The 144,179-nt window shown below is 38.0% G+C and overlaps 2 protein-coding genes across 6 annotated transcripts; one reads left to right on the plus strand and one right to left on the minus strand.

Moving 5' to 3' along the window:
- Positions 1-2,336: 2,336 nt before the first annotated feature.
- On the minus strand, positions 2,337-62,226 carry C2CD5 (C2 calcium dependent domain containing 5). 5 transcript variants are annotated; one of them, XM_031048158.2, is made up of 27 exons: positions 62,136-62,226; positions 61,793-61,917; positions 57,697-57,783; positions 55,696-55,867; positions 53,333-53,428; positions 52,812-52,967; positions 52,190-52,388; positions 49,460-49,611; positions 43,892-43,977; positions 38,314-38,422; positions 25,092-25,206; positions 22,979-23,167; positions 21,127-21,318; positions 19,556-19,742; positions 18,370-18,534; positions 17,905-18,045; positions 17,212-17,275; positions 15,307-15,368; positions 14,170-14,268; positions 12,602-12,691; positions 12,038-12,125; positions 10,900-10,986; positions 9,350-9,400; positions 8,229-8,330; positions 7,199-7,389; positions 4,462-4,608; positions 2,337-3,774 (listed from the first exon to the last, which is right to left on the minus strand). In XM_031048158.2, the coding sequence occupies exons 2-27, from the start codon at positions 61,880-61,882 to the stop codon at positions 3,643-3,645; spliced, it is 3,249 nt and encodes a 1,082-aa protein (XP_030904018.1). In that variant the 5' UTR covers positions 61,883-61,917; positions 62,136-62,226; the 3' UTR covers positions 2,337-3,642. The 5 variants fall into 5 exon arrangements, with proteins under 5 accessions (XP_030904018.1, XP_030904022.1, XP_030904019.1 ...); XM_031048162.2 differs by lacking the exon at positions 62,136-62,226 and having other exon boundaries at positions 61,793-61,965; XM_031048159.2 differs by lacking the exon at positions 62,136-62,226 and having other exon boundaries at positions 23,072-23,167; positions 61,793-61,962.
- Positions 62,227-81,716: 19,490 nt separating this feature from the next.
- ETNK1 (ethanolamine kinase 1) lies at positions 81,717-114,348 on the plus strand. The gene is made up of 8 exons (XM_005148159.3): positions 81,717-82,001; positions 91,790-92,049; positions 92,894-93,034; positions 94,546-94,688; positions 102,867-102,950; positions 104,189-104,349; positions 106,608-106,681; positions 107,859-114,348. The coding sequence occupies exons 1-8, from the start codon at positions 81,846-81,848 to the stop codon at positions 107,929-107,931; spliced, it is 1,092 nt and encodes a 363-aa protein (XP_005148216.1). The 5' UTR covers positions 81,717-81,845; the 3' UTR covers positions 107,932-114,348.
- Positions 114,349-144,179: the final 29,831 nt, after the last annotated feature.

Here is a 144,179-nt window from a genome sequence, read left to right on the forward strand (position 1 = left end):
CTTCTCTTGTCACACAGCCCAAGGCTCAACAGCAGATCTACAGATGCTGCAGCAGCACAGTTGCTCATAATGGGCTGGCCAAGAAAACTCCGTTGCTCACTCAGATCAGTCATCAAAACTTCTGTCTGTCCTTATTGGAACACCAAAATCAAACTGAGCTCTCCAGAAATTTCAGCTATGGACATCTCACTCTTCCTGTTTGTAATTCCCTGCATCTGTCTTGCTTCTATTTTCATGTATTTGCCTCTCAGTTTCTAGGAAGATTGCTGCAGAGGTGTCTTTTGGTCTGACAAAAGTGAACCAGACCCTCAGGTTTCACGTCCAAGGAAAATCTCATTCCAACTAAATGCCAAGAAAAAACTTCCAGTTCCACCTGGGGGAGAAGTGAACCAGAATTTCACACCATTCTCTAGAGGACATTTGCTCTCACTTGGCACTTCTCATGTGTGCGTATTAGAGTTCATAAACTTGAAGGAGAAAAAGCAAGCTGAGGACTTAGCAATCAGCTCTAAAAACAGCTTCTATTGAGAAAAAAAACACAAAACCCAACAACAAAAAAAAAGGAATGAAAAAAAAAGGATGTTATTCCAGAAGATTCGTTCCTAAAACATTATGTTGGTTGCGACACGGAACCAGCATCTTCCTCCAAGTTAATTCCTGCCCACCTGCAAGCAAGTTGGCTGACTTAGCAAGCACTATGGATCTCTGACAATATTGATGGGTAAACTGTGGAAAGAACCAGCAAGCACCAGCATCACCTTCAGATGCTCTTCCTTAGTGTGTTGCTGTCCTCCAAGAGGAGACGGATGCTCAGTTCCTGAACACTGCACAGTCACCTCAAAGCCTGACTTAGGTCTAGCTTCACTGCTCCAAGTAAAGCAGTGCCTGGAGGTCTTCCACAGCAGATTTTACCACTCCTTTCTAATGAAGGATGATACCGCCCTGTCTGTTCACAATATTGATGTGAAGGTTTTAGATACAAGCTTAGCAGTTTCTCTGAGGGCTGCAGATTGGAGCAGGACTATTTTCACTTCACTCTGTCATCTGGATTCCTCAAGTCAAGAGAAAACAGCAATGCTGTGTATTAACCCTGGTGGGCAGCCAGACACCACACAGCTGATCACTTGCTTCTTCCCTTACAGCAGGATGGGGAAGATACTTGAAAGGGCAATAGTGAGAAAGCTCATGCATGGAGATGGTTTAATAAGAGAAAAAGGACAAAACAAAGAAAAGTGATGTAAAAAACACACCTAGGTTTACTGTTGAGCACAGTGTTCTGCAGTATGGGATATTCCAGAGGTCAGTCTGGCTCAGCTTAACGCTGTGCAAGCACTGTTCAGTTAATAGCTAAAACATCCCTGTGTTAACAACTTTGTTTTGGTCACAACTCCAAAACACAGCACCATACCAGCTCCTATAAAGAAAATTAACTCAATCCCAGCCAAAACCAGTTCAAGCAAGTTACATTAGCTCCTACCCCCAGACAGCTGTTCTCAGTGTAAAATCCTGACAAAGCAATGTTTGTTTGAGCCACAAGTGCTGCCCCACATTGGGAAATCCCTTTTGAATAAAGAGCAGGGTATCATCGATTAACTGCTCCCAGTTCAGCAGAAATATCAATGACTGTCCCACAACCAAAACTGCATATTAGTAAGTCATGACTAACTATTTAGCATGACTAAATTTACCCTGCTGAACCAAGTAAGAAAAGCTAAATCCCAATTAGTAACAGTTAAGAAAACACCTTTGTCATTTCTGGAATAATAATTAGAGAAGAATTAAATTTTCTAGATGAGAAAGCTCATCCTCTGTCTAATGAAATACACTAGAAGATCCTCTGACCTTTTAAATAGCTAGAATTAAAAGATGGCATTAATACTTCCATAGAAGCTACCAATGAGAACCACCAAACCAACAGAAAAAAATAAATCAGGAATCACAACTCTAATGTGCTACTTCAGAGATAATTTCCATGCTGAACACTTATGCTGACAACAGCTTCTTGTGTCAGCCCCAAGACTTTCTGAAGTTATTAATCAGTTTCAAAGGGAACAAGATTTGCCTTGCAAAATAATCAAGAGATGCAACTATTTACCAGTGACTTAATTTATGGCAGCTTTAGTTGCAACTGCTGCAGAATTTAGAAAGACAATTCATTGTATGAGTAAAATGTTCTGCTAAGCACCTAATTCAAGCACTTTCAACACAATGGTAACTCAATAATCAGGTTGTAACATTCTGTACAAAAATGTTCTCCTGAGGAGAATGGGGGGAACCAGACATCTTTAGTTTGGATCCTGTGTACACATTTAACTATTACACATATCAAAAGGCAATTAATTCTGTAAAGAAATTTAATGTGCAAGAATGATTTCCATGCTCATTTACAATGAAATAATTAGTTTTAACAAATAATCATGCCTTTGCAAGCGGAATATTTACATTCAAGTTTACATGTTTGTTCAAGTCCCATGTATGGTATTGTCAGAATTAAGTAAGAATGCATCTTCAAATCAAAGTTTGCATTTTGTATCTTAAAACATCACCACCTTTCAGACACTCAATGGAAATGATAAATTTCCTTTCTTTGCAGTACCCTTATTTCCCAGCTACAGTACTGGAAAAAAAAACCCCAAACCAAACAAGAACATCCTCAACTCGCAGAAAGCAGCATCACAAACATACATTAATCTCCTATTAACGAGGCATTGCTAGCTTGTTAAATGGAGACTGGAGACTACCTCTTGTATAAATGACTTTTGGAAGACTGTTCATGTCATCCTTGCAAGAGATCATGCCTTAAGAAAATGAGCCTCAGGGCAATTCTTTCACAGAATCTTACATTAAAAAAAGATTTGTCTTGTCAATGTGGAAGTGAACATCTTATTATAGCACCAAACACACTCCAGAACTTTTTGTTCTTTGTTTTAAACCCCAGGAATGACTAGGAAGTCTGCATCATGGTCTGGCACCTTGCTAAAAACAAAACCAAGAACAACAAAAACCCCACAACACCCACCCAAAACATTTGCTGCTCAGCAATAATCTTTAAAAAATAGATCACAGCTCACAAACAGTTTAAAAATATTTTTAGTGTGAAGAAATTCAAACTGTGATGTTTTGGTGCTGCTTCTTCCTCCTCACGCTCTATGATGTACGTTCAGGCTTCAGCTCACATGTTCTTAGTCTCTTTCTCTTGTTCCTTCAGCAACGGTTGCCAACACAGGCTTCTCAGTATCTCCCACCCACCCCAACTCATCTTTTATTTCTTAAACAGAGCTGGAACTCAGCTAATACAATATGCAAACTCAGAACTGGTTCTGAATTACAGCTTCTCATGGTCCTGTTCAACAGCTCAAAATGCAACAGAATTTTTGTTCACTTTCACAATGCCATGTGATGCTTACTATTTCAATCCATGCTCCTAGGTTTCACAGGGGCCTGTAATTACAACAAACACATGACAGCATACCTGATGATATGCTACCCTGACTATTACATAAAGGACAAAGGATAGTGATTGTCTCAGATTTTGGCTATTAACATTATGGGTAGATACCAGTTTTGAAGATGCAAACCTAAGCATTCCCACATTTTAAATAATCTTTATATTTGGCAGAAATGATTTAATTTTTCCTGTCTTCATGTTGTGACATCTCCTCCCGTACTTGTGGGTTGAGAAACAGCTGTAGATGGCTGGACTGGTAACATTTCTAGATCAGATTCACGTACAAAGATGACAGCATCACCGCTGACATTTATTAAACACTGTGCCTGAAAAAGAAAAGACAATAAATGGTGACAAACATGAAATAATACATTTTATTTATATTTTATGTTTATTTATATTTGCTAGATATTACTACACAGGAGAAGGACAAATTATTAGAATTCATTAATGAGGCAATCTCTACCATATTTTCTTTGATCTTCACTCGTGTGCTCTCAAACATGTAGACAGATTCTCATAAGACCACCACAAATGAAATATCTGGATAGCTGTACTCCCTTTCACTACTGTTTTGAACATATGTCATGTAACAAAACAACCATATTCTGGTGTTGTCTTCATCAATTAAGTGTTTTCCCTTTTTGTCCAAAATAGAGCATTTTATATCAGCAACTCCAGGTGTTCTTACATGGAGTTAGGATGAAAAGCCTAACACTGTAATATTGCAGACACTAACTAAGTTCAGCACAATTGTTTAATCATTTCCTATAATCTACTTCCTTTTAGTAAACTTAGTATTTTTACCCATTTGGGTATTTATGAAGCTCATTCATAATTTTGTATTAACTCAGATGGTCAAGAACACTCTTGGCTTCTTTAACCAAACATTATGATGAAAGATCCAGAAGTGTTATGCAGATATAACAGGGTCACTGTTTTTCAAATATATAAAATGTTTAATTGCATCATACTAATCACAACAAGCACTGTTATTTCAGATCATAATTTACCTGATTTTTGTTTGGATTCTCCATGAAAACACACTGCTTCATTATGTAGGAGACAACTGCATTCCCTCCTAAAGCTGCAACGTGAGCTCTCACCATTGCAAATACTTCAGCAATAAAAGCATGGAGAAAACCACTGACACCACCCTCCTGAAACAGAAGAAAAATTACATTTTATGTTACCTATAGCTACAAGATGCTGGATATTTTTCTAACACTTTTATCGGCTCAATATTTCAGTGAATGGTATACTGTAGGGAACTTCAAAGCTATTCACTGCTAAATGGGTCACAGAGAAATCAGACCAATGGAACTTACTGTTTGAGGAAAAGAATCGCAAGGTTATTCATAATTTCTGCCGAGGATTAAAAGAGATTTAGACTTCTTGGAAATTACTTGTAAGTGGCCATCGCAGCAACTTCATCTGTCAGTAGCTCTCAACATTCAGTAAAGAAATTATCCCTCAAAATACAAAGTAAGCAAAGGACAAAGTAACTACTTGACAAGCAAGCTATTGAAGCTCGTCTGTGGGTGTTTTTCCCTTCCTTGAAACCCAAAAGAACATCTAGCCATCATGTTTCATTAGGATTTTTTACTTGATGGAGCTTTTGGGGGATTTTTATGCCTTTGGTACAAGCTGAATAATTTTAATTTCTGTGAAAGAAGGAGAATGTTGAAGTATGGGTTTTTTCCTAGATAACCCTTATCAAAGAATGTGAGCAACCACACCGCAGGGAAAAACCCAACACACAATAAACAGGCAATCAACCAAAAAATACAAAATCCACAGAAAAAAAAACGAAGAAACTGATCAAACTATTGGTTCAAAACCCCTATAAAATTTCAAAATGAAAATCAAAAGCAAGATCTCTAAGACTTCCCACAAGTGTGCATGACACTTGAGAAATGGAAGAAGCAGATAGAAGAGGCTAACTAAGCTGAACTTCAACAAACATAGGCTGCCCTCATATCTGCTGGAAGAAGTATTATCTACCCTGAATAGATTAATGAAAACATACTTTCGATGAAAAACAAACAAAAGGGCAAGTATAATTTCACCAGTCCAAGCATAAAGCATGAATGAAGTCAACTGCAGCCAGAAATCAAAATTGTAATACAAGTTTGTCATTCCTTGTGGAACTTCGATTTTGCCCACGAGTTTAAACAATTACAGAAGGGAAGAAAAAGAAAATCTGTAATATTATAAACTTAATACAAATTTTGATGATAACAGGTAGCAAAAGATTATGAATATCCACCTGTAAACAACAAAACCCAAGAGTAATGGATAAATCTGACTTAAATTTTCATTAATTTTTGAAGCACAGTGTTTGGTATATACTTCAGCTTATGAAAGTGTTCATAGGGCCTCAATATCCTGTTAACTACTGCAAGCAAACTATAAAGCAACACAAACACTGCTAATTATTTTTCTGTAGAATATAAGAATCTGAAAGTTGCTTGAGTCAGATATGACAACTGCTCTGTTTTGACTCCGTTACAGCCTCAGTGCAGTACTGTGCAACTAGTACTAAAAGTGGTTTGGGACTTGGCCTATGCAGCTAAATTACATGTAAATTAGCTGCCTTGGTGCTGGAAATAGCACACTGACACTATTGCAGAAACTTTGTAACTATCCCAGCTTCATGGAGTTGATTCAAATACCTGAGGAAACTACCTTTGAAGAGTTCTGCTATCGTAAGTACCAAAGCTTGCTTATCAGCTATTTAATCTCTATTGACACAACTGTAGCTAGTACAGAACAGTCATGTACCCACTTCCCTGATGATATCATATACATCTTTTTGAAAATGCCGTCCTTTTCACATAGACTGCTCAGGTTAAAAGAGGCCATAATTCGCAAGATCGAAACAAGATGTTTGTCTGATCAAAGTTTCTTTAGAGAGCTGATAATCTTTATTAACCTTTGCTCTGTAATTTTTCTATCTATAACTAGCAAGAAACAGCATACACTTCATCACTGTCAAGCCAATTTAAAGAGGTACATTATATTTCTTTGGCCAGAAATTGTACCAGAAAGATGCTACTTCCCAAAAGAACATGAAAATGATAAGGAACATGTCTTGCATTTTGGCATGCTCACAGAATCTGTTGTCCAGATCCAGACTGGAAATCATTGTTTGAGTATCACTAGCTACACCCCCTAAGCTGGTTGTGGAGTTACATACTCTATGGCTTGCTTTTTAGATGTTCATCACACAGAGCTACCTTACTGAGAATGCACAGAATATAACATTAATAATCAGCATAACAATTATATATGATACAGGAAATCTTGTATTAAACAATGAATTCTGAAATCTAAATGCTCTGTGAAAGTTCACCATTGAGGTTGCTAAACCAGAGAAGAATGGAGTTATTTTAGCATTTAAAATTAATCTCAGTTTAGGGTTCAAATAATCCAAAAGTAGCACTGTTGCTGGTCAAAGGCCCATTTTTTCCATATAGTCCTATTTAAGAACTCATTGGTTTAGTATTCAAATTCAAGAGCAATGGCAATGGTTCAGTAGCCCTTTCCTAACATTGCTACACACAAAGCAGCTTTACAAGCTCTGCAAAAGGAGTAGCAAATGCAACTTATTTCCCATTCAGCACCCACCCTCAATTGACAAAAACTCCATTCCCTTGCTGTGCCATACCCCAGGCTCAAGTCTCTTCAGATATTCACCTTTGATTATTAAACTTAACAAAAAGTGCTAATCCCTGATACACAGCTCACCTCACGCAAAGAAGTGGTTTCTCGTATAAAAAACATGTTGATTATCCCAAGATATTTCGTTATTTTTGCCCCAGGTAGAAAAGAAAGAGGTGTCATCTTAACAACTGAGACGGTAGAATTGGTGCATGATGGAACAGAACGGTGCCGTAAGTACCCCTCAGCCAATGGACTTGCTTTATCTAGTGAAGCAGCTAAAAAGATGGGAAAAAAGAAGAGCAAGTAACTATCAAGTAAGATTGATTACTGCTTTTCAAAACACAAAAACTCTTCTTTATGGTTTCCAAATAGCTTGGTGACAACATTCAGCTGCCTGTGATGCTCAGCCATACCATGTGAGAAAGGAAATTATCATGCAATGCATGCAAAAGGAGACAAAAAGCTGAAATGGAATTTATTTGGAAGAGTGGCATTCCTGCAAAGGAAAACATTGAGGCGAGTAGCTGCACATACAACAATCAGTTATAAAGTGAAGGTAAAGAAAAAAGTGCCAACATTTTGGAATACATATTCTGCTGGAGGAACAAATTACAGGAAGTGTGAAAGTTGTTGTGTTTCCCCAGTGCAGCATTTTCCATTAAAACAGATATTAATCTCTGCTAATTTAAGCAAGATAGTCAGACCTGTGGCCAAAGAACTATTGAAAAATAACTCACCACTTGCTAATTTAGTGACCATTGCCTTGACTGTCACCTTGGTGATTGCTTCCTGTTTCTCACCCAAATTTTTCCAAGATCATACATACACCTACATCCATGCAGTGTATGTTATATCATTAGTAGGCGTACACATTTATCAATAACTAAATTTTACTAAGTGAACAGAAATACTATATTTTGCTTTTTATGATACTGGTTCATAAACCCTATATTAGTTTACAAAGACATTAATAATGTCGGCAGTTTTCACACTCAGGTAGTCATTCTACATGTGATCTGCAATACTATTGCTGGGCAGGGAACTCCACTATTCACCACTGGGAAATCAGAGATATGTCTCAGATTATCATAACGTGGTAGAAACAGCCGCCTACTTGTCTTAATTGATCCGCGCCTTATGGTCTGAGCTTTCAGTTTAATGAGCTCTATCCAGCTGTTGCATCTGTCTGCAAAGGAACTGTAATCAACTGACGTTGCTGAAAACACAGACAGAAAAACAAAAGAAAAAACAAAGAAAAAAATATGGATGATGTCTCTTGCTCATCTCAATGCTCCTTTTGAGGAAGCAATTATCTGTGTCTGAGAGAGAACAAACATCCCTTTCCAGGTCTGTTTGAAGGAAAAGTTACTGTATAGGTTTGATTTCTCCAAACCAGTGTACCGATTTCTGGTGATGTCCCAGCTGTGAACCAACTGCCTGACTGGGACTTCATCACTGAAAAAACATGCAAATACAGTCATTAACGACTAATACTAGAGTTTTATTTTCATCTCATATTAGGTATTAAGTTTGGCTTTTTAAACTTTATTTAAGCCTTATTTAATTTTAGTTTTCATTGCTATTCTTTTCCTCAAGACAAAGAGCTGCTTGCTGATCATGATTTAAACTTCCTAACTTGTCTATCAATATCTAAACTAAAGACTGAAACCAAACCTTTGGTGATGAGGGTAAGAGTCACAAGCTGAAACAACACCTCAGTTTTAAATACACACGAATTTTCCTTACAAAATGCTGTCCTCATTTCCCCATCACTCCCTCTCAAAATACCCTCTCCCCTCCCCTATCATTACAATGAGAAGTAGAGTTGTTTCTGCTATGACTTTTGTTATTAGTTGCAAGGGTGTTTGCATATCTTAAAAAAAAAAAGAAGAAAAAAGGTTTTGCAAACACAGGTTTCTTCATTATCCTGAAGAAACAGAAGGAACACATGCTAACTTCAAATTAACACAAGCAAAAAAGCTCTCTCTCAGGGACTAACTTGCTGTCAGATAAAGTGGTATCAATGTATCTGACAGAGAAACACTTATTAACAAATCTGACTTTTGTCATTAAAAACCACATCAAAATATTATTACATCATTAAGCCACACCAGAGCATGCATTCTCAGTTAACTAGTAAACACTTCCTGGATTAAGACACATCCAAAAAGAGTGTACCAATATCCCAAGAATGCTCATTCTGTTCTGGCGTAGGGCTAAATTAAGTAAACTCACCTCTCTGAGCCGCAGGGATACCTGTGTGAGAACTGGCACCCTCCAGGACTTCTAATAAAACAAAATTAATCCCATTCAGGTAATATATGAGCAGAGTCATATAGTACAGGACAACAGCTTTGTCCTTATAAAAGGAAATTTTTAGAGCAAAATATAAGGAAAAACTTCTTTTATATATAGTATATGATGAACTTTGATAACATATAATAAATCAGTATAAATAATTAATTTTTCTAAATCTGCCTTGCCATATGAGCATTTATTAAAGGTCCTTACTCTATAAGGTTGTATACAAACATTTTAATATAACAATCTTAAGGTAATTATGTGAAAAAGTTATCAACATATTAAATAAGCCACTGGGTAAATATAATTAAACCTAGAGGTCACTTGTGAGGAAATGACAGATAATAAATATAATAAATAATTATCTAGTTGAAAGCCTCTAAAGCTACATACAGTACAATACAGAATGTGAAGAGCAGCAGGAAAAGTGATACACGTGAACAGGCTACCCTCTACTGGTCAGTGCCCATTATACAAGCAGCACAGTCTAGTGAAAAAGACACCAGTCAGGAATTTCTGGCTAGCTCCTCTTTTAGAAAATCAAAGGTTATCAGCATCATAATGTGACCAATTAAAAGTTAATGATACACAAATGCACAAAAAGTAAAAATAAATACCAAAAAAATGCAAAGTAGTATTATTACTGAAATTAAACTGGCCTTTCAAAACACAAGGTAATGTGGTAGGCACCTTCCTTTATGCAACCTATACAAAGGGCAAAAAGGAAGCAGTAATACTTTACTAAAACCATTTACAATAATTCTCAAATACTAAATTGCCTGTCACTAGCCATTTTGGTGGGCAGATAATCCAACAACGCGGAGGAAGTAAAGAGATGATTTCAGTAAGTAACCATCTAATTCTTGATACAATCACAGGAGAACTGTGACTACCATTCCTGAAATGCAGCTCTATCACAGGTAAAGTGACTGTTTTAACAGCTAAAACAAGCTGCACTGCACAAATTATTTACTATGCAAGTTTAGGCTCTTTTCACTTTGGAAAATAAAAATTTATGCAATTTTGCTCAGCTGAACAAGCAGTGTTTGCCAGATAAGGTAATTCCCACCATGAAAACAATGAGATTAACTATCTGTGGCTGACAATACATAGAGTTCTTTTACATGGGCCATTTGCAGAAGTAAAGCAGTATGAGGCAAATCTAATTATTAAGTAATTTATAATTCTTTAAGTCAAATAACGTGCAACACCCAGTGGCTTACAGCATTTTCGATACTAAAAATGCAAAGACAGAGGAGCTACAGCTAATCTACAAAAGAACATACATAGAATGATTTTCCAACCAATCTTATGTAACTCACAAAAAAATCAGCTTTAGGAATGAACATATCCATTATGCTTAGGTAACAAAGGATATTTAAAGCATGTAACAGTACAGATATTTTAAAGCTACTGCAACAATGAAAAGTCAGAACTCAGAATCAGGAGAAAACGATAGTTCAGCACTCTGCCATTTAACAGACCTTTAGCTGGTGAGAATGGTTGAGAAGCAAGGGGATCAGAGCAAAGTTCCAATGGAAATTGTAGCTGTTCTTCATTGTCTGTAGATGCTTCAACAAAGAAAACATACCCAGTTGATAATTAATCCCCAAAATAAGATGTGCTACTAACAGTAAGCACTCCAGATTCAATTTAGTCAAGGTCTGACCAGAACAAATTTTCTCAACATATGCCTACAGTGATGCAGGTCTGGACAGTTACATGTCTGACAATAAATCCAGCTGTGAAATTGAACAGAACTCATGTTCTAGTAAACAACATTTGATTTAGTATTTTCACAAAAAGAATTTACATCAACTCATGCATTTTCGGTTTGATTCTGTAGTTGGAGCCCAGTTAACTATATATTAAATAGTAGCAATTTATTTCACATAAAAGAAAACAATTTACTGTTACTACTGAAGTAAGGCATAACTAATGTTTTAGAAACATATGGCTCTAAATACCTAATTCCATTCTTCAGAATGGAGTGTCTTCAAAGTTCTGTCTAAATTCTGATATCCAGATTGCATACATACATTTCTAGCTTAAGATGGTGCTTCATTAGCAAGATGACATATGCAGATTGCAGCTCTTCTACTCCCTCTATAATGCTATATGCTTCACTGATCTCCAAAAATATTACTGACCTACTTATGGGTTCTAGGGAGGTTTTCTGAAGCATTATGAATAATTTATTTTCTGCCTTCTTGAAGTAAGGACAAAATTTGCTACTTAAGAGAACAAGTATTCTCTAATGACTTGTACCACATGTTTCAAAATATAATGGGAATGTCATCATCTGTTACACTAATTCTTTAGAGGAAAATGATTCAAAGAAGGATGGTACATGGAATAAGGCAATACTTAGCATTTCTTCATGTTACTATAAGTTTGTTAACTACATAAAGCAAATATGGAATATTTCATCTATAATTCATCCTACTGGAGGTCACATTTATGAACTCTAAAAAATCTCTATGTTGTAAATTTATGATTTTACTGTACATCCCTCTAAAAATGTGTATATGTAAGTGAAATTAAAGTGCAAACTCATTAGGTACTGGAGGGGAAAAAAAGGAAAGAAAATTATCTCTTATCTTTACATGCCTCAACATTTACCTCTTTGCTGTGATTTTTCTGTAGGGCCTTTGTTCGTTTGTAATGCTTGGTTTTTGTCATATGTAATTGCAACAGCTGTGACTGCAATCTGCAAATCAGAAATATATGGCATGTTAGGTAAGTTTATCTCTCATGCAATCTGCAAAAATAATTTTGCAAACAAGCCAGCTTTTTACATAGAAAAATAATAGAGGAAAAAAGTCATCTAAGTAGACATACTAAAAACCCTTCACAGGATAGCATAAAAGGTAATACTAAAGTCCATTGTTAGAACATACACCCGACCTCTAGTGAGGTCTTTTTGTTTACTATCCAACTAAAGAGATACACACTCTTAAGATGCACTGTGCTCCTGAAATACCATGTAGTCCCATGATTCTCAAAACTGGTGAACTCCACAGGTTCCTTTTTCTTCACCTAACATGCCTTTAAATTTTACTTCAGAATTCATCAGGCATACTAGTAAATCAAATCCTAGCTTAGCTTATTCTGAGCAGCAAATGTTCATTAAGGCTAAAACCGGCATGCCTGTGTGCTGAAAGTCAAAAGAAGTAGTTAACTCACCTGAACTAATTCATCCTCTGGTAGAGCAACTGTAAAATTCACATGACAAAGGCAGCAGGGAACCATAGATCGCAGTTTAAAATATAAGCTCTGTTGAAGAAAAGACATTATATCTCAAAAAAAATGCATGGATTGTTTCAGAAACTGATTAAAATTCTTTCATAGTAGAAATCACACTAATCTTTTCTTGAAGAAGAATTAGAAGTGTGACTGGACCTGTGCAAAGCATTCAACAGTGCCCCACACAAAATCCTTGTCTCTGGAATGGAGAGATATAAATTTGACAGATGGATCACCCAGTGGATAAGGAATTAGCAGTGTTGAGGTCAATGGCTCAATGTCCAACTGAAGATGGGGAGAGTGGTGTCCCTCAGGGGTCAGGGTTGAGACTGATCCTGCTCAACACCTTTGTTGGTGACACAGACAATGGGATTGAGTTCATCCTCAGTAAGTCTGATACTAAAGTATGTGGTTCCGTTGATACACTGGAGGGAAGGGATGCCATCCAGAGGGACCTTTACATGCTTGAGAGGTGGGCCAATGCCAACCTCATGCAGTTCAACAAAGCAAAGTGCAAGGTCCTGTACCTGTGTTGGGGCAATCCCAGGCACAGCTGCAAGCTGGGCAGAGACTAGATTGAGAGCAGCTCTGAGGAAAAGGACTTGGGGGCGCTGGTTGATGAGAAACTTAACATGAGCCAGCAGTGTACGCTTGCACCCCAGAAACCAACCGTATCCTGGGCTGCATCAAAAGAAGCATGACCAGCAGGGTGAAAGAGATGATCCTGACCCTCTACTCTGCTCTTGTAAGACCTCACTTGGAGTACTGTGTGCAGTTCTGGTGTCCTAATCATAACAGGGACATGGAAAAGTCCAGAGGAGGGCCACGAGGATACGGGGGCTTGAGCACCTCCCATATGAAGACAGGCTAAGAATACAGGAGCTGTTCAGCCTGGAGAACAGAAGGCTGTGTGGAAACCTCATAGCAGACTTCTAACATCTGATGGGGGCTTAGAAGGGTGCAGGAAAGGGACTCTTTATCAGTGAATGTAGCAACAGAACAATTGGTAATGGGCTTAAATTTAAACAGGGGAAGTTCAGGTTCGGTATAAGGAAGAAATTGTTTACTGTGAGGATGGTGAGGCTATGGAACAGGTTGCCCAAAGAAGTGGTAAATGCTCCATCCCTGGCAGTGTTCAAGGTCAGGTTGGACAGAGCCTTGGGAGACACGGTCTATGGTGAGGCATCCCTGGCCATGGCACAGGGGTTGGAACTGGATAATTTTAAGGTCCTTTACAATCCAAGCCATTCTACTATCCTATGAAATGTCAAGGTAAAATGCAATGTACTATGTAACAGTCTTTCTGTTTCTGGAGTATGCTACTAGTCAAAAGACTCATTCAGATTAAAAAACTTTGGAAATCCTCAATATACTGAGAGAAATCTATCTTTAGAGTAACTTACACACTAATCACAGACACTCTGTAGTCTAATTCAGAAAAGTAATTATAAAGAAAATGTTATTTTCCATTTGAATAATTCAACAAATATCTGAAATAAGATTCTTACCTTCAACAGATTCTCACAGAGATCATTAAAGTTCTTATTAAGAGCTTGATTTGTTAGATTAACATTGCTTAGTCTGGATACTCTTACTGCTGTGAACATCTAAATTAGAAACAAACACACATTAATTTTTTCCCACTACTTGCCTCTATGTTATATTGAAAACAAAACAAATTCATAAATAGGACAAATAATGCTTAACATGGTGAGGGAGAGTGAGGGATAAGGAGAGGGATGGAAAGGAAGGAAAAACACTGTAGAAATAGTAAGTCAAGTAAAATACTTCTTGCTCATTAAATTCTACAAACGGAAATTTTTCTGTGAACTAATGCATATGAATATATAATAAAGAAGTGATTAAGGAATATGGAAATACTCTATGCTCAAAATTTTTAATTGGGTCATAAAGGAGTCATTCTACCAGCTACATATTTTGTTTAATTCCTGTTAAAAATCATGTTAACTGTGTGCAACCATGTGGGCAATAATGGAATGTCATATACAGGTACACAGGCAACCCCACCAACCTAACAGCATGCTGCTGGTGCAGTCATATTGCTTTCAGGTTTTTGCCTCTGCAAAACATTCTTCCATTGTGCCAACCAGATGCAAAAGGTCATTAAATAGACCTGTTTTAACTCATTCTCTCTGAGACTGAATTGTGTCATTCAAACATGACCACTGTGTTTAAAACTTAACCATTAATAGAATTTTTCTCTACTTACCAGATTGGTTTTATCTAATTCTTCTTAGCCTATTAATGTTATCATATTAATATTTCATACCAAGTAATACAGTCAACAATTTGTTTCTTTTAAGAGCCATCAAAATCTAGCCAAGCACTTAAAAATGCCCAAACCCTAAAAGTTCATATTTATTGTGAATATTTTCCAATTTTTGTATCTTTGTACCAGGTTCTCTGTTACATGACTGCATTGAAAAAAAAACACAAAAGAAACAGTTTCTCATACCTTATTTTTCTTGACAAAATACTACTTTTATCTCTAACACGTGAGTACCTTTTTGATTTCTCTCAAACTTAATGATCTCTAATATACATTATTTTTATTTAAAAAATTTAAGTATTGCAGGATATTTCAACACAATTGAAATAAAATAATTTTATTTTAATAACCTTACTTGAATTTCCGGTGTCCAGTTATTTATACCAGGCATAATTTCTGTGTTGCAACTGTAAAAACCTGTAAAGAAAATATTTGGGGAAATCTGTGTTTCTCACTGAAATACAAAAATACTTCTAAAGAAACATATGTGATCTTACTTGATGTTTTGCACCTATTTTCCCTCATGTATTTTTCAATATTGAATAATATACCAGAAATAAGACCAGCAATCAAAAAACAAACATAGCATCTGAAGGATACAATCACATACAAAAGGAACACATGCTTTTTGTTCTTCGTACTACAGTGAAAAAAAATGGATAAGAAAGATGGAGTGTTAGTTCTGAAACACTAATTCACTGCAGAACTCTTTGTCTAAATATTTCTTCAACAGCCAAAAAGCAAGGCCACTAATGTCATCATGCTGAGGAACATTAAAGAAGCTACAATGGCATCAAATGCAACTGTGACAGTTACTCTACGTGGAGACTGGGTAACTCCCACTTGATGGCAAGACTACCTTGGTGAGACAAGCTCCCTGAGCAGCTCATATTATACAACCACTCCTGTAGAAACCACAAAACAATAAACCCCTGACTCAGCAAGAAGTAGCACTGAATTAAGTTTTTTTAGCTCTGATCAAGGCATACTTAAGAATTCATGTAGGAAGGATGAACATCCAAAATCCACAAGTGCTCTGCCTAGTTTCTAATAGACAAACTATCTACAAATGAGGAAACTTGGAGTGGTAAGAAAAACTAAAAAGCTAATCTTTGACAGAGAGCATAGAGATGCTCTAAAGATGTTACCTATGGAATGAGTGCAATTATCTAGCACTTACTAAACAGAGACTTGAAAAGAAAAAAAAGAAAAAGGTACAATGACCAAACAGCAGAATAAGAAAAGTCATAAGCAGCCAATAGGCAATGCTGAAAATCTAAAGATACAACTAAATGGGCACAAGAGACGAAAAATCTGGTAGGGCCTATGTAAATGCACCAAATGTAGTCCATCAACTCTAGTTGTAGTAGTAAAATCAACTCTAGCAGGACCTAACAAAGCATAATCGATGAGGGATAAAAGGTTTGCTGGTAATACTAGATAACTATGACAAAGATAGTTTTGAGCTCAACAGTACTCAATGATAAACACTGGTAACGATTATTAGGAAGAGAATCGATACATGCTCAGAAGAAACATGGGGAAACTCACAAAGACAAGAGAGGGAGGACAAGGACACCCAAAGTACTGAGTAACTTCCATATAGGGGAAAACTACATCCAGAGCCAGGAGCTGCATCAAGGAGGGCGAGAAAGATATCTATATGACAACAAACAGCACAAAGAAGACTGACATACAGCGATGATTCCTTGTTCTCCTTGTTAGACAAAGGAAAAAGTGGCTGAAAGAAACCATGTGTATGGAGCTGGCTCTTGGATGAGTACACACCTTGATGCAAAATTCAGTGAACACTGAAGGCGCACACGGACTCAAAATGCAAGCAGCTGAATGCCTAAAGTGATAGTAGAGCACAACCACAAAGCAAGGAAAACATAAATGCACGTGTTGAACAAGAGTGCTGGAAGGGCAAATTGCTCACCTTAAATAACATTCTTGGAATACAACACCAATTTGTCAGATTACATGGTTCCAAATACTTAAAGACCATTTGTCTCTCTGTACTTCTAATTTCAACGACCCTGAAACCTACAAATTAGCCATTCAGTCTAAATTTTGTCATCTATTTTGCCCCATACAACCAGGGGCTTTGAGCAACCTGCTCTAGTGGAAGGTGTCCCTGCCTGTGGCAGGGGGGTTGGAACTGGATTACGTTTAAGGTCCCTTCCAACCAAAACCATTCTAAGAGTCTACAATTTTGCAGCCTACAATATAAATCAGAAAAATATTGTTTTAACTATACCAGAAGGTGGTGGAGCATCCGTCAGTAAAGAATGTACATCTTCCATTGCGTCTGTATCATCAATCTGGAAAAAAGAGTAATTGCTAAAAACCATGTTGCTGTTCCACTCCTAAGTCTCAGAAAAAAGAACTTTGTCATCAAGAGATCTGTATCAGGCAGTTAAGCTGAGATTTTAAAAAAGGATTTCATCAACCAGACCCTTAAATCTTAGCTACAAAAATGATAGAAAGACAATTTTAAAAACAATTTAAAATGCTGAAGGTTCCACACAACAAATTACAACTTTTTCCAGCTAAGGACCTTTGGCTACTGGAGCTCTCATAAGGTCTGTATTATACTGATGTGATCATTGTCTGCCTATTCCAATGAGACATAAGTCATTGCCATTAAGTGTGACAATACAGGAGCTCAATGCTTGTAAAAATATATCTAAATTTTGGATGAGTCATGACTCCTGCTTGAAGTATGCAGAAGGGCATTTCTTATCAGCTTTTATTCCAGATATTGCTAAAATAAGAAAAAGAGAGACAATGGAAATCCAATACTTAACATTTTCCACTGATACAAAACCCAAAACTTTATATATAATTTAATAACTGCCTTTGGAGATAACTGATAAAAGTTTACTCCATATTTTCATATATATTTCAGGAAAAGAGAAATATGAAAAGGAGTACTGAAAACATCCATCACCTCCAAGACAAAAGCATCCTTTTTCCCATGTGAAAGGTCTAGCTCTGTAACTTCATCAGAGCTTTCTGACTGAGATCTTAATAACCTGGAACGTTGTCTTGGCTCTGGAATGGGAGACCCAATGATTTCTTCAGGTAGCTCCTAAAAAGGATATACAAATTAACATTTGTTCTATGTAGCTTAGAAATAATTTCAACTACAAACCATGTTAACAGTCGCAAGAATCAGAACATTCAGAAAATAATTTTGCTGAAAAATGAATCTAAATAAGTACAAACCAATTTGGTTATGTGACTCAAGAGATATGAAATTTCAGTAGGTTCACAAAATACAGTGAAAAGAATCTGCATCTCTATTAAAAAACAACTTATGTTCTGAATGATTAGCTCAGTAAGAATTCAGGGATATACATGGTATATATCTGTTTGACACAGAATACTTTAAGAATATAAAAGCTTTACTTACAGGAGGATTAATCTCATAAAGTTCTTTGTTTTTTGCTATCGTATCATTTATTTTCTTTTGCATGTGAGATATATGCTGCTCATAGGTGCCATCATTTGGAGTCTTCCCAGCAATCTGAATACCACCAGGTGTTGGCAAAGCTGCTAGATACACACCTGTTGCAGACTTTTAAAAAGTCATTAAGAAAAGTTACAATTACATAAACATGTACTTCTAGTATTTTCATACAAGGTTTTCCATTATGCTTATGCTATAACGTACAGCACTGTAACACGCACATTACAGCATCATCTCTTCCCATGATCTGTCTATTCTGTTCACTTACAAAAAAAACCCCAAAACAAACTAACACCCCACACTATACTTTTAATAGTCTTTCCTTCTCATGGGTTCTTTCCATCGTGGAGTCCTTAACTTACCTATGCATTCCAAACTATGAATTAAAACCTCTGTTGTAGTATGTTTTGCTTAGGTGAGTGATGACTTCAAAGATTTAAAACTTGGCCAAACCATTTACAGTATTACTGAAGTTGTGACAATCCCATTTTCATTTACAGAAAACAGATCAACAGTTCAGATAAAAGAAAATGCAAGCCAGTCTATATTACTTAAACATCACCTTATACTGATACAGGAAGAAGCAGCATACTTCACTATTCTAACCCCATATGACAGAATGAGGTTAGAAAATACTGCTAATGAACACTTCATGACTATCTGTGAGACAGTCCTGATCTTTTCCTGATTTACTTTGGTGCCATCAAAGACGATGCAACAGACCTTTCTTTTGTTAGCAACAAACCAAAAGATTTACTGAGGCTTTATTTACCTTATTTGTAATGAAATCCTAATGCAACTTGAACTACAGGGATCTCTTTGACATGACCTTTGAAGAACACTGTAATTTCTCTGTAATTTATGTCATTAAACCATTTATTTTTCTCTCATCCCTTTTCTAATAATTTTGTCCTCTAACAAGAGTTTCAAGAGATTCTGTAATTCTTTCTTTGGTGCTGAAAGACAGTCTGTCCTGAATTGTCAATAGACACGTTGTTCCTTTCCATGACCTCATTTATTATGTTTATAATGTTACGTTACTCTGTATTCCACAACACCTGTATGTCTTTCTGTACTGAAAAAATACTGTAAGAAAGCAATAGAATCCAAAGATTAAAATTGTACTTACTGCCAACCCCATCAGCATATTTTCACCCACAGTGATCTGAATTCTCAGCCCAAACAGCGCATTCATTCCTCTCAGCTTGAGTTTATTCATCAGTTGGGTGTGCACTTCATATTCCATAAATGGCAAGAGATTACTGATAGCTGTTGCATTTGCTTCAGCTTGAGCTTTCTTCTTTAGACGGCATAACCTGACAATAAGAAACAGTACATGACATCAGCAGATGAACAGTTTTAACAGACTGAAGTGAAGACTGAAAGTGATCACAGTTTTTTTTTTTCTTTATGGCTATATAACCTGATACAATCAGTTTCTTTTTCAATGTAACTTAAAATCCTGTAAAACATTAAATTCTCATCAGGAAAATCAAGGCAGACTGAGGCACTGAGTCTCAATAAGTAAGATTTGATTTCCATTTTTAATAGAAAACTGCGTATTTATTTAACAATAAGAATGGGCAACACAGAAAGTAACCCTAAGCTCAGAGCTTTATCCAGTCAGGTCTAGTCCCCAAAGACTGAGATTTCATACCTCCTAATCTTCTCCTCTACCTGACTGCCCTCATGGATAAGTAGTTCTTCCTTATATTCATCTGAATCTCTCTTGCTTCAGCTTAGGCCAAATCTTTCATTTTCCCACTATGCAGATCTGGCTATATATATGCTCCATAACTTCCTAATGGATACTGGCAGGGTGCTATGAGGTCTCCCTAAATTCTTCCTCTCTCTAGACTGAACAAGTCCAGCACCCACAATTTCTTTTAATTGGGCAGGTGCTCCTTACCCCTCTGGTGACCCACCAGTGAACTTGCTCTAGTTTTCTGGTGTACATGCTACTCTCACAGGGCAAAACAGGACAGGCATTGTATTCTCTAGTGTGCCATTCATTTTGGTGTAATGCAAACTTGAAGGGAATGCAGTATATAATTCCCTTCACAACATCAAGCTGTTCAACAGGACAGATCCCACTGCAGACTTGATGACACTTGTCATGGCCATTCAGATGGGTTACGAACCATACATCATTACCTCTCAGCCTGACCATCCAAACAAGTCATTTATCCATGTAGTTAGCCACCCATACAGACTGTACATAGCTAACTCCCTTTCTTTCCCACTGTAAACCACCTTATCCCCTTTTCCAAGTTCAAATACCACAGCATAATAGCCAACAGTTCTACAGAGATCCTGCCCTGTTATGGACATCAATAGCTTTTGTACCAGCTGTAGCTGTGCAACAGCTGTATGACCACATCAAACATCCATCAACATGAATAAGTCACCAGACTGTCTATCAACAGACACAGCATGTAACCAGGGGAGGAGAAGTCTGTCCTCCTCTTCCTCCTGTACCTTAATACACCGTCATTAATCAAGGTTTGATGAGCAACCTGGTGTAGTGGAAAGTGTCCCTGCCTGTGACAGGGGAGTTGGAACTAAATTACCTTTAAGATCCTTTCCAACCCAAGCCATTCTATGATTCTATGATACGATTCTATGACATACTGAATTTTAGCAAGAGGAATTCTTTCAAAGATCTCCAAAACTTGACTAACTAAACATTTTTATAGATACCTGGCTTGAATAAGACATCCCTTCCCAATAACTATTGCCTCTACAGGAAGATCTATCGTGGTGAAAAGAACATCAGGAACTTTTTGCCTTCTGCAGTTGTAACAGTAAGTGAGGTGAGCAGGGAATGGCATGTTCAGTTCATCATATGGTATATGGCAAAATCCACAACCTGGTGGTGAAGTTTCTTCAATCCTAGAAATACATTATGGAGAACATACTTAAAAATATCTGCATGTTATTAACAATGATCAATATACACATATGTGTATATACACCTACAGATACCTATAAAAATCATACACTGCTACCTTATACCAATATGACAAGTACTGCATTTTATAAATTAGAACAGAACTAGGCTGCACGCTACTAGAAAAAATGCTATAAATAAAACTTGCATTAAACTTGTTATACAGGGATCAAAAAATGATACATACAATGACCAGCAATTTCTATAACCCTGGAACATTACTTCAGCTGGCCTTAGGCACTACAATTTCTAAATGTAGTCATAGTACAACAGTTGTACAGAGAATCTGATGTACCAAATACAATGAAAAGTCTTTTATATGGATTGTGTCCAAAAACACACACAAACCTAATGAGCAGAGCATAAACAACAGATCAACTATCCTACTGAGAAGCAGCACAATATATATTAACATTTTAAGAAGAACAGCAAGATTATTTCCTAATATAAGGTACTGGGTAAAACTTGTTTTTCACTTAGAACACGCAGTTCCACTCCTCCGTATGAAATATCTAGGAATAACCACTGTAAACGTTATGAACAAGGAATGCATAGGCTAACTGCATCACTGCAAATTTATTCTGCTTTGCATAAACAATCCTTCTCAGTGAATTTTGAAGAGATGCTTAAGCAAATCTGACAGATTTGGAACATGACTTATTACAGACTTCGGTAAGTATATTTTGTGTCAAACACAGGCTTTGCCTGTTTAGTTGTTTTACATTCCTTGGCATTTCTAATCTATACCAAAACTTTTAGTAGCATCAAAAATACGTATTTTTGGTAAAAATGCAATCTTCTCCACATTATGACCACAAAATTTTTTCTCTCCACCGTATAATGAATATAGAAACAAACTTTTTTCCTGGCTACAGTTTTCAGAAGTCTATTTAAAGAAGAAGATAATGGCCTCCTGCTAACAAAGTAAAATAATAATAAATAATACTATGGTGGCTGGGTTATTTATGAAAATGCAATGCAAGTCCTAAGGTATAATAAATAGCTTTATTTATGACTACAGTAATTCCCTGAAATATTTGACGACTATCCTGACAAACACATAATAAATTGCCAATCTGCATTAATTATTTGTTGTAAAAATAACTGTTTGTCAGCACTCATTCTTCAAATTTTATTTGCAAGAACAGAAACAAAGGGAAACGTCATTGAATGTTTTCCTTCAGTTTTATGATTTTGCTCATTAACTTAACTAAAACATGTATCTTCTACAAAAGTCTGGCATTAGCTTTGGTTTACAACCAAGCTATTTTATTTCACATACAGTTCTTATATAGTATAGATAAAGCATATATACACATATTTACAGCCACTGCAGTTGTTGGCTTATATAATTTATCATACATGTGTCATTTTTTGTAGAGTGATATAAAGTTCAGAAAGATACCTGAAGAGCAGCAAAGAAAAAAAACTGAGTTATGATCTGTGGTTAGTAGTCAAATGTGTTACCTTATTCAGACTGTTAGAAATAAAAAGAGAATATCTAATTTGGTGCAGAGTTCCATTACTTCTGTTGTTGTTGTTGTTAGTGAAAAGCAGTAAAGTGGTTGGTCCCGCATCCTGCACTGTAACTCTGTAACCTACCCTAATAGAGAAGAACTATCTTGGCTCTGAGGAAAAAAATCAACCTCTCCCTTCTCTGACCCTATGGAAAAGAAGCCAGGCTGCCATGACAACCTTTGTTCCAAACAGCCTTCCATGATGCCATCCTGAAGAAACCTAGGGTTCAGTACAGCTGCTGTGCCAGACGCAGACAAAATACAGACCTCTTCACTGTAAGAGAAAAGAATTACAACAAAGTGAATTCCTACTACGTAGTGCTACTTTTATTTAAAACTATTAAGATTATAAGGCTGGTACAAATGTCTCAATGAATTCAATATAACAACTAATTTTGTGTATTTGTGCAATTTTATCCATTAAATCTCACAAACAATGCTCTTCTGGTATTTAAAACAATATATAAGTAAGACATTTAGAAAGACTGAAGAGCTTTGCCCTATGTTATAAAAAATACACTGTAACATCACAAAGGCTAATCAGGTTTAAGTATGGTTTTCAATACTATAGTTAATAATGCAAAGAAATCCAGACAACCAACAAAAGCAAAAGAAACATTAAAAAAGACTTGGGCATAATTGTTTACCAAAGTAAAACAGAAGTTGAGAGCCTCATCATCTTAAAAACATTCAAAAGAAGTTACAATACAACACTGACAAGGGTGCTTCTTGAAGGACAGAAAGTAGCAAAACAGTAAAATTTTACTATGAACAACTACAACAATGGTACATATAGCATATAAAGTAACTGAGCATATTCATTATTTAGCAAGAGTTAAAGCTGTCAAAAGTGCAAACTATGATCACAGAACTTTCGGCATGTCTGAAATTGCTAAATAAGAAACAAATCTAATATGCAGTGCTTAAAAATACTATATTGGAAAAAATATGGAGAAAAGCTTTCCTGCATTTCCTGGAATGACACATGTGCCTGTTTCATTTGTTGTTTCTCTTTACAGAATAATTTTCCATACATAACATGTCTGTCAGACCAGTACTTGCAGAGACTTACACTTTAACCATGGAATTAAGCTGAACTGGCAAGTAAGCATGAGAACTCTAGAACTATTCAGTTGACAATCAAATATTAGGACATTAAATTACTTAACAAAAAATGAAAGTGTGAAATAACCCAAAAACTGACTGCCCATCTATACTATGTACACTCCCTCCTCATAGCTAAGGTATGAAAAAAAAAACCCTAAGTATTCATGCTTTTTACAAGGAGACTGACAGTGGAATAAACCTTTCATTTTTAGTGCAAGTTCATCCCCCAGCGATGAGAACTTGCAGATTGCAATTCTGAGGCAAAAAGACAAACTTTAATACACCAAGAAAGACATAACGAGACAAGACAGCGTTGGGAAAATGACCCAGTTTTCTTACTCTGTTAGCACGAGCACTTGACTTCCAAAACTTAAGCTTTATGAAAAAACAATATATTCGATGGTTTTTGGTTTTTCTCTAAAAAAAAATCCCTAAAAAACAAAACAAACACACCAAATCCTCAAATCTTTCCAAATCTTTTCTGCTTTTTCTTTAAAACACTGGAGTGATTACTGTAGAGCTGCAGTTTAACAGTTAAACACTACTGAGGTACTGAAAGACAAAAATAATTGCACATGTTCTCTAGAAAGAAATACAGAACATTTACACCTAAGGTAGTCTAGATCTATCAGGCAGCATATTCTCCTTTAACTCACAATTAATACATTCCTACTAACTTGTGCCTTAAGTTTGAAGTTTAACACTTAAGTACTGGTCTGCCAGTTGTTCCCATTAAGGAATCTACAATACATACACTTTTAAGAACCATCTTAACTATTTAGGTAGATTAGCTCTAGAAAACTTCATAGATAAATCAATATTACCACCAAAGCAAATACATCAGTTTGATTTTTCTCATTTCAATGAAACTTGCAACATTCATTAGAAAAAACTTAAAACCTAATAAAAATCCAAACCAAAACACATTAAAAAAAAGCACAATACTGAAATCTCAGAAAGTTACTTTAACAAACTCTCTGAAGTAGGTATATTACACACTACAAACAACTGCGTTGAATCATTTTTAATCCATTAAAGAGGAAAACAAATTTCTCTGGCATTTTGAAAATCAAATCATCATCATGATTTACCAAATGCTAGTTGATTCACTGTAGCCCACTACAGCATGACAACCCAATGCCTTGGCATGGGATTTTATTTCTTGTCTGATTTCTGCCCACCATGCATCTCGTGTTTCTGGTTCATCTGAAAGACAAAGTATAAATCAGTTCACTATTCTGCACTATGTCAACATAAAGCTTCATGCAATTCATCTGAAAAAGTTGAATTTTTCATATTTAAGAGTTTTGTTGTATCTGGACACTTTTTATTTCCTAGCTATCATACTTCAAGCAAACATTAACGGGGCTTTTTCATGCTTACCAATTCTCTTGTTTACCACCCACACGAATAGGTTCTGACAAATTACTGCATTCTTGTTGCTGTCCATATGACAAATAACACCAAAATACTGTAGATACTGTTCCAATCTCTACCCACTTGAAAACCGTACTTGTCAGTTCCAACAACACAAGAGATGCATGTAACTTACAACAAAGCATCACAGATATGCTGCAATATCAAAAAAGCAGTAGTAGCAATGAAACGGTATTTGTAGTAATGAAGTTGTATTTCACTTTGGTATACACTTGATATCTTTGAAATAACCTCAACAGTTTTTCCTACTACAAGCAGGTCTCTGTTAATTGTATTATCACTAAGCAAGCTCACAGCATTCTGTTCCTTATTTCAGCACTTCTAACTTTGAAAAGCCATAGTTATCTGAAACTACTTCTACATTAACAACGCTATGTACAAGATGTATGTTTAACTATGTGTTTTTCGATGCCTTTTTGCTTCAGTATGCTGTCAACTGCACCTTCCATCTCCCCACCCCCCCCAGACTCTAATAACCTTTACTGTCTTTGACCTTGTATGTTAAAATGTTACCTCTTTTTCCTGAATACTACACTAAAAATGGAAGAAAAAAAGAGTGCTACTGGAATAAGATTACACAATTATTTTAACTGTTTGGCAATTAGTTTCCTGGAACTAAAGCTCATCTCACAAGCTTTTTACATACAAAGTCAACAAGTATTCTCATTTACAGTTAAGTCTGCCAACTGTTTCTCCTTTCAAAATGGCTTACCTGTACCAATGAACTTAGCTGAAAACTATATTAATTGTTGACAGATAAAATAAGGGGAAAACCAGTAAGAAACAAAAAGTACTCAGATGCTATGAAGGGTTCTGAACAGCTAGATTTTTACATCATTTTCTTGAAATCAATTAAACTGTGCACAGATACCAACTCTGAACCACTGAGATCTACCTGCTGAATCATACTTTAAAATATCTATGTCAAAACCTGAGATTCATTGGGAACCAATTTTGGACTATCAGGAATATTATAAATACAGTGTATGATAACCTCCTATCATACACTAGGTTCTCTGACAACATGACAAACAAAAATGAAAGATGCAGATATACATATTTTGAAATTCACTGAAAGAAAAATATTGTACAGCAAGATGTATTCTTTCACAAATGTACCTCAACTTCTTATTTAGAACTGGCATTCCACTTCACAAAATAATGATCACTTTCTAATTAAAAAAGAGCACAAATGTATAAATACTCAACTACAGGTAACTTCAGATGTCAATGCTTGTATACCTCACAAGCACTGTACTAACAGCAACTCTGTGTGTCCAAACTGAAGTTTACTCCACCTTTGCTTTAAGAAATGAACATTAAACACAAAAAAAACCCCTACAGTTATTAGGAAGGTTCTCCACAATCAAGACAAAAATATACACATTAATACACAAAACAAACTAGGATTTTCATGAACTGTCAATCACATTCCATTACATCCAAATTCATCTTCAGCAGGTTTCAATGCATTACTAATAGAATCTTGAGGCATTGCACTTTGTGTTCTCTCAATGTGAAAACATTGCTTAAACACTCACTTGCTTAGGAAAATCAAATGCTTGATATGATACACAGTAATCCTAACTCAGATGGCTGGAGTACCTGCTAGCAAGGTCTCACACTTTTCAGCTTTCAAATGAAGAGAATCATGCAGAAATAACCCATCACACCATAGGGCTGGGTTTCCTAAGCTCACTTATGAGTACCATTTGTGGTACACAAAGGGAAGTGGGAGGCAAGATGTTTCTCTTTTGCATGCACATCTCTCTGAACAGAGGCTGTGACTGCTGCCACCAGTTAATGGCAGTTGTAGTAGGTGAATGGAACAAGTTTGGAAGTCTATTTTAAGGCAAAAGCTACCACATCTGACAAAACAGAGAACTGGATCGGAGATGTGAGACCACAAACACATTCTGTAAATGTTATCACTAACACTTTATGGTAGAATGGATATGGGTCTTGGGAGCAATGCCTCTTTCCCCATCCAATCACGGACAAGAAGATTGCTTATCAGTGTTTGTAACAGAAAAGTGTCACTAAGGAAAAGTGGTTCACTATGCAGAACAATTCTTGCTCAATTAGACTTGATCACAGGCAGCTGGCTATAAACCTTGATTAACAGCCACACGACTTTTTGTACTTCACAGAAGAACACCTGCAAGTAAGTAACCTTTTTCTAGACATAAAAACAAAAAGCCAATTTTACTAAATGATCACTTTTCTCTTTACAGCTTTAGGAACCATTTGGCAAAAACTGTTCCTACTTGTCACCAATGACCTTTCTAGGACAAAAAGTGCAAGAAATGTAAAGTCATGATGGAGTTGGAAGTGAGAAACAGGTGAAGTGACTAGGAATGAACAGGGAAAGTGCTGTGGAATAAAGAATAAGATTACAAACAAGAATATGACACCAAAGAGGTATGTGGCCACAGTAAAAACTAAAACAGAAAGAAAAGTTGAAAGGGAACAGATATACTTAAGGGGAACAGAAAAGGTAGAAATAATGACGGGTCCCAAACCCTATGCAAACATTCAACTTTCCTCCACATAAATTTATAGTTTAATTTAAAGTTTAGGAACAAGTTTCTAGGAGAGTTAACACAACTTTCTCACCTAAATCATCTAAAAGAACGCCATATAGTAACAGAAAGCACATATCGTTGTGAGGTTGCTCAACACTGTCTTGCTAAAACAACATTTGACCCTTTACTCTGCTCAACATCAGAATTAACTATTAACTAGAGTAATATAATGGATAATTTTTATTCTTAACAGAGATAAGAATAATTTTCCAGCCATTGTCTTCAGTGTTATTAAAAAAAATCTAACAAATTCTAATTGTACAAGTTCAAAAATCTCTGTAAGAGTCATGCATAAACAAGTGTTTGTAAAGAAGCCTGGGTTCCTCTGCTTAAAACATTAAATCAAGTGGGTTTTTCCGTCCAGAAAGAAGCCAAAAATACAGATCAGTATGCTTATATATAAATACTGTACATTCAGTTTACATGAACTTACCTTTGCATATTAAAACACAAAATGATTGTCTACAATTAAAATCAAACACCATGACATTGCAATAATAAATTGATACAAAACACTGAATGCAGTGCAATGTGTAGCATTCATATTCTTCTGACAAGTATTTTCACAAGCAGCCTTTTTTGACACATGAGCCACACAATTTCACATGGGGATGCCATTGTAGCATTTACAAGTTTAGTAAAGCTAAGGATTTACATAAACAATTAGAGGAGTTAGGGAAGCAGGATGGCATGTGTCCAGTACACTCTGTAAGAGTGTCTGTTTGGTTTTTTCGCTAAGGCAAAAGCTTAAGAACTAAGGGTTTGCAAAGCAGATTCAGCAGACAGTAGCCAGAAACGGTGGGTATTTTGGCGCATGCTTGGATCAGGTGACAGTACAGACTGAAAACTATGGCAGCTCACTGAAATGGTTACAGAAAGTAATGGCCCTGGATTCTAGGTGGAAGCAAAAAGGCAAGCATACATAGCACTCAATCACAAGCTTTTCTAGCAAATCTACTGAGTAGTTTATAGCAAGGTTTATCTAGAACTTTCAGCAAAAAAGTCTGCAATTACACTGCTCTTATGAGCCCTTTAATGGAAACCAAAGGCTTAGTATCAAAGCTACTTCAATATTTTTTTCTGAATTGGCATGATACTTATAACAAAGCAGAACCAAAGCACACTGTTTCTATAGTTGAAGACTTGAGAAGATGTCAACAGTACAGTATACTATCAAAATAATGCCAACTCAAACCTCCTCCAACTGAAACTTTCCAAACTTCGTAACCAGCTTTACAAGATACAAACAGCACTGCATTTATTTTGTGCCCTAAATGTCCTTTGAGTCAGTTCTATCCACTGCCAATTCATCTATCATTTTCCTTTAAAATATGAGGTGGACCTCTATGAAGCTGCACTGTTGACAAGACAACACCCTGTCCAAATCTTCCACCTGGAGACAACCCTAGACACTATCTCTACTTTCTGATACATAAGAAGAGACACCTTTCCAAGGTTATTTGCTAGAGGTTCACTTCTACAGGGCCTTTCAAGATCTAGCCACAATCTGCATTATGCTAGGTCCATACTGATTTCTTAATACTGCACAAAAATTAAGAATGGTTTCTTGACTGCAGACATAATACTTAAGAGTTACTGTGTTGAAGCTGAATTCCTAGATATCCTGAGACAATTCCTCTGAAGTAGGAAGTGTATGATTAATTTCAACCTGGTTTAATATTGTATAAGTTAGTAAATCTTTTCATTTACAATGTAACTTTGAAATGAGGTGGAAAATCATACTTCAAAGAGTTTCAAAACCTACAATGACTCATTGTTCTGTTGTCTCAAAAATGGCAATGGAGACACCAATAATAGTCTTTCAAGTTCAATCTCTGAGTCTTTCACTAGGCAAAGCCATTATCCACACCTTCCTTATCCCCTTATTCTTACATCTTCTTCTTTAAAACCTATTAATCTGCTTATACAGAAAGAAGTGTGAGATTTTTTTGTAGGTTTGTTTGGTGGTTTTGTGTTGGTTTTGGTGGGTTGGGGAGTGTTGGGATTTTTGTTTTGCTTGTTTATCTGTCTAAAATATGATTAAATAACTGTATAAAAGGTCATATCCTCTCGTCTGTGAAGTTTAAACACAAAATTTGGGTAGCAAGCAACTAAACCTACAACAGATTAACCTAAACTTTGGAACAATGTTCAAAGCAACCCCATCCTTTCTTAAAAAATTACTCTGTATTTATCTTTAAGACCAAAAGATGTGAAAACTAGAACATTGCTTATGATATCGAACTGAAGGAAGTAGATTACTGGGGTTTATCAAATGAAAACTAAGATACACTAAAACATCAGGAAACAGTGCAACCACACCACCAAGGAGAACAGGTATACTTACTTACTCCTACAAAGCTTAAACTACAGACAAAACATCCAGCTTAGAGAACAATATTTAGTCAGTGCTTTTCTACCAGATGAGGTCAGACAGCACATATCCCACTCCTCAAGACTAACCCGCTGAATGAGCAAAAAAGCAGGTTTAAGTTTGGATGTTGACAAAACTCTTAAATTACTGAAGAAACAAATTGAGGAACATTTAGGATTAAAACTGCATCCAGCTTTCATTTCATTTCATCCAGCATTTACAGGGCATGATATTTTAACTGGCTGATCTTGTAATGTTTATGACCAACATCATTAAACAAATATTTTATATGGTCTACGGTTACATGACATCTATGACATGAACTAATTTAACTTTGTAAATATAAACAGAATGTCCCAGATTAAAACCAGAAAGTAACTTCTTGGACTTTCACACTGAAGAAAGCAAATCTCCACTGCTCTACACTTTGTCTATCAGACACCTTGCAAGTTGTATATGTAATCAATCTTAGAAATAAACATACAAGAATCACCTGGACAGACTACAGCATAATTTAATCTTTTCTAAATATTAAAGGTAATCTTTGAGGCAATAGTTTTCCATTAACTGCTTCAACAAAATCTGCTACCAATACCAAAAAGCATTATCTACAACCACCATAACAGTAATACATCCTATAACTTATGCTTTTAATCATAGATGAAGGTCTGATAGGAACTGCACAAGCTGCAAAAAAGTATCATCTCTAAACAAACAAAAATCCTGCAATAATACCAAAACCACAGTAACAGTTTCATTTATAGCTAAAGAAAACCACCATGTGTTACAAATAAAATGAAATAAACTAATAAAAAATAAATTAAAATACAGAATTTTAAGACAAAAAATAATTATAATGTACATATTAAAAATTAAGCAAAATTAAATTATTACTTTAGCATCATATAAAGATTTAAACCTCACCATATTTCGTTGGAATTATAAAAGTTCAAAAGAACTGTCCAGGCATCATCAAATGTTAAATAACAGAAATTGATGCATCACTGCCAGACTTAAATATCTAACTTTGTCACTCCAGCTTTTAATTATTATTTCCATCAGTCATTCATCCTATAGTGGTGAAGTCCTCACAGATTGTTCCTATAATCATGAGTGGACACTACGATAGATCTAGGAATCTGTTTTAATTGACCCTATCAGAGTAACAAGGACACAGTCTATCACTTTGAAGAGCTGCTACGTAAAACCAAAACTTACTCTATCTTGTATCTCTCCATTGCTTTGTCATGTTGGCACAATAAACACAACACATTTTAAAACACGCTCAGTCTTTAAAGGGTTATTGCTGTTCAGATGGCAGCAATAAAGGGGCTACCACACAAAGCTGGAGATGCTAAACTGTAACTAGACAAGTCGGTTTAAACCACATTTTATCTGTTTTATAACTGGTATCACAAAATTAACTACAAGTACCATTTAAAGCTTTATACAAACCAAACTATCTGGAACCTGAAAACAAGCAACAATACTACTAGTTTATCTAACAGAGTCCTTGTAAAAAACATACAGAATTTTAAACAAAAGTCATCTCTCAACAAACACAGACAGAAATTTACAGACAAGACTGCTGCTTTCCTGCTGACTGCTATGCACACTACCTACCCCACTGCACAACTGCAGAAATAGGACATTATTATCTGGCACAGAATTAGACCCCCTCTGTATTTCCTATTCACTGTTTATACTCCTCAGGCTTTTATTTGCTACATTCACAGAACCTCTGCTTTCATTATTTCTATACACTCACAACCATTTGTTTCATTTTAAGACAAAGCAGTTGGAGAAGCCTCTCTACACAGGATCCAAGAAGCCTTTCCTACAGTGCCTTTGCACTTCAGGACCTCAATGAGACTACATTAGGAGAGACCAAACCCTTGAAACTTACAAAACCCACTGAAAATATTAGTGCAAAAGGTCAAGACAAAACTGCAGTAACAGAACCCAAAGCACAAACTGAACCAGAAAGAAGAACAACCATGGTATCCTTAAAGAAAAATGGCATATTAAGGATCTTCAGTCTTAGCATTTCGAAGGAAAATTTCTTGTGCCTAGTTCAGCTCAGATAATGATCTTATCCATTAACATTTAACCAGATTTATTTCTATAATACTGTTATGGTCAGTCAAAATTTGTGATATCTGCCATTTTCCTACAATACTGTCTATAGAAATTTTATAGGGACGTGTTTATCTGTAATTTAGTTTGGAAGGCATCCTTTTCAACTAGAATCATTCTAGTTTTCTTCTAACAATAATGTATTTTGAGCCAAACAAGGAGTTCTACAACTGTATCTTTGCAACAAGAGTGACATATCATAAGGCTGAAAAAATTCATTTTAATCCATGAAGGAAATTTTATCAAGGTATCAGTTTTAGCCAAGTCCTGTGGTTTTTAATTAGGAAGAGTTATGAGCAAGAAATACAATTTTCTGCAAGATCAAGATTTTCTCTCTTTTGTACCAAATCCAAACAACTTTATTGGAGCATTTGTGCAGTGAGAAGTCTATGCTGACTTTCTCACTGTTGGTTAAATTTCAGGGAGACTTTTAAATCAATATGAACATATTAAATAGCATTACTATTAGGCAAAGAATTCTAAACCAGATTTTAAATGCCAAGTTTATTGAGTTACAAACCTCTAATAGAACACAGGAATACTATTCTATACTGACAGTGACCATGATTTATTCAGTTACACAAATATCTACTCAGAACTTTCCAAAAGAAAAATAATGCACAGTTCAAAGCAAATTATTTCATGAACATAAGGGTGCAACTGCTTTAAAAATGGATATTCAAACACTACTCACATTAACAATAAAAACCATTCAGGAATATGCACTCTTCTGGGAAGACTAGAAAAAAATAGACTAAAATATTACTGAGGAACATCACACCCCTCGCTCTGTACAGAAAAGCCTCTGACAACTGCCTTAATCTCCCATTATCATACCAACACACACTGAGGTACATGAAGTCAACCTGGAAATTCTCCAAGAAAAAGCAAGAGGTCAAGCTTAAAATGTTGGTTTTCAACTAGTTCTGAATGATAACCACATCAGACAAAACCAGAAACATTCTGACATTTCCTACTGTGTTTACAAGTATGCCACATTTACACCCCAGGCAGCAGCATGAAATGTAATTCACACTTGCACTGTATGTTTGTGTTTTTGTGAAAGAAAAGCATTCAGTTGCAGAACCAAAACATGTTCAAGCTCTCCTCCTGCATTTCCTCATATACAAAAACAAGAGTCCTGGAGAATTTCACACTCCCACAGTAACTCCTGTGTTCCTTGGGTGTCACACAAGATCCTTAGGAATTTTCTTAACAACCTTTCCTCCTTCCATATTTCTAACTACTGAAGCTCAAGAATCACTCCTGAAGCAGCTCCCTCAATAAGGAGTTTAAAAATGCAATTATGTGAGAACACTGCATATGTTGGTGCTATGAAACAGATACATGCAAAAGCAGTCTACTCAGCAAGTTGTTTGCACTTCTTAAGGGACCTTGAACCTCAGAGGGAAATTTTAACAAAGATCCTGTCTCCTGGATCCCTTTCATGTTTTCATATTTATAGTACATCTTCAAAATCTTTTTTTTTTCAGAGACAGCACCAGTGTATTTCCTCCACTTTACTATATACCCTCTTTTCTATAGATTTCTGCTTTGTCTATTTTAATTTTTCAGAATCATCTTGATCATCACCTTTTTGTAATTTTACAAGCATTTAAACAATTTTGTCATTGAACTATAATTCACAGACACTTTAGTAGCTTCTTCTCCATTCAAGAAACAGTCTTTACTTCCACATTTGATTTTCAAGTATCTTTAAATCTTTTACTTTTCACCATGTTCAGATGGTCCTGGCACATCTTACAAACTTAATTAAATAAACCTCCTTGCCATTGGCAAAAAAAAGAAATATCCTTCTATGCTACTATGCAGGTTACTAGCAAGGCTTAAACAAAGCATGAACATCTTCAAAAAGGAAAATAATTTTAGCTTACTTATGGCTGTGATACATTCTTGTGCATGTAAGCATAATGTAAAAATGTAATATTATTTTCCTTAAGCTGTATAAATCCCTCTTCTCCTTAAGGCCAAGTATTAGCCAGCAATGACAGAGCTGGCAATAACCTCTAGATGGTAGAGATGAACAGAAATTTTCTCCTTTGATTTCTCAGTGATGACAGATCTGCACAGCATATTCATTATTCCAGTCTCAGAGTTAACTTGTATGTAATCTGCAACTCTACTATACATCACACACCATACGTAACAACTGATCTGCTGTCTTCCTCCTTTCTTCTTCATTCAGCAACATACCTAGCTCTGAAAAGAAACATACTTCCAGGAATATAAGCATAACCTGCTCAGACCCTAAACAGTAGGATTAATCAAGACTGTTACTGCAGAGCTGCTGATACCAGTCAAGGTGGCAGATATACAGACCTCATCAGCAAGATATTAGCTCCAAAATTACTGTTGGGTTTAAAGCTCCCTACTACAACATTTCTGGGAAACAATCACCTCTGGGTATAATATATTTGCCTTATTTTTTCCGTCATTTCTAAAGAATTTAGTGTACTGTTTTGGTATTCTACCGAGAAATGAACTCATGACTTCCCCTTACCTTCCTAGGCTTATACTTCTGAAACACTTTCTAGCCTAACTCAACTTATGTTTAGTGACTGCACATATCTCACTCCATTATTCCAATAAAACTCCTCCACAGTAACATCCTACTAAACACCATCACAAAGAGGCAACAATTAATTTGAACTTCTCATGGCAGCATATGAGACAAAAAAATTCTGGTGCATTTTTAACACCTTGATTCAGACTATGCTATACCAGTAACATATCTGAGAATTTCATATTAGTTTCACACAGAAAGTAAAATTAATTTTAAAATATTATCACTTTAGAACAAGCAAATAAAACCAGCAAACCCAGAAATCTTCATAATTATAATGTTACAGGATGGTTATTGCAGCAAGAAACAAGGATACCTGGAAATTCAAACTGAGGTTTAGAGCAGGACACAGAGCTGCACTGCAACAGTTAGGTACCAAGAAGGAAAGTTTGTTTCAAGCAGAAACCCCCAGAGGTCAGCTTTATACCTTTTTACCCTACCAGGTTTAAAAACATGGTCTGTTGGCAAGGTCTTCTGGTTTGGGTATTATAGAGAAGTTATGCCTGCCTTTCTTCTAAAGCATGTTATGTTTCCAGAAGAAAAGGGGGGTGGGGGTAAAAGTCTTTCACCCCCTAACAGGCCAGTACTGTATGTAGCTTTTCAGTAGACTGCCTCATCAACTCATCCATTATTCTCTGCACCATGCTATAAGGAAGTTATACACTTTGATCCCTAAAACTGCATAAAAAATAGAATATCAGGGCATTTAGGTGTTAGAGTGATTAGAAGGTTCAAATAATTATGCTGTAAGACCTGCAAGTTGATTGCATTTTACAATACAAGATTTATGAACCAATTGGATGATAAACTGTCCTTCCTCTTTGAACGGATAGCCCTTTTCATCTATTTTCCATTCTCTCAGACAATTTTCATATCTATTATTTAGAACAAACACATCCATCAGTTTCCTGAAATTAACAGAAGTACAACTGTTGTTGAAGAAAGTGCAAGCTCATGCAAAACAAAACAAAACTCATCAATAATCCCCTACCCTCAAAGCAAGCAAAAAAAAACAACAAACCAACAAAAAAAATCACACCTGATATTATCCCAGTTTTATAAAGAACTCTTTCCCTAAATGACTTGCTTCATGGACCCTGAGCTGAAAGTGACTACAAAATAATCAGCTGAACATTCAGCGTTCCAGATCGGTATTATTCTTAGCAGTACTACTTTATACTAAAACAATGTTTTGCAGTTTTAAAGAAAGCCTTTAACAACATTAAAACAAGACATTTAGGCATTGGATGATTAAACAGATTTAAATTTGAAGCATTAACCTAAATACCCTACAGCATTTCTAAGAACTTCACTGAGCTGCCATAATTTCTGTCAGCGTATGTAGTACTGAATGACTAGTAAAATACCTGAATTGAAACTATTCCAGTCTAGCAGTTTGTATGATCTTGTGTTACCCATAATTCCGACAAAGGCTGAGTTCAAAACAGCAAATTAGTAGATCAGTTATAGGAGCAGAATAGTGAAAAAAAACTACCAACAAGAACACAATTGACAACACCACTCCACAGGAACTGGAAAGACACAGACAGCAGAGTTAATAAGAGGCTGAAATAGAAAGGGAAAAAAGGAGCATGCTATAGCAATCTAGCACTAGGCGTGATCAAAGTGTACAGTATATAGCAATTATTGTCTTATCAATAAGCTCTCGATCCACCTTCAAAAGTTCTTTCTTTTGCTACATTTTCCTGTTTATTTGCCAGTTTGTTTCCTTTACCATTTTACAATATTTGACTTAATATTTCATCACAGCATCAGAATTCTTTTTTTCTACTTCTTCACCTTCCCTCCCACAGCCATGTGCCTTCATTTTCCCTTTTGTTTTCATTGTTTTGCAATATACTGAGTTCAAAGTATCATGCATCTTACATTCACTTGTCAGGAGTAATCTACAAGTCCCACAAAACCACTGCAAAGAGCCACTTAGTTGTGCAAATAGGCATCTCTACATTCTCTTATTTCTTATCCTGCCTTCAGTCAGTTAGTAAAAATAAAGAAGGCCATAATGCAAGAAATCAGTTTTTAAAATGTCTGATATTTTGACCTAAATAAGTTTACCACACAGTAAATTTTGCACATAAATGACGCGTATCAGAAATCTGTTGAAAAATACAGAAGCCTAAGGCAACTTTGTGGCAAAGAAAGAGAGGACTCGCATATAAATTATACTTTGACATTCCCTTTAATCATCTCTCCAGATTGTGGAAATAAATCTTAAAACTCAGGGGGAAGGGGAAGCACAATACTGTGTACTCGTATGCTTTTAAAAAGTCCCTTAAAGTAGGTTTTTTAATTCACATTAAGTCTCAGACTTTATTTCATGTTGCCAGTTTACTGGATATTTAAATCAACAAAAAACTACCTGCTTGCAGGATTATTTGCCTTGGGCCACAGGAAGAAGAAATAAAACGAAAAATAATAAAAATAGGATTTTTTTTGTTTTGATTGCTTTTAAAGATGCATTTGCACAAACTTTGATTATTACTCCTGACTAGTGCATGCAAAACCACTACAGGTGCCATTTTTTACTCTGCATTTTCGAGTGCACTATTAATTCCAACCTTTTACAGAGTATTCCTTGGCTTGTCTCAGCAAACATAACAACAAAGTCTTGAAAGTCAAGTCACTTAATTCTGCTGTCAGTACTAGGACATGCAAAATATACATGTTCCAGTACTGGTGTTCCAAGTAAATATTAAATAAAGATCTTAAAGTAGTATTCAGTATATGCTTTTAAGAACAGAAACAAAGCTGTAAAGGTTTTATAAAAAGAGGTTAAAAACACATTCAGCTTAATTGTAGCCATTAATCCTGACGGATTTCAAGGAGATGAAAATCAGCAAACATTCATAGTTAAGATCTAGTAATTCATCTTACTTGTGTTTGAATGGAAAAACTGCTTTTTAATATTAGAACTTAATGCAAAAAAATAAGCTTTCAATAATTCAAAGACTGTTTTTAGTGCAAAGTTACTGGATTCACAGTTCTTCATTATTTCATTAACTTGAAATTTCTCAATAAAAACATACCCTCTCAGTGACTATTCTTTTTCAAGCTTAAACTGTCTGAAAAATATTGCTTTTTAATATACATTGTTCAAATACATTTTAGATATAGATAAAGTACATGATCATTATGATTGGAACTCAGGCAAGGAAGTTATTCTTATATTAACATACCAGGATTGTGAATGCGATCCAGAAGCTTCACAGACCGTGCACTGACAACACCACCAACGTGGACCAGAAAGCCTGGTGGAAAGGTCGTCAAGGTAAAAAATGGAAATTCCTGTTATGATTAAAAACAAACATCAAATGACTGCTTACCAACCACTGCTGATTGCCAACAAACATGCAATGAACTGATAAATTTCCTGAAATACAAGCAAAGCAGTTACATTACACCAAACATCCTTCAGGCTTACTAAGCGCTATGTAACCATATGTCTTCATGTACCCAAGATATCTCTACAAGCAGAGATATTATACAGTGTAAGAATACTTTTCCCCCATAGAGTTGTATCTAGCACAATATTAATAAATAATAAAAACTTTATACATTTCGTTAGCAAAGCTTCTATTGGTCCACTTTTAGGATGGCAGCTAAACAACATAATTCTACTTTCATTAACTAATACGAAATGAAGAAACATTGTTCTCAATTTTTTAGGTCTCACTGTTACAGTTGACTGCAGTTTGATTCTGAAGCACAGAACAAATTGTAGTCTTGCAAGAATGACGTATATCTTATTACAGGAAAACGTACCTGCTCTGCTGCTGTCCAAACTTTAAATTTAACAAGTAAGTATCTAACTTCTGGAATAAAGCATAAGTCTTCAAAATACAACTAAGCTCTTAAACTACAGAAATTTACTTCCAATTAATTAGCATAAATTAGGTTTTACTAATTCATAATTAAAATGAAAAACTAAGAGGTTTCAGCAACTACTCAAAAATGGAGTTCGCACAAGAGGCAAAATAATTTTTCATGACACACATGATGAAATAAACCAGTCATATTTGAAAGACGTGAGCTCAAAACTCGAAGATTTAATTTTCTACAGGGACCTTCTATGGAAAGTCTCATATACACACTCATGGGGGAAAGGTAATAGATCTGTGTTCAGCAATTTTAAATGCACAGAGGCAAAAAAAGAAAAATGAAAGTCATGCAATCATGGTTTGTATAGTTATGGCAATCGGTCAAAAGGAAAAAGTAAACACCATCATTTCATATGGGAGAAAGTATAGTATAGATTTCTTTCTCACATACTTGAAGCACTTGCAACAGTACAGTTCAATTGAGCTTCTACCTCAACAGTATACATGCTGCAGATTAAATGAGAATCACTGTTCTTCCAGCAATACATGGCATGAAAAGTCCTCTTAAACTAAAGCCCAATGTAGATTTTAAAAAATTAATACTTCAGAATTCTTACTATTAGAACTCACTTAATTTTTGAGAGGTCCTACAAATCTCAAGTTTTCTGGATTTTCATTTTACTCAAGACTTTCAAAATTAAGAAGCTAACTTTAAAATTGACAATCACAGTAGGAACAACCAGAAGAAAAAAAGACCCCCCCAAACCACCAAAACTTGCAGTGATGCTTTATGATGCAACTGAAAAGCGCTAAGATTTGACCACAGGACTCTGCAAACCTGCTTGACTAAACTGCCTTCAGGAGCACCTATGGATCTCTAGAGAGGGGTATAGAAGGATCCTCTACCCAGAAAGTTCTACCAGATCATAAAGTGTTTTGTGGGTTATCAGAATAGTCAAGAAAACTACTGACTACAACACAGCCTGAACTCCTTTTCTATATAGCTTTCATGCTGAAAATGTGACAAAATGCAGTACATCAGCACTTTGTTAGAACCCTCTTTCACTGTGGCTCTGTAATACAATCTGTTCAGTGATTCACAAGTATACTGATAATACTTGTGCGTGTATAATTCCATGACACTCATTCTGCCTAACTTATATTTAAATATATAACATATATGTTTGCTGTCCCTTGAATATAGTTATCCCACACTGACATTAAAAATACCTTTCCCAGAACTACAGAAATCAATAAAAATTCTACTGCATATGCCACCTACATAAATTCCATTAAGCCTGTATTTTATACGTACATGTACACTCACACATTGTGCTAAAGCATTACATAGTGAACAAAGTCAACAACCGTGCTCTAAAGCACAAGCAAATCTGATGTTTTTTAATCTATATAGATTCAAAAGTTACTTTCATTTTGTTCATTTTCATAAGGCTGTGTAGTGTAAGTAATTTTAATATGTTCAGGCTTCCAGTTTGCCTGATTTCCTACGCTACAAACTAGAATAAAATTTTAAGGTAATAACATGGTTTTATCTCAATCAACATAGTGATACTTGCAAATCTATATCATGATACATGCTAATATCAGACCTCTGCCCTATCAATTCCAGCCACAGACAACTCTGGGTAACTGACTGACTGAACCATTCTGACATGCTCTGATTCCATTAACAATGTCTCATTCATTCTCATGCAGATCATCATACTATGGTTTTTCCCTTTTTTCTTTTTTAAGCTCATTTGTAGGCTTTGTGGTTTTTATTAGTATTCTATTACTCAAACACAAGTTCCAGCCTCAATTGCATGTGGTAATCTGTAATACTTTAAAATTATAAAGCCATACTTACATGGAAAACAAAGATTCCTAGAAGCCAAACGCAGTGTTTCTATATTACAAACCTCCTATAACACTGCAATTTGCAAAAGACTATCTTTACATCATGGTGATGCAAGAAGAGTATTTCTGTGTACCAGAAGACACAATGATCTGAAAGTTTCCAAGCTACTGTGGTTGGTCATTTTAATACCAATTCACTATGCCATGTCAATCATTGACTCCACTGACCCTTAAAGAATTGTCACTAGTTTAATCCTTGTAACTACATAGAGATTTTACAGTTAGCATTTGAGGAAAGTTTGATAAGGTTAGGATTAAATCCTCATAAACATTTGTTTAGTACAGTGTTTAAAAATATTTGTGCATACGCATACATGTATTGCTAGTATTATTTTTTTAACTACATTACATACAAACTCACACAAAATAATGAAAAAGCACATGGAACAGGCTACACACACACATATCATTTAGTGTTAGTGGCAGCTGAAGCAGTTCTCATGTTTCCTTCCAGCCATTCACTCATCCCCATAGTTGTACCACTCCCTCAGGTAATGCTCAAAATGCTCAGGAATGTTCATAAAGCTTTCTAGGCTGAACCAGAATAAGGAACCAGTCCATTGTTAATTTCCTGGTTGAATTATTTTTATTCTAAGCACATTTATTTTTATTCTAAGCACATTTACTGTGCCATCCCACAAGGTGGTCAAACAATCTCACAATTTTTCTTCAACTGAACTGAGGGGATGGGCTGGAAAGAACAGTTACTTAAGTCAGCATTTCAGCCAAAAGAATGACACAGAGAACTGCACTCAACACAACAGTTATCTGACAATGCTCTTCAGGTGAAGATCAACAGATCTCCATTTTGAAAAGGCAGCAGTAAAGATCTCTCAAGCACTTTCAGAATGCAGACACGGAGGAATAAAAACCATCCAAGTTTACATCAACAGAGATAGAAAACACCATCAAGAGCAGCATTTGGCCATTTCTATAAAAACACAAGCTAATTTTTGTATGAGTAAAGTAAGCTCATTTCCCACTGATGGAAATATAGCATATACATTTATAGATAAAAATATACACAAAGATAGCTGTGCTATCATTACACTTGCTATCAACATCCATCCTGAGTATTGCTAAAAATATAGTGATGTACAACATAACAAGTTTGTGAGTTTTACACAGGAAATCAAGTAATATTACCCTTCCAACAAAATCTGTTCTGGTCTACAATTAGGGTTATTTAAGTAACACATTAAAACCACATCTGATAACGATACCACACACCGAAATAAACTCAACTAAGACTCAAAAGAACTTAATGCATGTCAAAATACATATTTAATTTATTCCTTTTTTCCCCCCAAAATAAGTGCTAACCTAACCCAGACAAGTAACTACACTGCACTTACTATTTATGTGCATGGTACTGAGACAAAATAACTTGTGTTATTCATTTTAGTTAAGTAATTCAATCTTAAGGTAACCTTATGAGTTAACTGTAGCAAAAAAACAAACCCATCGAGTAAGAAGTTTTCAGAAAGCCAGCATGAACATGTTTTATCCATTAACAGTCCACATGCTTTGCTACATCATCATCAATGACTGACTCACTATTCTTCCCTCCCATTTTACACCATTTTTTTCCTACTAGACAATACACAGCCCTTATCAAAACAACGTGCAAACAAGCCAGCTGTAAAAGTACAGTAAGTGCTCTTTATTTGTATCTTAAATTGTTTTTAAAAAGCTTCCTAAGGAAATAACAGATCAGCCATGATATGCCTGAAATGGTAGCAAAAATCAAAGGTAAACTGAGAAAAGCCTCTTTTTAAAGCATTTTTTTCAAACTAAAACATTAAAAGCAAAAAGCCATAGATTTGTATTTAAACTAAATATTTAACCAAAATGTATCAGCATGCAAAATAGTAACTAAGGAAAAATATGCCAATCTGATAAATGCTCCCAAAAACAACAGAATATGAAAGAATCTTGCATAAACAAGTTTACAGAGAGATCTGCAAAACTTGGGGGGGGGAAGGGGGAACAGGGGGAAATTAAATAATTGTTTAGAAATCCTCAAGACAAGAAAAAAGGGCTACAAAGAGTCACGCAATGTTTTGGAACATACCCGCCTTCTACAGAACCTATGAGGCGATCCTCCCTTAGCAACGGATAACACAAAGAATGAGAAGAGAATCATCCACTTAAAATAGTAGCTATTCACTTACATTTCACAGATGCAGCTGATCTTGTTTTCAACAAACATACATGGCTCTATATAGGTAGTTCAGGTAGTCAGAAATTATAAACTAGAATTTATTTCTGAACAGGAAAACAGTCACACTTCTTCCTTCAACAATATAACACCACTGATTACATTTTGACAAAAGCAGTATATAAAGTTGCAAGGACTCATTCCAAATTTAAATAAAAAGAGAAAACCACATTTTTATTATACAGTCTATTCAGCACAATAACAGATGGCATTTTCAGTCTAATACGGGTTCTCCAAAAAGCTGTAAATCTGTAAAGCCCTTTTATTGCTTGGAAAGTGATTTAGATGTGTTTACTATTTTTAAAGGCTACACACACCATTTCATGTAATAGAACTGAGGCTATATTATGCACCAACTCCATTTTTCAAACTAAAAATTTTTGCAATTATAGATGTGATTATCACATTTGTTATATGTATTGCAAGATCTGACTTCTGTAAAAACATATATGGTAATATATATGTAAATACATAATGGTAAATATTAAACTCGCACGTGCATTAGTAACTTACAGAGACTAAATAGTAATTTTTGCAATAACTGTTTTTTTCAGTGCCAACTGTAATCACTTGAGTACCGTGGACATTTCAGTTATTTACCCCACTTTAATTAATGCTTTAGCAATACGTTAAAATTTAAATAATTTGTGTATAAAAGGCTTATTAAGTGTTCAACATTAGCAATAAATTCTCAGACTTAAAAATTACACATCATTTTAAACAGAAACTAACAGGAAATATTTAACTTACTAAGTTTTCACTTTAGTAGATTAGAAACAGAAGAAGAAAATGCCTTACCCTTTGTTCCAGAGCTGACTGAGTCTGTTGTCTTAAAAGAGTTTTAAATGGCCCCCCTTCTTTTCCAGCACTCCCACTGCCCATTCCTGAAGAGTATTAGTACAAATGACATTCAAAGAAATATATATTATAAATTGTAATAAAACTTTCAATTTAAAAATATATAAAATAGTCACTGAGAACAGTCAAATTATCCCCATAATTTTAATTATCACGAAAAACAAGTGCTGAGCATCATAGTTTAATTTGGGGTTGGAGGTGTTTTGGGGGTTGGTTTTCACATGACTAGCAGTGTTTTTTTAGCATTTGGGCAAAACCCTGCTGATCCAAGATCTTTTTCTGCTGTCAACCTGAATTAAAAAACAAAAACAATCAAAACTTAAAAATATAGAAACTTAAAGATCTGGACTTGCAATTCTTTCCTGTGTCATACAAATGTTTTTCTTGAGATTTTTGCATATGATTTCAATACAGATCTACATTCTCTGCTATTCCCAGGAAGTTTTTACATCATTAGATTTTCAGCCCTTTATCAAAAAGGGCTGCAAAATCACCATTAATTCCACACTGTTGAATAATGTATCTCTGTCAGATTAATCTGTAGTCAAGTACCTCTCTCTACTATCATACAGTTAAAAGAAAAACAACAACAACAAAAAACAGTAATCAAAATCCGGCTTTCTGAGAGTTTCAGAGAAACCAAAACAACTTTCCTAACCACTGGAAGGACACTGTACTCATACATAACAGCAGCTGCTGTAGAACACATGACTTGGACCAAAAAAACCCTGCAAAGGCAGTGTACATCCTTTGATTTGAAATATAAACCCTGGAAAGATTACCAATTATTTTTATTTTCTTTAAAATCTATGTACTGAAATACTCACTCATCTGATCCATTCAAATAAGCTAAGGACTACTGCTCAGCATTTAAAACTGCCACACTTTGGTTACTGTATTTGCACACACATAACCTGCAGATTATCCACAAATTAAAGTAAGAAATAAACTCCAATTTTGTATATTAAGGGTCAATTATCTCTTTTCTTCTTTTATATGTTTTACTCTCACCCCTACAGTACAGGAGCTTTTCTGAAGAGATGGAAAGTTTATCATATACACAAGTATCCTTGCTACTGAATCACCTGTTATCAAGGAACTGTACTCTTAAGCATAGCTCCTTTGGAGTGCTGAGATACGGCTTATATGTATAACAGTAAGTTATTTGCTCTATGGCTGAAATCACAAAAAATAAACACATACCACGATCGTGTTTTTCCTAAAGTAAATACAATGATGGTGAATCAGATTTTCTTGGTACTATTTCATGCCTAAAACCAGACTATCACTTCTCCTATCTAAACCCCTCAATGCTAGCTTGACAAAGCAAAAATAAACACCTAAATTGCATAGGAAAGCACAGGATAAAGAACAAAAAAGTGTCAAAGCAGAATGAATTAAAACACCACAGTGCAAACAGTTATGAATGAAGTCAATATTTTCTTTTATAACTAATTTATAACTAATTTAACATAACAATTCCTTGCTAGTTTCCTTTTTCTTCTGATCAAGCTTTTAATAAATATGTATGAGACTGTCCATATACATCAAAATGCAGTTATTTCTCTTAACCAAAGATTGGGAGATCTGGAAACAATACAAGACTTAGTAATGTATGTTAATTCATTCATAACTTTAAAAAAACTACTAGGCTACCATTATCATATACTTATACGTAAAAATACTACAATTTTTAACAAATATTTTTAGCTGTTCTTGGATAAGGAAACAAAAAATATTAGTATCTGTATAGTCCCATCAAAAAAGATTAAATTGCTGTTACTATCTGACATTGATTCTAAACATCACTGTCAGGGACTATACAATATTAAAGACAGACAAACATAGCATAAATACTGGACATAAAACAAACTCAAAAAATACAAACTGATCAAAATAAATTTCTACAGAAAAAAGCAGTAATATCAACTATTTAATTTAAATCTATGAAAATAATGCATGTCAGTGAAATGGAAAAGGAGGCAGTACAAATAAAAAGTTCATATGGGCTTTGTTTAAAAAAAATAATTTAAAGAGCAAAGTTGCTAGCTACCTGATAGCTATTATTTCAATAAAGAATGAATGAATGAGCAAGTACTTGTTCCATGCAAAATACAGGAACAACAAAGTGAAGGGAATGAGAGGATGTTAAAAATGGCAATTATTTTAGTCCAATTACCAAAGAGAACTCTTCAAGGATAAAGGAGAAAAGTCTGTAGTATAAACTATGTATGTTTCAAATCCTGTAAGAAGTTCTGAAGCTACTTCAAGCTTTTGGGGCAGAGGTGAGAGATGGTATGAATAGTCATGTAGCCAGCAGTTTTTAGAGGCTAACTGAAAAAAACCACAGGGTTATAGAAGGCTGTGTGTTAAATGCCCCTATATCAAGTAACAACAACATTTTCTTAAGTTTGTTTAAAAGGCCATAATAGATTTATCCTACCAGAAGCAGCCAGAAGCAGCTCTTCAGTGAAAGAAACACTTTTCCTCAGAACAACTGGGCTGACATGGCTAGAGTGTAGAGGGTTAACGCTAGACCCCGAGAGGAGACAGGACTTTTTAAGATGAGGGGAATCACAAGAGAGTGTAGGGGAGCTGGGAAACAGGAAAATCCTAGGTCCCTGTGGGGAAGGTGCTGTGGAGGAAAGTAATAGAGACAAAGAGATGTAGGTTCAGAAGATGACTAAAGAAACAGATGAAAGAAATCAAAATGAAGCTTTTTGTCTCAAAATGAACTAGCACTTATTGCTAAATTATCTCTCAACATATAAAGAAATGGAATGACAATACAGCTTGACAATGTGAATGAGAAGCATGTTTTAAAAATCATGACCTAATTACGTTTATTTTTAATTTTTTTTAAAAGCTATGGTAATCTAATACGTATTTCAAATTTCATACAAAATTTGATAATAAAATACCATGGAGTAAGGGCTAAATAACAGTGTCTTCTCACACACTTAATCTGATGACTTTAATTATTTAGGTATAAGAAGTTAATTTTTCAGAAGTCATGGATTTGTTTTATGACTTTTAAAAGTCACATATCTCGTAGAATTCTAAGTTCCCATTAAGAAAAGGAGTTCCCACCTTCTCAATTTCCTCCATACATATACTATGCCACCTCAAAATGTATTACCTGATTTAAAATGTCATGCTTTTTGTCAGCCTGATATTCCCCTAGTTTGCAGTGGCATAAAATAAATCACTTCACTGAAGAAATCTAACTTCAAGCAAAAACAAGCTTTCTCAGCACCAAATAAACTCCCCTCATATTTAGGATAGATATAGACCAGAATGGGTAACACAATCACAATTCTATTTTATAAAAGACATTAAGGTAATATTCTCCTCATTTGGAGCTACCTAAAACTAGATGCTTATGCAGATGCAAATTTGAGACTCCTCTATTTAGTTATTCATATTGTGGTATCTGGACTCTTTTTCAAGGTTAGTCTCCATCTCAAAAATATGAACACACTAGCTACCTGACTGAGAAATAAGGAGGGCCATAATGCACATCAGAAAATACTTCACTTCTCACATCAGACATTCTGAGTAATGGGTATCACGAATTGGATAATATTTACTTTGTCATATGACATGTTTGCATTTATTATGTTTTTTTTAAACACATCACCAACTTTCACACTGAAATATTCCAATCTAGCAACGGTCTTAGGAAATTAAAAGAGTCCCAAACATATACAGTAAATTGTTAAAAAGCACCATATTGATTTTAGTATGTTACGGAATTATCTTCTGCACATCACCGAATTTTTGGTAGAAGGTAAACGAAACGACTCAAGACACTGTGCTTTCAAGCTAGTAAGATTTACAATCTAGTATGTCACACCAAGATATAGAATTTTTAAATGCAACCAGCAAATCCTCTTCAGACAAGTTTCAGCAGCATAGTTAAAAGCTGCTAAAATGACAGTGCTAGTAAGCAAAAGTATGTAGCTACTGTTAGTTTTAATGCTAAAAAGATAGCAAACATAAAAAAACTCATATACTTGAAAAATCCCTAAAAACAAGAGGTACAAATTACACAATCTGTTTCAGTTCTGAATGAACAGACTCAAGATGAAAAGGCCAAGGGCCGCATCCGCCTATGTAACAGTGCCAGGAATGATATAAGGTTGCTGCTTTGAAAACTTGACAAATTCACAGTGAGCTGCCACCTCCACAAATTCAGAACATTTATAGCTATAAAGATGACCACCTATGTTACATTTAAATTCCTTACATGACATGATCCTTACAAGGGAAAAACTGATCAAGGGCAGCCAGTTTTTAAATATTCAGTAAGCCAAACACATGAATTTATGGTTCTCCTATATAATAAGAACTCACTTATATTTGCAGAGTCCTTTATACAAGTGACCACTTCAGATCATCTGAAAAACAGCCCAAAAAAAGGGCTTTTGTTCGGGTTTTTTTGAATACAGGACAGAGAAGATAGGACTAAGAAAGGCAGCCTTCTAAATGGGAACATTTTAAAACAGGTGTCTGGGGGGGACGGGGGGGGAGAATGGGTAAAATATTGAATATAGCTGCATTTGAATGCAACATTTTACTGATCTACTTGGAAAAATTCTTGAAAGGGGTGCTCAAGTAAAGCTGAATCAACTACTTTAATATGCTTAAAACCCCTCTAATTAGATGGAGACAAGAAAATTCTGAGCTTCAAATACCACAATTTAAAACATCATTTAAAAAGCAACAAAACTTTTATGAACAAGTCTGCAAAATATTTTGCCCTACGGTAACAAAACTCCAGGCACTGGTCACATAACAGAAAATAAACAGACAATAAGTCTTTTGAGTTGTGCTGACATTATTACTGGCATGATTCTAACCACAAGCTAAAACATAAGTAGGGAAGATTAAGAATAAATTGAAGAAATTATGATAGGCCAATGGAGAAAGAAAAATGGTTTTTGAAGATGGCTGGAGTATAATTTAAGTTACTTTCAAGATGTATAGTGTGTATGGAAAGCCATTTCCATATACCAAGGAGAATAAGAAGACAGCAACTGCTACATTCCTAGTATTGCATTTGTAAAAAGGAGTTAAAAATCAACAGATAAATGTATCTCATATACTTATAGCACAATGTATCTGGCTTGAAGACTACATAATTTTAGTACTACTATCCTTAACATACTGTGGTGAGAAATGTACTCCCATGATTTGTAATATGAAATGGAGGAAATATGAAAAAGGTGATTACTTAGGAATCCCTCAGTGCTCCCAGATTTTAAATTTTTATTTGAATACAGTTGTGTTACAAATGACATTTTTATGTTATTCAGAATAGTGGAAATATAGGCAGGATTTAAATTTTAACCCTACAGAAATCCTTTCAGGCTCGACGTATACTATCTGAAGTCTCCAATTTCCACATCATTTTGATAACTTAAATGCCAAAAAGCAAAAAGGGGTTGAATGGAAATATAAAAAGAGAAACACAAATTAAACAAAAAGCGGGTGGAAGCGCCTTACCAGTTTTGGGTGTCAAACTCAAATCTGTGTCAGAAGAAGAGGACTGTCGACTGTAGGACTTGGAAGGTGAAAAGGAATAGGTTTGGTTTTTCAGAGGGGTGGAGGGTCCTGATGAATGAGTATTGGGATTGGGATCTTCATTGAAGGGAATCCTGCCAGAAGAAGGTGGAAACATATTCAGTAATCCTGTGCCAAAGGACCTGGCTGACAGCAGCATGATCCAACACCAGGATGGGATTGGGGCAGGGCCAGCAGCTATTCCTGAGGTGCGAGACTGGGGATGAGGCCAGAGGCAAAGAAATGCTGGTTTACCCATTCAGCATTCTACATTTAGATGCTGATAATCTACAATGAAACAATTAAGCCAAATGAAAGGCATGAGATGCAACAAAAAATAAAATATATATATATATGCAAAAAAAAATTAAAACAGTTTATGGCTTAAAAATCTGGTCAAATACACAATGCTGAGTTAGTAATAAAGAAAAAATGATTTAAAATTATATTTGTGTTTATACATATTCATACATTTATGTATATACACACATATGCATTTTAAGGAAAAAAAAAATATATGTTTCCTTATCCTATAGCATCAGCAGCATGCCACAGCTAAAAACAGAGAAAAGAGGAGAGTCTTTATGGGAGCAACTACATTGACAAACAGTTCACTTATGCACAGATTGACTTACCTGCCCTCTAAAACCATCTCTTCCACAAATGGCACATACCCTTCCTATTACTATTTCAAAACTTAAATACTGTATCCAAATCATGCCTGAAAGCAATCATGAACTCCAATCAAAATATGATTTCCTCCGATATCATGAATGCTTCCCAGATACATCAGCTTGGTTTACTTCGTTTCTTAGGAAGTAAACCTGTTACAAGAAATTAAGAGTGTGGCTTTGTGGAAGAGACTCCAATGTATTTGCAAGGAACTATTGCCTTGTTTCAGCAGCTGCATAGAGTAGTTCTTCACTGACAACAGAAGGTGTCTCCATGAGGAAATGAGGAAGAAAAGATGGGTGGTACCTGCCTACACTCCCTGCCTGCCTGCACTTTGTGACCACTTTGCCTGTGGCCTGTCTCTCCCCAGCTCTTGAGTCTGAGCAGTCTCGTACCAGTGTAGATGAGAGTGGGAACAGACACAGAGAAGTTCTGAGTAAGTCGTGAGCCAGTAGCAGTGTGAATTGGGCTGTTGTGAGTCGAACGGCATCCATGGCTTGGCGGATGAACCAGCGGAGACCTGAGAGAATTTGCAGCCAAGGTGGAAGAAAAGAAAACAATACATACAAACAGGTTGCAAAGTTATGTTATAAATGATTTCAGGGAAGTTTAGCTAGAGGAGATGTCTTATTGTAAGCAGACTCTAAGTAAATTTAAATTCCTAGCATGCAAGAGTCCAGATGAAATAAAAAGAGAGAAAGGAACGGCTTAAGCACTAGCCTGTGAATGTGCACCAGGGCATCAAGTTAGTAAAGCCAAGAATAAGAAGCATTAGTTGATTTTGCTGGTTTTGAGAAACACTCCCATTTTTTGGACCGAGGGATTCTTACAATATCCACCACCAAGCTGAACGTGGATTATCTGGGCGGTGGCATTAGCACATTTTGCTCCAGGGTGAAAGCTACTGATTTATTTATGAATGCTTTTTAAATTGGTAGTTACCAGGCCCACCTTTTCTTTTTTAATCACCACTGTTACCTTATGCTGCATTTTATCCAGGAGCTCTTTTGATGGTAAATTCTTAAAATTAAGTTAAACAAGCTATGATGTGAAAGAGAAACTAGTAATTTTGCCAAGTGAGAGCATACTGATGCCTGCATGACAAAAATGCCTAATAACTACTGCAAGGACACAACAGTTCATGAAAATGGATACTTCAATTAATACCTCCGGAATCATAGTGTAAACAGTATACTTTTTGGTGCTGCTTTTTCCTTCCAGAAATTGAATCGCTCTACCAAACAGAAACTAACTGATTTAACCAGACAACAAAGTATTAACAATTTACAGATGACTGCAAGTATTTTTCTATTAATTTGTATGCACATTTGAAAAAAAATGTATTTGAACTGTGCTTGGTGCTGTACGAGGTATCAGAAAGATCAAGAAATTCTGTCTCTCATCATGAAGTTTTCTCTGCAAGTACACTATTTAACTAGACTTGATTTGCAATAGCCCTACTTGGTTTGCAACAGTAAAAAGCAAAGCACACAAAAAAAGACAAGACTACTTCAGGGTCATTCACTAAGTCACTGACAGAACTGTCTGAATTCAAAATTTATCTTTTCTTATATGCTCAGCATAAACACATAAACCTGACTGTACTGAACTTGGAAAATCTTGAACAGAAGTTATGTCATAAGAAGCCCTCACGTAACTGTTTACTGTACAAACACAGTCAAAGTAGAACTAATTATTAATTTGGAAATTGGTGGATCGCAACCCAAGGATATGGAATACCATTGCTATATAAATTCAAAAAAGTCATATTAAGTAAGGATTACCACTCCAACTTCTAAGGAAATAACTTAAGTAATCCAACCTAAAACACTTCAAAATTGTGCAATATAAACTTTGTTGCAGACAAATAAAACTACAAAAGATAAATAAATTCTGGGAAGAAAAAAAAAAAAGAAATCACACCAGTTATGTAAAATTAAATGAGTATGAAAAGAAGAGGGATGAAACTTGTTTCCCTACAAAATATTAATTCATACTTACTCCTTCATTTCTTTGGATGGGGAGTTACATGCAGGTAAAAATGCTGATGGGTTACTTAGTTTATCCAACGTGCAGGCTGTTCCTATGGCTCGTACTACCAGTCCAGACTCTCCCTCCAAATCAAAACACTGCAAATAACCAACAACAGCATTTCCTCTCATCTCAAGCACTTTCAAGCCAATCTTCCTTTGCAATTCACCTACAAAACAAAACATAATTAACTCATAATTGCAGCTGAAGCACCTCACACATGAAGACAGGCTGAGAAAATTGGGGCTTTTCAGGCTGGAGAAGAGAAGCTGTGTTCAGGCTGGAGAAAAGCAGCCTTCCAATATCTGAAAGGCACCTGAAAAGATGCTGGAGAGAGACTCTTCATCAGAGACTGCAGCAACAGGACAAGGGGTTAGGGGTTCAAACTTAAACAGGGGAAGTTCAGGGGGAAAAATTAGGCACAATGGCCATCAGTTAGGACAACAGAACCTTCAGAAACAGAACATACTGTGAGCTAAAATAATAAACATAATTACTACTAAAAATAATATGCAATATTGGCTTAAGTCACATTTAAATAGTGAATATGTTCAAAAGTAGCAATAACCATTCCAGCCTACATGGTTAATACCTGACATGAGTGAAATAAGTCTTTGTCTAGCTTCATTTGATGCCCTTGGTGTACGAATTCGGTCTATCCACTGGTATTCTGGGTCTTCATTAACTACAAGCTCTTCCACAAATCCATGAATTATTACTGCTCTGTAACACTTAGGAATGGACGTAGCTGTTAAAAAATATATATATGTAAAAAATTTAAGGCATAAGTCTATGAGGCAAGAATTCCAACAAAAACATGTTAACAAGTCCAGAAATTAATGTACACGATTTTCTGTTAAAATGTGGACATATCCAAGTGGGATATTTATATTGTTTTAATATACAGACAGAAAATATTTATTTTAAAAAAATAAGCAAACTAAACAATTTTCTGCATTTACTACTGGCTTCAATGTAATATCCACTGGACTTATGCTATGCAGTGGTAAAAGAAGGGAAACTGACAGAACAGGGTAAAAAAGAAAAGGCAGCAGGGGGAAGGATGGGCAGGGGGAAGTCTTCTTTTCAACAATACCTTTTCCCTCTACTTACTGCAAAAAAACTTGACTCCACACGATGACTGCCTAAATCTGTTTAAATCATTGAAGAGATCAACTTTCACCACCACACTGATCTCCCCACGTATACCTGTCAATAAAAACCATGAAAAATCAGAAGCTGTATGAGAAACTAATACAAAGCTAGTTATATTGATATCTATCATTAGTAATTAATGCACTATTAAACATGAGTTCTGCAAAGAAGGTACTACAACCCTGCTAGAACTGTTCAGCTCAACCGGCAGTTCATGTGTCACTTCTAGCCTGGCCCAGAGGAGCAGGAAGGTATTTCCTTGCCTCTCAGATCTGCTTCAGTGATGCTGCAGAGAATGTGTCTAGTTCTGCCAAGCCTTTGAGGCTGCAGCTGGGCAAGCAACAGTCCTCAAATACATGCTGCACTGAACAGGACTTCAGAAGAAAAATGAGACTATGAAAAGAGTAGCCACCAGTCTCCTGACACTGCAGTGGCCTCTGCTACATTGTGCGATGCTCCTGTACAGTCTCCGTGCTCCTGTGACCTGCACCATCAATGCAGGATGGGTATAAATCAGTATAAGGACTGTGACCACCCCAAGATATCCTAGCACAAAAGGCTAGAAGTATTATCCTTGAGTATAGCTGCTTTAAAGCCAGAGTCTGTCCACATCACAAAGCTCTCACCAACACCAAAAAGCTTTTACATTTTCTCCCCGAAATGGTTTCAAAACTGCAGCAAAGCTACTCTCTGAATTTCAATCCACTGAGAACATGTGCAGTTCTTTCTAGAACCATAAAGTGGTACAGTAAATGTTTGTAAAATACTATGAGAAGAATTATGCTAAAAACAAGATATTACAGACGTTTTAGATAAAACTTAATTTTTGGCCACAATTAAACATCACTAATGGAATATTTTCTCAACACACAGCCGTTCCTTTTCGATTTTTCAACTTTCTTATTCTGAGCTTTTTCTTCTTTTTCCCCACCCAGTAACACAATCATTTCACATATGAAAGGTTCTGACATATTGAGGACTAAATTTCTTGATGAGTCTGATCTCTAGTGCCTTCAGAAGCCTTTACCATGTAAGTATATAACACTCAAATAAAAGCATTAAATTTGTACATTGACTCTGACATTAGTACAATAAAGTTAACTAGGTCTATCTTCCAAAATTCCAATAGAAAGATGCCTTCAGTTACTATAACAGCAAATGCCTTGGGTTGATATATTTTCATAGATAATCATGTTGAAGTGCAAAGAAAAAAACTAATAAAAATGTATAAGCTTTTTTTTAAAGGAAGCATCAGTTACTGTTGGACAAGGATGAAGACAGAATCTACTGGTATGATCATGAAAATACAAAAAATCTAATTTTACTTAAATTGAAAACAACTGTGAAATACTAACTGATCTAGAAAAATATAGAGATATCTAATTCTCTCAGTGATACAAGTTGTACACATCCTAAGAAAGGTGTTCACCTAATATAACCTCAAACAGAAATGTGTAATAGTAAAATGTGACGGGGATAAAAGGATAAGAAAAATAAATGTATATTTCTCAAAAAAACAACCTCTTCAATATAACTGTTTTAAACATTAAAAAAATAGTTTGCATCAGTAATGATGATCATCTAGTAAATACCGTTAATTATGTTCCAACAATTTATAATTAGCTGTTAACATTGTTAGGTCTACATAAAATGGATAATGAACAAGGGTGGTAATGGCAATGACACAGATGCTTTGCAATAAGGTATTCAAGCAGCAAGCTAATTGCTGTAAACCAACCTTGACTTTCTGGAACAAAAGTTGTGTTTCATTAAAATCAAATGCAAAAATATCATTAACTTCATGTTCTCATACCTTCAAGATATTCTGATGAAATCTGCCTAGCACTGAGAGTAATTTCTGCAGGGAAAAGGTACTTCATCCTGTACTTCATGCTGAAGGTATGTCACGTCCTGTCCCTCCATCTCAAGTGGAGTTTATCTCACATCTCAGGAAGGCACACCCCAAGAGCCTTCAGCAAGAGTATATTCTTTTAGTAAACACACAGCAGTTGGAAAAGTATGTTTGGATTATTTTTTATTTTAATCTCAATATTGCAGTAACTGTTTTAAATACCACGTGAAGATTTTTTCCACTTATCCCAAGTTCTGTGGAAGACGTTCTACCAAGCACTGGTCTGAACTACCATGCCAGAAATTTTCTCATGCCAGAAACAAGGAAAAAAACACCAGAAAAGTAGCTTTGCAGCTCCCAGGGCTAAAATTATTACAATTTTCTGAAGGCAGCTTACATAAATGAAGATTGCAAGAAGCAGATTATATCTCAAACAACATTGTTTTACTTTCAAATTAGCGAGTCTTACCATGAATAGTATCATAGATTGGAAACCATCCTGAAATAACTGTGGCTGCTTCACTGTAGAGCAAAGGATCAATATCTATGTACACTTTGCCAATGGCATCATTAGCACTGTAGGTATCATGATCAAGAACTGTGATCTGGAGAGGTTCATCTTGTAGCTCTTCATCATCTACCTAGAAGCAAATATTAACATGGAATCTTAGTATCTTTTAAAAATGCAGGGAAACGCTGCTGAAAAACAAATGCAAAAAAAAGAGGGTTAGTTATGTACAGTGACGTGACACAGATAGATCTGTAGTTTTGATTTCCTGTATCTAAACAACACATTCACTTATTTTGATTTTACCCTTCATGGACTAGTGAGATCCTGAAGCCACAGTCACCACTGGGAGAACAGAAAAGCAAGATTACAGTAATTACACATTGTAAAATAGCACATAATTTGTTTTAAGGCACATTCCCTAGATTGTTTACCCATCTTCAAGAAAAAGTATGAATACTTTTCATTTAGAAAAAAAGGAAAACTTAAGATAAAGTTCTGATTACTGGTGTTCTCACCCTCCCAGACTGCTCAGTGGCTTAAAAGAGGACATTTTATACAACCAGCTGTTAAAATCCAGTCATTTCAGACATGCACTTTACTAAACAAATGCTAAAATTACCTGCAGACACCACAATTGCTTTTTACCATATACAAAATAGAAATTCTACAGCTTTCTGTGTTGATCACAAACAGTGAATCAGGTTTGCCAGGTGCAATGGGATGATTCATCTAAGTGTTTACAGCACTATAGCCTTGCAAAAGGATCAAACTGCACACACATACACATGCACACACACATACAATGTCTAAAAGAGCTAGTGTTTTTCCACTCTTTAAAATGTGGAATTCTTTTTTCTTTCCCCCTTTGCGGTTTGTCTCTTTTCTTTCCCAAGTCTATTTTTCCATACAAAAAGACAGAATTTTGAGACTTCTGTTATTGCCAAAAACATCTCTTTCCCTATGAACAGATTTAACCCTCCAGACAGATCAGCTCTTTCCTCTCCTCCCAGATGATCCCAGGCACTGAAAGATAAAAAGTAGAAAAAAAAAACCCACCTTTTTACTACCCTTTTAGTCAACCTGGATTGCTGATTAAGAGATGCTCTTCAGCATTGTACTGAATAATAATCTGCCTAACCTTACTATTTTATACTTGCTCAAAAATGTTTCTAATATTACCAGCTATTACATCACTTAGTACATGTACACAGTTTCAACTATGTGGTATTACTTTAGAACACTATAAACGACAGAACGATTAATTCAATTTTTTTAACAATTAATTTATCCCAAATATCTTACTCTGTTATTAAAAAATTAAGGAAAATATAATTAAAAAAAAGAATATGTGAAAGTTTTTCAAGGCAAAATGTCAAAGAGCATCAATGAATTATGTCCTGGAAAACATCAAGAAGCAATTCCAGGAAAATACTGAGTGCTCTTATTATTACATAAGGAAATAGTAAAATGAAATGTCCAACAATTGCTGTCCAAGCTTTTTATTTTGTAATTTTCTCACAAGAATTCTGTTTTCTTCTCTGTCAAGTGCGTTATTTTTGCAACCCATGGTGACATTTTAAATACCAATTAACTTTCCTTACTAAAATTACCCCTTAAACAAAAAAAACAAGCATTCTGATATCCGAAAGCCTGATTCTTCATGCTATTTTCCCCATACTTTCACATCTGCCTTGTCTTTTTTAGTATTACCCAGAATAACATCTGAGGTGGATCCAATCTGGCAAGCTTTTATCTTTACAAACAGCTCTGAAAAGCCAAAGAGACACCTTTAGCAAACAAGCTCTCACTGTAGATAGGTTTGCTGAAATGGCTTCATGTGTATTTAAACAAAAAACACTTCACCTCTCAAACTCATTTTCTCCCTGAAATTAAATTATTTCATTAAGGGCATCTAAACCAGAGTGTGTATATAGACACAAACTCTTAAAAAATACTTACTTCAAACTTGAACCACTCAGAATTCCACTGAGGATTAAGAGATTTGGGATACACATCTGTCTTAAATGTTGTATTTCCAAATTTTACCTAAAAATACAAGCATGCAATTATTAACAAATAATAATAAATTTAGAAACTCATCAATTCTACACATGCAAATAATTTCAAATACATTATTTCAATAATATCAACAAATCCTTTCCGGTGACATCAGCTTTTTTAATCAGTTCACATACATCAGTAAGTAACTTTCCATATAACAACAATACTTCTCATATATTTCTCCCAATATTATTTTTTTTTCCTCCTTAATCACTTGATAAGTAGAAATATCACTTCTATTCAAAGTCACTTGTATAATATCCTTGGCTTCTGTTTAAAAAGCACGTAAAGCAAAAGTATTCTATCTAAATATTCAAAGCTAATGTCCCACTACTGTTCTCTCTAGGGTTTCTAAATCAACTTTATTGACCATTTATAAAAGAAACACAGAAACAAGAATGGTAACATTGATAAATTTGTTTCTGAAATTTAAGAAATCTCCCTAGATGCACACCAGAAAATAACTGAAACCATCTCCATTAACTGCAGTCTTGAATTGCTGGACATGTACCAGTAAATTCAGAGCAGCAAGGAGGAACCTTATCAAATTTTATTCTTTTCTTAAAATATAAAAAATTACAGAAAGCATATGGGCAAAAAGGATAGAAGAATTACATGTATCTACACACACACACCTCTCTATATATCCCTGTAACCATCAGGTACTGAAGATTAAATATTCTTCATAATTCTATTGATTAATGCACATAATAGCCTATATCAGGAATCTCCATTTGGTCTCCATATTTATCTCTTTCAAGACAACCCCATTTGTTCTGGGGGTTTGTTTGTTTGTTTTGCTTTTAAAAAGTGAAATAATTTCTGTGGTGCTCCATACTGCCGAAGGCAACTTTATTTCACTGAAACTCTTACTCCAAACCACTCACAAACACTTGTAGATCTCTGAGTGTTGCCTCCAAAATTAATTAGTACTTCATACCAAGTATCTGATAACACTTACAAATACCCAAAGTTATGGGCTTTAATGCATTCAAAATTCTTAGGAAAATAATGAGTATGCTGATATAAAAGAAATGCTGAAGTTAAAGACAGCTGAGGATTTTGAATATTGTTTTCTTTTTAAAGTCTAAATAGATTTTGGAGACTAAATTTAGGCTTAACTTCTGAAAAATGCATGGCAGTTTTTTAAACACTTTTGCTCAAGAAATTATTAAATAAACACTTCATATGTTTCAGTAATATGGTGATTATTTTGCACAGGTGCATACCCCAACTCTAAAGAGATTCTGCACATGCTTTAGGCTTTTCAATTAAGCTGGTTGTACTTAAGCACCACAGGACTGGATTATGAATTCACATTGAGCTATGTATAAATAACTGTACATACCTCAGTCAACAGAACTCTGTTTAGCATTTATGACCAAAGAAGTAAAAAACCCATGGTGCCCCCTACTTGATCTAACGAACAGTAATACTTTTCAAAGAAGTTACTTCAAAGTAAGTTTTAAAGTTAAAAGCCAGAGTGGTTTGAAAACACAGGAACAAGCAACCTTAGTGTAAAATATCACCTAGCTATAAAAAGGTGGATGCAGCCTATATGTGTACAAAAAGCTAACAGCGCTGCCACTGAGAACATGTATTCACACAAAGCAATATAATAAAGTGATACTGACACTAGTTTTAAATGAGCTACCTTATGTACTAGGAGCTGCCAAGATGGAACAGCCCAGAGCTCCACCCAACCTATTTTTACAGGTTACCTAGAGAGTAAATTAGTTTCCTTGGAGCCCCAGGCAGTTATAACTGAAGCTCTCCAGTAGTCAAGCCAGTTCATTAAAGCCAGTAGAGATAATCAAGAACTATACTGCTGTCTGCAGTACAAATTTAGAAACACAATTACAGAAGAAATTGTGCTACTTTGCCCTGGATCACACATGCTGGTAAAGTCCAAGTTGTGCATAACCTGAGCCAAGTAAGAGCTCCAGTCTTCTCCTATTTCCTTCTGTAATTCTAGATAAATTAATGCTAGTAATTGACTAGTACCTTAACATCACTTCTACTTTTCATTTTTATTTAAGTGAAAACACTTTGTAAATGGTTTCTTCAACCTTACACAGAAAAATAAAACAATAGCTTCAAGCTCAATATAGTTTGAGATAAATGTCAAAGGGGCAATTCCCAGTCTTCCTAAGTAATAGTCCTAACAGCAAGGCCCCACCTATGTATTTCTTTAGCCTTATTTGTGCCAAGACATTCATGAAACTGCACATTAGCTCAGCTAAGCAAACTGATATTTCTGAAAAGTCCTACTTCCTTTTATGCTAAGCTAGTCTTTTAACAAGATGAATTTTGCAATCTGTCTTGCCACACACCCAGGACAGTAGGGTTGGCACAGATGGCAGAGGGTTGGGAACAAATGGCCAACAAGAGAGAAGAACTGCTTCTCCACAGCAAAAAAACAGGCCAAATGAAACTCATTAGAGAGCTGCATTTCCTATTTCCCATTCTCACAAGTAGCACGCATGTCGGTTGTCGTAGGCTATTCATCAAATTTGAAATTAAAGAGAAGTCCTTATAAATGAAAAACTGACTGATGAAACACTTGAAACCAAACACTAAACTATGAAGTTAAATGACTGTTATTCCTGTAATAAAATAGAACTGTGTTCTATTTCAGCTCTACTGAAAAGCATGCCAAATGCATTTTCGCTTTATTAGTGATTTAATGTCCCACTAAGCTATGTGTTTACTGTCTAATGTCAATCAAATTTTAAGCACCAAACAAAAATCGAGACTTACATATCCAGAATCTATTTTGATATTAATATCAGCCTTTCCAATTTATATGTTCTAGAACAACATTCTGTCTTCCTACCTGAATTCCAGTGTTGTGTCAACCTCAATTAAAATTTGTGGTAGAAACATGCATTCTATTTTTAAGCACTTCTGCTTTTTCTGTATGATTTCTGAATCTATGGAATGTTCCTGAAATGTTCTAAGTTGTTCATATTAGAAATAATGAACCATGAAACAGAAGGCTCACATCTACTTATTTTATAATCCTTTCCTAAGAAATATCCTATATATTGCCTGTTAATTATATAATTGTAAAGAAGGCTGGAGTTAGATACTTCTGGTGCAATAAAGTGATTTAAACAAGCAGACAATATTAAAATAGTTTGAATCATAGAATCATAAAACCAAATAGGTAGGAAGACCTTTAAGATCATTAAGTCCAACCGTTACCCCAGGACTGCCAAGTCCATCACTAAACCATGTCACTAAGGGCCTCATCTAGATGGTTTTTAAACACTTCCACTGATGGTGATTCTATCACTTCGCTCGGCAGCCTGTTCAACACCTGATCACCCTTTCAGCAAAGCAATTTGTCCTAATGGCCAGTCTAGACGTTTCCTCGCACAGCTTAAAAATCCAAATCGAAAATATTTTAGCATTTCAAATACTTTAAATAAAAATAACAACATTGGTCGAAGAGTAAAGCCTGTACAACCACGCTGCATACATACATTCACAAACACAGATGCCTTAAACACGCTTTTATCAATTCATCCGGCTTGCCACACATCCATCAAACCCCGAAATGGATTCCATTTGGCTGCCAGACCAGTAAGAGAAATTTATTAACAACCTCCAGCCAGGAGAGGCTTAAAACAGGCCTATTTCTAAAAAATCATTCGAATTCCACATGCCTGTCAGCTAAAAACCAAGGATAAAACAGACACTGCTTTCACAACATCCCAGCCGACAGGGGCTGGGAATGCTCCCCGCCCGGAGAGGCTGCAGCCAAGGGGGCAGCTCCCGGGCCCAGGCCGGAGGCACTAAATGCGCCCAAGGGGCAGCGGAAGGGAGCAGCAGCCGGCTCCGTACATGGCCGCAGCGGCACCTGTCACTGAGGCGCAGCCGGACGGCGGCCGGTGTGTGGTGTGTCCCATGTCCCGTGTCCCTCCGTGACAGGGCCCGGCAGCAGGTGCCTGCCTGCCTGCCCTCCCTCCCTCCCTCCTCTCCCTCGAACCTCCACAAAGGCGTCGGTGAGGTCACTGGCGCGGTCCATCACGGGCAAATGGCGCCCTGCCACGATCTTGACCTTCAGCTTCCCCGGCATCCTCGCACGGCTCCTCCACCACCGCCTCCCGCCGGCTGCAGGGGGAAAACAACAGCACGGGGCCCATGGAGCGGCACGGCTCCGTGAGGGGGGGTGAGGGAGGGAGGAGTGGCGAGGCAACCAAGGCGCATGCGCCCCTGCGAACAACGGTTCTGTAGGGGCCTGCCCGTTGCCGGCGCCGCTGCCTCGGTACAGGGGCTCAGTGGCGACACCCGGCGAGAGGGGACGGAAGTGGGGCGCATGCGCTACTCACCAGGTCACCGGAGCCACACCGGCGGGAGGGAGTCGGTTTTCACCCCCTACCGCGGCTTAGGCTTTGCCGGTACCGCCCCGCCCCTACGGCAAGATGGCGCCGTTGGTACGGGGACCCCTTTGGCAGTCGAACGCCGACTCCTCGATGAGCTCCGCGCTAGCGTTGCGGCCGCGCTGCCGAGGGAAGGCAGGGTGCTTGAGCGCCGAGTCATCGATGCCCGGGGCTGCGTGTGGCCAGTGGCCGCAGTGGGGCGGTCTGAGTCGCCTCCAGCCGCATGATGGCCACATCAGGACGGGCCAGCTCTGCGTCCCTGACCTGTGCTGCCGGCTGGTTCCATGGTCCCGGAGCACCCTGCCTCCATTCTGTCCCTTTATGCAGCCTTGGGCTTGAGGGCCCGTTAACAGTTAAGCTTGCAATATATGTGCATCTACTCGATGGCAGAGTCCTTTAACGGATTTAAACCAAACCTCATTGGTTTATTGTGGTTTGGGGTTCTTTGTTGTTGTTTTGGGGGTTTTTAATCAAAGACAGGTTTGTGCAGTATTTGAGGAATTATTAATCGATTAAACAGAATTTAGTTACCAGAAGTAGGATTTGATACGGCTCTCATAGCCAGATTTTGACTTTCTGATGCTTGAAAAGCTCTTTGTTTAGGAAATAGTGCTGTGGAAGCTTGGGGCAACCTAAGGGAGCCAGGCTGGCCAAGAGTTGCCTCAGGTATGTGCCCACCACTGGGAGTGTGAAACCAGGGTGTGTGAGGATCTGTGAGCACGGTGTGGTTGTGAACAGGAATATAAAAGAACCTTTGTGCTTCGATAAAGGAGCCTCCAGATGTTGAGCCAAATAGTAGATCTAGTTGTATTATTTTTCCTTTCTAATTCTACAACACGACAAAATCACATTATGGGCTGATATGTGATACTGCAAACATAAACCATATGAGCAAAATACAGCAGTGTGTGGCATAGCAAATTACTGTATAGATCTTTGGCTATCTGTCCTCCAGCTAGCCACATTTAGTCTTATTGATAAAGTTACCTTTGGAACAAGTCATACAGTTGCTAGTATTCATTGCACCTCTGAATAAGTTACAAACAGGCTACATGTGTGTTTTTAACTCGTGCATCCTGCTTGAGTGGAGTACTGCTGAGGCTGTTCCCAGAGCAGGACAGCAGTGAGGAGCAAAGACCCAGAACGGTAGTTAACCACAGAAAACATGCTACTTATGTTAGGGTATTAGTTTAGACCAAAAATGTGTTTTTTGAATGGAATCGCCTGATCTCACCTTCTTAAATGTTGTTTTGGCTCACCTAAAATGAATATTTACTTTGGATAAGACTGAATTGAAAAGTATAAGCTAGCAATACACAAAATGCATTCCAGCTGTGTAAGGGCATTTGGGCTGTAACAGTAACTTAAAGCTAGTATGAAATTAAACCCTGTGAACTGCTTATGGTAAGGGTCATCAGCACTGTTTCATCCTAAAAATGGGCCATTGATCTACTATATTACTTGTTAGCCTAGCCATTCCTGCCTGAATTTCCCTATTAGAATAGAAAACTGCCCAGAAGATGGGACTACAAACGCCAGCAGATGGGACTACAAACGCTGTTGCCTGCGTTAGATACAGCATTGGCCTTCATTAATCGGTGTTGTACTGCTTTGTAGCCCAAGATTTAGGAAGTGTAAAACAAGTTCTTGACTACAAACAAATAAAAACAATGTAAAAGTAAACTCTGCTATGTTTGTCTTTTTTTTTCTGGCAAAACACCTATTTCTTTGCTTCTTTTGCTGGCTGCATTATAATGCAACAAATTACTAAGAAACACTGAGTGATTACTGCAATGTTAACAGCATGGCACATAACAGACCCTGGCATCACAGACCCCTCTTAAACCACTGAACACACCAGAAAAAGTCTGGAGCTCTTCATTGTTCACTGAAGATTGGGCAATTTGCCTGAATAATGGCCAGTTAACACAGTGAATACCTGCATAAATGGAATTGTTACACGGAATAGCTACGATCTGAACAATCCTTAAACATTTTTAAGGGACCTACTTTTTTTTTTACTTGGTTGAAAAAAGTATCTTTTTTTCCCATTCTTTCTTCATAGGTCTTTTTTTCACGCATTTGAGCAGTCTTTATTTTCCCATGAAGATTGTCAGAGCAATCATAGAATCATAGAAGTTAGGGTTGGAAAGGACCTTAAGATCATCTAGTTCCAACCCCCCTGCCATGGGCAGGGACACCTCACATTAAACCATATCACGCAAGACTCTGTCCAACCTGGTCTTGAACACTGCCAGGGATGGAGCATTCACAACTTCCCTGGGCAACCCATTCCAGTGCCTCAGCACCCTAACAGTAAAGGATTTCTTCCTTAGATCCAATCTAAACTTCTCCTGTTTAAGGTTGAACCTGTTACCCCTTGTCCTATCACTACAGTCCCTAGTAAAGAGTCCCTCCCAAGCATCCCTATAGGCCCCCTTCAGATACTGGAAGGCTGTTATGAGGTCTCCACGCAGCCTTCTCTTCTCCAGGCTGAACAGCCCCAACTTTCTCAGCCTGTCTTCATACAGGAGGTGCTCCAGTCCCTGATCATCCTCGTGGCCTCCTCTGGACTTGTTCCAACAGTTCCATGTCCTTTTTATGTTGAGGACACCAGAACTGCACACAATACTCCAAGTGAGGTCTCATGAGAGCAGAGTAGAGGGGCAGGATCACCTCCTTTGACCTGCTGGTCACGCTCCTTTTGATGCAGCCCAGGATACATTTGGCTTTCTGGGCTGCAAGTGCACACTGCTGGTTCATGTTAAGTTTCTGATAAACCAACACCCTCAAGTCCTTCTCCTCAGGGCTGATCTGAATCTCTTCTCTCTCCAAGCTGTAGCTGTACCTGGGATTGCTCCGACCCAGGTGTAGGACCTTGCACTTGTCATAGCTAAGCTTCATAAGGCAGGCAATACTTCAAGTGTGGTATTTCAAACAGGGAATAAAGTTCCAGGGAATTTTAACGGAGTTTCCTAGTGAGTATCTCCCTGGGATTATGAAATACTCTTCTTTTTTTTCCAACAAAAATCTGCCTTGGTATCCAGCTTTTCAATGGAAGATTTTGTAGTCAAAGGACTAGAAACACCTGCTTTGGAGAAAGGGTTCAAATCTAGTTTTTAGGTACTTGGAATGATCTGCTAGGTACGATATGATGCATAAAGGAACCTGCATGGTGTATTATACCTGTTTTAGGGCTGAGGAGTTTCTATACTGGCAGAATGAGACCTGTCTTTCCATAAATTAGCACAGTACTTAACACATTTCCTGCCTATTGTATTACAGTTCTCTAGGGCCAGCAGGGACTTACACAAAGTGAAAGGTAAAAATGCTGTAACAACTAGGTAAAAATCAGATGATTATAGTAAGTGATTTCCCTGATGGAATTAAAGTATGTCATATGAATAATGGTATACATGGGTGGTTTATTTTTGTCCTAAATCTATTCAAAGTCATTCTCAGGCTAATGGAAATAAGTTGAGCTGACACTGATGATAGATGGTAATATAGTCTATTCTTATATATTATATAGAGACTGAATAGGGAGCTCATTTGGAGACAGTATCTTGGAATTAACTTTTGGAGTTGTGTTGTCAGGAAATTCAAATACTGTACTGGTGATGCAGCAGATCCAGATAAATTTCTAATATTCTATAATATGTAAGAAATAAGTTTATCCACTGAAAACTCTTTCATTCCAATGATATTCTAAAACATTATTCCCATACAGATCTAGTGAATTGAATAAAACCTGGTTGTCCTTTGAGGAAAACCAGAAGCCTAAAAATAGTCTCAAGGCTTATATTAGGAGGGTAAAAATAAAGCCCAATATGTCTTAGTCCTGAAATTGTATTTTTTAATTGTTTCTATGCACTTGTTTTCTCGATATCAACTATTTCCTTTGGAAATGAGATCTTGGCACTTCGTATTCTTTTGAAAGTGGCATCTTTCGAACAGTCTACTCAAGTCAATCTTGTGTTGACTTCAGCAGTTTGGGATCTGGTCCATATCAGGCAGTCTCTAGGAACAGAGACATGAAAATACTCAATTTCATGCTATTATGGCTGTATGAAGGTCTCAATTTCCATCTACTCTTGAAAGAAATTGTATAAAATACATATTCACTAACAGGGGAATGTACGCAATTACCTACTGGGGGGATCAAACAACTGGATCTGATGTCATGTTCCAAGCTAGTAATTGGGTGTCATTTATCTTTATTACAGTTCTGTGAGGGAAATAACATTGCATATGACTTTGTGCATTTTATGAGCAATGAGTGGCAAAGGCATAATTGGGATATCAGTTCACAGAGATTACAGCTAAGTCCTGTGTACACATACTAGAGCAAAGATATGCAGTTACAAGGAGCACGATAAAAATAGCTCTTCAGAATGCATCATGCTTACAAAGCCCTAATTAGTCAATACCTAGTTAATAATTTAATTAAATTGTTAGTAGGAGATAATTAGTCTTACAGTGACACTTGCAACATTTCTGCCCTTCCTCTTTATATGGATTGAGACAAAGACATGAAATATTCAGCTATGATTGTAGTACATATTAGACTTACAGTTACTAGACTGGTTATATTCTGCTTAATATTGTTGGTATTTTCCTTTTTCCTGTATAAATGTCATCAATAGATCATTTATTCAGGTCCCATCCCAAACCATGGAAATACTAATGAATGTGTATATTTATATCTTGAAATTGCTGTCAAGATCAAAGATTATGATCTTGATTTTTTTAAGTAGGTTAGTGCTTATTAAAGCTACAATCCTTGTAGTTTGTCTCATCAATTGCTATGGTACAGGCAGCAAGAGTGTATACGTACTCTTCAGCAAGTCAGTCTGTGTCTTGGAGGAGATTATTTTTAGTATAGTAACTTTGCATGAACTATCTATAGATTGGCTCTTCAAGATCCTTCACAAGATGTGCAAGTTATTTCTTGGTGCGTTAAAGAGATTAAATTGGATTACAATCAAAACAATAAATCTTTGTATTCTAAAACATGGACTGAATGCAGTTCTTAATAATCATGTGATGCTTTTGCTTCTTGTGTTCCAGTCAAAGTAGATGTGATGTGAGTTACTAAACACTGAAGTTTTTAATGTATAAGCAATAAAAACACATTAATGAGGCAAACCACTGAGTTTTGTTTTCCAAGAGCATGTAAAACCTGATGTTTAGCATCTTACCAAAGTGGAATACAGGCTTGTGTCTACACAGTGATACTCATTTGCTGTCAAAACTGATACAGAAGGGTTCATATTGTTTATTTTAAGAGTTTATCTCTCATACTAAGCCAAAGAAGACAGAAGAGACTCATATTCTTAATTTTGACTCCTCCATAAGTACATATACATATGAAGCAGGAAAACTGGGCTTGTAACTCATGTGGGTAAAGTCAGAAGCTTAAAATCATAGAATACCCGGTTGGAATGGACCTCAGGGATTGTCTGGTCCAACCTTTCTTGGCAAAGCATGACATAGACTAGGTGTCCCAGCACCTTGTCCAGACAAAACTGAAATGTGTCCATGCTATAAACCAAAAGTAAGATCCATATTGTTCACTTTTTATCACCATCCATTTAATTGTGAAAAGTATGTGCTACTGGTACAGAAATGTCAGTCAAGCTCAGTTTAGCAAAGTGGTCATGGTACATCATGCGAGTAAAGTAGGGGGAACTGATATTGCTAGGAGATGAAGCACTTCACAAGCTAGATTAGAAAACCCTTCCAGGCACACATTGATGGAGAAGAAGGTGAACAAGAGAAGAAACTGTACTTTTCTTATCCAGAGATCTTAGAAAGGACAGGGAGCTCCAACAAGAAGTCCTACGTTTGGTGTGTGTTTTCTACAGAGAACGTGCACTCTGTGGTGTGGAAAAAGAATGGTGCAGCCACAGGATGTGAGGCTCTGCACCAGGGAGTTTCATGATAAGATCTCAAGCTGTATAAGAAGCCACACAAAAGTCTAACGTAGAAGAGTCCTCTTATCTGTGGCTAATCAATTATTGGAGCGATCGAGATGACTGCTTCTAGCAAAGCAAGTATTTTTTTGAGTCTTCTGATTTCTGAATGTGTTCCTGAGTACCAATGAAAGGAAGTACCCATTCACAGAGAGTTCAAGATGTGCAGGAAACAAACTCCTTATATTCCCTACATACCACCTTATTTCTTAAGTTAAAACCCCTGTAGAGTAAAACCTGACTAACTAAAGTAGAACCCTGTCATCTGTGCTTGTTCTTTGAGTAGTCTTAATTCATTCTCGACAGAGTTGTGTTCAATGCTGCATTTGACCCCATTAAGGACAATTTATAGGGCTTTTGAAATATGAGGACAGTGTCTTCAAACTGCCTTCAAAGTACAAGAATTGTCATTCATCAGGCTTGTTCTGCCTTTTTCTGCTTTTATGTACAGGAGAATTACGATCGTCACCTTGGACTGTCTTGATAGCAGCTGAGGGAGGTACTGCATTTTACTAGCAAAGACTATTATGAACAGCACAACTGAAGAAATATATGCTAAGTACATTGCTTAATTATATATAATAATTCTATAAAATGACTGAGCATCTTTCAGTGCATGAAAGTTAAATACAGACCTTAATGAGGCAAGCCAGGAACTAAAGGTGACATCGGGCAGGAGCAATGCCATCACCCACCAATTGCCATCCCACAGCACCCGAACAAGAAAAGCTGAGCAGGTCCAGCAGTGATAACGGTTCAGTTAGCAGCCTGGTAACTAGAAATCAGTCTGTAATAACAAGGCAGGTTGAAAGTCCAGGCAAGGCAGCAAGGCAAGGCTGTGATCTGCAAGGTTGCAAGCCAACCCACCGAATCTCTTGGGCAAGGACTAAGGAAGGAGCAAGGGCAGAGACCTGAGCCAGTGTCCAGCTCTGGTGTCAGTGTCAGTGTCCAGGTGGGGCAGGAGCTACAAAAGCCACAGGTGAGGATTTTCTCACCACCTCTTGCCTGTTTTCACAAAAGCTATGGCATGTTAGTGCCTGCCTTGGATGCTGGCAGCTAAAGACTAAGGAGAGATGTGGAAGAGATTGCAAAAGAAAGTTGTGGAGGAAGGTGGATGCAGGCTGGTAAGAGCTACTGCATCTGGTCTAATTGTGTTGGTGAACTTGGTGCCATGAGGCGGGTATGCTGTTAGTCAGAAGTTAAGGTAAGAAGGCTGATGTCTGTCACCAAAGCAGTTATCAGCTGGAAAAAAATGCTAAAATGAAAAATAAATTCATGTTTAACACAGAATAAAGGGACATACTACTGTATTTTTTAAGGAGTAATGAAAACATTTTCTTTACAGTAGCCAAGAAGAGTTTTCATACATGCAAGTATGTGATTGCTATCCCACAAGAGCTGTATCCTATAGTTAGGCTCTTGGAGTAAGAAAGATCTCTACTATTTCACCATTAATAAATGTAAAGACTAAGAACAGACCTGCCTTGGCTGATTTTAGCAGTCTGAATGAAACCTACTGGTTTTCCTGGTTTTGTTGTTGTGACCCCAGAACCCTCAGAAAGGCAAACAAGACTGATCTTAACAGTTTGCCAATACAAGCCTCCATGTAATTTTTGCAAAGCTCAAATGATTCAAGAATATGATGCAAAGCATAGCTCTGATCTGTGTGAAGACAAGGCCTTGAACTTTTAAAGGCTTAATTCTCAGACAGCTGTTGCATTCAAAGGGTTAACTGCTATTGCCTGTAATACTGTTTTTATCTGTGGCCTTCCTTTCCAGTGATTTTCCATTTACGCTGGAGATTATCTCAATGCACTATGTAAGCTTCAAATCAAGAGATTAATCACTTCATCAGCCTTCACTTCATTTTGGAGGATTGTTTTGAAATTAAGACAGACCTTATATTATTTTAACCTTGTTATTGTTTGCATGTGTAGGGAAACAGCTTGATAGCACTGATCTTCTAGTTTATATAAGCACAAACTGTCCCAGATATCACAAGAAAAATGTTTCAAATGTTATCTGCTGTGTAAGATCTTGAGTTATAAAAATACGCATGTAGCACTTGGGTTTGTTTTTTAGGTGTCATTGAGGTAAGATGACACATGAACTATCACTGCAGCTGAGTTATACTACAGCTTGCCTGTTCGAATTGATCTATAGTCACTGATACAGGGTTGGTAGTTGGTGTTGTCAGACTCCTCATAGTCTGAAAGCAGAGTTAGTGGCCTAGGAGGAAAATCTGCTGGAAGTGTACCACTTGTGCTCTGTGGGCATTAGTTTTAAAGCACGTGTTAATGAAGTGTTTGAGATGCACATGTATGACATGTTTGGCTGTCATTTACTCTGATATTCTTCTGAGCAAGGAATTCTTAGCTTAGACAGAATGGAACATGGGTGAGAACTAAAAGTCTGAGGCAAGATCTCTTTGGGTGTGAACATACCAAGCTAGAGGAACTAACAGATAAGTGTGGAAAGGATGATAACTCCCCCTGCAATTTTAGATACTTGCCTGTCCTTTGTAATTCACATCTTGCAAGCTTTTTTGTTCGTTGGTATTAGATAAATGTACAAAATTGTGTCTTATGGACGGTTTTTGTTATCTGTGTGAGATGAAGTAGTAACAGCTTGGTCTTTCAGATGCAATCTTTGCAGCTATCATCTCCTCTAGTCTCAAACTGAAGCTTTGTTATCAGAGCACACTGTTACAGAAGTTATAGTTCAAAACTATTTGTGATACTGAATGGCTCCCAGAGGAAAGGGAACTTCCAGCTCACAAACCAGATCTGTGTCACAGTTTCATTTTCTGTTCTTGGTGCCTGTATACATCTTTCTTTTCATGCAGTCACTGAAAAGCATTTTGGAATGCTGTAAAAGTCACAGCTTTGTTAACAGGCAGAACCTAAATTGTGACGAACAGAATCAGGTAGTTGAAGTTGATGCAGCTGAAAAGTAATCTGGTAAAAGAATAATTCTATTTTAGCCACATCAGATAACCACATTGTTAGCTATGGAGAAGTACAAAATCTCTTAACTGTAGGGGTGGGTGGATGTAGACTGGGTTATGTTTCTATGCACAACCCTTCCCCTTGCAAATGGCCACCACTGAAAAGATGCTAAACTAAAAATACAGCTAAGTAGCTGTTATTCTACTGTTCCCTCTCTGACAAGAATAAACATGTGGGAATGTCTGGTGATAATGTACTACCCAATATTAAGAAGCCCTTTATTTTTGATTCAGTATCAAAGAGGACAGCGTTATCAAATTTAATGTGATTTTAACTAAGCTTATTGGTTATTTTTTTGATTGAAAGACATTTCTTTTCCCCATTACTTGTATTTAAAGGCTGTTTCAGAACCTTCATATATGATTAAAAATTTCCAACTAGAACTCCAGTATGAGTTTATGCCTATTTTGTGCACACCAATATCGTGTTTTAGCCTAAATAGATCTTTTCACTCTAAGACACATCTGTCCAGATAGTTTTGTGGTGGGTGGTTCTGTCCACCCACAGCTTTTCATGTACTAGATGGAACTAGCCAAGCTCCAGACTTTTTACAATAGTATGGGGCTCTCTGTTTACCTAATCATGTTGTTATCCTTTGTCCATATCTCTTTCGGTTTTTAATATACAGGGACAGAATAGTACAGGGTATTTTTGATAAGGCCTCAACAGTGCTTTGTGCTATAACCCCCTACTTCTGTATTGCATGCATCTCTGTATTTGTAGGTAGTCCCTGCTAGGACTATCTCACTTGATACATCCTGAAATTCCTTTTGCCTTTTGACAAGCATATTACATTTGTATATCAGGCAAGTTTATAAGAACAGAACAATGCCCTGTCAGGGTACAAATATAAACACAGGGGTGTAGAAAATAAACTCTAGTCTATGTATGTTCCACACATGTAGTATCAGTTGATACGCAGCTGTGCTTGTGTACAAAGAAACCCCTGAGGATTATGCAGAGTCCTCTGAGGACCCAGCTTTCTTCAGCAGCCTGTGAAGGGCTGGGGAGCTCATTAAGGTAGCAGAAAGGTTCAGTGCAGAACTCCCTTTCTCTCTCAGATCTCCACGCCAACATGCAGCAGCATGTGTTCTGAATACTGAATGTAGAAAAGGCTCTAATTATAACGGAGCACAAACCTAAGAAATTAAAAACGTACTAAATATGGCTGCATTAATGTTGTAACAGACTTTTGAGTATATACACAATGCAGTACATTGTTCTCACTATGATTTTCTGCTGTGTGTTTGAGGGCCCTGTGGGTTTCCACCCAGGACACCAAAAATAATCTGATGCCAATGATATCAGTGATCCACACTTCTATTATCAGCAGTATCCAAGAACTAGAGGCTTCCAAAAATAGGTGTACATATTCTAATAGTCCCTAAAAATATGCAGAGTGCAATAATAAATAATGTTTGGAAGAAAGAAATCTCCTTGTGACTTTTGCCAATTTAGTTTATACCCTACAAGAATAAGATTTAATTACCCTTATCTTAATTGTCCTTAACATGGTATGCACAGTAACTGCAGGTATTATCAGCTATAAAATCATTCAGCCACAAGATTTACCTAAACTGCCCAAAGCACTATTTTGCATACAGCTATATCAGTTAGAAACGCTTTTATTTACTTTATTCTAAATTCATTGGGCATAATTTTTATTGGATGAATTCCTTGTTTTGCTGATAAGAGACATAAAAGTCATTATTAGTTTCTGGAAAAGGTTTCCATAGGCTATGGCTGTGGAAACAGCTTATCTTATGTTTTAAATGCCTGTACTGCTTTCACTCACCTTGTGTCCATACAGAAACATCTTTTGGTCATAAAACTGGAATTAACTTCAGGGTTTTGAAAAACTGTGTCAAAGACATAGAAGTGCATCTCTGCAGCTACTTCTGTGCCTGTTTTAGCTGCTGCTTGAACTTCGAGCCTAACCTTTTCTATCATGCAGTTTTTCTATTATGCCCCCTGCTTTTTACCCCTAAAATTAAGATTGTGTTTCCAGACACAGAATTCAAAAAACCCAAGCCCTGTACTAATGATATTCCATTTCCTATTCTTTTTCTGATCTTGTTTACACTTCCAGCAACTGCCATCAAAAGCGTGCTTTGTTCCTGTATATGTGTTCTTCTCTGTGATCCTTCCCATATGAAATTCAGATTTCGCCAGACTCTTTTGGCCAGGTAAAACCTCTTACTTGTGAGCTTTTCTTTCCAATAGAAGCCTCATGTTATTTATTTTTTATTAATAAAAAAAATCTAGTGAATTATGAGGATCAGATTTGAACAGCTGAGGGAAGAATGCTGAAAAAAACCCACAAATATAAGAAAGAGAAAGCTGAAATACATAAGGGAAGAGCAAGAACACAGAGTATTTCTGGAAGCAATTAAAGAGTTTGCTTTATGAAAAGTAAAGCAAGGGAGATGTTATTGTAAGAAAAGATATTTTCTGCCAGAGGTTTGGTTTCTGGCATCAACTTTTATGTACACACACAACTAAGGAGAACTTTTCTTGGTGGAAAAGTTTTCCTCCTTGGTGGAGGCAGAAAGTGAACTACAAATAAGCTATGACCTTAAATTCATCAAAAGGGCTTTAAAAGTGAGTTTTTTAGTTGGTTTTGGTTGGTTGGTTGTTCTTTTATTTTTCTTTCTTTTTTGTTATGTTTTGTTTTAGAGATTCTGAAGGTTCAAACATCTGGGTTTATTCTACTTTCTTTATTGCAGGTCCATGTGTGGTACTTGCTTGTAAGGTATGGTTTGGTTGAGGCTGTGGCAGAGCTGGTTTGGGAACACTTTAGGGATCGCACAGGAGTTGACCTTCAGACAACGATTTTATGTAACTTGGCAAAAGTAACACAATGATTTATTGAACTAGAAGTGACTGTCACAGAAAAGCTATCTTATGAATTCCACCTGTCCACTGCTATGAATTTATGAGTGGTATCACAGGTGTTTTTGTAAATACATAATCCTGGGCAATCAATCTATGTAATTGTAGGATAGGTCAATCTACCTTTCAAACATTCCTTCAGTATTTTGGCTTTTGTATCCTTTTGGTTTTTAGCACGTCAAGCTTCCTGTTTCCAAAGAATTCAGAAATAAGCAGTTGTAAAGGTAAGCAGAGAGCTCAGTGTTCAGTGAGTAAGGCTTTGGAAATGTTTTTGTTGTTTAGTCATCATGAAAAGACCAGTGGACAGCTTTTAGCATGGGTTTGAGTGATACATTTGATTACATTATCAATAACTGCATAGTAATGGATTCCCACTGTTTCTTTCCAATGTAGGTAGTTGGTGGTGGTGCTTTCTGGTAAAATAAGAGGAAGATGGTTATCAGGAAAACCTATTAGAATGTAAAGCAAGAGAAACTCAAAAAATCTTTCTTCTTTTGCATTACAATGCTACTTGTTACAGACATTCAGAAAAGCTGCTGACTGGCTGCTTTGCTTACTCCAAGCATTCCTTTAGTTCTGTAGATTAAATAAATGTTGCAAAGCATGAGAAAGTGATTCTTTTTCTTCTCTTTCTTTTATTTTTATATTTACAGAAGAAGGAGTTGGATTAGAAATAGTCATTCCCCTGAGAAGTTACACCTCCAGAATAACCTTGCAATGCAAAAAGAAACAAAACCAGAATGAGTGATAATTAACAGAGCCAGTTGACATGCTGTTCTTTAAAAGTTAAAGATGTACGTCAGTTGGAGACAGGATATCAAATATCAGTAGGGAGAGCGGCAGGAAACTTTTCCACTGGATGAAAGGGATAAAAAGAAGAAAAACAAGCCGTGGTTACTCTAACAGCTGACTAAGCTCCTGACATACTCGAAGCACACAGCCAATTGTAACACATACCAGAGAAAACAGTATCTTCTAAACAAAAATGCTGCTCATGTTGAAACTTAAGATAAAACTGAATTTCAGCCTGATATTGAGGCAGAAGATACGTGGATCACAGTGAAACAAAACGTTGCAGTTGCAACCTGCTTGCAAAAGATTTTCTGCTGTACTCTTGGTGAACCTCAGCCCTCAGGGACTGTGGGCTGGGAAGGCCAGCTGACATAGAAATGCAAAATTCCAGGGTTCCACAAGAAGCAGAGGCATTATTCCTATGGAGGGTGGGGGTGAAGCTGGAATGAATATTCTTGCCTTTTCACACGTTAAAAGCTTTGTGGAAACCTGAAACTGATGCATCAAGTGTAAAGGCTGCTGCACAAGCCAAGCTATCTTACAGGAAACATGAGAAACAAATGAAATTTAGGAAAGCTCCTAGCAAGACATGATGTTCCTATAGTAGCAGCTCTTGCTATCTTCTTGTTTCCTGCTTGTGGTTGAAGCCAGCAGGAGCCTGGGAAGATATTCTCCACTGCAGTCTTTTGTGCTTCTGTGGTTGTTGAGCCCTAAAACCCTATGGAGGGAAAGACAGAGACTTTGGCAAAGTTTGACCCTTTCCCCTTCATATATTTGCTATCTTATTATATTGTATTTATTTTTTATCATATTATCATTTTACCTTTCCAATGGGGATGGACAACTTTCTTATCCTGAAACTTGAAATGTCATTTAATTAATGTTCCAAGCTCTCCCTTAACAGAAATACAAATGAAGCTGACTAATTCAGCAATTTCCCATGCTTAGCAACAGTTGCAAACAGAGAAGTCTGTAAAAGATATTTCCAGCCTATGATTAAATATCAGGTTGTTCTGAGCTGTTCTTTTATGCCTACTGCACTTTTTTTTTGGCAAGTCCCCTAATATTCAATGCCTCAGGAGTAAATAAAACCTGTAGGATACATAATGAAAGAAACCACATTGAAAACAGTAAAATCTGCAGGACTTTCAAAAGCAGCCTGAGACGGTGACCTACAGCTTGTAGGTTCGAGAATGGAAATATGAGTCTGCCCCTCTGAAAGCCAGATTTTGCTTCTCCACAGCCCTCTTCAGAGCAGGTTCCAGGATGGAACTACAGGGGGTGCAACCAGGCCCTGGGCACATTTATGGACTTCGATGGCCTGCCTGCCCTGCTCCTTGGTGGGGATGGTGGGATAAGCCTTGCCTGCCTTCCACCCCATGGGAGCACACATAGCCCCCAGTCCCGAGGGCACTGCAGCCCACAAGGTGGATGCAGTTTGCACCCTTGCTGGGTTAGGGGTGAGGCAGTGAGAGAGTGGTGCTCTGCTCTGAACTTTAATCCAAGCACATGTGACTGTATGGACGTACACAGCCCGTCTCACTTCATTTGGCTCCTAATGAAGTAAATGGTGGTGTTTTTCCTGCTGATGGCAATGGAAGCTGAACAGGCTGCTCAAAGGTCTGCTTCTCTGGCGTAACTGATTTTAACCAGGCTGGTATACAACAAAAGGAGGAAACCACAAGGAAACAGTAATCGGCTAGAAACCAGAAAAAAACCAAAAGGCAATGAAAAAACCCAACCCATCCCCCAAACAAAACCACCAAAAGAAAAACAATGAAAGCAACAACAGGCAAAAAGCAGCATGTCTAATATAAAACAAAAAGGATTGCTTTGAAAAAAGAAAATGACTGCAGAGCCATGGACTAATTTGGGGTGCAATTGCTTGTTCCTTGGACAAAATGCATCTCCTTCATTAAGCAGCTAAATACCCCCCCTCTACCAGCTGGAAAGGACCAAAGCATGACAACACTACATGAGAAACAAGGCAGGGGATCAAAAGTAATTAAAAAGAGGCAAAGTCTGAGCAGGGGGTACTAAACTAGATTATAGTAGTCAATTTAATCCAGAGAATCTAGGATTACATACCTTTCAAAAGTGAAGGGGCCTCTCCCTTCTACCCATCTGAGAAGTGGCAAATGTAGAGACAAAAACCAAACAAGCTACTCCATCAGCAGCAGCATAACAGATAAAAGTTTAGCTTGACTATCCTTTCTTTCAGGGAGAAAGAATAGTGATTCTTTCCATCTGCTCAGTAATTCCCAGTTACAGGATTTAAAACTATCTTTGGTATTTAAAGTCCCAGTCAAATTTTAAAGTCGCTCCTCAAGTTGAGGGAGGACAGACACAAAATCTGGTCACATTAACCTTAATTCTGTGGGAAATAGGCTAGAAACAAAGATGGAGGTAAGGCTAGTAAGGCTTAGGGAAAAGATGCACACAGGGGCACCGAAAGAGCATCTAGCTTGGAGTCTGCTGGGCACACAGACCTTAGTCCACAAACTCAAATACTTATGAAAAGGATGCAGTGGTACTGCCCAGAGGCCTCCTGGTTATCTGTCAACTTGTTGTGAAGGAACTGGATATAAGCATGGGAAAGCAGCATAATTCCTGCATAACATCTATGTTTTTTCAGTCCTTGACTTGAGACTACTCAAGGAAAGGAAAGTTGTTTGGAATAGTGATTTTGTGAGGAAGACATGTTAGCCACTTGAGTGATTTTTTCTCTCATTGACACAGAAATAAAACAATTTCCTGCTCTCTCCCTTTCCTTTCTCCCTTTCATCTCCCCTCTTCACCACCCTTCTTTGCCTTTCTTTCTTCTTTATTATTGAGACAGGTAGAATATGAATTGGCAATCATTTATGTGTGATACCCATACTCAAGATAATTCTGTGCATGTTTTTCAATTGTTTTAATTTAGTTAAGCTAAATCCTCTCCCTCTTTTTATGCTGCACAGAAGTCCAGACTTCCACTAGAAACTTTTGAGGTTTACGAGTGAAATCATGAAAAGCTGAAAGAACTGGAAACCACTAAGCTATTTTCACATGTAACCACATCTGTTACCACACCACGTTAGGCACTGCACCACTCTGATGCTGGAAAAAATAGGGGTTAGATCGTCAGGAACTAGGTTATCACATGGAATGTGTCAAATAAGTGTCACTAATTGGCAGCTTACTAGAAAATTAAGCCATAAAACTGCAGTGGGAGCTGAAGCTTCTACTCTGCTATCATATGTAGCTTTCAAAATATTCTTGAGAAAGCTATAACTTATTATTCTTGCAAGCAACTTGCACAAGAGAAGGGTTTTTACCATTTCAACAACATACCAAGCAGAATCCATCTTGGAGAAATTTGTAAGCTGTCAAGATTTTTATAAAATGATCTATTTCAAGCTAGTCTTCACCAAGATTAAAATGAAGCCTTTTATAGAGTACAATAAACACATGACAGGTCTATCAACTTTCTGTGTCGAGAGTTGTTGCTGGTAAATCAATATGGATGCTAGGGCACCAGGCACTTTAAAAATCGATGTAATAAATAAATAAAGAGTTGAATTACAGTTTAACACTGTGTGTGCAGAGATGTGATTCATCTTGTCACAAATAGTACATGCTGGATAATCAACAGAGATGACATTCTTTAAAGCACTGAAGAAAGCTTGTGATCAAAGGGTTGGACTGGAAGTAAAGAATTGTTTCCAGGCCTGCTGCTGACTGGTCTAATAGCAGATTTAACCTTCTGATGACTCAATTTTTGGATCTGTGAGATTAGAACAATAGAAAGTATTTTGAAACTCTCTGCTATGGAAAATGTTATTAAAATTAATGATGGCTATAAGATGTACACTTCCCATTTATAATCACATTTATGCACTGAGTTCCTCTGAAGCAATTACTGAATTACTGGGTTTGGAAAGCAGCCAGGAGAACTGCACCTGGGAAGTTAAAACTGGTTCTGAGCCTGATGTTGCTCTTTCCTTTGTGCCTTTTTTTCCTTAATGAGCTTAAAAAGCATCCAGCACTGACCTAAAGGCAAGAAAAACGTAGGAGTAAATGAAATGGCACAACCTGGTTTCTGATTAGCACAAGAAGAAAAAGAGAATGACAGAGCAGTGAGGATAACCAGGTCAAACTGACTGCATAGTCAGTATACAAGTCTGGGAGAGATCTAAAGCACCCTGTTTTCTTCAGTTCAGTGCTGTGCACATCTACTGTCAGAATAATTTTAATTTAGCATGGTGTACCTAAAAAATAGCAAACGTTAAGAGAAAACACATTCTTTGTATTCCTGGATCCTTACTGGGAGTAACACCAGGTCTTTCTAAGAACAAGTCTATTTGTAGCCAGTGAACAATTTCTAGCTGTGAGGAACCCACCAGGGTTCTTATTAATGCATTTCACAGTTTATAGAGTACAGGTGTCATAAACAGGGGAAAGACAAAGAAGGAAAATACATTTTTCAAAAAGGAAAGATACACTATTAGAAACTAGAGAAAGAGACCCAGTCAGAAGGTATTTTCTGTGGTTTGATTAGGACACTACAAATATCTGTAGGAAACCAAAAGGAAAGGATACAAAGTGAGTAGCTAGCCATAACTTTTATTGAACTGGTTTAAAACAGGAATTAAAAATTCCCAGTGCATCATGCAGACAAGCAAAAAGGATGTGTCTTTATACCATGATCACCAAGATGATGGTGCTACTGCCTACATGTTATTGGTTCTTTAATCTATTGGATAAATATTTGTCAGAAGTTCAGTTTCCTTCATTCCCAAATAATCCAAACACCATGACTGCTCCAACTTCCCCCCTTTATGTTTAAAATATACTCACACCCAACTTCTGGAAATTTAGTCAGACTTGGGTAAGTTAGCAAGGCTTCCTAGAGTTAACAACCAAAAGCTTCTGGTAGGAGAATTATGTTCAGCATCAGCTTTCAACCAGTTCTTGTTGAAATTAGCATACAAAAGCTGAAGCATTCAACCTTTGGTATTTTATTTCAACAAAAATGTCACTTTGCCCTTTAATCCGCAAGTAAGTCTTAGTTTATCATCTACCAAACTGCCTGTGCAGAAGCAGAGTGCACCATGTATCACATGCTTGATCAGACAGAGTGATATCATGCTACTGTGGTAGTGCTAACTTACAGGACTGAACAATGTATAAAGGTGAATGTACATAAGGAATTTGATTTCCAAACAAAAAGGGAGCTTAACTTTCAGAATGCCCTTACTTTTAAAGAAGAAAAAGTAGAGTGGACTAATGGAAGAAATGGGTAGGTCTGATGAGGTGAGACGGAGAAAGAAGATTTGAAGAGAGGTGAGTCAGTGTATTTAAAAGACAGATACAAAAATTGCAGGAAAGAGGGTTATTAAATTTGAAAGCATATTGCCACTAGAAATATACTCAACCTTTAGGTCTGGAAATTCATGACATTTGAAATTTGATTCAGACCTGTGTATTCTTACCCTTTTAATCCTCGGTAAGGAAAGGTTACTAATGTAGAGTAACCTACACTAGTAACACCAACCTGTAAACACTGCATTTTCTCTTAAACGGAAGGAAATTTTGGCTATTGAACTCTCACAAAGGTAAGATTCCTGTCTCTGAAGGTTTTAACCATTTGGTCTGAACTGAAGTTTAGATGGAAGTGGACACTAAGGTTAATGATCATGAGGAAATTTAAAAAAAAGGAAGAAAATTAGTTGTAAAATAATTGAGAGACTATTCCAAATGTGTAACCATATCTGAGGGAAAAGCCATACAGGTGGGTGAATAAAGAAATACTTGGTTAAGGTGAGGTGTTCAACAAGAACAATTGGAATAGAAGTGATGATGCACTTAAACAGTGAGGTCCTGCAAAACCTTTCAGTGACGACAATGATTCTCGGTGAAAGACGACATTCACAAGTAGACGGTAGTGGGTGACACAATGGAAGGGTTACTAAAGCACTGCACTTCTGAGGAGGAACTCGTGTCAAGTAAATGAGAAATAAAGCTGTAGAACTAGCTGGTTCCCTCATGGTATTGTTCATTTTGGGCGTAAATTACGCCCCTTTTCCCTGATCTGGGTCTATTTAAAGTAACAACTCTTTAGGGAAGAGACCAGCCATTATTCTGCTTGTGTAGCTCTTGTGTCTTAGCCTATCTTAATAAACTTGCTTTACAACAGAGGAACTTCTTTGACATTCCAGTGTTTCCTAAGTGGGAAGACCACAGAATGTGACGGGAGGCAGAGACTTGTAGGAATATTAGGGGCAGAACTAAAATATTTCTAAAATAGGAAAGATTTGTTCTTTTTTTAAATTTTATTTTTTTCTTCTGGATTGGTAAAATGCTGTAGCACAGTCTGGGCCCTTTTTTCCCTTAAAATAATCTCAAGGCAGCGAGTTTTTCAGCATAAAACAAAGAATTTAACTGCTCTGTACCGCTCATGAAAAAGACAATCTTTAGATCAGGGCGGGCGATGGAGTGAGCCTTTCCCAGTGCCCTGAGGGACCACAAGCAGTACCAAACGCCAACCGGCTGGAACTGGAGCAAGGTATGCACCCTGCAGGGGAGCGGGGGAAGCAACGAAGGCTGGCACAGAATTAAAGACAAAAATTAACCGTAGCAGATAACTCAACGCCCGATTACCATCAGCCGCTCGGCCGGTGATTGCCTGGGCGGTACCGTCCGCATTCCTTCACGCCCAGCAAACCCGAGGGCCGCCCTCCCTGCAGGCCCCGCCGCGGCTGCCTCACGGCTCCACAGGCGGCCGGGCAGGTGAGCGGCTCAGGGCGGCAGGGAACGAGGGCGGTCGCCGCCCAGCCCCGCCTGCTGTCCCAGGCTGCTCCGCGCTGCAGCCGGGGGGAGGTGGAGCCGCTTTATCGGGAGCCCGAGTGGAAATTTCCCCCTCAGTTGCCGGGTCCGCCGTGGAGGAGACACCAGCGGGAGCTGCTTGTCCTTGGTACCCTGTGCCGCGTCCTCTCTGCCCGCCTGCCGCTATGTCCAACTACATCCACGTCCCACCCGGCTCCCCGGAGGTGCCCAAGCTGGACATCACTGTCAGCGAGCGGGAGGGGCCCGGCTACCGCCAGGGCGCCCTGCAGCTCCTGCGCCGCCTGCGGCCCCATTGGAGACCCGAGGAGGTGACGCTGCAGGTATGGGGAGTCCGGGGCCCACGAACGGGTCATGCTTGAGGAGGAAGGGAGCGAGAGGGAGGAAGGAAGGGGGGAGGGCGGGCGGCCATTGTGCGGGGGAGCTGCCGCCTCGCTTCCTTCCCCTCCCCCTTCCTCGTCGCTCTCCGCTCGCAGCCCCCTGCGCCGAGCCCCATTTGCCAGGCAGCCCGGCGGCGGGGCGTGTCGGAGCGGCAGCATCCCCTGCCCCCTCCCGGCCCTCCTTCCCCACCGCTCCGTTTCCTCTTCCTCCTTCCGTGCCCTCCGCGATGAAACTTGACTACCCCTGTTAGTGGAGGGCAGTGCTCTTCCCCCCATGCTCGCCAGGCCGGCCCGGGGGTTGAGGGTTGCGGTGTCGGCTGAGGGGAAGGGAGTAAGCTTCGCTCTCGGAGGGTCTTTGCCGAGTAGGGTGTGTTCTTAAGCCGGTGGGGGACTTCTTACCTTCTCCATGGGGCAGAAAAGGGCAGAAACAGCCTGAAAGGAAAGAGGGGCCCGGCGGCTGCTGCCACTGCTGTTGGTAACGGTCGCCGAGATAACGGCCGCGGGGCTGAGGTGTTCCCTTGGCCGGCTTCCCCCGTGCCCTCTCAGGTAGTGGATAAAGAAGTGTAAATACAGGCCTTGTATTCGCTGCTGGATTTGGGTTTAGGCTGAGGGTATCGGTATCAGCCCCATTAACGTCCTTGCTCGCCTCTCTTAGTCGTGAGGGTATGCAGGAGTATCGCCACTTAGTCTGTGGTGTTCTGTAGGTGAGCCGTCATTTGTATTTATGACGAGTCATCTGCTCGAGGATTGGCTGCTTTTGTGCTTCTAGAATATACTTAACCTGGCCCCATACGAGCCTTCAGTCAGTTTACCTGGCTAATGCAGCCTTTTGGTTGTAGCCTGCATTTAGTTGAGCGTGTTATTGTATGTTCTTAAACTCTGTTATTCAGCAGTTATTAATAAGTGGAAGAGTCTTAATTTAGTCAAGTTCCTCTGAAGAGAGCTACTGGAACTAATTTATATAGGAAAACTGAGCACATTGAGGTAATAGCACAAATACTGACTGAACTTTATTGATAGGAAAAGAAACTAGATATATAACAGTCCAGTTAGTCTGACAATAAAGTTAATGAGGTTTTTCTAGGCAGCTTCTTTGAAGGCTGAGGCCGTAAGTTAAGCAGAGTCCCAACATCTTGGGATGCAATAAAAATAGCTTTACAACATGTAATACTAAGGGTTATCAGAACAATAGAGTATCTCGAGTTGGAAGGGACCCATAAGCTTCATTGAGTCCAACTCCCTGCAGGACTGCCTGAAGTTAGGCATGTTTTTGTTCACTTCTCAACAGAATATCTTACTTTCATACAGGAATTCCAATAAATGAAGCAAACATTTCCTCAAGGAGGGGTAGCTCTAACATGTTGAGAAAGTTCTAGTAGGTTTAAGAAAAAAGAAGATGCTTCCTTCCTGTGGTACCCTCTTTGAAAGAAGCAATTAACAGAACAAAAACCACTGGTACTGTTGCTGTAGAATAAGAGTTAATGTGGCCATGCAATAGTAAAGTAATAACTATTGTCTGTGATTATAGGATTCTGTCTAAAAATTGTTTTGAGTGTTGTTTAAACCAAATTATTTTATGACCGAAACTTCTCAACTCCCTTTATTTAATTTTGCTCCCTCTGTACAGCAGAAGAGCATCCTGTTCATGAAGCACATCAGTGGCCTGTTATTTTTAACTCTAGTCTGTGTTTAAACCACTGTGCATACATAACAAGCAAGAATGCATGTGGTTTGAAACTAGATGTATTATCACCATTGCTGCTGCAATCTGTTAGGCAGGCATGTTACACATGTATCACTCAGCTTGATGCTAAAATGAAAGATGACTGTTTTTAAGGGGATGGAGTGAACAGAAGGTTGGCCTTGGAGTCCCCATACTGGAGGGGCATGTGTTTAGAGGGAGATGAAAGTGAAAATCGTTTATTGCGTGGAAAATATGCTTGTCTAATCTGAAATGGCAGCATCACATCAAAGTAGACAAAGAACGTTGATAGGTGGAACTAACTACTACTTCCTCTGAACTCTGCTGTTAGCTACCTTTGCACTTGGTACTTCTTCGGTCAAAACAATTAGTAAAAAGTTGAAGAGTCCAGAGTTTGACTTTAAAAAGTTAATTAACTTCTCTTGTAAAAGTTTACTGTTGTGTGTCAGATTGCTTAGTCAGCTAAACAATTCTGTAACAGTGTAGTTCAGTGCTTTCTGTAAGATAAGTATCTGAAGTAATTAATATATTTCTGCATTTTAAATTTCATCATAGCATAGAGCATAAATGTATCACTATTATTTTCATTGTATTATTTATCAGGAAGTCTATAGCATCTATAAGCATTGCCAGTTATTTGCTGGATCACAAGCAGCTCTACTTTATCTCCTCTGTCTGAAGTTATAAGTGAATGTTACCTCTACAGTACAGTACAAATATACAAGTTATCATACATTGGTAAGGGAAAACAAAGTTTTCATGTCTGAATGCTGATCTTCATGTAGATACTTTGTGCATTTGTCATCTGAGGAGGTGCTAAGAGCTGAGTACAACTGTTACATTTTCTAGGATGTTATACCTTATGTTTATATTTTCTAAGTCTTAAATTCTTGAGGTTTCCTTTCTCTGCTCTACAGGAATACAAAGTAATATTGTTAAAACTTTTTTTTTCAGTAGTCACTTGATTCTGATTTTAGTAATAAAATTGTAGAGTTGTTCAGGTTGGAAGGGATTTCTAGAGGCCTTTCTCCTAGTCTTCTGCTGAAGAGCTCACTGCTTGCTAAATCCAGAAGTGGGCTGAATTGCGACAGTGGACATGCCAATTTTTATATTCTGGGCAATTCTGTATTAATCAAATATAAAGATGTAATTGTTTAAACTCTTTGTTATCTTAAAGAGGTTGTATCACCCTCCTGATGGAAAACAGGTACAATCACAGTTTGGAATTTGTTGCAACTTGGTCTGTTGCCCACCTTAAGAACTTTCTGTTTTTCTTCTGGAGATGCGTTTTGGAAGGAGGATCTGTATTTGCTTATAGTATGGGAAGCTTAGTTACTATTTCAGTAAGTGTGGATTCAGGAATCTTTTATTCCATGACCTATTTTACATCTGGTAGGTCTGGTGATAATGAAGGATTTAGTAAGTTAATACTTAATATCCTTTTTGTAATGTAGTGTTATGGTGCAGGGAAAAAAACACTATTTTTTTCATTTTGAAGTAATTTCTAACATTTATTCTAAGTTCTTATTGAGAATAAAGGCTGCTTGTTTTCATTAGTAAAAAGGCTTAATGTTAATAGTTTTAGTTTAAACTATTATTTGGTTAGACCAGCAGAGATATATCAGAGATACAAAGTAGTAAAAATTACATGCTAGCAAACAGTGCTCTTGTCCTGGCCCAAAGTGCGAGAAGTTTGTAAAGAGATGAATTCCTTTAATGAGACTTTTCTGAATCCTGCAAGCTACTTTTATCTCCAGATAAGTGTAATTAAGTTTGGGTTTTTATTCTCTGAAATAATTGGGCCTTGCTTGCTTTGTGGTACTGTCTTTGTTGACAAGATGTAGGTCTATGCATTTATCAATGCTTTGCATGACCTTAGTACTGTAGCTTTTTTATATTTCTTTGCAAAAATTTGTTTCTGTAGCTATGAAATGTGAAGGTACGAGCCAGGGCTATGCTTACAAATATTTGTACTTTCATCATCAAAACAACACATACCTCCTTCCCCTTTTTTCTCTATATATACCAGGTTAGCTTTTTTTAGCTTTTTTTCCTTTTTGCTTTTTCTTCCTGACTTGTGCTAACTAGCTTTTCCTCTCACAGTATTTTCTAGCTGCTGTTCTAATTCCTTAGCTTGTGTTGATCCTGGTATTTTCTCTGTAACAAGCTGATTAGGTTCAGATTTCTGAACTAGTTAAAATATTTCATAGTTTATTTAAACAGAGTGTGGGATTTGAAGCATTGAAATAATTGAGTGGAAACAGAAAATGTCTCTGGGAAGGAAACTTTATTTTTGTATCACAGTGTCATTACATTTTTCAAGAGATTTTTTTATTGCTTACCTGTTTTTTGGAGTATCACACTCTTAGGCAGTTGTGGAAGTAGTTGAGCATATAAAGAGGAGGGAATGAGTTCATTGGTTAACCTTCTGAGGAACTAATAAATCTAAGTGGAGAAGCGATGAGTGAAAGGATCAGAAAAGATAAAAAGTTGCAGAATGAGCTGCATTGCTGATGTGTTGTGGAGGAAAAAAATGCAATGTGAGATCTGCCTTGAATGCAGTGTTACAGGAGGGGAAATGTAGGCAGTATTAGATATCACTGAAGGATGAGTTGGTTTCTACATTCTTAATAAGCTACTGTTGAAGTTTGGTAATCTCAGTCCCTTGTAAAGGGTTGGGTTTGTGCTGTCAGTGGGTGGGGCAGCAATTGTGCATCTGTTGATGTTTTATGTAATCGATATGCCACATCACAGTGCATAGGGTAATCCAGTTGTGCATGATGTAGGTGTTTGCATTGGTGACTGGCTCTAATTACAGAGAACTGGTATTTGCTTAGGCACAGCTTGCATCTGACTACTTAATGGCATGTATCTTATGCTGCAGACTTCTAACTTTGGAAAGGAAGGTAGCTAGCAAGGATGTTCTAGTTCCTCTTTCCTCATTGGGCATTTCAAATTTTTCACGGGGAGAAGCAGCAAATCAATTCTTTGATTTTGAATAACATATTCAACCTCATTTCTATTAGCTTTCAAAGTTTGGAAGAAGGACTTGGGGGTTTTGATGAGGAACTGAACATGAGCCAGCAGTGTTAATTCACAGCCCAGAAATCTAAATATCCTGGGCTGCATCAAAAGGAGCATAACCAGCAGGTCGAAGGAGGTGATCCTGCCCCTCAGCTCTACTCTTGTGAGACCCTACCTGGAGTACTGTGTGCAGTTCCAGTGTCCCCAATGTAAGAAGGACATGGAACAGGTGGAGCAAGTCCAGAGGAGGTCACAAAGATGATCAGAGGGCTGGAGCATCTCTTTTTTGGAGACAGGCTGAGAGAGTTGAGCTTGTTCAGCCTGGAGAAGAGAAGGCTGCATGGAGACCTCATAGCAGCCTTCCAGTATCTGAAGGGGGCCTGCTTTTAATGCTAAATGGTTTTTGTTTGTGATCATCTGACCATGACCACCAAGATCATGTAGACAATGGCTTTCACCTGATCAGTGTAATTATCTAGAGGATATATTTCCGGAGTCTGGAGACCTTTGAGTGATGTTGCTTGCAAGTCTTGCTGAATATGAGATTTTACCAAAGGCTGTCATTCTCTGCTCGTTGTACTTAGGCCTTCTTTTTATGAATATCTGCAGAAAGAAGAAATGGAGAAATAACTAGCTTTGTGTCAACAAGTTAATTTCTTGAGAGATGTATACTTGTGGATATGCCTTTATATTTTTCCAGGGAAAAAAAAATGAAAGTATATCTTGCAGTGCAAACTTGAAATGTTGTGAGCATTAATGAAGCATGTGTTAACAGTTTGCACATTAAGATCTCCAGAAAGGAACAAACTTGGGGGAGATTTGGACAGTATTCCTACTTACTTATGTATGCTGAAACTTCACATACCTGTTCTGTTTCTACTGCAGTACAACACTGCCTTTTGTAGTTCTATGGATGTGGTAACAGCCTGCTTCGTTTTACATCTCTTTTGTGGGATATACCATGTGACACTTCTGCCTGTTTGTGCTTGTTACATGTGGTCGTAATTTTGTTCTCATTCTTCTCATTCTTTTGAACACTTGTAACAGTAGGGTCAGATACAAGCTTTTCTTGAACCGCTTGCTTATGAGATAGTAACTGTCCTGATTTCAGCAGTAGCAGTCATTTTTTCTCCTTCCTGGTAGCTGGTGCAGGGCTGTGTTTTGACTTTTGGGCTGAGAAGGATTGCTGATAGCAAACATGTTTTGAGTTACTGCTCAAATGTTTGGTTTGTCCAAGGCCTTTTTCTGAGCTCATGCTCTGTCAGGGAAGGAGGGGAGAAAGGAGAGACAGGACACTTGACCCAGGCTGGCCAAATAGGTACTCCATACCATAGCATCTCATGCCCAGGATGTAACTGGGAGAGTTACCTGGAAGAGCTAGGGACTCAGTGTTCGGTCGGGCAGGGTGAGGTGAGTTATGATTACTTGATCATTGCTGAAAAGAGTGCTTTTAGGGTAAATTCTGTCTCAAAGATGCTTTATGTTCTCGTTGTAGGTTCTTCCATCTTTTTCCATGTGGCCTTCAGTGTTTAGTGATTATCTTATCCATACCATCTGAGTTCATTCCCCATGTGCTAAACTGGTGTTTTTGTTAGAGAACTCGTGTTTTCCTCTGCTGCATCTCAAGTTACATTTCAGGCAAGGCATTCTAAGCTGATTCTTTAAATGCTACGGTTAAGGTATTCTGAGTAAGAGAAAGTATTATGTTCTTTTCTCATGATGGAATATGGAAATGATGTACTCTGAATAATGCTATTAGAAAAGTAAGCAAACTCTTCTGCCTTTTTAAAAAGCAGTAACTAAAATACTCCTGGGTGTAAATAATTACTTATAGCAGCATGTTACAAATAGATGCTAATAAGTAGAGTTCCTAAATTATCAGTTGAGGGAGTCCAATTTCCTTGTTGTGGATTTCTTTTTATTAACACTAATGAGGTTTGTTTCAAAGGGATAATAGACCTGTGCAGTATGACAGAAGTTGTACAGTGGCCAGAAGTTTAACAGCATAAACAAGTCAAATTCTTAATATTTCTTTGCATCAGCACTACTTAATGTCTGTATTGGGGTTTGGGGTTTTTTTTTGGTAGTATCATTATTTCTGATGACCTTAGAGCCTTGTCCTTTTCATAATACAGTTTTCCTTTAAGTATGGCAGACAAGATACTTTGTAACTTCATTGATAGCACAACATAAATCACTTCTGCAAAATGCTCTTTAAAATTTTTAATGAGTTAATTCTGCTTTTATGCTGAAATATATCATAACCAGTACTTCTACATTGTTTTGCCCTATTAAAAGTGCTGTGTTGTGTTCTTGGCTCCCTGGTGTGAGAAATAAGCAGACTTGTTGGAGCACGTCCAGCAAAGGGCCATGAAGAGCATCTTTCCTATGAGGAGAAGGTGGGACTGTTTCCTGTGGAACAAAGGGGACTTGCAGGGATCTTAGTATGTATAAATACCTGATGAGAGGGAATGAAGAACAGGGAGCCAGACTCTTCTCAGTATCCAGTGACAGACAAGTTTCTGGGTGTGGAATATAATGTATATGAAGTTCCATTTGAATGCAAGAAAACTACTTTTTTCCACTGTGAGAGTGCTCAAATGCTGGAGCAGGTTGCCCAGGCAGCTTGTAGAGTCTCTGGAATTCCTGGAGATGCTGGACACAGTCCTGGGTGACTGGTTTTACTTGTCCCATCTTGAGAAGAGGATGAACTAGATGATTTACAGGAGATCCCTTGTACAAGCGGAAAGGTTATAAATAAATACATTGTACCATAAAGGCCTAATTTGTAGGTCATACTTGTTACAGGTTGCCCAGGGGGGTTGTGGAGTCTTCTATGTTGGAGATACTCAAGGCCTGCCTGGACAAGTTCCTGTGTGATGTACTCTAGGTTACCCTGCTTTTGCAGGGGGGCTGGACTAGATGATCTTTCGAGGTCCCTTCCAACCCTTGGGATTCTGGTATTCTGTGAAAAGCATTTAAGTACTGTCTGTTCAAATTAGGTTAACACTGCTCAAACACATCATCCCTCTCTTGATACAGCATGTGCATTGCTGCAACAGTATGCTTATGTACATGGAGGAAACTTAAAACATCTGTGATAAGTGTTAAGCAAAAACATAGGATAGTGTGCTAAATTTTACAGTGTTCTTACTTGCACTAGTTAACATTGTAACAGTTATTATAAAGACAGTTTAGACAACAGTCTTCATTACTTGCATCTTATTCTGGGTTGTTAGAATTATAGCTAGTAATAAAATGTGTCCATAAATTATGAAGTTTTAATTTTGAGAGAATGGAGGACATTAATATTTTCTGCTATTTATCTTTCCTCAGTAACTTGAGCTGTAATTTGTGATGACAACAAGCCCTTTTCTGCATTTATTGATGAGGTTTTTCGCCTCATCACATAGGGGTGCTGAGAAAATCAAGATACAGTAGCTAAAACATAGCATCTTCTGCTCTGAAAGTCTTTTCCTAAATGGGGAGACTTGAGCCAGCTTCTGCATTTTCTTTCTTTAGGAATTAAAATTGCCTCTAGTGCTTGATTTCTTTAAACCGCTGGGACTTACAGATAAGCTGGTACTTCTGTTTGTGTGATAGTACTTTAGTTTTAAAAGTAAAGCCTACTTTAGGAGGAGTAACATTTCCTGAATTATGTTTAGCTTTTAAAGAAAACAAAACACAAACACCATCCCCCTGTCCCCAACAACAAGAAAAACCAAACCAAAAGACCCCAAACAAACACCCAAATTGTCCAGGGTTCTAAGGAGTGATGCCTGTAGAGAAGTTGCCTGTTATTGTCATGTAGTTTTAATAAAAGTACTTCCTAAAGAATGGTGGGAAGTTAAGCTTGAAGGATGTCCACCCAAGGGAAAATTGTGTATGTATTAACTGTACATTAACCAACTTAAAGCTACTTCTTGGTTGTTGTAAGGCAAGGTCCTGAAAGGAGGTTTTGTGCATTGTGGGAAGGTTTAATATTTTTTTAAATTAAGTTTTATCAGGGTTTTTGGGAGAAATGAAGTAGAAGAGGTATAACTGTAAACACTAAAGAAAAATTGCATATAGTTACAGTTGCTGTGAGAACCTAGACTTTGTTGTTTACTTTTTAGTTAAGTTTAAAGTTACAGTTTAAGACTGCAGGAGAATGTTCTGGAGTTCTACAAACATTGGTATTCTTGCTTGTGAAGCTTCTTCTCACCCGAGGATCTTAACAGCTTGTCATTCAGTTACTTGCCTAATAGCTAGCATTAGTATGGGTACTGCTCAGCTAGCAAGTTCTTTAGTTCAGTCTGAGTTGACAGAGGGCAGAGAGTTTTGAAGTGCCAAACATCTGTTTTCTGAGCTATACAGCTGTCCTGGATTGTAGTTTGAAATTAAGAACTGCTGTGTTACCCTTACAGGCATCAAGTGGAATTTCAAATGCCTGACTGCATGCAACTGGTGCATGAAGCCCAACAACTCAGGATCTTGCCTGATGTTTGGTAGAATCTCCAGGAGTTCAGCCTGTATAGTGACTTATTTTAGGCCTTATGTATAAAAGGACAAGCAGCAGTCAAGGAGTGGGATACTTTTTGGTCTGCTCTCCCCTTTCCCTAGCTGGGAGCTTGTAGTGTCCACACCTCCATTATTTGAGTTTTCATACCGGTTTGTTGGGCTTTGATTTACAGCTGTTTTAACCCATCAGTTTCAGAGTAGTTGTGTTGAAATTCATTTTACAATACTAAATGTTCAGTTATGGCCTCTTATATATAGTATTTCTGTACTTCACTGCATCTTTATCTCCCTCTTTTCATGTGCTGTACCATGTGCTTAACCAGGCATGATAAAAATCCTTGCAATTTTCTTTGCCATATTTCTGTGTCATAAAGATTTCTTTTGTTAATACTCAACCTAGTAAACATCTGTTTTGTGAACAAAGGAACAATGCTGCATTCTCCTCCTGCGCATTGAAAATACAGATGCAGGTTAAAGTTGCTTATGCATTATTTTTACTTTTCAGCTGTTCACAGATGGAATCACCAATAAATTAATTGGCTGCTACGTGGGTGATGTAACAGATGATGTCGTTCTAGTTAGGATCTATGGAAATAAGACCGAGCTCTTAGTAGATCGAGATGAGGAAGTGAAGAGTTTCCGTGTGTTACAGGCCCATGGCTGTGCACCTCAACTATACTGTACTTTCAATAACGGCCTGTGCTATGAGTTCATGCAGGGTGAAGCACTGGATCCAGAGCATGTATGCAATCCAGATATTTTCAGGTAAGCTTTCTTCTTTTTTTTTTAAAGAATTTAGTTATTCATTATTCAAGTCCTATGATGCATTTATGGTGTTCTGTCAAGTCTAAAGATCTCAAATTTTACTAATAAGAAGGGGAAAAATATATAAGCATGCATTAAATTGTTGCTTCACACTCTTGACAGCTTATTGTCCTCTGTTTTAATTATCGTGGTATTTCCGTGCTGAACAAATGATCCTTGCTGCCTCCCCAGAAGACTATATACTCATTAGAGGTTTGCTTATTGTATTTAATACCTGTACATCACCATTATGGAGATCATTTAACATGGTGGAGTTGCAGGAGGCTGGACTTCACTAAGGCGAATACTTCTAGCTCAGATATGTTCCTTTTGTGAATAGATTCAAAATAGTCTTCCATACAATTTTTTAAACTATTAGCAGTGAACAGAAGGTGCCAGTGTCTTAAGATTTTAGTTTTAGCATGTATTCAATGTATTTAGTGTTTTCATGTATTCAGTATTCATGCTGAAATGTATTTGCTGAAGGATGGCAGCTAATTTGAGTCAATTCTTCTAAAGAAAAGCAAGTTAGAATAAACTGAAAATACAGGTGATATATATATATATATATAGATATACAAACTACAGCAGAACTTCGGTGCCTCTCTCAAGTAGTGCTGTTAATGACCTTTCCAGTCTTGAAAAGTGCTACTCTACAGCTGTACTGCTGTTCAGATTTCCTTGATGATTGTTTTAAATGTCTGTTAAACACGTTGTAGTTGTTTTCTCTTGTTGATAGAGGAAAATACAGTAAAGACTGTCAGATGCACATTAAATACAATAATCTGAACTTTATTTTTTTTAGACTTATTGCCAGACAGCTTGCTAAAATCCATACTATTCATGCACACAATGGATGGATTCCTAAATCTAATCTGTGGCTGAAGATGGGGAAATATTTCTCTCTCATACCCACAGAATTTGCAGATGAGGAAGTAAATAAAAGGTAGGTATTCTATTATGTGCTTTCTTGACTTGTTATTCTTTCTGGTGAGGGGTAGAAGAATATTTAACAACATTACGTGGTAATGCAAACTACTTAACTTTGTAAAATGTTGAGTTTTGTCATACCCTTGTCTACTATAGTCGCTATATACATATGTCAGATAAGGAGTCTTTAATTTGTATATTGTGTATCTATATAGATAGCTTGTGGCTTGATTGGACACTTAAATAATGGTAATTTTCTTTATTATTTTTAAAGAGCCAATATTGAATCATGTACTACTTCAGTCAGTTGTCTCAACAGTATTTGAGAGCCATTAGTCTCAAATTGAGACCTGTGTTCTGTGGTAAATACCAAAATCATGTTTCCTGGAATTGGAGTAGTAGTACTTGTTCCTTCTAACCTGTGCCTCTTAGCCATCCTGTATTTGTTTAGTTTGCAAACTTGTTCAGAACATGGTGATGTAAAAGTAAAGTTAATGAAAGGCTGTTTTCACCTTCTAGACTGTTCCAGAGGAGGGTAAAACCACTCTAAATGTGTGCTCTCATGGAGTGTGAATAATTTTGTCACCTGAGTTTAAGGGTTTAATTACATTTTGGTTTTAGCATCCAGTGTAGCTCTTGAGCTACAAATAAGACTTATTTCTTTTCCTTAGAAACTTAACAAAATAATTTCCAAGGGTTCTAGTGTCAGTCACTGGAAGATTGGGATAAGAGGAAAGGCAAAACTAGGAGCCATATTTAACCTAAATAGAATTTCTGTGCTGTAAGCTTGATTTGAAGACAGTGTTTCTCTGGGAGCGGAGATCAAATGTTTAAGCTAAAACTGTAATGTGGAAGTGTCTGTACACTTTCATCAAACTTCATGTCACTCAGGAAGCAGATTCTAGCTTAAAAATGTTCTTTGTGAAACTGGAAATCTGTCAGCTTCTCTTCTCGCTGAATTCTGCGTTGTAATTAAAGAATGCTCTAGCAAAATTGTGGGGTTTTGGTTTTTTTTTTGTTAGGAAAACTGAGAAAACTTGAATTAATTGAAAATCTAGAAGATAAAATGGCTACTTAATCGTATTCCAATAGTTCTAACTGTGGTTAGAACTAAAGATGAAAGTTTCATTTCCTCTGTATAAATACATATAGTACTTCCTGTTGTGTATTCTTGTTGAAGGAAGTAATGTAATGTGAGAAAAAAGCTGCTAAAATCCATGCCATAACCCCTTTAATTTTTGCTCCTTTAAAATGTGCAGGATTGTATTCAAGTTGTACTCCTGACTTTTTGTCATGTTTACAGCACAGAATTTTCAGAGAGTTGGGTTTTTTGGCAAGAGGAAGGGGGAAATAATTGCCATCATTAGACTGCTGGTCTGCCAGGGGCAAGAGTGCATTGGTTTCAGAGAAGGTATATGGAACTGTATTCAACTAGACTGTTGTTGCAGATAAGTTATTGCATTACAAATGCTTAGTGTGGACCAACTGTGCTAAATACTAAGTCTCAAACTTCTTATACCTAAAAAGGTTTCTAAGCGACATTCCAAGTCCTCAAGTTCTTCAGGAAGAGATGGCCTGGATGAAGGAAAGACTGTCAAATTTAGGATCACCAGTGGTACTCTGTCACAATGACCTGTTGTGTAAGAATATTATTTACAACAAGAAAAGAGGTAGGTGTTGAAATAAACTGTAAGTACTGAATGGCTTTGTTTATGCTTTAGTTGTATTTGCTACATCAGTGGTGTTGTTTTACTGACTTGTTAAATGAACTCCGTTTGAGCTGTTGAGACCCAATATAATGGTAGTGGTATCTGTCCAAATGCTTAATTGACTAATTCTCATCTATATGTTCTGTACAGAGGAAGAATGTTGGCATTCCTTTTCTTTAATGAACTAATTTATTAATACCTAATCTGTCTATCTGACTAGCCTTCAGAGTCCATAATGTTTGTGTTACTTTTATTCCAGTTGTGTAGTGTTTTTAGGAGGAAAAAGAATAATCATACCAGCATAGAAAATAGCCTGAAGACCTTATCTCCTTTAATACGTGTATTGTTCTGGTTTGTGATTGTCGGAAGACAGTTTCATAATGAAGTGTCTTGGGTGATATGATTTTAGTGTGAGGTGTCCCTGCCCATGGCAGGGGGGTTGGAACTAGATGATCTTAAGGTCCTTTCCAACCCTAACTATTGTATGATTCTATGGTACTTAAACTGTGTTACTGAACATAGCATTGTTTTTGCATAAGGAACATAGGCATCTTGACGATTTCTTTTGTAATTACATACCTTATTTGAACAGTTGCAGGCAATACATGTCCTGGCAAAGATAAATTACTTTTGGTTTTGTTCTAATAAATGTTACTCATAATTCATGTTATTAAAAATTGCCTTCATTATAATTTATGAAATTTCTGTATAAACCTGGTTTTTATTTCTTTTAGTGGTTTGAGGTTCGGTTACTAAATGAATTGATTAAAGGCAAACTTGTGATACTAAAATGGCCATTGTGCAGTTAAAATGCACAGCTGTCCTCCTATTTGAAATACCTGATCTCAGCTGAGTACAACAAATATAACAAATTAGATCAAGATTTTATTTTAAAGTGGGGATGGCATTCCTTCTAGTAGCTTCATATTTGTGACAGTTTGAAATTGTTGGTATGGAAGACCAAAGTGTGTGAAGTAAATGACTGAATGGAGTTGAAGTTTTCTCTATCAGTCATTGTTCCAAATACAAACCAATACAATCGTGCTGGAGTAGTTTCTAGTGCGAATACTGGCTGTGTATGTATAACCAGTTTCTGCATCAGGTAGCACTGAATGCATGTGAACTGAGAAAATAAACTCAGTGGTTTGAATACAAGTTTCCCTCTGTATAATACCACTTGTGGAAGGAATTCTTAGAGCTTCTAGTTTATAGGTATATGCATACATATGTCCCTGCCCATGGCAGGGGGGTTGGAACTAGATGATCTTGAGGTCCTTTCCAATCCTAACTATTCTATGATTCTATGATATGTATGTATATATACAATACATTAACATAAAACAAGCATATATAGTGCTATTAACATAAATTTTAAATTCTGAGACTTCAGTACCAAACTTCAGTGGGTTTACTTAGTTTCAATGATGGGTTATAGTTCTGCTTAAATAGATAGGGGAAACATGGAAGGCAAAAACCCATCAGTTCATGGTCTTGCAGACACTGGAGTTGTGATTTTGTAGTACCAAAAATGGTTGGGTTTTTTGTTTGTTTGTTTGTTCTGTGCCTTTTTTACTGTGTGGTTTTTTTTCAGTACTGAAACTACCTTGAGTTTTAGCATTCCAGAGATAAAAGTTATTTTTTAATAGTAATTTTTGGTAGTAAAACCATGCTGCAAGAAAAAAAAGAGGAATTCCTTTAAAAGGTTCATATTGTGATCAGTAGGCTTGAAGTTGTTACTTTAAAAACAAATGCTATATGCTTTTCTTTTTGTAAACAGAATGAAGGAAAAAAAACAATGTCAGCAGTGCATCACTTATGAGCAATCCTACAGTAACAAGTGTGTGAGTGCTTAGTGTTTGGGGGCAGGGTGGGGAGGAGGGGGGTATGTAAACTGCTTTGGCTTCAACCTGGTTATAAACAGTTTGGGGGGGGACTTGAAAATGTGAAATAGATAAATCAAACTTATGTTTGAATGTTGCAAATGTACTGTGTTGTAAAACTTCTGCAGTCTGGGTGCAGCAGGTACTGTTTTCATAGTAACCAAACCTCAATGCCATATGTAGAAAGAATATTTTTAACTTGAAAGCTGTTTCTTAATAGTGTACTTGTTACAGAGCAAAAAAAGTATCGATCTCAGAGCATGAATTTTAGAAGTAGAAGCTGTAAATAAATGTATTGCTGGAATTCTGTATAGCAGAGCAAAAGCTTTTATTTGTACTCAAATAATTTTGCAAGAGCACAAAATGGAATATTTAAAGATGCACTTCATTAGGAATGGCATCAAACTGTATTAAGGTAGTTAACAGCTTTGGTGATGCTGTACTCTTGCTAAATTTGTTCTCCCATCTACAAAGGCTTCTGTGTATTAGAAAGACCTTGGTAACCCTAAAATGGAATTAAAAGGGAGAAATGGTCTTTGTAAAATTAACTACTTTTTTCTTCTCAGTAAAGTTCTTGTGAAGCTGGTAGTGCTCAGCTGGCTTTTCAGAAGCTGGCACAAACAAGTAACTCATTTACTAGCTTTAGAAACACTGTATTTATCATGTTTGTGAATGCTTGATTTGAACACTTACTGGGGTGTGTGTGTGGTTAAGCTACAGACTATCAACAGATACACTCCTGTACATTGTAGTTAGAATGATTATGGCTTGTCCCAGTGCTTTGCTTTAGACTTGTTCTCTGCACTAAATTAGTCTTAAATTTTCAGACTTGAAAGAAGAAGCACAGTTGTGCCACATACTGTTTTTAAGAAGAATCAGTCTCCGGCTCTTAAATTTTATTTATGAGACTGGAATAGCACGTTGAGTGCTAACTTCATTTAGTGGAGTTTCAGTGATCTGGTTTCAATTTGTTCATGCTGTGGCTGAGAACTGTGTCTTGCTGTTTTGTTAATGTCTGTTTTCAGTCACTCAGGATATGAAAATTTGTGTTATTTTATGTAACTCATAATTATTACTGTAATCTACTCTTTGAAGGATATAACTTGGAGATTTGTGTTGGTTTTAATTACAGTTTGGACATCAAGATAGTCAAAATATGCTTGGTGCTTGGTACTCCTTATTTATAGACCACATTGTTGACACAGGAGTCCTGGACAATGTGGAGACGATCAATGTGATCAAGCGATTGCCTGTTCTGCACCAGGTGCAGACACGGGGCCTGGCAGTGGAGGGGCATGGGGCTCCCCACCAGTGCTGTCCTACACAGGGCCACCAGTGGGGCAGTGACACCCTGGTGAGCTGTGCCACCATCCTGGCCTGGCTCAGCCCCCACCTGTCTTGCTTCTCCCTTTACAGCTGCCCATTTATCATGAGGATCTGGGGGATATAAATCAGGCTTCTTTTCTGGATGAATAGGCTCCAGGTCAAAAGCACCATCCAGGTCAGCATCGGCATTATCAGGCGTCAGAATCTCAGGAGCAGCAACAGCAAACTGATGAACTTGCACAGGCTCCTTGTCAGGGTCAATAGGACCTGAGTTGAAAGGATCATCTTCATCCCCGTCCTCAGTCTTCGCTGCTGTGGTGGCAACCGGCGGAGGTTCGAGCAGGGGGGACGCGCTGGTCTCCATGATCTCATTTTTTGACTTGAACGTCTCTGAAACAGTTCTCCAAGTGACTAACAAACTTTTCACAGCGTCGTTGCCTTCTGTGGCCACATTCCGCAGTTTAACTCCTGCCTTATTCCACAAAGATCTCAAGTCCGATAGACTCATCAATCTCTGGGTAATGCGTCTTCGACCATTTCAACATTAAGTCTGCCTCTTTAAAGGTTGCTCCCTTCACCTTAAGAAGGACTGAAAACATTCATAAATCAGAGGCTTCTTCCTTAGTAATTTTCTCCCAAGTCTCGAGATTGAAGGCTTCGCCGACTCCCACAATTAACTCCTTACTCCAGAGCAACAATTTTAGCATAGGCTCTGTTTTGAGGCTTCTACCTCCGAGTATGTTCCCGTTACTGACCTTGTCCCACAGCGTCTGTCCTGTACATTCCCATGAAGAAACTTCAAACGCTGCCTGCATAGTGAGCAGAAGACCACGGTCTTGGGACCATTTTAACAGCCTTTATAAGGTGGCACTATAGTCCTCTCTTACAGAGAAAATGTTGGAGGAGCTCCATTACCGCCTCTTCATCTTTGGATAGCGAGTGCCCCATCTCCTCCCTGGCTGCTCACCTGAGCAGGGCGAGATCCCAGCTTTGCAGCTAGCTGACTTCTGCAGCGCCGATTTCAGCCGGCTCCTACCCCCTCGTTCCTGATCGGACTTCAAACCCTCTGTGAAGGTTACTGATCTGAGGGTCCCTGTTCAGGCGCCACTTGTTGATGCAGGAGTGACGGACAACGCAGAGATGATCAATGCGATCAAGCAATTCCCTGTCCTGACCCAGCCTGTATGAAAAACAGCAGGGAAAACACTGCCTTGGTAGAGATCATTCTCTGCACGTTTGTAGTGGAAAATTACAGAGGCCTAACAAGACAACTGACCTTGCTTATGCCTGCCAAAAATCTTCTTACTTTACAGTAACAAGGCTCAGGGTATCGGGATTGCTCACTACGTGGCCTTGGCTCTTTAAGAATTCCCACACTGTATGTTCTGATGCTCTTAAAGTTTGGGTTGCTTGTTTTTTTCCAGTGTGACCTGAGTTTCCAGAAATACCTGCTGTTTTAAGAGTGCTCAAATATTTGCTATTCAGTAAGACCAAGTGTCAGAACTTTTGTCTGTGTATGTATGTTTTCTTTCTGAATGTATTACAGTCACCTGCCAGGAAGTTAAGTGTGAAGGTAGATGGCTAGTTTTGTTATGTTTATTCCCTCTGCCTACCCAATGTTTTCTATGATCTTTGGTAGGAGTCTGTGGGTGCTCAGTGCTTCTGAAGACTGAGGTATGTTTAAGGCTTCTGGTTTTGATCTAAAAACCTGTTTTGTTTTGCAAAGCTAAAGTGGGTATTTAGACCTAAAACTATTCTTTGGGTATGTGACCCCTTTGTGAATTTTCACATATGTTCATAGCGTAGATCATTATCTTTAATGAAGCTGTTTTCTAGGGCCCCAGTGGCTCACCTGATGAACAGGATGGGAGAGAACTCAGGATACGTCGTTCTGCTGTGGTAACTACAGCTAGGACTTGCACATTGAAAGTGTTTTTATCTTGTTTAAATCATTGAGAGTGAAGAGCAGCCAGAAGGTGTCATTATTCTCTTTCAGATCCCTGAGATCATCTAGCAGATGTGCTATTGGCTGCTACTTGATCTGTGTAAAAAACTAAGTTTGGGTATATGGGACACATGTATTCCATTTTATACCTGTACATGTTTTTTGTAGATTACAGTGCATGTTGCCTACACTAGGAGACCTCTGGAAGAAAGGAATGTGTTTCAACTTGAAATACTCAATACTCTTGCTATCTGTAGACCTAGTTATAACAGTAGCTTCTTTAGAGAGATGATAGAGCTTAGTTTTAAATCATGTCTCGCTTCAATAAAACACAAATGCACTTAGAATAGTGTCTCTTGTTGGTCTGTGTGCTTCCAGTAATATGGTGGGATGTACAAGTTCTGTGTACTTCATGGAAACCTCAAAACAAAAGCTAGCTGCTTAACTACTAATCTAAGCCATATCTTTTAGGAGTGGCTTTTCAATGTTAAATCTTGTATCTTAAATCATAGCTTAATCTTTTAATTGTGTTAAATCTTAAAAACAACCTCTAATACCCTGGATATTTAAACAATGCAAAGCTGCTGCTTCTAAAATGAGATAGCTGGGACATGTATGCATTCTGCTTTTATGAAGCAAACTATATATTATAAAGTAGAAAACTTTAAAGTTTTTGCTTTATTTTGGCAAAAGAACTGTGCTTTTTTTATATTTTGAGCCTTCATGCAAAAATGAAATCTAAGGTTGAGTTCCACAGCAGCACAAGTCTAAAACAGAACAGTAATAATGCAGGACTTTTCACTGAACTCCTGTCATGTCAAATGAGTTTGCCAGACTTTCTTCATCTGCTACAGATTAGGCATGGCATGGTTACTGCCCTGTGGAGCCATGTACTGTGCTACTGGTGCACTGACTGAAGGCTTATCCTATCACTTTTTCACATGCATTTATTTCTCCATAGGAGAGTGCCTAGTAACAACACCACCTGTATGTAATATCATTTATATCTGGAAGTAAGTTTTAAATGTTACCTGTACCTAAAAATAGCACATAAGTATGTTCAGGATGAAATTTGCACATGAAATATTGAAGTTTTTCTTGCATTGATATTTCTCAAGTAGAAATGTGTTTGTATTTTGTGTGAGGGAGGAAGAAAAAAAGCCCTGTAAATACAATCAACATAAAGTATTTGGGGGTTCAGGAGATCAGTAGTGTAGCAGAACATTGACCAGGGCTGGGCTTTATATTTTGGCTTGCTTATAGCTTACAGGAGTTTCTTCTTAAAAGTATAGTGTGTTAGGACTTCAAGTATGGTAAAGGTGAACTGTGTGGAAAGGAACACTTCACAAAGTTGTTCTGTGATAACTCTGTCAGGACACTTGTTTGGCAAAACTGATATTTGGTATGTGTGGTACCCATAAACCTTAAGGAGATGGCAGTATATTAGATGCTTAGAATTCTTAGTCTAGGAAACATATAACATTACTGTCGTGGTTTAAACCAAGTCCCCCAACTCCCGGAGAGTTAGGAAGGAGAATCCAAAGAATGCAGCCCCCATGGATTGAGATAAGAACGGTTTAATTGCTAAGGCATAAACACAAAACCCCTACTGCCATTTACTACTACAAATAATAATGATACAGCAAACAGCAAGTGAAAAGAATACAACACCCCACCAGCCACCGACCCATAACTCACTCCACCCTGCCCGGCCGAGCACCGCGTGCTCCCTCCTCCATATTCCTCTAGAGCTCTCCCCTCCAGCTTTCTCCTTCCCAGTATGCATCCTGGGCATCACGTGCTATGGTATGGAATACCTCATTGACTAGCCTGGGTCAGGTGTCCTGTCTCTCCTTCCTCCCGGACTCCCCTCCTCCACCTGGCTGGAAAAAACCTTGAACAAAAACACCCTCAAAACATGCTCAAACCATGACAATTACTCTTGATTTTTTTTTTTTTACCTGGAATTCTGAAAGTTAGCATTCTTTTAAGTCATGCTAAGGTTGTTCACTGTAATAACAGGAATATGGCTTTATTGAGTAAATACGTAGGTAGCTGTCAAAAGAATGGGTACAGAGAGGGAGAAAGGTGCAACTGTAAAAACTGCCCATTTCAGCATAGCAGTTGGAAATGTGAAATTTTACATTTGAATGTTCTAATGCAAAGAGCTCTTATGTTGACTCATTGCTTCCTTTTCTGATGTTTTGAATATTTTTGTTGGTTTCATTTCAAATACAAGAGCTGTAGTTTTACCTAATTTATCTTGTTAATGCTTTGACTGTTTCATGTGCTGTAAGTGTTCTTGAGCAGCTTCAATGCTGTATTATCCTGAGTGAAGCATTTTCCTCAGCTTCACTACAGGTAAATGTCATTTGGAAACATTTGGGGCTGTTTGCTGCTTTAACAACCCTTGTTTACATAGGAGTACATAGTTTCATAGGTTTGAGGACTTGAGGAGCCTGATGGTTTCTTCAGAGTAGTTGAAGTCAGCTAAAAAAAGCAATGATTAAGAATAGTCTTGCTTCATAATTGTGGTTGGAGAAAGCAGGAAATATCAACATGGTGCAGTGTGTTAGTCCACTGTGGTTACACACTTGTGAGAATAAACAGGACTGTTCTTATAAGTCAGGGAAAAATTGATCTGCTGTTTCTACATAAAGTTTAAATAGATCGTCTACTGTATTTCTTATTTTGAAGGTAGAGGATGCCCTCATGTGGTAAAAGTTAAAATTGAAACTCTGCTATTCAGAGTTAAGAACCAGAATATAAGTTCTAAGTAATTATTTAAGAGCTTTCTTGAGTGAATATTCATGGGAGTCTTGTAATATGAAAATCACAGCCTTACCCTGGGATGTATCAGTGCACACAACTGGGCACAAGTATGGGTGTGTTCTGTTTTTCTGCAAAGCTTCAAAAGACACCAAATGATTAGGGCTATGACTTTATTTGACATGGACTCTGATGTTGCTGTTGTTGTGTCTCACATAGGTGATGTGCAGTTCATAGACTATGAGTACTCTGGATACAACTACCTGGCTTATGACATTGGAAATCACTTCAATGAATTTGCAGGTAAAAGTGGATTTCTGTGGGTAAAGGTAAACTGGTTTCATTAAAAAAAATCCAAAACCAAACAAAAAACCCCAGTCAAACAATAAACAAAACAAGAACTGAAACAAAACCCAAGCAGAAACCCCACCAACATACCCTAATGCTTGCACATTCGCGTTTTCTCTGTCCTGTCTAGATATGTGATGGTATCAAGATGTGTTAATATCTCATTTTGCAGGCCAGTTATGCCCTTCCTTTGCAGCTCTACTAAGCTAGAAAAAGGGATATAATATCCTAAGTTTATTTAGTAGTTAGGTACAGCAGCTTTGGCAATATCCTTCTGTGAAATGACACAGCAGAGACAGCCTGCTGTAATGGAATACTGTGAATGCATCCCTTACAGCAGTGTATAATGAGAATATGCTGTGTGGTTCCACAGTTGCAAATGGTAGGCTCATGTGGCCTTTTCCTTGCCTATGAAGAACAGTTGTGCTTCACCTTTGCTACTCTCTATGCATTTAGTAAAAATCAGATTATTAATTTTTTTAAAGCTAAATTTAAGTGGATCTGATGCAGTAAAGAGTTTAGATATGAGGGAATTGCACTCTTCATAAAAGTGAGGCTTAAGAAGAATTTCACATGCTTTGGGAATCATAGCTAGTGGAAGAGAACTGTGATCCAGGTTTGACTTGTGGCAAGACTCTGTATGATCTGTGACTGTCTCTAGTATAGGAAGAAAGAAAGGTCAGAAGGAGTGGTTATGGAGATAAAACTAATTACACTAATAGTTTGTGCAGGAGAGGTAGACATCTAATACATTTTTCTCAAATATGAGCCTAGTTGGTGACAGTGTATATACATCTGTATTCAGCCTTGGATATTGTTGCATACAAGTCCCTTTTCCTATGAAATGTAATTTGTCTGATATGTTTGGGATGGCTTTTGTTTCACAATGCAAATACTTTCTTTTGAGGCTTCTCTCAAAGCCAGGCTCATTTAATCTCCAAATAGAAGTAGACTACATATGTGGCTGAAAACATATACAGCACAAGTTTTTCTGCTATGTTGAATGCTTCGTTTTGTTTGTGAGAAATTCTTGCCAACATGTAACTGATAGATCAAAGTAAAAACATTTATGCTTATCCATATCAATCTCTGTGTGTTGGGGGTGGGAAAGGAGGAAGTAGTCCAGTAATGTGATTGTAATCTCGCTACTGAGACACCATAAGGTTCTAATAGGTATTTTTTTCTTTCTCTAGGGGTAAATGAGGTAGACTACAGCCTTTATCCTAACAGAAAATTACAGGAACAGTGGCTCAGATCTTACCTTGAGGCCTACAAAGAGTATAAAGGGTTTGGCACGGAAGTCAGTGAAAAAGAAGTTGAAGTTCTATATGTCCAAGTTAATCAGTTTGCACTGGTAAGTAACAAACACTTGATTAGAATATAATCAGTTTGCATTGGTAAGTAACAACCACTTGATTAGAATACATTTAATACTATAGAGAAGGCTGCTATTCTGTGGACAAATGTAATTTTCAGTTTCTTATTCTGAGTGCTGTGTCATGTAAAGGAAAAACTTCCTTAGCCTGTTCTATGGAGAGTTTCTACTATGTTTGTTAAAAATTCTCTGTAGAATATTCCTAGTGAAAGAGCCAGTGAGCATTCAGAAAATGAGAAGACGGGCTTTTATTGAGGATTTCCATTGGCTGGCTATTGGTCTGGCAAGTTCCCCGAGTTGGCTAGAGCTTACAGCCTTTTTTCTTGACAGAGCAAGGTAGTGCTTCATAAAGACCTATAAATCTTCCAACTTTAAAAAGCCTTTTTAAAATAAGATAAAATTTTGTTAAACTAGGATATATTGTGGTTTAACTGTATTTTCTGTTTTAAATACAGATACCTAGATCACTCTAAGGTCTTTCAGTACTGCCGTAACTTCCCTTGCCTGCAGTGTCTTGGCAAGCAGGGTGTTGCTTTCAGATTTGGTTTCAGTCACCTTACTGCTTTAAATTGTAGCAAAGTGCTTCTGTGGTTCCCCAGAAGTCAAGTACAGGTAGAACTGGGTCTTTGAATGTCACAATTATGTATACTATTAGAAGTAGTCTTTTGTTTGTTTTTTTTTTCCCATAATGTTCATCTCTGTGATTTCTGAAGATACTTTACAGGTTCACATTATTTTTCTTGTTTTCCATCTAGCCTTGATCTTATTTTGCCAGGAGGATATGATGGGAAATGTTACAGCAAAAGTGTCTTGCCCAATAGCTAGACCACTTATTCTCCTGAAGAATAACATGCTAAACCATTCACAGGAGGACTAAGACTAAGAAGCCAGTTTGGCCTTATTTCAGTCCACTAACTAATCCAGGCACACCATTGCTACTGTGTAACCTTCAGTTTTCTGGTAAAAGCTAATGGTTGCAGTGAGGAAATGCAGTTCATGTTCTAGGAAGATGATTATTAAACAAGTCCTTAAAAATACTAGCATATTTGCTGTTACTCTTCAAACATATCGACTATTACTGTTGAATTCAGCTGTCCCATTCATTTAGGAGAGTTAGATATGCTATTAAGTAGGTTGGTGGTCTGTTTAAAAATATATAGCATTGTTTTTTCCGTTTTGAACTATGGTCATATACTGTTTAAGAGGATAAAGTGCACCTGCCTTTGGACCACACATGATGCACAAATCCTGCCAAATGCTTTTGTATCGGTTAATGTGAGAAGCTTTGTTAAGAGAAAACACAAAGTGAATGGATGCTGATATAAGATGCCAAACTGCTTACTGTCAGGTGAAGCTCTCTAGAGGTACGAGATAGATTCACGTGTACATACAGTAGTTGGTATTTTAAGGTGTTTCCAGGAATGTGTGCATGTGTCTTCTACACTTGGCGAAGTGTTAACATGCAAACTTCAGGAAGCAATTTAGGTAATTACTGTAAGCAGCTGTTTACTGAACAGAAGTCTGAAGTATATCATTTATAACCTGGGTGGTCCAGAAGTGTCTTCCACAAGGAGACTATCAACCTATTGTGTGTATTTGTTCATCTGAAGTATACTAACAAACATATTAATGTAATTAATATTTTCAATCTGAAACTGAACATAGGCCTCCAAACTACTTATCTGGACTCATAAGGGAAGTAAGTTTGGAACAGATGAGAAATGTATGATGTAAATGCTGATGAGTCAGAAGCTCTCTTACATAGCTACAGATCATATCTCTTTGTCTAAGTCAGTAGAGAAGGTTAATTGTTATAATAGCCTAAGGGTTGTAATCAAAGATCCAAAAGGAATTTCATGTTCACACTAGATCTGAATACATGTCAAATAATGTATGTTTAATTAGCAGCAGGAGAAATCATAACTGTATTTCTGTGTGGTTTTTCTAATGTAGTGTATATAGTTGTACAATAGCTTGCTTAATATTGCATTTATGAAACAGGTATCAATTATTTTTCTGAAAATGACACATGGAGAGTCAGGAGGCCAATGGACTTATGCTTCAGATTGCCAGTAATTAATTCTGCAATACTTTGCCAATCTCTTTGGTCAAGAAGTATCAAATAACTTTACAAAACAATTGGGTTTTAAGACTTCTTTTATAGATAACTTTCAATGTGAGAATATGCTTACATGTTGGATTTTAATAACACCTTTCATGAATGTTTTTTATTTCAGGCTTCCCACTTCTTTTGGGGTCTGTGGGCTTTAATTCAAGCCAAATATTCCACCATTGACTTTGATTTTCTAGGGTAAGTGTGCTTGCTATGTATAACTATAGAATACCTGAGGCTGGGAGGTATGTGTGGGGCCGCCTAGTCCAGCACTCCAGCTACCAGAAGCTGTAAGGTCTGAGCAACAGACTTGATCAATGTGACCATACTATAACTCTTTAAAATTAAGAGAAAACAAGACGGTAAAAGCTAGCTGTGCTTTTTGTCACTGAAAGTTCTCTAAGTTAGTATGTGCCCCTGGGCTACAACACATGGTGTAGCAAGGCAAGGGACGTACTGGAGGAGCAAATGCTTTTGGACATTGAGCATTATTTGTTGGAGAGACAAAAGTGTAAAAGTGAAGTGGTCAGTGTGCTGTCCTGTGGCAGACACAAGACCTATGTTTCTTACTCTAAGAGTCAAGAAACGGGGCTCTTGTACAAAAGAGCTTGTTTGTCTACTTATTGCCTGGAGTATTGATCTTGGAAATTTTGAATATTTATTAAGGAGTCTTTATAATGCCAATGAATGAAGTTTGGTTTCCTGAGATGCTGGTAGCTCTTAGGTAGATGTGTGCCTTGGGCATGTTTTTAAATGGTCTTTCATGGCCACAAGCAGAGGGGTTCATCTCTCTGCTGAGGACTGGGCAAGGTGATAAAATAAATGATTTAGCTTGGTATAAGATCCTGCTTCAAAATTTTTTGCACTAACTAACCCAGTATGTTAGGCTTAGTTGTGCTATTCTGTAATTGGGACAAATGTGGATTTGTTCTTGTGCTCAGTTATTCTCAAGTAGAAGTACTTGCCACCGCTAGATGGCAAAACAACCCAAGCTAAAGCACAGGTGGTAGAGCCCAAAAACTTGTCAGTTTAAAGTATTTTTCTGCAATGATCAAGATCAGAATTACTTGGAATTGCAACTGTCAGTTGTTGAGCAGTCTATTAAGAACTATTAAATGGGAAAGCACTACCTTTGATAACCCTGGCACAGCATCTGTTTTGCAAGCTGCAGCAAGGTGGACTTGAGGGGTGGTGGTGAGGAAATACCAATATGGTTGCTGTGTTCTTCATTACTTCCTTTTGCAGCTGCTACAGGTCAGTGTTGGAAACAGGGTACTGGGTAGTAGGTGGACTTGGGACTAGTCCTAGCTATCACAGCTGTTTTCATGTAAGGAGTTACCTGCTCTTAACTTCAAATCTCTCTCCCTTTAAATAGGTACGCGATTGTTCGCTTTAACCAGTATTTCAAAATGAAGCTGGAGGTCATGACATTAACTCTTCCTGAATAATGAAGAGGAAGAAACTTACCAAGTGGATAGAGAACCCCTGAATCTTTTCAAAGAACAGATACTGGAAAAAAACTAAACATTTGTTGAAGTTCTGTTAATGCTCACTTGGTGGTTTTTGCTTTATACATAATGCCTCTAAACAGTCCTTCAATGTTAAATTTAATATGAAGAGCATACGTACTGCTGTTGATATAAAATGGATTAGAAACTTGCTAAATCTATAAAAAGTTGTAGAAATGGCAATTTAATCCTTCTTTGTAATTTAACATGTTGTATGTGAATTATTTATTATAAGTTTAACATGATTCCATTGCTGCTTTCATCAGTTTTTTTTGTAAGAGTTGGGTGCAGACAGTGAAGTTGTTCCAAAGGATTCGTTTAACAACTTTTATTTTATTGAAGTTATGTTAACTTATGTTAAAGAAAACATGGTCAGAGAATATTAACCTTTTAGATGTGTACAGGCAAAATGAGTGGTGATAGACTTGAGATCACCACTGTGGTGTAGCTAGGGAGAAAGGTGAGAATTATCTTTTTTTTGTCCCTTTTTTCTTTTTTCCTTAAAAAAACTTAGCTTTCCATATGATGGTACTTTTCTTTTGTATAGAATTAATGAGTTTGCTGAAATGATAAATAACATTCGGGGTTTTTTCCTTTCTTTCTTCTTCTAAGCTGTAGAAACATGAAAATTCTATGGCCGTAAGATTCTTTTGAGGATACGTACCATCATAGTGTTAGATGGACAATGTACTGTCTCTAACTCTAACTATGGGAAAGCTGCTTGTTTATTAAGTGTACTTTTAAAGCAAAAGACCACTATCCCAAACCTATCGCATTTTGAAACTTGATTCTAAATTTGAAAGCTATTCTGCTGTCTGTATTTGATGTGCTTCAGCAGTATCTACCAGAGTGGACTATTGAACTGAAGACTAGTGAACAGAGATCCTGTTGCACTGGGGAGCAAGATGCTTAGGTTTACAGTTGTGTATTGCTGACATCTTTTTGCTTTGTCACCTTCTAACCTTGGATTCTAGTCTTAAATACTTGGTCCTGCAATTGCAGGTTCTGGTATTTCTGGGGTTTCTTCTTGTTTTGTTTAGTTTGGGGTGTTTTTTTGTTGGTTTTTGTTGTTGTCTTGGTTTTCTTGTTGTTGTTTTGTTTGGGTTTTTTGTTTCCTGTGGCAGCAAATTACTTTCAAAGTCTCCAGCTTGAAGGATAATCTGGAAAAGTTCATGTCTTGAGCAATGAGGCTTTGATCATCACGGATTTTCTTTACTTCTTAAAGCTATTATACCAAGAATGGTCTGGATTGCAAAATGTGAATTGAAAAGAAAATGTTTACTTAACAAAACAATGTATAAGTTTGCATGGAAAAGAGGCTTTAAATCTGGAAAGGGGGGTGGGCAGGCAGGGGAAGAAACCCACAACAGAAAACTAGAACCCAACAAGGCAGTGTTGAGTTGGGCAGGCATGTACTCAACTCTGATTATACTCTGAAAAGCTTTGCACTTTGGTCACTTAAGTGCCCACATGTACAAAGTCTGTGTGTGTGCATATACAGGTGCAAACACAAACTTACCTGAAGAGTAAATATTGTGGGGAGTCTGTTGTACAGACCCCAGCAAAGATATTTATTCCAAACTGCTTTATGGCACACTGCTGTGTGTGTATGTGTGTATATGTGTATCCGTATGTACACATATATATACATATGTGCTTTGCAAAAGCTTGGATTGATTCAGGACAAAAAAATCTATGTGAATGAAAAACTTTCACCTTGAAAGACCATTTTGAATGGCATTCTGTTGTTTTACAAAAGCAAGGGTTTGGAACTTGTTTATTCCTCTTGTTTATATTCATCTCTAAATGCTTCCTTTTTTTTTCCTTGCTTTCCTTCACTCAGAACCTTAAAAATCCCAATACCAGTGGGAGAACTGCGATTTCTTTTGTTTTTTCTTTGTTTGTAACTTGAAATTCTGTAACCTTTTTCAGTAGCAGTTATTAGCTGGAGGCTACTATACTGGATCAATTTTCTTGGTAGTTAAATAGAAACCAATAGCTAAAATAGACACAGTTTTCTTTGTAGCAGTTTCAAGGATGTTGCTAGAGCTCATGAAGGCACTGAAAACTTTAATCTTCTGTACTTTCTCCCTGTTGATATTATCAATGTATGTTGGGTAATACCCTGCTGTCTTGGTAGTTCCTTTGAGTTCAGCAAGATCTGCTTTGGAAGTAAGATTGATAAAGATACTTAAACTCCTCCTATTTTCTTCAAGTGGTGGCTTGATTTCTGGCAGTGTTGCTTTGTGAAATACTTGAGAAAGGCTGTGAAGTTCACTTGGTCCTGGGAACTCCAGCACTTGACAGCTCTTAATGTTCCCAACAATTAGCAGAACACATTCCCTTTTTAGGTACCAGTACTATTTAAGTTGGGAGTTAGTGTGATTCTTTTCAGTAGTATTTTTGTTTGTATAGCTCAAGTAGCAATAACTGTAGGAGTGGAAGCTTGCTTCGGCAGAGCCAAAGTTCCTCATGAGTGCAGCTCAGTCTCCTTGTGGAATGAATTTCCACCAAATCTCATAATGCACTTTGAAGCAGATAGTAAATACTGCAAGCTTTTCCTGAGCCACTTCAAAGAAGCACAAGGGTTATCGCAGGTTACAGTGGTTGACTTTGCAGTACTGGTAGAGGCTTTCGTTTTGCATGTTGAAACTCATTTTACACCCTGAAATGCTGCTTTGCATCAGCTTGCTTTCAAGACAAGTGCAGATTAAAACAATTCAAGTTCTAAGGAAATACTGTAAAACCTTTTACAAAATGAAATGCCGGTTACCTTGAGCCTTTTTCCACATCAGTTTGAGCCAGTAGCACTCGGGTATTCTCACTTGTGAAGGGATATCTCCGAGACGTGTTAAGTTTGAAGCAGTAGTTTGCAATAGCGTTGCAGATCATAAGGTAGCTTGAAACTGTGAATACAGGACATTCTGAATGTAAGTTAGGTACTAGAGCACCGAACTAGAGAACATGTATTTGTTTCAGTTAATTTTTCTGTCTCCTCAATAGCAATGTTAAGATACTTCGAATGACTGAGCTCTAGAAACATCCTGTAGTAGTTTTGACTGTGACTTGCCAAGAAGATACTCTGTTGCCTTTATGTTAAGCTAAGGGCATGAATGCCGAAACTAATAATCCTTACTGTAGTTAAACCTATATTGTAAATATGAAGAGGGTTATTAGTAAGGGCATTCTTGCATAAATAGCATCAAGTCAATAGACCATAGTGGCCTGGTTGCTTTTGTAAAGCAGAATAGTGTGAATTTTTTTCTTCTCATTTCTGCAGTCAGATCTGGCTAATCCACAGCTAATTTCTTAGGTCATCGAAGCATTAAAGATTTCTGAATGATAAGTGGTCTCTTGTCACATAACTTTGAATTCCTTCATTGACACTTTCTGATTTGCATTTTAAAAGGACTTACAAAAATTTGCATTAACCAGGTCTGACTGTATATGTATATACAACAGTGTAAATAACCATCTGTAAATTAGTGTGAATTGTATTGTATCTTGCATTTATGGACATGTGTATTGCATTGTATTCTCTCCTATTTTGTAGAAATTCTGATGTAAAGAAGAAATCTAACTCTGTGTGCGAACTCTTGTTAAATTTACCTGTAACAGAGCATAATAGTTTTATGTTAAGGTATCCATTTACAGCCTTGGGCATCCAATGTCTTTTTTTCTTCCCTGTTAGCTTTTTTTGTCATCTTGCTCTTGGGAATGATTCTGGAATACAGGAATTCATGCAGTACTAAGATGAGGAAGTCTGTTCTAATGGGCAAACTATGTGTCAGAGGTCTGTGTAGTACCTGTGGTGTAGGGAGAGCTGTTAAATTTTACTTAAACTTCCACAAATTTCCTATACATTCTTGAATGCTGGTGACTTCTAAACATGAGCACGTTGAATTGAGTGTGCTCCCATGGGGGCAGCAATTGAGTTAGTTGTGGTAGGAGTTCCGCAACTTAAATGATTTTTGGTGGCTATAGCCTTATAATAGGATTAGTTGCTAGCTTGTAAATGTTCATGGTAAATGCCCAAATCACAGAAATAGTTCTGCTATGTTTTCTTCCACATTAGGCTTATTGGTAGCCCTTTTAGACTGAAACGTAACTGAGATATTTTCCTCTGTGCTACACCTTCCCCCTCCTCCCTGTGCCCATCCCTTCTTTGTTAGCTTAGATTTCTGATGTAGCAAGATATTAGATACGCTTACTTGCTTGCATGGTTTATGGATGAGAGCAAATTGCAAAGGGGAATGTTTGTTTCAAAATGAAGTCCAGTTTTTTAAAGCCTTTAGTATCTAACAAAACTGAATACTCTTTTGTTACCCTTCCCCAAAAGAAGTCTTCAAACCAATTTTGATAACTCTGATTAAATAAGTTTGCTCCATAACCCACTGGAATGTAATTTCTTGCTTGAGATAGTCCTTCTTGCAGTTTGCAGAGGTTTGCCTCGTCTCACCTCTCTGTGTTTCAGGTGGCTGTCCAGTCTTGATTTGTCTCCATGGTTTTGTATTGTTTACTGTGTTCTTGGATGCCTTCTAAGGTGTGCTAGATTACTAAAGCACTGGAATTAGCTACTGTCTCCTGTCATCTCTTCCACACCATGCAGGTTGTACCTGTAGTAGTAGAACAGAAGCATTTGGTCAAACCTTGAGGTAATGCAAGGCTGATGTGCAGACTTGCAGCTGATACTTACACCTGCCCCCTGCTGCCCATTTTATTCCTGTAGGCTGGGAGCTGATTGCCTTCATTAGTTGTAAAAGATATAAAACCCCAAAAACCTGTGGTCTTGTACACAGTAGGATTTCTGTTAAGCCAGTACACAACTTGGCAGTGGGAAACCACACAAATCCATATGGGACATGTTGGATGGAACCAAACTTTGTGGCTTACAGACCTCCAGAGTGTTTGTACATGCCAGTTGCATGGAGGTGCTCCATCTAAGTGATGGGATGAGACACTAGAAAAAGCCTTGTGTATTTTTAAGTGACTCTTCCAGTTTGGTCTGACCTGTAGAGATAAGTTCTGTGGATAGGAAGCCAGTCAACCTGGGGGGAGAGGGAAGAAATGTAACAAAAGACTATTTAAAACCCCCAAATTCTTATGTAGTTAATTTGCAACCCTTAAATGTGTGTTGGGCTTTCTGGACATCTGTGGTGGTCGTCACCACTGTCACTGATAAAGGGTTTTATTGTGAACCATCAGAAAACTGACTGGAATGGCCGTGAGGCCCATTATGACCTTAGAACAGGTGCCAGACTCCACCAGATTACTCCTGGTTTGAGATTTTACATCAGCTGTTTCTATAGCTGCCTAAAATGTTGAGCTGCTGGGATGTGGAACTTAATTCATGGCCTTCCCAAATGGGTTTGATGTGATGTTTATAGAGATAATGCAGAGAGAACTAGGTGGAAATAAGTGGAGTGAACACTTGGAAAGCAGCAAACAAGTTACTTGAAATCTACCAAACTTTGAAAATAAATCCTGAAATAACTTATAAAATAAATAACTTCATAAATGAGAAATAACTTCAGGTACTGCACCAGCCTGGTTTTGTGGTATTGCAGCTTCATTTTTCCTATGTTAGATGTCTTTTTCCCCCCATAAAGATCCCTGCAAAGCACAAGTTGAGAGAGACCATGGAAGAGAAACCTGAAAAATACTGTATAAAACGCAGCGTGAACTAGAAACAAAGTCTTATGTTTCTAAGCTTTTGGTAGTAGTAATTCTTAAGTGTTCTCAGCAAACTGTAGGTGTCATGTGTCCAGTGTGTGAAAGATCATATTTTTTTGGTAGAAACATTCTTTTTAACATTTTGTATCTCAAATGCAGTCTGTGGTAGTTAATGCTGCTTGGTACACAAGTGCTTTGAATAGTCTCAGCACCAAGAATGTATTCAATCTTAAATATGACTTAAAAGTCAGATTGATTGATTCTGTCTCAAGCCTCTTGATCCAACTTTCTAAAGCCCTCTACTTGCAGAAACAGGGCCATAACATATTAGGGATATATTCTCTTTTGTGTCATTTCTTTTGTTACTGCATATTTTTCAGTGTTCTTCTAAACATGAGTCCATTTATGTCCTGTGAATAAAATTAGCTCAATTTACAAGTAAGTGTTTGTCATCTTCCAGCACTGTCATCACCCCGAAAGTCCCCATGACCCTTCTTGTATGTTGTGAAGTTTAGATGCATCATTTATCCATTGGAGTGAAATTGTATTTCTTTTGAACTAAATGTTATTGAAGCTATTATAAGGCCTTCTACCACTGATTAAATGAAGTAATGTACCTTTCAAAGAGATTTATATTCTGTAAATAATTTCAAACTGCAACAATAAAGTTTGTTTCTAACTGCACCATTAGCATATATTGTGATTATTTGGCTTCTCTCAGGCTTGAAAGCACTTAATGGGAGTTCTTAAGAGCTTTTGACTTGTGTTCATTGTGTGCCTGCCATCCTTGTCACTGGAAATGGGATTCCCCACCTCCACCGAATACAGAGTTTTGGTCTTGTTGGTAGTGGGCTTGATTAAGATGCTGCCTGAGGGTGTGTGTGTAATAAGGGACAGACAGTACAGACACCTAAAGCAAAACTGTAAAAGTTTGGAGTCCAAAAGTAGAGTAACCTTTAGCCTATGAAAAAGCATTGTTGCAGCTGGAGGCTTGAGCCCTTATGTGGTTCTGTGTAAGTAAGTCTTTGTATATAATGATTCCTTCTCCATTTGCAAGGCCTCCACCTTTTAACTGTGTCATGGTCACAGAGTAATGCTCTATACACACAACCTAATGCAGCCTGAGATTCTCCAATGCTCCAGGCATGGCTGGCTCTCATTGACCTAAACACGTGGCCTATTTCTGTTGGGCTTTCTTATGCTCAAGTGATACTGTTACAGAATGGGTGAATTGAATTGTTTTTCAATTTAATAGAAGATACCAGACTATGTACGGATATCTGGGGTTACTAGCCCCTACTGAACTGCTGCTTAGAGCCAAGGGACATATCTCCCTGGCATCCACTGCCCAAATCCTCAAAGCTTCCCATGGAGCTAAGTTGTCACACTTGCAGTGAAAAGGAGATCTCCTGTGCTGCTTAACCAATCTGTTGTAATGTGGAATCTTTCTTTTCTTAGGTAAGAATCCTTTCTCCACAAGTTGGTCAGAGAATGCAGGGCAAGCTCTTGCTGAGCTAGAAGCTGTCCATGGGATCTGATGAGGATCTTTTTTGAGATCACTCCAAAAATGCAGTCCTGAATAGGTTATTTTCCTCAAGGTAAAGAGCAGTCTGCAGACATAAAATAGGGTAACCAATGACATTGTTGTCGTGAACTCCAGTATGTAATATATGTGAATATTAACTGTATAAAATGTACATTCCTAGGAGTTTCCCTGAGTGAATTCAACATAATAGTACATAACAGTAGAAAGCTGATTTCAGTTACATAGGATATATATAGGTTTATAGGTTAATAGCTATATTAAATACAAGCCTTTATTCCCATTAGCATTGCAGAGTCAAGCTTCACAAGAGTGCCCTGGAATCTCATACACACATCCATGAGTGTGCACTGCCAACAGTCCTCCTTCAGAGTCAGTACTTGCTCCTGAACAGGTAGAGAAGGGTTTGTCTTGTAAAGTGTGCTTTATTGCTGACACATAGTGGCAAAATCACCTCTTTGATTGGAAACTGGTTTTGAGACAGTTGTGTAAACCTTGTTGCATGCTCTTTTGGACACCTGCCTTGAGGCTCCAGACCAAAGCTGCTAACCATAGCATGTTCCCTGTTAACATTTCTGTGATTCTTCTGCAGCCCATCCTCATCCTGGTCACTTACTTTGCTCTTCCAAATAAAGCTGCTCATCTGTTTAGGAGTGTGAAAGAAGCAATGCATTAAATGGTTAAAATAATAGCCTTAAGGTTAAAATAATAACCTTAAGGTCCTTTCCAACCCAAAGCATTCTGATTCTGACAGACTCCAGCACTTGCCCGCAGGTGGCAATGGAACTGCAGACTGTGTCTCATTGTTGAAGAAGCTTTTTCAAGACGTCTTTTTTTGTAGTACAGCATGTTGCACATTGAGTTAAACAGGAAAAGGGTATTCTTTTATCTCAGCGAGTTGCAGCCAAGATCTGTAATTGCCTGGCTCTTAATATTGCGTAACTGTTAGCAAGACTCAAGCCAAGCATTAATGAATTTCATCAGAACTTAATTTTTTAATGAGCATCATTAACTGTTAGTCATGCGTGCTACAACCTACACTTCTGTAATGTGGGGGTTTGCCAATCGTGTTCCACTATAAAAACAGCAACATGTTCTCCCCAGATTTTATCAGTAAAATAACAACAAGAAAAGTCTGTGGAGGGAGTGAAACCAAAGAAGCTCATTTATTTGACCTTTTAGGTATTTAAGATGCTCTCTGAAAGTTGGTCTGAAACCTCATCCTGTGAGCACCTATTGCCCCACTTTTCTCTGGGCCGTGGTCCTACTGTGAGAGCTCACCTCTGTGATGTGGCCATACTGTGAAATCAATCTCACCTACCAAACCTGCATTGTTCCAAGGCACGTTGATGATCTGGCCTCTTAAGATGGACTAACTAGGATAACTCCAGTTCTTGCCACAAAGTTAAGCTTTTAAAGTAAAAATGGTGACCAGTGATCTACTTTCTAGTCTTTACTGTTTGGGATGTGTCTGGAGGTACAGAAGGAGCATCAGGCTCCTTGTCTGGATTCAGCAATTCCAGTAATTAGTCAGTAGTAATGTTTTATCTGCACTAAGCTGTCTTGCTGTTCATACTTCCTTGCTATAAAATGGAGCTGGCTAACTCACAGAGGTGGGTGAACTAAGTTGTCTTGCAGGTGTCACACTGGTAGAGCTTTACAAGAAACAAAAGCTTTTCACTGTTGTGCCTATCAGAGACACTTGGCAACTCATAACTCTGGCCCAAATAGTGCAGTGTCTCACTGCAGATGCTGTTTGGTACCTGATTTGTCTGATAACATTGCAAAACAATGAAGTGCATCATCTGGGCCAACCTTTCTAGGCAAAGCATGGCCTGGATGTCCCTTCACCCTGCCAGCAAAAGGAAATGAAAGGTAGAAGAGAATTCTCCAGTGCGAGTGCACATTTAGTCCAAGCACTGCTCCTTGGATGAAACTCATCTGCTGCTATTTATGTTGTGCTAACGTGGATCTGAAGGTCTGTACCCAAACTTTACCTAGCCCAGCCAATGATGCTTGAATCATTGAGGAGGAAACAGAGTTTGAGGAGGCAATAGAAAGGCAGAAAGTAACTTCATAGGTCACCTCAAATAAAACAAGACTATTTGGGATAAAAGGTTTTCTTTCAATGTTTAGCTGGTTTTGGCTGGAAGTGCAGAGGAGCATTGCAGAATTCCTCTGAGCCTGTTTTCTAGGGCTAAGATTGGCAAAACCCGCTGCAGTTGGCTTTGTGTGCTGTGAATCAGACTGAAATTTGTTGGTTAATACTTTTTCTGGAGGGGTGGTGTGTGTAGTGAGAGGGTTGTAAGCATCACCTCTTTGTATAACCTGGTCTTCAACAAAGGAGGCCAGAGAAAACTGGCAGGGGGAGATGGCAGAGAAATTCAGCTTATAAGAAATAATATATGGATTGCATCAATGGATTGCTGAGGTGGAGGCTCCTGAGATCACTTCTTCGTGCCAAAGTCTTGTAGGCAGCGTCTTTCACTATCGTGATTTATGGGTGTTCCACTTGAGAAGTACATGCTTGTGTTAGGATATTGCAGGTGGACAATTATTTTAAGTGGCAAAAATAAGTGGTAAGCTAAACTTTGCCATTGAGTAATGTTATTGCTGCTATGTATGTTTCATAATGCTGGACTAAATAGGGTGTTAACTGTTGCGTCAAATCTTCCTTTGGGCTGTGACCATACATATTAAGAGCTGCGTTCACTAGCAGAAGTATGTATTTCTCTGAGCAACTGATTCAGTTTAATACCTTACTCTGCCACTAACCTGTTAACTAATCTGAATTGGGCCCATCTTGTTTTCTTTGTTTCTATTTTTCTGCCATATTTTGTGTATTTAGATTTGCCAAGGTCCTAGATTTGTCCTAGATAGTGGCAAATAATAGTGTAATAAAATGCAAACAGCTATTACTGTCACAATTAAAACAAGCAATCCCTTAATCTATAATTCTATATAAAAACATAACACAAAAATTAATAAATGTAAACATACATACCTATAAATACATTAAATATTATTAAACTATTAATATATAACATAGAATATGTATTATTTTGTATGATACACTATTACTATGCATTATATTTTGCATAATGTTGTGTATTATAATAACATGTAGTTAAATAAATTTATTAAAAGCTATCTTACTCCAAAAGCAAAACAAAGACTTCTAAAACTGAAAAGCATGATTAGGTTTTAGAAGCTGAAAATATCAGAAGCCGATACACAATTTTCTATCATTGTATCAGTTATTAGGCTTAGTTGTGAAGAATGTTCTAGTAAAAACATCAGTTCTAACCACTATGTGTACATTAAAGTGAGCAAAAACCCCAGCTGGCTGGCAAATGTAATTTTCTTGCCATGGGAAATGATCTGAAATTGCAAAATGTTATCTTACTGTCACATTGTTCTGCAAAGAAACACATGGCATACAATAATTCCCTTCCTTCAGATAATTCATTATGTTATTTAAATATATAATATTCAAGTCGTGGATGGCAGATAATATCTGTAAGTTGCACTTTCTAACTGTTGACTATGTTTTTTAAATAGAGCAGTAGAAGGACAGACATTCTCTATGCTACAAATGAGCTGACAACCCAAAGCTGTTTTGCTATTTACTTTGCATGTAAATACACACTGAGAAAGACACAGTCTTCTGCCCAAGGACCTTACAATAGAAATAAAGGCAGAAGAAGGTCATTTGCCATTTTACAAGGAGAGAAGAATATAATAGAAATATAAATTACAAACCTAGCTTCACACAATGAGTTTTGTAGCATGAGCAGGAATTAAACATAGATATTAAACTGACCGAGCTTTTCAAATACATCTTATTTTCCCCCTAAGAAAATGGTGCTCACTGAGAATGAAATATTTCTACAATAAGGTTCTCTATGCTGAAACTTTCCTGAGATCTTGGGCAATGTCTGAGGCACCATGGAAGCTTTGAGCTGGGAAGGAAAGCAGGTATCTCTCACATCTGCTTGAGGCCGCAGGGCAGTGATTCTTGATCGGCTCTCTTCCTCCCCTAAAAAGAAGGTTAAAAACTCAGTCCTGTTAGAGATTGTGCCAAAATCTTGAAAGTTGGAAATGCTTTTGTGAAAGGATGTCCAGGACAGTGTTTTAAATCCAAACATTTTTCTGCCTTAGATTCCTTTTCATAACTCTCTGCTTTAAAAAAGGGACCTTTTAACCTCATTTCCCCATCACCTTTCAGTCATTTTTCTGACAGGCAAAACAATAACACACACTAACTCAGCTTATCCTTTCCTCATCACATTTTTCCATGTTTACAGCTTTACATTGCTGATAGCAGAGCAGGATGCCATATTCCACTATTGGTCCTGTCTCAGTACCCTGCTTGTTTCTCCCCTGCTTTCTTTCATTGCTTAGTTATTTAGCAGTTAAATCTCATCGATCCCTTCTCACCAAGGCAGAGTTGCTGTCAGGCAGCAGTCAGCATCTTTGCTTGTGGGGGTAAGGTTTAGATTATCCTATATATTAATGGTGTGATGTTGAGTCGCCAGCCCTCCAAGGTGGTCCCCATCACACTGCCATGGCCATGGCCACTCTGACAAGCTCCTTATTACCTAGGTTATTACCTTATTACCTACCTTACACTTATTTCAGGATCATATACGCTAATATTAAATAGCACTGGGCAGTGAACTGATCCCATTCACCACAGATCTGGTGCACAGTAATAATTTACCCCTGACAACTATTTCTTGAGCTCTGTGAGTTAGCCAGTTTTTAATTAGAGCTCTGTGAAACAATTCTTCTGTAAAAAAGAATTGTCAAAATCCAAATGTTTTGCAAGAATGTGTCAATTCTGACAAATATTTTTAAGGAGAAAAAGTCAAAACATTTCATTTTTGCTTTCTTGATTTAATAATATCGAAAGATTTTGTTTTGATAAAAGATAAAATTGTTTTGACTTTATCATGTTTGCATTTCATTTTCTTTCTGTATTAAAATAGCTTTAACATGCTTCATATTAAATATACCAGCTAACACATCATATTTAACATAAGAGAAGCTCAAACGAGATGGGTAAACATTATCCAAATGAACTATTGGAAATATGTTGGTGGTTCTAAATCAAATTGGAGGCAACTTTTAACCCAAGTCACAAAATGTTGCTCTGATTTGGAAACTTTTTCAGCCCTCTCCATAGCTCTGCAAGGTCAGTTTGCATTTTGGATCCATTTAACATCCATTCTATAAATGAAAAGCAGTGACAGTGTTGTGATTATAAGAATATTATAATTGCTTTGGTTACTAAAGTCAGCCCGTTTTGTCACTCTCTAAATGGAAAAATATGTATTTTGAAGGGGTGGATGTTTGAGTTTTAGCTACGCAAGCTGTCTTCCTAGAGTTCTTGGCCTGGGAGGATCATGGTTTAAGATGGTTGGAGCTGAGGCCTCACGCAGTAGAACTACAGACCAAGTGTTGCAAAACTGGAGCCATTTCAATGAAACACAGCAATAAGATGGGGGACTTCTCTTTCAAATCTCCTGCCAACTGTATGGACAATGTGCAGCAAAGGCTAGAGCTGTGGGCAGGAAGGGCACACTGTGAGACTGGCATCCACAATGAGACCAAGGCTTCGGTTTTGGTCCGCAGCCTGCAGCTATGTTGGGCTGTAAGTCTTGGTGGTGGCTGCCATTCTGCAGCAGCTTTCTGGCTTATTTTGTACAATATCTAAATATTCCAAGAAAAGCCTTTGTTTGCATAGAAAATAGCAACAGCTAGAACCAAGCTGATGCTGTCTCTCGGTCCATCTACCCAAGTGTTCAGTTGTGGCTGGCCCACTGCATGCCCATCATGGGCAGGATCCAGAAATACTGAAGTGCCCATGACATCTCCAAATACCTCACTTATCTAAACATCTGTGTATTTTCAAAGTAACAAATGAAAGCCTTCCAAATCAACAGGCATGCTAAAAGCTACAGGCTTCCCTTGACCTGGAGGTTAGATAGCATTTGTTGTTTTGTGGCTAGTGTATGGGTAAAGAGAGGCACAAAAGGTAGGTGATTTGCCAAAGCTCACTCCATGAAGAAGTACAAATTAAAAGACAAATTCTGGCACAATGGGGAGCCTATGGCAAAAATCCAGATAATGTTAGGCAGGCTGGCTCGCCTGACATCCCCTTGCAGTCCTCTCCCTCCTCTTTGGATGTCTTCCCTTTCCTTAGATCTAACAGAACACAGTAGTTTTGTACTGAAGGGCCAGGTCTTCGGCTTGTGTTCAGCCACTGAGCTGCAGAGAAATCACTGGAGATTGGCAGGCTTTGTACCAGCTGAAGCTCCCATACCTGTCATTTCAGGCCCAGTGCTCCTGAAATGACAGGAGTTAGAGCTTCAGCTGGTACAAAGCAGCTGGAGACCAGTGTTGCTGGTTGGAAGGCTAAGCAGGAGCAAAACATGGGGATTTGCAATGTTCTCTCCATCCCACGACTGGCTCTGCTTATAAGCCGGCACAGTATCCTTACCCAAACAACACATCACATTCTTGTCAGCCAATTTAAAAATAGACTGCCAGGCACAATCCTGCCTTTTCCTGCAGTTTCTGGCTTGCATATAGGTTCTTTATTTCAACCTCTTTCTCCCACTGTCTTTTCTCTTCTGCTCCCTTCTTCCTGTCCCTGCTCAGAGTGGCTGAATATCTGCCCATGTGCAAGAGAATAATCCCATTATTCCATCCACGTAGGACAGTGGCATCAAAATCCATCCCTGTGCAGCTGGTGCTGGCAGGCAGCCACCCAACAGCCTCCCAAGTGCCCAAGGAGCCCCAGTCACCTCTTTTCCTACCTCTGTGCAACATGGCTGGGAAAAGTCAGGTGAAGTCATTTGTGGGATAGCTGACTTGATACACAGGGTCCCATAGCTGTGGAAAAGCACAATGAGAAGAGAGGCAGCTCAGTACCTGTTTTTCTATAGTAAATGGCACTTTACATGACCAAGTGGCGTTAGGAATTGAGTGAAGATTTTGCTCATGCATGCAGAGGAGCTGAAGGCATCTGCTCACTAATAAATATGTGGAGGAAGCTTAAATCTAGGTGTTGTGGAAGACAATGTGCTTTAAACCCAGTGAGTTGTAAAGAGCCTCGAGTGAAGAGTTTTTGTTCCTGGCAACTAGCAGGCAGGTGCCTAACTCCAATGAGGTGGGAGCAGCTGGGACTGCTGTAGCCCCAGCCCAAGATGGGCATAATATAAAGAAAGGAGAATAGAACTAATAGAAAACTGGTCATCAAACTCCTCCCCCACCTTGTGTGTAGAAAAACAACTGCTTGTTAAAAGTGGAAAATTTGATGAAATGGCCATTCCTAAGGGAAATGTCTGTTTTCAATTTTGTATCTTGCACAGAGACTTAAATCTGTTGCTGCTTTGGTTTTCTCAACAAATAATATTTTCTTAAAAGCATTTTCTGTCCAAAGTACAGCTAAACTTTTAAACTTTTAAATACTAATCGTTTTGTATCCAACCTGGTAAAAGATTTGGCTAAAAAGTTGCATGCTATTTTCAGCTTTTCAGTTTGTACATGTCCAAACCTTGATGGTCTGTGATTTTGGACAAGGGAATATTTAAGAAGAACTGTTGAAATGAGCTTGTCTTCCCTGTCAACGTTTCTTATGGAAAAAATAGTGAAGAAATCTTTTACCACATCTATGCAACTGCAGTCCCTGGGTAGCAGGAAGTAACTTTATACCCAAAAATACACTTTCCCTATTGTACCGTGGTGATGTTACTGGCAATGACTAATCTTGCTAGAACTCAAAGTCCTTTCTCCATCTGTAAAACCCAGATGTCACCCCTGAAGGAGAAATAATCTTAACCCAGGGTACTTTTGAAATACAAACACAGTGTTCCTAAACTCTTTGCAGGCTTACATACTTACATTTAAAGTGCCATTTTACTTCATTACATAACTACTTAATTAAATTAACAAAACCCTCCTTTCTTAACTCGTAGATCTTCTGTCTCTTATTCTGAGTCATATTTACAGTGACAAAAAGTTCCTGCTTTTTCTCTCATTAACACTGCATAGAAATAGTATGCTGAACTAGATGCTCTTTTGCATCAGGAAGAGGATTTTACTAAACTTTATTCTATTTCTCTCATGCAAACTCTGTAAACCACAGTTTTAATAGAGAACCTATTTTTGCTTGAAGAACCTTTAATGTTAGTGATGCATAAGGAAGATGCTTTGCTTGCAGCACTCGGGACAGTAAAGAACACTGATAGGACAGGGTAAGTGGTTAGGTTGGGATAGGTTCCTGAATGTTTGGTCCTTTGTGTTTAAGATGACATCTTTAGTCCTGACAGCAGTATGCATGAGCTGACACATGCGGACAAACTTTACACAGTTTATAAATACACAATACTATTTCTTTCTTTGGTTGTTTTACTGAAGAGAAGTATACTTTTAGTATGAATTATGAACATGACAAGGGAGAAAAATATTTTGCTGAAATATGCATGGGGTAGGTATGTGGAAAAAGATATAGTACAGATGTACGCATATGTATTTTATGTATGTGGACTATAGTACATATAGTATGGATGTTAAGAGAATTAGAGAGTATCTCATGTTGGAAGGGACCTATAAGGATCATCAAGCCAATTCCCTGCTCTTTGCAAGACTACCTAAAACTAAACCATAAGACTAAGAACATCATCCAAGATCTCCTTGAGCTCTGATAGGCTTGGTGGCATGACCACTTCTCAAAGAGCTTGTTCCTGTGACTGACCACTCCAATCTGAACTTCCCCAGATGGCAGCTTCATTGCATTTCCTTGTGTCCTATTGCTCGTCACCAGCCAGAGCAGATCAGTACCTTCTCCTTGTCTGTCTCCTTGAGGAAGGTCACTCCTCAACCTTTTCTTCTCCAGGCTGAAAAAGCCAAGGACTCCAGCCCCTCCTTGTAAGTCTTGCCATAGAGATCTTTCACCATCTTGGCCACCCTCCTCTGGACACACTGTTAGTAGTTTGATGTCCTTATATTGAGGTGCCCAAAACCTCACACAGTACTTGAGGTGGAACCACACCAGTGCAGTGTAGAATGGGACAGTCACCACCCTGAACTAGCTAGCTATGCTGTCCTTGACGCACCCCAGGACACAGTTGTCCCCTTTGGCTGCATTGTTCACTTCATATTCAACTTGCTATCAACCCAATCCCTAGATCATCTTCTGCAGGTCTGATCTCCAGCCTCTCATCCCCGAATCTGTATGTATAACCATAAGATGATAAGTCAGTATAACATCTTCGCAACTGATCTTTGGTTATTTTTCACTTTTCTGGTATATGCTTTATGCGCTGTCTGGAAGTATTTTTCTGGCTTGTATTCAAGTTCAATAAAACGTTGACTTAAGAGTTTTAATTCCTTCGACCAAATTAAGTTTGTACCCAGACTTTGGAGTCCTTTAACAAGTAGCTTTTATATCTGAAGAGGACACAAGCTCTGCTTTTCAAGCCATGTGTTACAGAAATAGATAAAAATATATTTCACAATGTTTCCTGCTTTTTTTGTGTGTCCTATAAAGCAATGACTAATATAAATCAAGAAAAAGTAAAGAGTGAAGGAGTATTAGAAAACCCCACAACCTGAATGAAACAAGCCTCTCAGATAACAATAGATACTGAAGAAATGCATCAGAAAAGAAGTGCCAGCAGCAACACCTTGAAGAATTACACCTATGAAACTGGTGTGCATTATTCAACTTGTGCTTTAGTATAACTTGAGCACATAGATATAATTTTCTTGTTTTACTCAGGAAAAGAGGTTGCTGTTCTATAGCAAAGCCTTCATGGGTGGCCATGATGCCATTCAGTTCACTAGTCCATCACCGAAGACCCAACAGGCAGCCTGTGGTGCCTGCTGTTATCTATCAGTTGAACACTTAGAAACAGTGATTCTGCTGCCTTTAAGCCTATTGAACCTGTTCTAGGAGAGCAAAACAGTGTGAAACAGTAATATAAAATGAATTCTAAGCAGTAAATCTCCCAGATACTCCCTGAGGTCTCTGGGCAGTTTAAGAGCAGAATCATTTTCAGATGGACACAGAAGAGAGGAGTTACAAATCAGAAGGCATTTTCAGTTTGATCAGTCTGAAATGTTGACCACATCTGCATTCAGAACCCTGTGTTTGTGTGAGACATGAATACATATGGAGAGCTGGTGTGCTAAGCAGCTGGTTTCAGAGTGTGCTTATATATGCTGAGGGCTGCACATAAGAGCTAAAGCTTTTTGAGCTTGGGCATGATGTGTGCATGCTGCATAACTGACACTGTGCTGACCTCACCTGGTTCCCCCTCTACATGCCGACTTTTCTGGAGTTATGTTTTTCACAGCCTCTCACTGCTAAAGCTGGTTCAATGTGATGATGAGTTCAATGAATTCTAGGAGAAAATAGGACTAAAATCTGATGCAGACTGGCTGCACCCCTAAACTTCTGCAACATTGAGACAGGATTCCTGCTTTCTACCTAATTTAGGATGTGACTCTGAATGTGCTTCTCAAATGAATCTTTTATTTTACTCTGTATATGATCTGATACTGGTGTGTGTCCTGTGGTGGTCTGAACAGCATGTAGGAGGACTGTGCTGGGCTAATACTCCACTGTATTAATTGTCTCATGTGGCTTATTCACATTTCTTACCTATCATCCACATGTCCTTTAACTGGAAGCTTCCAGGATATGCTGAGCTTATGTATGCATAGCAAGTGGCACATCAAGGTCCCTTCCCAATTATTCTTTTGCACCTTCATTGTTGTGGTTGAAAGTTGTATGCCAACACAACCAGAAATATAATGGTCTGATGTCTTTCCACAGCAGTTTCTGCTAGGTGTTAACTAATGGCTGTTGTCACATATGCTTTTTTTGGTAAGTCCATTTCCTCTGTGAATTTGACTGCAGCCACTTCAGTGGCTTTTTGGCCAGTGTCACAATATTGATGATAGGTTTACTCATGACATACACATCAAAAGTGTAGCCCCTCCTCTTTAGCTACTATGCTTTTTAATAGATTTTATTCTTCCTCACAAATATCATGCTCTGCTAGATTGCTTCAGAGTGAAATTGTGTCCTTTAGGTATCTATGGCAAAAAACCTATTCATTCAGAACATCGAATGAAAAATTACCTAAGTAATTTAAATTTATTGTAAATTTTTTGTAAATTTATTGTAAATTTTCTGGAAAAATATATTTTTGGATGCAAAATAGAAACCTATCAAACTGCTGTTTTAGCTGGTTTGACCCAAGTGGAAACAGTTAATGCATAACATTACAAAGAACATTTACTTTTTCTTCCTGCAATAAAACTCTATATATTTCTCTTTCAGCATATTGTCTTATTGAGACTCTTCTATCCTATGAGCAAGGCTTCCTAGAGGACCACATGTCCCACAGCATAATATGTTCCTGTGACAAAGCCAGCTGGTGAATGACAAGCAGGTAAATCCCTTGAGGGAAATGAAGGCACTGGGCTCCTCAATGATTCTCATGTAGACACTGAGCCAAAGGAGGCAAACACTGAATACCCCAATTTGCCTCAGAATGACATGTTACAGGTCAGCTGAATGCAATGAAATGAAACAGTTGATATGATGTAAGGCAGAAAAACTGTGATTTGTTCCTAAATACATATGAAACCACTGGAATTTTCTTGGGTGCATTCATTGTGCATAATCATCAGCTCTGCTCTGACTCCTTTTCTTTGGACTTGGGTTCTAAGGAGTGCAACTCGCTCAGTGTTGCTTGATCAGTCTCCCCAGCTCCTTTGCTCTGACAGACACATTCCCAGCAGCCTTTGCTCTTGAACTTCATATAACTGTAAGGGGCTTGATAGACATCATTTTTCCTGTGTTTTCCCTTGTGTTACTTCAGACCATGAGTCAGAGTTTTCAATAGGGATTTTAATTTGGTTTTATTGCAAAGCACCTATCTTTATCTCAGTAATTCCTTGTTTGCCATTTCCCTGTAACAGTGTGAACAACCTTCCTTGTGAAAGCCAGAAAAACCTTTGTATAACTGAGATATAAAAGACACACAGCATACCCTACAGAGCGATGGGGACAGGTATGTCTGGAAGTGAGTTATAAATAGGAGGTACAACATTTTCCAACAGGTCCCTCAGGGTGCAGCCAGCAATACATCTGGGTCTCAGGATAGTCCAGCACCTTGGCACAAAGTAATTCAGGAACGCTGGGACAGCAGTATGATGTCAGAACAGATGACACTTCCTGCCTCCTGTGGCAATTGAAAAAGGGAGGGCAGGAAGAGGTCTAATGTGTCATGAAACTTTCCTCTTCACTGTTGCTTTCTGAGCTGGAGATTTCTGGCTTTGTGTTAAACAGCCCTTGATAGATTTTCCTCCATGAATTTGTCAAATTATGTTTTAAACCAATTTATACTTTTGACTTCCAGAGTTATCTGTACTTGAGCTTAATTATGTGCCACGTGGAAAAGTGCTTCCTTCGCTCATTCCAGTTCTGTTGCAAGATAATTCATTCAATGACCTTAGGTCTTAGATGTTGAGAAGGAGGTATGAATTTTACCCTCCCACCCTTTGCTGCAGCCACCAGGACTTTGAAGCCCAAGTTCTTTCTTCTCCAGGCTGGAGAGTCATAGGGTACCTCTTTGTTCCCCTCACAGATACTGCCCTATAACTGTGATTGTGGCTGTTGCCCTGTCATTTCTATAGCCTTTGTGTCATTTTTGAGAGGAGCGACAGGGACTTGAAGAGATGCAGTCACAGTGTGCAATTCTCTTTTCTGTTCTGTTTGCTCTTCCTTCCCTCATGGTTCCCAGTCTCCTATTTGCCTTTTTGATGATTATGAAGCACGGGCTTCATGTTCCTATGGCGCTATCTGCAGTGATGCCAAATTCTTTCCTTAGCGATAATTAGTGACTCCATGTCCAAGCACAGTTCTTTGCTTTTCTTAGTGTTTATGTGCTTTTCCTGGCTACCTTATCACCTACTCACCCAATAACTTTCTCCCACATATGGACCTTTGGATTTCCGAGATGCTGCCTGTGCCAAATAGTTGTGCTGCTGGCTTCTGTCACAGTCCCAGCGTGGGAGCTGCACTTGAGATGTTTCGGAGCTAAACTTGGCTACCACTGCCCTAAAAGAAGTTTCCACTCTGTTTTCACTCTTAGTTTTGAAATGAATCTCAAATATTTCTTAAAACCCCTCGGCACCAAGTAAGTTCTTTTATGTGCCTCCTTGCTGTTTCCTCCCTCACAGCTCTCCTGCTATGGCAAGAAGACTCTTTCACAGCCTTCTGTATTATCTCCTTTGATAAAGCATGGCTGTTTGTTTTGTGTTCGCTTAGGCCTGAGCAGTTTCCTTTTCATGGCACAAATTAGCAAGCTGACTTACATTCCTTGATTGGTGAGTTAAGCTTAGCCAAGATTCAAAACTCAGTCATGAGCAAAACTGAACCTTGACAGTTTTTTTCCCAGCTGCTTCTCTGAGTTCGAAATGCCATGCTACCATGAAGAAGAGTCCCAGAATAGAACTGGTTTCTTCTAATGCTAAACATGACACTTTACTAACACAGGAAACAATGGTGCTATATGTAAAATTCCTCTTTCTGTCCTTCAGGGGAAAATACTCCACAGACTCCTCTGTGCAGCAGTGGGCTACGCTGCCAGGCAAACAGTGTGTGAAACCTTGGGCAGAGACAGCAAAAGTTGTCGTGCCTATGTGTGTAAGATTATGTCTGAACTCTCCATATCCATTAGTGCTCACAAATGTGCAGAACCACTTGCACCATAATATCAGAGTAACATATACTCTAGTTATCTTACCCCATGGCATGATGGTTGAAAGGAATGCCCTGGGGCACTGAACTCAGGATGTTTTCTGTTGCTACCTGCCATCACATCTCATGGGGACACACAGATAGGACAATGACTATTTTTATCCTGTGGCCTCCTTTTCTTTTCAAAAAAGAAAGAAGTGGTACCCATGGAGTTGGTTTTTGTTTTGATCCACAAAACCTTAGACTTAATGGTATTTTGCTGCCCACCTAATACTGAAGGTGCAGTGTATAAGTTACTGGGGATCTTTCATTTTCTTAACCTAGGTGCAAAACCAGACTCCCTTAAAGAACAAAAAAGTAGTAACGATTAATTCACTGCAGCTGTAATGTACAAAATCCTACTCTATGTGTTAAGCTCATGGTGTGCCTCTGCTATTGCTGGTTTCCCACATTCCAAAAACAATATAACAGTCTGTCTTCTTGTTAAGCACAATAACGGTGCAATGTTGCCATGACTAGGAGCAATTGTTAAACAGATCTCCTTATTACATATAATTGCCTCACTGTCTAAGCAAACAGCCACACAGAGCAGCTTAATTTTTCTTAACTTTAATTGAAACCTGACAGTACTACCAACTCGTAGAGCCCTGTAACAAAGGGACTTGGTATTCATAAAGTAATTTGTTGCTAATTTAGTTCAGTGCTTTAAAAGGTTGCTGGAAGTAGGGGACCACAAAAGCGAATATACTGCTCTAAGCTGGGATTTTTATCACTTTCTAAATGACAAAGTGAATGACAGGGAAAAGCTGCACGCTAGTGGCTGAGTGGGTATTGATGGCTGCTGCAGCGCTAAATGATGCATTGGCACTGAAATATAGTGAAAGAACAAATCATCAGTGACTTTTCTATTTTATTCTTTCAGGAAGAAAACCCCACGTCAAGAATTGCAAAACCTGAATTAGATTTGTTAAAAAAAATAGCTAAAGAAAACACGCAGCAGACAAGCCTGGTTGTGTGCCCACACACTCACCCATAGCTACAGCAGTACAATAGGCAGGGGGCTCTGACATCTGAAAAGTGCAAGAACAGTGTTCAGGAGATACAGGTTGTGCTTTTCACAAACCTGACAGGCTCTGGAGCATGGCTGGAAAACTGCTGCAGGGAAAAAAACACCAAACAACAGAAAAACTTCATAGGAAGAGGATGGTATTTCTTCTGCCCACCTTTATGCACCCAGCTCTGGAGCCTGTATTGAAAAGCTTCCTCATCTATGGATGGGGACAAACTCTTTCAGCTGCTTATACAGAGCAGGCAGGAAAAACAGCTCCTTCTGATCTCTGCTGTCCAAACCAGACTGAATGCAATGCATGTTCCATAACACGCATAGTACCTGGTAGTTCGTCTAATAGTAGGGCAGTGAACTGGGGACCTCCCAGAACACTGCACAAGTATTTCTCCATTTCACATTAATACACTTTGGGTCTGAGAAGTGTGACTGATCTACTTGCCCTATGGTTTATGCACCCAGAGGTGCCTAACCCACACTAACCAGACATTACCAGTGCGTGTTTGTGGGTCAGGTTCCCAGGCTGGCCAAGTTCAACCCTGTGGTGCATCAACAGCACAAAATGTGCAGGGAGTAGGTGGATCTAGATTGCTCTTTAAGCAGAGAGGGTCCAGGGACTTATAAACAACGTCAGCTGGGGGAGTGGGCTGGACTGTTGAGCAGTCAGAAATTCCTGACACTCTGCACCCCTTGGCTGGCAGGGCTGAGCTCAGTTCCGGCTAAAACCACAGCATTTGTGCTCCGAAAGGATGAAGAGTGTAGGATTAGAAAGGAGATGACTTCACTGATGAGATCTGGACTCCACCCTCCTTTCTCCATGGGGGGGGATAGCTGCCGTGTGAATGACTGCAAGTTCCCTGCATCCCAATGTGGTCTGGATATGATCAGTGACCTCATGGGCTTATTATTGCTTCTTACTTCACTTGCATTTTTATACTTGAGTTTCTCATTTACCCATCCAATATTTTAATTTTCTCAGTATTTCTTAAGCCACCCTTGGGTCCTATTATCAGCAAAAAAAAAGGGGGAACTAAGAATAATTTTGCTTACACTGCTAGGGTAGAGGTCAGTCTTTGGAAGCAAAGATGTTTGTGGCTCTACTAATACAAAAATTACTTCAAAAAAGAAAAAAGGCAATAAATCAGATCTCATATGTCCTAAAAATATGTGAGTTCATCTGTAACAGCCCCTGTCTAAACAGGTCTGTTTCCTGGCAGACCTTTGAGGGGACATCACAGATTACTGTGAGAATGGTCATAGAGTACATGTAGGGAAGAGCCAAAAAATATCAGTTCCTATACACCAGACTGTCCTTGGGGCAGCAACTAGAGTGATGTCTGAAGTAGTCCAAGGAGCAACACTGATACAATGCCTATGCTGTTAGTAGCAGCAAACTGAGAGATGTAAATGAGTATGTCCAGGCAAGCACCACATTGTTGCCTGTGCTCTGTGTAGCAAGACCATTTGCACAACTGTGGAGCACACTCAGCCAACAGGAATGCATGGGAATAATGCATGAAAAGAAAAAGAACTACCTCTGTAGTACGGCTATGACCAGAGAAACAAGTTCTAGAAATTGGTTGTTTCTACAGGGTACTCTGTTTTAATTAGGCTCAGTTAACCAATGTCACAACAGAGATAAAGGGTGCATGTCAATAAAAATGAATGAGCACTTACAACTTGGGTAGGTCCATAAACCTTCCATAGATAAATCACTGGAGTTGCTTCAGTAGCAGGTAGCAGCTCAGATGCTTAAAAAGCAAAATGATTTGCTTTTAAGAGGTACACAGATAAAGGAGCCATTGACAACCCAGGAATGCATGAACCAACTGCATTAATAAAAAGTACTTAGCACCCTTAGCCAAGTCAATGCACATCAGAGCATTGTACATCAAGTCTGTCCTTTCATGTGTTGTGAGGACACCAGAACTCCACATTTGTGAGATCAGCATGCCTGTCTGGGAGAATAGGTGTGCAGTCATAGGATACTTCTGTCTTTTACTGGGTTTACATCTTTTAAATAACTTTTTACACTGCTTCTTTCTTGTTCAAGCACTAAAAGGGACAGATTTACCCTGAAAAGAAGTTTTCTGCCCTGCAGTTTGTACCATGCAGTTGTAAGGCAGCAAGCGCTCATAGCTGCAATACCCTGCCCACACCAATGAAGGGGGTAACTTCAGGGATGAGAAGTGGAGCATTTAGGAACGATGAGTGTGCCTCCTTTCCTTGTTTCCTAGTGAAGTCATCATCACAGGATCTGTAACTAGCAAGCTGATTCAGTAAGCAAAACAAAAATGAGTCAAAGCTGTTGGATGGCAGTGCCACCATCTTGGCTCCAACTAGAGGAAGACTTGACTCTAAAAAATAACACCCTCACTTTCCAGAAAGGAGAACAACAGCAACAAAAAAGAAGTAACACATAAATTAGACATTAAATACCACCACACCACAAACATGTATTTGTGAGGCTAAAAGCCTGACACACAAGTAGCAGGGCAGAGCATTGTACCCCCTCACGGTCTTCAGGTGTTCATGTTAATACTGAGGGGCTGTGTGTGTGAGGTGACACAGATGATGGCAGTTAGAGGCTGTTCTTTCAGACACCACACACCAAATCAGCTCTCTCAGGGTTACCACCTGGAGCCTCCCTCTTAAAAGCCTGTGCACAGGTCCTTAAGGTAATTAATACATGTACCTGTGAGGGCATGGCTGCCACTTTGTCTCCAGAGATGGGGTGTTAGGCCAGCCTGGCATAGGTGAAGCTGCTGAGGAGAAGCAGCAGGAGGCAGGCGTGTGTCAATCAGCGGCTGGCATTGCAGCATCATTAGGCAGAAGAGGTTAAAAATAGGATTTTGCAATCTAGCGAGCGGAAATATCAACCAGATGGCAGAGGAAGGAAAGAGATGCGATTCCCACCTCTAGGTAAGGATTTCTGTTAAATTATTAAGTATCAAAAAGCTGGAGAGGATGAAGGTACCATGCAGCCCTTTGCCAGTGCAGCATGGGGGTTGGAATTAGCCCGAGCACTCTGGTGGGGTTGATGTCTGTCTCTTGTCTGCAGTGTGGCTCATGGAGGATACTGTGGTCCTACTGAATGTTGTGGTAGAGGTGTGAGATGCAGCAAGCAACTTCTACCCACTGGGGTGTTGTGTCTGCTGTGAACAGCAGCTGAGGCGAGCTGTGCTGAGGGAAGCAAATGGCGTCCACTGCTTGCTTGGTGTCTGTGGGCATTGTGCTCAGAGGCAAAGGTTTGGCTTTTGCCTCAGGTGTGTGGGTAGCTTCTTAGCTAAATCCTAATAGATCTGAGGTTGCTCAGGTCAGGTGCCCTTCATGTTGTGTGCTGTGTACTGGTATGTGCAGAGAAAGACTTGGCTGGGGAGCCCCAGTGCCAGGCCTCCTCCTGCTAGCAGGATGAGCTTTTGGCCAACCAAATGTGCATGAGAGAAAGTTCGTAGTCTTTGTATTGCCAAATAGATAGCAACTTACCCTGTGGCAGAGGATCAGCTGCTGTTATTGATGGTGCTGCTGGGTTATGGTAGTGTCATGAAACTGTTCCCTCTTGCTATGAGGAACAGGGTCTGGCCTGCTTCCATGCTGCAGCTAGGACAGCTTGTTGCTTTGGTCTGGACTAAATGAGTATGGTGGCCTAACTGCTTGGCTGAAATGAAACCTATGACTGCTGCCATGGAGAGGGACAGGGCTTCTGTGTCCATGGCTCCTTCTCCTTCCTTCTGACCCTGCTCCTGGCTCTGAAACCTTCTCAGCTGCAGTGCTTCCTGCTAAGCAGACAGTACGTGTATTCAAAAAACTATTGTGGCAGGAGGGTCACTTTCTTATCCAGTCTGATTTGTGCTTTAAATTAAGATTCTCAGGTGAAACTTTGGACCTAGTGCTTACTTAAAATCCTTGGGATAAGGAAGCTCTTCCCATAGTAGGAAAAGGTGAAAAAGGAAATTGCTAGGTGTTAACTCCTACAGCTTTATAAGATGTTGTATCTCTACATCATTCAGACACTTGACTCTCACTTCCCCCACCACCCCTCCAGTATGAAATAACATATGTGGTCATGATGTGAACTGCTGAGATAGTGGGGGATGAGGCTGTTCTGGGACTTGTTAGTTGTGCAAAATGGTCTCAGTCAGAAACAGAACGACAAATTAGCTTATATTTTGAATGTACTTCTTATGACTTTCTTTTAATTTATAATGGATTCTCTCCATACAAATAAAACTGTGTAGTTGTGTGTGAAAAGGTGTTCTGATGAAATGACTGTTGCCTAATGGAATCAATACAAAAAATATCTGATATTAAATTTCTAGCTACTATGGTGGAAAATTGTGGAAGGAGGAGGCATTCTTTTGCAGATGGGCAAACCCTTTGACTCCCTTAGTTATCCCCCACTTAAAAGCTATCAATTTAGAGCTGTCCTGTGTATTGCCCTGTGAATTGAACAAGTCTTTTCAGTCTTTAATTAAGGGTGACAAACTCTTTGAACATCACAGCATTCATCTGTTCATGTGTGGAAAGCCTGGTGTAACAAAAGAATTTAATCAAACTACAAGCCTAATAAAGACTCCATTGCCTGAACTAAATGATGTTATTGCTGCTGCAGCTCATAGTTTTACATTTAAAAAAGCGGGTCAGAGTGTTCATTCATCTTGATTAGCAATGCCAACCTAATTACTTCTGGAGGAAACAGTAATTAGCTGGAGTCTCACCTCATTAATCATGACATTCTTCTAGCAGACTATTTTTATCTGATAAATGGCTTGGATTGGAACAAGGTGTATATTTGAATTCTAGTTAATTGTACACAGCTTGCTGCATAACATTTCACATTTCTATCATTTAACTGCTTCCTTCCTGTGAACTCCTCAGCCATTTTCGCAGGCTGTTCGTGTTGAATAAAAGGTGAATGGCCCACATAAGATATGTCAGCTTTAATTATGTATAGAATTAACTGAAGGTGTGTTCCAGCAGCAGGGAAATGGTGGAGTCCCTGCCTGCACAGGAGACTAAAGGAGTCATTTCTCAGGCAGAAACTGGTACACAGCTACTGTTTGTTGCACAATGGGTGATGCTGGTCACTCTCAACAAACACCTGGACCAAGATTTTCAGTGGGGACTGGTGATAAAGAACATTGTTTCTCCTAAAGCCAAGTTCTTGGGGGTGTCTCTATTTAGGCACCTTGAAGTAGGTACACTTAAGTTGACAGTCATTTCTGACAATGTTGACTACTATATGGTTTCAAAATGTGTATTTTAGAAAGTTTTGCTTTTATTAAAACCAATGAGGAAGCATGTGCAGGTTTTTATTGGGATGATGTTTTTTGAGAAGTTACTTTAAGTAACAGAGATGCTTCTTAATTTTACAAAGCATGATTGCCTTATTTATCTGAAGTGGAAGAACTGGAAAAGAGGAAGAGTCTGGAAGCCAGATTCAGTTGTCTAATAAAACTAACAGGTTCTAATTTTCTAGGGAGGATGATAACAAGTGTGTTAATCTGGGAACATCAGATTTCAGAGGCAGTAAAACAAATGGATCTTTGGATGCATGCTTTAAAACCTGTGTTCAGTGTATCCTTAATACTGGTCTACATGAAGACAGTTCTGCATAATGTATTGTTTTATATATTTAAAAACCAATGTAATAAAGGGTTTGTGCTTTCATTAACCACAATCTTTTGTTTTTAACAAGCAATATATTAACCTGAAACAATGACAGAAGATTAATAGAGAAACATAGGAAAAGTTATTCTTTCATTTTAGGTAACAGATATCAAGTTTATACTTGGCATTAGTTTATGCAATGTTTTATGTTTTCAAAGCATGCAAATGTTAACATCATCTTTTCATTTGCTTTGAATAAGTAGATAAATTGGCTGTATTTTGGGAATTGATCTGTGCTCTAGAACTAGCTTGTTTTCCATAATCAAGTCAGTTTGCTTTTACTAGTAACAATTGAAAGTACTAGCTATTTCTGAATGCTTCCTATAGGAATCTTTAGCTATAGCTGACCCACTGACTGAGTGGCAACCCAGCAGCCCTTGGAGTACTGTTGGAACTTCCCTATAGAGAACAAATACTGTTGAAAATTTTTGAGAAACCATCAAATTACATCTAATAATTGAAGTACTCAGCACTTTTATGTAAATGTGCTTTTAAAAAGAGTTATTTTGGTTCTCCTTCCCTGTTTTCAACCACAAAAAGGAAATTGAAAAAAACTGAGTAGAAAATTCAGTATCCCTAAAAGTAAAATCCCAACACCCCCCACCCAAAACCATGAAAAAAATATTTATAAAGCATGTTCAATGTGTATTTTTATCTCCCAGCAGTTGGGAAAAAAAGAAGAAAAATAATAAATTATGTAAGACACAACTTCTAATCAAAAGAGATGTTGCATTACAATCAGCTTCACACAGTCCTGATATAACAAAAAGCTTCTTCTCTGGTAGAAGAATGCATACTTTTTGTAGATGTGAAATATCTGCAGAAAAGATAAGTATTTGGTGCATACATCTGCTACATGTAAGTGACTTTGATATTCAAATTATTAATTTAAAAGCCTGTTTCAATAACTGGTATTGTTTCTAATCATTAACTTTGTTATTAGGATCCATTATGCTCTAGGCTGATATCTTTGATCGTAGGTCCCAGTTACAGTGTAACGCTAGAGGCAGTACTTGTCAGATGTTAGAAATGTAGGAGTTTTGCTAATGAGTATATACTTCTAAATTAATGCAACCTTAGTAAATCTCTAATGAAAATCATAAACTTGTTTGCCTGCATATTACTTGTGTAGATAACACTAATGTCTCATAACTTCAGTCACAGGTCTTCTAGATGGTTCTGCATATCTAGAGAAAATTACTTTCTGATTTCTACTAGTGAAGGAATTCATACAAAGCTCATAATATTTAAGCAGTACTTCCTCAGTTCCTTGCAAGTTATGTTCTTTCTGGGAGGCATGCAGTAAAAAACACTCCTATCATCCTAGTAATCTGTCAGTCACAGCATACAAGTGCCATCTCTCGGTATATTATCTGGGACATAGTAAGTTTTGCATCTATCCTGTCTCATTGTCTCAATTATAGTGCCTCATTCAAAAGGTGGTCCCAGGCTCAGGTATAGCAGTCTCACACAGGCTTTGCTAAGGTTTCATCCTATGTTTGGCTTGGGAGGTTCTTCACAATATCTGGGGAGGAAACATTAAAAACTTCAAAATCAATTACGAACTCCATAAAAATGTTCAATGTTGCTACTGATTGGTATCTGAAAGGCAAAAGCAAATACAGAGTTTCTAGTTATCAAGAGAGAAAGAATGAGTCTGGGCTCAGAAATAAAGGCAAGGGATGTGTGACATATTTTGTATCACTGTCTATACACTCAGACAGTCCTCTTTTTCAGTTTAAAGCTGACTACGTGGCCATTGAGGGATTCTTGCAGGTCTTTCCTCTTGCTTATTTCCATAGCTGTACAGAAAGCCAGCAGAAGCTAGAGCAAACTTTTGCACAATTTCTTTCTTTTAAATTCAATAAAACCCCCAAACTATTGTTCTTTTTTTTCCTAGCAGTGTAAGGTGGATGAAATATGGCACAGAGCAACTGATTTGTTAGGAAAACAAATCACAATGTAGAGGCAGCATGACTGCACATTAAGAATGTAGATGTTCTTCAGGTATAGCCATACATTGGCATGACGATAATCAGACTTTCAGTATGAGACACTCTTTTGGTAATGGCAAGTTATGTGATATTTCTGCTTGCTGAAGGCTAACTTGTGTATCCTAATCTTATATTAGTTTTAAGTTATCTAACCCACATCACACAATACACATAGTAAAACAGATATATAAAAAGTTTCTAACACATTTTAAAATAAAATCTAAGGCACAACCTTATGATTGAAAGATTAAATCCTGCCCTAGGCCGTAAAAATAGACTAAAAAAAAGTGCAGCTATTTTAAGCACAGTGTTGGCTGTACTAGACAATTTTAGTTAGATCTGTGTCTCAGTCTTGTCAAAGATTAGCAGAGTCCAGAAGGCTGCAGTCAGTACACCAAAAAGAATCATAACAGCAAGGCTGATAAAAAGTATTAAATAATAGAAAGCCAATGTCTATAAATAAAAGGAGACAGTAAACCTGTACCTGGAATCCCGAAGTGAGATAAAGATAAACCTTGGAAACTTGTCGTAGATGGAAAATAGATGAAAATCTCAAGGACAGCATCCAGGCTTGTTGAATGCAGCGGGAATTCTGCTGCTTACATCTTCTGGGCTAGTTTTTGGGTTTTTTATTCATAAAGAATAGGCCCCCAGCTGGCACACGCTGTTCCAGTTTGATGGTTTCCCATGGAATTATTGTTTTTAACAATATGAAATAGGTTTAGTTTGAGGCTTTCTGCCTTTTGCAGTCAACGTGAGGAAGTTCAATCAATGCAAATTTTACAGAAGTTAAACATGACATCCCCTTGTTGCTGTATTGGCTTTCACTGGCAGCAAAAGAAAAAATCCAGCAAAAAAACTAGGCTAAGCTTTGAATGCTCATTACTCTTGTTTTTCCTCTTTTAATTTTGCTTATTTACTTTTATATAAGTGATTTAAAAGAAACCTACTAATTTGTGAAGTATTTGCAAGTGATCTGTGATGTGTTGTTAACCGCTAATGGTATCTAAACTGAAAATATCACCACTTAGGAGCATCCATGTTGTAATAGACTAATCTGTAAGTAGATCCTCATGGTATACACACTTGGGAAACACATGTGGTCTCAAGCCCAAAGTCTTGACAGTTGCAGTCCAAGAGTAGAGGCAAGGATGTGTCCAAATAGTTTGCAAGGGCAGAAAAGCTCAGTGTCTGTGAGGTTAGATGTATTCAGCTGAGACCACAGTCAGAATTAATTGATTTTTTTAAATAGTGGCATTGAGAATATACAGCAGTTTGAGAAAAATTTTGCAATCCAGACTTGTGAAATCCTGAAGAGCTATTGCCACTGATTTCTGCTGTTGCACCACTCTTGAGGACAGATATATTCATTTTGATTCAGACATAAATTGTGGAGGGCATGTATACTGTGATTATTCTTTGCCCAGGGGTTTGTTTGTATTGAGTCACTGAAGCTTATTCCTTATGCATATTTTCTTTGCAGATATAATTTGTTCACTTGATTTATTAGCATGTTTATGCTACTTATGTTTGATCTTGATTATTAAAGAAACTCTCATTGTTGCCCTGAGTTGTAGATAATGCTTGGCATCCATTAACCAGCTTAATCTAAAGCGTAATTTTAGACTGACCTAGTAAATAGGTAGAAGAGGTGGTGTAGGCTCAAGTGCTCTAAATGGACACCTTTTGCTTGGGATTTAGCACACTAAAGAACATGCACGTGACCAGTACTCTCTGCTCTCATGCTGTTGGATTAGCTACTGCTTGTTGACTTATTTGCTGTTGACTGTATGTTTGGACCATAAAAGAACTTGGTAAGGAATGAGTGGGACAGAAGATCTAAAGGAAACTCCATACACTGGGTAGCCCTACAGGGCTTTGCACTTGTTTAAACTGTATTGCAAAAATTTAGTCTGAGGCTGTGGTTTTGTGTGCAGCTTTGTTTGCATCTGCTAGCAGGAGGTGCCCCAGCTGATGCCATGCTTTTACCCCACAGCATCTCTCAGTGAACACGTGTTCTTGCCATTTCTTCCTGCTGTGTCTGGGGCTCATGAGAGCTCACTATCCTGCAGAAAGCTATGTCTTTTGGCCAAGTTATTTTTCTGTCAGGTAAGTGATGTACTTTGGATCCTGGAAGAGGTCTGAGTACCTCCGTAAGTAAATGGGAGATGGGCAACAACACTTGAGAGTGGGGAAGAAAGGTCAGTAACGCTTTTGGGTGGAAGCTTATCCTCTCACTCTGGCAGCAGCAAGCTGCTAGATCAGCTCAGTGTGTTGCCACTGTAACTTCATCGCAAGATAGGGCTGAGATGGATCAGCAGGTGCTCAGCACCTGATCAAGGCTGGTGGTACATCACCCATTCAAATTCTGGCACTGTGAAAGGATCACCAGGGAAAGGAAGATGAGGCTCAGACTACTGGAGTCCAGCACTGGGAGTTAAATTCACCTCTGAGAGAACTCTACTGAGTTCCAGGAACAAACTTGACCTGGCGTATTGGTCTCTTGTGTGCAGTAATGCTGCCTCACACAGCTGTGGCCTCTTTGCAGGGATGGAGAAGCAGGAAATGAAGAGGAGTAACAATGAAGATGAGACTCAGTGTGTACAGATTTGTGAATCTTTGTACACATCTGGTATAACTAAATCTTTGTGTGCAAGGCACATGCGATTTTGAAGTGTCAATTTTACTTTGGGTAACATTCAGTAATCTCTTTTTATTCCCATTTAATATCTGGCTTAATTAAAATGTACAGAATGTTCCCACAATGAGTATTGTTTCTAAGCTGTGTGTCTCTTCCAAATTCCCAGTATAAACAATCCTGTAAATAGGTAATTAAAGCCATCTGCTTCTTGGTAGCCCAGTTACCTTTGCAGCATCATTTATATTTTTCTACCTTTTAACTCGAGGAATTAAACTGCTATAAATTCTTACATCAGTGGATAGACCATTACAAAATAACGCTTGTGGCACATAATCTGTCAAGAAGGAAGAGGAAATGTAATAGAAAATGTCTTTTCAAATAAATGGTTCTTCATGGCCACACAAAAAGGTGCCTTCAGATGACAGACATACCCATAAACTTTAATCCTGCACAAGATATGTAAAACAACGCAGTTACTGTCTGCAATCTTATATTCCTCCTTTTCTGTGAAAACACTGGTTTTTATCTTGCCAAGGATAAGTATTGATGTTTATGAATCTATTTTGAGCTAAAGATCAAGCTGAGGTTTTAGACCCATTTCACAGAGAAGTAAACAAACCCAAATTTTAACATCATTCCTAGACTCTGGTTTTGTCCATTTCTGCTTCTCTGTCACCTCTTTTTAAATGAGAGAAAATGAACCTAGTTTGCAGCAACTCACTGATAATCATAGAATGACAGAGTGATTTGGGTTGGAAAGGACCTTAAGATCAACTAGTTCCAATGTCACTGCCATGGGCAGTGATACCTTCCACTAGACCAAGTTCCTAAAAGCACCACCTAACCTGGCTTTTAACACTTCCAGGGATGGGACAGACGCAGCTTCTCTGGGAAACCTGTATCAGTTTCTCACCACTCTCATAGTGAGGAATTTCTTCCTTTCTTCACTTCCTGAAACCAGCCCTGCCCTGCAACTGAGCCCAATACACTTTCAACCACAAAGGAGAGTTATTTGAGCACTTTAGTTACTTCTTTTAGAGAACAAAGCAAGGTATGTTGTTGCAACACTTGCTATTAAGAGTGTTTATTTAAGCAAGTAATATTATTGCAACATTTGCTATTAAGAGGATTTACTGTGAAACTGGAGGGAAGAAAAAAAGCCCCCATGGAGAACAATAAGGTTCTGCTGAACTTGGGTTTTCTTTAAAGTCAAGGTGAAGCTTGCTGGTAAAAGGAGCTGGTTGTGTGTAAATGGAACAAATAACTTATAGCCAGTCTAGGGGAAGGCAACAGTGGGGAAAACAGTATCAAATGTCTGTGGGAATTAGGAAAACCATAAATCACAGAATGTCTGAAGCTGGAAGGGACCTCAAAGATTTTTCTAGTCCAGTCTCCATGATCAAATAGGAGCCAGCTATAAAGTTGCTTGGTACTGTGTCCAGTCAGATTTTGAACATCTCCCTCTGGAAACCCCTTCCAGTGTTTGATTATACTCATACTGGAAAAACAACAACAAAAGATCTGCTTATGTTTAAATGGCATTTCCTGTATTTCATCACACCCATTGATTCTTGCCTTTTTTTCACTGGCTGCTACTGCAAAAATCCTGTCTCAGTTTTCTTTACTCACCTCCTCAGGTACTTGCATAGACTGATTAGACCCACTCCTTCAAGCCACCTTTTCTTCAGAGGGAATAGTCTGGAACAGGAGGAACAGGACTGGAACCAGTGCTCCAGATACAAGGCCACATGTGGCCTTACATCTGGGTTCTGAACTGAGGGGGAATGATCACCTCCCTCCATCTGCTAGCAACATTTCACTCAATGCAGCCCAGGATGCTGTTGGCCTTTTTGTAAAGGTGCATTCATTGCTGGCTCCTGGTAAATTTGCCCACCAGGGCCCCAAGCCTGTTTCTGTAGATCTGCTTTCTACACCATTGGTCCTTATTCTGTATTGGTGCATGGGGTTATTTCTCCCTAGGTGCTGGAGGACTTTGCATTTCCCTGTATACTTCATTGGGTTCCTCTCTGCCCATGTCTCTTGCTTCTTGAGGTGTTTCTGAATGGCACCGCTACCATCTGGTCTATCAACCACTCCTTCCAGCTCTGTATCAACTGCAAGCTTGCTGAGAGCTGTGTGCCCTATAATCCAGGTCATTAATGAGGAGGTTAAATGGTATTGGCTTCAGTAGTGACCTCCCTTGGACACAGCCCTAGCAACTGGTCTCCATCTGGATTTTGAGTTGCTGACTCCTTGAGCCCAGTAGTTTGACCAGTTTTCAGTCCACCTCATTGTCTGTTTATGTAGCCTGTACTTCGTAAGTTTTCTCAAAGCTTTTCTGAGACACACTAAAAGCTCTATGATGAAGTGACCTTCCTTTTTAATTCAATATGTTCTTTAACAAAAGGAAAAGTCTGGTCTGTATAAAGTAGGAATAATTCACTTCACCCAGGTACTAAGATGGGAGTACTCAGACTCTAATAAGCAAATAGAACACCACTTCCTATGGACATATAAGGGGGAATTAGGTGGGGTGGCTGCAGGAACAGAACCACCACTTGGTGAGGTTCTAAAATATTGTATTTGAAGTTATTTAATTTTTTTTCTCTTTTCTGGTTGTATGTTTTTTGTGGGGTTTTTTTTTGTTTCTTTTTAAGCCTGCAAGGCTGACTCCCTGACTCAATCACTTCACAAACTTACACAGATCAGAGTCTCTACCAGCTTAGACCAACATCGCAGACGGAGGTGAGCAAGACCCTTGCTCTGGTTGTGTGTGTTAGGTCCCTGCTAGTGCCTAGATTCCTATATACAGTGAGTCTATTTCAGGCTCAGCCTTCCACATGAGACATGTGGATGGTTTACTCCGTGCTCCATGGTTACTCTCTTGGGTATCTATTGCTTTCTGTAAAAGACTGTTGGCATAAGTTATCAAAGGCTTTGCTAATTATATAGCCTCAGCTCAAAGTCCCTCACTTTCTCCATGCCTAAGGACATACAAGGTTTGTCTGTGATTTCTATCACTCTTTTTCTTTGGCCCAGATGTAATCCAAAAACCATGAAGCTAATGTCACTTACATAGCAAAGTTCATCTCCTGCTTGCTTTTCCAGCTCATACCAGCTTAGTCTAGTCAGCTAGAGCTGGGTTTATTCAGCCAAGGTCTCGTTTGCTTTGGAAGCACTTTTGGGTATGCAGTGCTCTGTAATGGTCTGTAAGCCAGAATGTGCTGCTGCTGTACCTGTGGTGTCTGTACATCAAGGCATGATTTTGCCACCAACATGGTGGGTCACCTTGGCCCATGCCCCCTTCACATTGTCTCTGTTTCTGTATCTGTAAGTTGGATACAATGATAATTTCTGTTTTTATGAAGTCCTTTGACATTCGTGTGTTAAGAAGTGCTACTTAAACAGTAGGTGTTACAAATAATCTTTCTAGTATTTTAAAGACCAAAGCATGACATACTCTGGTTTTAATTATTTCATGCTGTAGTTTGTTAGTGGTATACTTCAAATGAGCTTTTGGTTTTATTCAGTAGCTACTTAAGGCACCTAAAATGTGATAGTGGGTGAACACCTCTAGGAAAACAGCTTAGTACTGCTAACTATGGTTATTGTGACACAACCAGGCAGGCTGAATATTTATAGTCTTAATCCTGTAAGAACAAAATTGGAAGAATACGGTTAATTATTTCTATTAAATAAGGAATTCCATAACAGTCTTTTTATGGGTTTGCGTAGTTGCATCACAGGGAGTTTTTTAAGACACGTGTAGTACATTATTGTACGAATGAGCCATTAATCCAGCATTGTACAATAAT

This window comes from Melopsittacus undulatus, chromosome 5, assembly GCF_012275295.1.
Source record: "Melopsittacus undulatus isolate bMelUnd1 chromosome 5, bMelUnd1.mat.Z, whole genome shotgun sequence".
Classification (NCBI taxonomy): domain Eukaryota; kingdom Metazoa; phylum Chordata; class Aves; order Psittaciformes; family Psittaculidae; genus Melopsittacus; species Melopsittacus undulatus.

What these genes read in the sequence shown, in the direction of transcription:
- ETNK1 (XM_005148159.3), top strand. Translation starts at nt 81,846, where the DNA reads ATGTCCAACTACATCCACGTCCCACCCGGCTCCCCGGAGGTGCCCAAG. An exon ending in GATGAGGAAGTAAATAAAAG is followed by an intron (nt 93,035 to 94,545) that starts GTAGGTATTCTA and finishes ATACCTAAAAAG; the next exon opens with GTTTCTAAGCGACATTCCAA. An exon ending in AAGTTAATCAGTTTGCACTG is followed by an intron (nt 104,350 to 106,607) that starts GTAAGTAACAAA and finishes TTTTTATTTCAG; the next exon opens with GCTTCCCACTTCTTTTGGGG.
- C2CD5 (XM_031048158.2), bottom strand. Translation starts at nt 61,882, where the DNA reads ATGCCGGGGAAGCTGAAGGTCAAGATCGTGGCAGGGCGCCATTTGCCC. An exon ending in CCATCCAAAGAAATGAAGGA is followed by an intron (nt 49,612 to 52,189) that starts GTAAGTATGAAT and finishes TTCTTCTGGCAG; the next exon opens with GATTCCCTTCAATGAAGATC. An exon ending in AGAAAAATCACAGCAAAGAG is followed by an intron (nt 10,987 to 12,037) that starts GTAAATGTTGAG and finishes TCTTTGTTGAAG; the next exon opens with CATCTACAGACAATGAAGAA.